Source organism: Pelecanus crispus, chromosome 11 (genome assembly GCF_030463565.1).
Source record: "Pelecanus crispus isolate bPelCri1 chromosome 11, bPelCri1.pri, whole genome shotgun sequence".
Taxonomy (NCBI): Eukaryota; Metazoa; Chordata; class Aves; order Pelecaniformes; family Pelecanidae; genus Pelecanus; species Pelecanus crispus.
In genome coordinates, this window is record NC_134653.1 from 4,384,827 (window position 1) to 4,515,333 (window position 130,507).

The 130,507-nt window shown below is 44.6% G+C and overlaps 4 protein-coding genes across 5 annotated transcripts; 2 read left to right on the forward strand and 2 right to left on the reverse strand.

The window, feature by feature from the left end:
- Positions 1–3,662: 3,662 nt before the first annotated feature.
- Positions 3,663–19,656, reverse strand: ARPC1A (actin related protein 2/3 complex subunit 1A). 2 transcript variants are annotated; one of them, XM_075718312.1, is made up of 10 exons: positions 19,600–19,656; positions 16,216–16,297; positions 15,525–15,629; positions 12,973–13,195; positions 11,149–11,256; positions 7,574–7,786; positions 6,324–6,399; positions 5,930–6,123; positions 5,118–5,208; positions 3,663–3,996 (listed from the first exon to the last, which is right to left on the reverse strand). In XM_075718312.1, the coding sequence occupies exons 2-10, from the start codon at positions 16,277–16,279 to the stop codon at positions 3,958–3,960; spliced, it is 1,113 nt and encodes a 370-aa protein (XP_075574427.1). In that variant the 5' UTR covers positions 16,280–16,297; positions 19,600–19,656; the 3' UTR covers positions 3,663–3,957. The 2 variants fall into 2 exon arrangements, with proteins under 2 accessions (XP_075574427.1, XP_075574426.1); XM_075718311.1 differs by having other exon boundaries at positions 16,216–16,320.
- A 4,825-nt stretch (positions 19,657–24,481) lies between these two features.
- On the reverse strand, positions 24,482–59,402 carry LOC104028388 (myosin-16). The gene is given in 47 exon segments (XM_075718892.1): positions 24,482–24,700; positions 24,703–24,777; positions 25,693–25,721; positions 25,724–25,785; positions 25,787–25,831; positions 25,833–25,887; positions 26,409–26,582; positions 27,539–27,705; positions 29,199–29,268; positions 29,271–29,314; positions 29,316–29,380; positions 30,205–30,224; positions 30,227–30,393; positions 30,817–30,846; positions 30,848–30,915; positions 31,043–31,170; positions 32,423–32,478; positions 32,480–32,550; positions 32,552–32,623; positions 33,911–34,043; positions 34,905–35,101; positions 35,893–36,020; positions 36,215–36,326; positions 36,661–36,754; positions 36,756–36,901; positions 37,450–37,504; positions 40,319–40,485; positions 40,625–40,698; positions 41,102–41,219; positions 41,883–41,982; positions 41,984–42,071; positions 42,617–42,668; positions 42,670–42,800; positions 44,971–45,050; positions 45,851–45,941; positions 46,217–46,268; positions 46,998–47,118; positions 47,980–47,987; positions 48,176–48,208; positions 49,177–49,238; positions 49,406–49,488; positions 49,780–49,886; positions 52,535–52,618; positions 53,876–53,977; positions 56,881–56,988; positions 58,742–58,892; positions 59,167–59,402. Coding segments are annotated over 47 exon segments (4,530 nt in total).
- A 12,947-nt stretch (positions 59,403–72,349) lies between these two features.
- Positions 72,350–80,790, forward strand: KPNA7 (karyopherin subunit alpha 7). The gene is made up of 10 exons (XM_009479392.2): positions 72,350–72,415; positions 73,117–73,254; positions 73,820–73,905; positions 75,360–75,628; positions 76,127–76,209; positions 77,396–77,659; positions 78,025–78,258; positions 78,601–78,783; positions 79,486–79,635; positions 80,710–80,790. The coding sequence occupies exons 1-10, from the start codon at positions 72,350–72,352 to the stop codon at positions 80,788–80,790; spliced, it is 1,554 nt and encodes a 517-aa protein (XP_009477667.1).
- Positions 80,791–111,582: 30,792 nt separating this feature from the next.
- SMURF1 (SMAD specific E3 ubiquitin protein ligase 1) lies at positions 111,583–130,231 on the forward strand. Its single transcript, XM_075718310.1, has 19 exons — positions 111,583–111,640; positions 113,816–113,830; positions 113,903–113,941; positions 114,612–114,720; positions 115,333–115,466; positions 115,582–115,647; positions 116,503–116,578; positions 116,933–117,171; positions 117,963–118,047; positions 120,377–120,523; positions 121,798–122,002; positions 122,276–122,379; positions 123,905–124,019; positions 125,000–125,178; positions 126,044–126,181; positions 126,553–126,673; positions 128,155–128,356; positions 129,184–129,259; positions 130,014–130,231. Exons 1-19 carry the CDS (start codon positions 111,583–111,585, stop codon positions 130,111–130,113), a joined length of 2,208 nt encoding a protein of 735 aa, XP_075574425.1. The 3' UTR covers positions 130,114–130,231.
- Positions 130,232–130,507: the final 276 nt, after the last annotated feature.

A 130,507-nucleotide genomic window follows, 5' to 3' on the forward strand; every position in this document is an offset into this window, starting at 1 on the left:
GCAGTCACGCGTGGAGGGCTGCACTCACCCCTTCCCTCCCGAGTAACGCTGCAGAAGCGGGACAGCAGCGCACTGGGGTCTCGTACAGCGAGGGCAGGGCCCCGAGGGGGCTTCTCAGCTGCAGGATGTGGATACAAAAACGCCATATTTGCTGAGCTGCAGAATTAATCCCCATGCGAGGGGTCAGCCGTAGATAAAGGCTCTGCAGGGTGGCACTGAGCGGGCAGCTCAGCTCTCCCGTGGTTCTCAAGTCCGATAGCCACGCTTCCCTTCACACGTGTCGCCGTGATCCCAGCAGACACACGTGGAGAGGCCAAGATGTCCCCGGAGGGTGGTGGGTCTCTGCAGCTCTGGTCAGGAGTGAATCCCCACAGTGGGAAAAGTCTCTCTTGGAAGCAGCGAGCCGCGCCGTCCTCCAGCTGCAGTTTGCCCATTGCAGCGCCCAGCCTCGCCCGAGCATCGCTGCTGCCCCAAACGCAGCAGGAGGGACGCAGCCCCCACAACAGCTCCCACATGGCTGAAAGCTGCGGCTTTTTGAAGTTTGTCCCGCTGCCTGCACGTTTTCTCTAGTCCTCCTTCGGCTATGAACTACTCTGCCTCTGCTCTTCACCAGGAGAGTTCAGGCTTTCCAGGTGCCCGACCACTGCCTCCTGCACCAAGACCAGCAGCTCTCATCCGTATGGGATGGAAGGATGGAAGGACGGAGGACAGAAGACCATCCCTCTTCCCATCCCTTCCCATCAGATCCCTTCCAGGCAGGGGTGCGAATGAACGGTAGGTCAGTTGAACTTCTGCAGTAGGAATCAGGGTATGTCATTAAGAGAAGGGAGAGGAGAGCATCACCCCCAGCACTGCCTGCAGAGCGGTTTCTTGTCTGCCGTCGCATTCCTCATCGCTTCTGGTCTTGAGGCTGCTCCTGCTGCGGCTCCTCCCTGAGCCTGCGCTAACGAGCACAGTGAGCTGCCTCTGCCGGGGATCCACCGGTTTTGAACACTGCTTGGGTTTCCCCCGGACTCGACAGCCCACGGGGGAACAAGCCAGAGCTGTGGAGGCCAGGGATGAAGGCTCAGCCCTGCTGGGTCTCTTGCTAGATCCAACTCAAGGTTTGGCTAAATCCTTTACCTGCTTTTGCCTCCATTTTCTTAAGTGGAAAGATCCTTCTGCATCCATGGCGGCATGTCTTGCAATGCTCGGGTCCTCCACAGAGGCTGTGGAGGAACTATCCCACTGCACAGATGCTGGGGATGCCAGAATGGTTTTTTTCCTGGGGTTTTCCTTGGAGGTGGGGCAGAGAGGATGGAAAGTGGCAGCGATTCTGCAGCTTCTTTTTATTTAGAGGCTGGGGAGTTTTTCAGGCAGGCTCCAGTGAACAGTCTCTGGCATCCCTGCTTGCGTAGAGCCCCGTTTCTTGTCCCCAGCAGCCTGTTAACCGGCGTGTAACGTCGAGCATGTGCGACCAGCAGCTATCCTGTAATTAAGACTGCAACCACAAGCTTTATTGTGAACATCGCTTTCAAAGGCACCGTTAACCCGAGCACATACAAGCACGTGCTAAGCAGCCTGGTGCGGCGGTTAGCTAAATACGCTAGCGAATTCTCACCCACGCCGGACACAAAGGACAGCGGGTGGCAGGGGAGGCGACCAAGGAATCAGTAGAGGCAAAACAACCACCTACCTTCGCCATGGCTCACAGATGCCGGAGGTGGGACGGCAGCAGAACGTCCTCCCAGAGCGGAGCGAGGGCCTGGAGATCCAGCGAGCCGCCGTCTCCCGCCGTCAGATGGTGCGCAAGGCGCAGAGCTCGCCCCGGCCCCTGCGCACAGGGCAGTTTTAAGCTGAATTACGTCTTGAGCAATGGTTGTTGATATTCCCCTTGCTTAGTCCTTTTCTATTATAAATATCTCCAATCTGTTTTTAATCTCCAAATTCTAGCATATGTATTTCTCTCAGAGAGTAACCTACAGCGGTTTCATCAAACCGCAGTTGATTGGCTTTTTGGAGCAAACGGGCTCGTTTTAGCCTCTCCAGCCCTTTCACACAGGACAAGAACAAGGCATAAAAATTGAGAGATCCATTTTCTCCACTCTCTCATTACATGATTTTTTTCCATCCTTTTATGTTATTTGGACCACGTATTTTTTTAATGCTTTTTGGAAATAAACCACCACACTTCCAAAACGTGACTTCAGAAAGAAAACCATTTCCTGTCTGTGAGATATACTCGTTTAATAGTACGTATGGAGATGGACAAAGCCAAACCTGTGCTCCTCGGTCCATCCGCCAAGGCTGGCAAGGATGACTTTGATCCAGAAGACGCTTAACTCCATTCGCACTGTACCCCAGCTGATAAACCCAACCCCACCACAAGTCACCGTACACATCAGGTCAGTAGGACTGCAAGACGAACAGAGGTTAAACAGTCATTATTTTATGTTTAGAAGGGAGAGGAAATTGCGAAGCCACGCCTGACTGCCAGGGGAGGAAGGTGGGAGACACAAGAAAACCAGAAGGAACTGGAAGAACGGTCGGTTCTCTGCACGCAACCGACATTGCACCTGAAAATGATCCAGCTCCGTGAGGGCCACAGTTCACTTGCAGCAGAACAGCAGCAGTTGTCAGCTTCGTGAGCTTCTCTTCCACCCTCCCTTTTCAATCACTCAGAGCTGAGGAACGAGCAGTGTATGAAGCAACTCTGGTTCCAGAGGAAGTGGTAAATTTAGTCACTGGGGGTTTTTTAAGACACTTCTGCATTTTCAACAGAAATGACAAAGTCTTAAACCTTGTAAAGCAATGCCGTGAGCCAGATAATCCCCTCCAGAGCACAGCCTGTCTCAAGCCTCAAGGCAGCAATCCCGTTAAGAGTACCTAGACCATGTGAATAAGACAAGTTACATGCAAATGCCTCCGTGAGCTACCAAGGCTCAGAACTGAACTTCAAAAGATACAGTCACCCGGAGACAAAGGATCTGCGCAGAAGCCAGACCACGCTGATACCTCTGGTAAGTGCGCTTCATTTCTCCACCGGTCATTATAAACACAGAATTTTATAGGCCAAGCACTCGGCTCTAACACAACATGCAGGCCTGCATAGCTTCACGGACTTGCAAAGTGATTTGCTTTCAATTTGTCCTCCTAAGATCTGGCTCAGCAGATTTTTGCCTCACTTTCCGCATGCAGCCTTCCACCCTGTATGCTAGGCACTATGCTGTGAGAAGTCTTTGTACAAATCCTAAAAGGTAACTACAAATAATTCTGGTCACTTGCCTTTGGAAAACTATGACCCACTAAACAGCCAATAAAAAAAGATGTTCAGGTTAATTTGCTATTATTACTGGATTAAACATTAGGCAGACAGAATTAAGAGTAGTAGGACAAAATCATTCATCCTCCAAAATCATCACCTCAAGGGAACAATTCCCCTGAAAGAAGCCCAGCTGAATCTTCACATCCAGATCATCAGAACTCCAGGTCTTCATCTTAACTTTCAGTTAAGATGAACTTTTCCTGTTTTAAGGCCATAAAATATCAGTGTGGGGTTTTCCCGCTCTCTTTCTCAGAGTCAATTCCCTTAATATCCCTTTTTTAATCACCGCTAATGAGCATGAAAACAAAGAATCAGTTTTTCTTTTTTTTATTATTATTATTTCTAGCAGACAATTTACATAAAATTCCCCTTTTAAGTTAGTGATTCATAACTTCCTGCAATAAACTACTTAAGGAGCAGCTTTGGTAAAGAATGGAATGAAACAACCAACCAAAAAAAAAAAAAAGAACAATCACAGCTGATTTTGAAACCAACACAATTCACCAAATTTAGATTCAAAAGAAAATCTGCCAAGCTGTATTTTTTCAGTGTTTCCAAATATTCCACCTTCCTCCTCCCTTTTCGGGTTTGTGCAGATGTGGGAGCTGCATTCTGGCAAGCAGTTTGTCCTGCTAGATCACGGAAATCCATCTTTACATGATTCGTAGACCTTGAATAGAGGACTCTAAGGTCTTGAAAGAGAGAAAATCTTAATCACAATCTGCTACAGTATCCTGTGTTAAATAATTCCGTGCAAATGCTGATGCAAAGAAAAACGAGTAAAAACCCTGAATACTTGAGATTAGACTCATATTCAAGAGCCAGAGACCGCTAGACTCATTCATTTCAAACCCATGCATATATAGACCAATGATTCTACCCCCTTCCCCTGAAACTGCATTAAAGCAGCTTATGTATCACCTCAATTTCTTATTTGGCTCCTGTCCCCACCAGAGCTTTCTGGCATTATAGAATACAGACAAACGATTCTTTTCCTGAAAGGCAGCACACAGCTCTCAGCAGCCTGGGGAGGCCAGCAGAGACCTCTGTTGGCCAGTCCTCAGCAAAGCAAGCACTTGCATTATTAAATCCTTTTAGGGTTTTCAATACAGTGTTTACTGTATTCTCTTAACTGTTTGAGGTAACTGCTTACTACTTTGGTAAGTTAATTAGAATCATAGAATCGTTTAGGTTGGAACAGACCTTTAAGATCATCCAGTCCAACCATTAACCTAACACTACCAAGTCCACCACTAAACCAATTAAGGAGAGAGTAATCATTTCATGTTTCCTGGCTTGGTGGCTGGATTATTTTTAATGAAAGTAAAAGCCAGGAATCATTAAGATTGGAAAGGATCTCTAAGATCATCAGTCCAACCATCAACCCAACACCACCATGCCCCTATTAAGAGAGGGGAGGACCATGTTCTGCAGAAAGACAGCGAGCAGAGTCCAAAGGGATGGGAGGAAGAAGAGGCAGGGGGCTGTGTCATACCAATGATCGTTCCAGCCTGACTATGGCTGAGGTAGAGGTTGGAAAAGAATTAGTGCGATTCCTACGGGGACATTAAGCGATTCCATTAAAAAATTAAGTCTGGATTAGCACCATCTGCTAAGCAAAGTATATCTGCATTTATGCTGAATCTTGGATCTGTCTTCCTTACGGAGTTCACTAATGGTTTTGAATATTCCAGTCTGGATTTCCTACTGCTAATAAAACCTGCATTAGGGCTGAGCCCCAGAAGTTGATGCTAGAGATCAAAAAAACCCACCACTGCACCCAGTTCACATAAACATGGTAGCAAAAGCATACCTTGAAATCCCAGATGGTCATTGCTCCATCGATGCCGGTGGTGCAGAATTTACGACAATCTCGTTTGTCTATCTCATAAATAGACACTTGGCTGAAAACAGAGAGTGATAGCTGTAACACAGACACCCATTCCAGAGAGCCAAAAAGCTGGGAAATTTGGGCTGAATTCAACTCCTACTCTCTCAAAGGGAGACATGAGTATAGCAGAGCTTATGCCAGATTTTTGGTACAATGCTTCAAAAAAATAAGCAAAGAAAAAGGATGCTGAAAGTTCTTTTATCGCGTGGTGACTGTAACCTAAACATTTTCCTTGAATAAAGACAAATTGCTTCAGAAATGTCAGCATCCTCGGGGCTCACATACTTTAAGTGCAAGCATATTTTACTCGATTAACCTGAATCAATCCTCTTGATGAATAAATACACCTGGAAATAACATCTGAAATAGGAAGCTGGTATGTGAATTCCAGTTTCAGGTGAATTTTTTGCTGACTAGATTTTGCACAGTGCTACCAACCTCTTGTGAACTATCTACATATTTGATACGATAAACTGTGTTCAAGTTGCAGAACACATTAAACATGAGCAAATAGCAGTAGCATGCATGCCATGTTAATGATTAACTTTACCAGCTTCCAAATAAGTCCTGGAAATAGACAGCCCTTAGTGAAAGACTCAAATGAAAATGGGATACCAGCTAAACCCATCTGGTATAGCAAATTTGAGCTCTCGTAGGTTTGCAGCACATCCTGAAAAAAACAAAGTGATGTGGAGAGCATTCCTTCCTGGCGTATTGATGGCCAAGACACTCACGTTATACTGTTTTGGTGCAGTGTCTCCAGGGTAGTGTTACGATCTTCTGTAGTGGCTCTTTTATCCATGTTTCGAAAGCGTTCCATAGCGGAAATATTGCGCTGGATGCTCTGTTTTGGAATGTCTAGTTTGGAAACGAAGGTCAGCAAGCCACGGTCATCACAGTTAAAGAGCATCGGGCAGCAGTCATGGCCCTGCAACCAGACATCACGAAAGCATGTCAAGAAACATAAACAACATAATCATAATTTCATTCTGCTGCTGCTGTTAATTGCAGAAATGCAAAGACTGACATTATGGAAGAGCTTGCTTATTACTGACTTTGTAATGTACGGTGTTTCTCCCTCTCCAAAACACTACAACGCTCTACAAGGAGAAAATAACAGACACTTACAGCTGCCACCACACTGTTCTCCGAGACAAACGACACACTCAGGAGTGGGAGGAACTCTGTTTTCAGCTGCGAAACCCTAAACACAAGAACATTTGTTAGAGGACTTCATTGAAACCTCTCATCTTTGGCTTCAACAAAAAATAGACACCGTTCCCACACAAGGATTATTGGAAAAGAAGTCAGTGTAGCTCAGTTGTCCTGAGATGACACCAGAAGGTTGTAATTTGTAATAAAAAGTTTTAACCTAATGAAAGTGTCCTGGAAGATCTATAACAAGCGTGAAGTATTCCAGGTGAAAGGATGAAGTTACCTAGTATTGTGTTTAAACTCTTGCCACTGTTTACAAAGAACACCCCCAAAAAAGGTTCAAATTGATGAAGCTATTAATGTCACATAAAAAGGTTCAAATTGATGAAGCTATTAATGTCATACAAAAAATTAATTGCACATAATGCAAGTTATATGCATTAATTGCATACAAAAAACACTTGAAGTTTTAGTGCTTGACATCATCTTTTCAGGAGGAAAAAGCCTATATGTTAATTTAAGTCAACTTTTGTGATTTTATAACAAATAAGAAAAGAATTCTAGAACACTCTATGCTTAATGATACCTCCAACCAGGTAATAATTCAAAATGAAGCACAGCATTGGCTGGATGATCTCTGCTATCAAAACGTATGGGGAATCTCCTCCTTCTTGGTTAGAAAGCCAGGGACACTGAAAAGTTATTCAGATCAAGATGAGGAGCAGAAGGAGGAATTGGTAATGAAATATTTTGTTGGATTGGAAGGTGTAAGTTGAAACCTTGCAGCAGCAGTGTCTTAAGGACAGTAGTTGGGATTAACATTTCATGAAATGAACAACTTATTTTCCAGATCCTGGTTGGGGATAGGGTCTTAGTAGTTATGGAGGGAACATGTTTCTGAATTCTCTTGAATCCATTTACAAGGAAATATTGTTTCCCCAGTCACTAGAGTGGAACGTTTTTGGGTTTGGTTCCCTCCCCCCCTCAAAGTAAATTGACTATACCCTCACTGAAGAATTCTTATAAGAAATTTAAATTATATAATCTAAAATTCTAAGAATCTACCTTATTTATATAGGCCTCAAAGAGACTCCTAGAATCTACAGTAAAATTGTCAAAACTGGAAACAGCAGTCACAGCTCTCGTTGTTGCAAGCACAATATTCCACACACTGCTTCCTCCTATGTCAAACAGCTAATTACTACCAGAAAGAGCATACTTACATCATATTTTTTGAGGCATCAGCAACTGACACAGTACTATCATGACTGACCCAGGCTAGGCGGTTACCGCTGGCAGAAAAACTGACACTATGCACCCATCCGCCACTTCCAGCACCCCCAAATTCTGACATCAGCTGCCCAAAAGGCATTTTGGAGCCCCATGGTGTACTGGCTGGTTTTTCATCCACTTCCTTAATGTAAGCAGAAAACACCCTGCAAATAAAAGATTTCAGCATGAATAAAGACAGAAGAAACCTCCTGGGAGCTTCATATCCATTTCACATTGGAAGCGAATAGATGCATTCCAATTCTACCAAAATAAAGTACTACAGTGTCTTTAAACAACAAGCCGCTAGTGGCTGGGAAGCTTCAGTATACAGAGAGAAAGCAATAGTACAAAGGATGTAATGCACATAGTTTTCTCATAAATGCTGTTCTTGTATCTCTCTCCTTTTTTTTCCAGAAGATGGCACAAAAACACACATAGTCATTGCATTTCCCACTGTGCTAAGATTTCCCTTTCATCCTTTTGCAGTGCTAATAACTCTCCGAGTCAATTCTTCAGTTAGAGAAAAATGACAAATTGCACTGTATAATTAGAAGCTAATACAAACACCTACAAAATTACCCACTTTTTAAGAACATTCACTTTTTAGCAGGATTTCAGAGAAAGAAAACTGATGTTCAAATGCCACCAAAGAAGCTCTGAGCCACCTTATTCTGGCTCATTACTGAAAGAATGCCTTGAAAACCTGAAATACCACAATGTTTTTATAGTTTTTTTCCCAGCACTACAATTTTCAAGATATATTTAAATAGAAAGCCTCCCCCTTTCATCAAATTCCTTCTGCATGATTCAGACATGCCACAATATGGTGTTCTTGACTGTTACCATGGAAGTTACTGGGACGTCACAAACATAGGATTAGAGTCCATTGAACAGGAGGAGCTACACCATACTACCACCAGAGAAACATTTTAGTATAAACGAAAAACCATGATCAAATATTCATGGTTGCAGTCAAACACAAGAAGGAATTCTTTTATAGTGAGTTTAAGGAAATGTTGCTGCCCCCTCCGCGTTTTTTAAATCTTTTACATGTGTGGGGTATGCATTTCAAAAGGTACCTATATTCAGCTTATTCAAATAAAGCCGATCATTTGGAAGAAGAAAGGTTTAACTGCAGCTATATTAGGTACAGATTTTCAGAGAACTAAGTATGAATTTATATTTGGCTCTATCAGTTTAAATATAATCTAATGATAATCCTTCAACAAACTTAATTTTATACAGACATCTAAAAGGACAGTTCTCTTAATGTATGGAAACAGGACAAGATGTTTAAAGCAACAGCCTTTGACACAAGGCAGAAAAATCATTCCTAAGTACTGAAAGACCTTGAAGATAACTGTTAGTTAAAAAAAGAAAGTCTTTTCCCTTACTAAAGTCTCCCTCTCTTTTAAAACCAAAATCACCTCAGCTTGAAGGCCCCAACCTTCAAAGAACATTGGGAAATGACTTTCATTCCCACAGCAACATTGTTCCAGCAAGAATATAAAATTCACACCTATGCGGTGCTGTTAGCTATATATATATTTCTAAAGACAAATGTAAGAGGAGCTCATCTAGGCCAGCCACCAGAAAAACTCTGCTGAATACCTATCAACTTGGAGCTTCTTCTGCCCTCCATTCTTTTTCCAAAATGTCTCCCACTTAGCTGCTTATTAGTTGGCAGTGGCTCTGGCAGATCCATTTCATAATTTTCTTCAGAACCACCTATCAGAACAGATGCATACTTCAGGCCCAGATATCTTTATTATCTTTAATATGTAGCTGAACATCCCCTAGAACTGGAATTCTAGAGATCTGTATTCATCATTTACCGAAGAGATTGTTCTTTCATGGTTTTGGGGAAGAATAGAAACATAAACCCAGTGCCAACCTCCACTACTTTTCCTTTCTTTAAGGTTTCTGTACAGAGATTTCTATGATAAAAGCAGCAAAATTATGAAATGATTCATCCTAAAGTACAATGTTAAAGAAGAGCAGAAAGTTTCCCAAATGTTTTAAACCAAGATCTGCTTTTTTCAAAATATACCCAATTTTCAGAGAAACAAGATGCAGGACAGATTGAGTTTTCTGATGGGAAACAAAAGATTAAGCAAGTCTTCTAGAGAATGCTCCTAGGAAATTGGCTGAACCACACCTTGACTTTCTCCCCCCCCCCCAAAATCACACTGAACAGAAAATTACGCATATCTAACTTCTGAACCAAAAGAGGAAAGAGGAGATAATCAGGGATGCAATGCATATAACAAGCACTGAACAAAGCCTGGCGACAAAAGAGCTCAAGTCCAAAGTAACAGATAGATAGATAGATATACACATATCAGCTGACCTAATGTCAAAGTCCCAAGATGCTTTATGAACACACAGGAAAAAACTTCCACATGTGAAAAGCAGCTGCTTCTGGAAGATGAATGAGTACATTTTACATCACTTTTTTTATGAAAGGAAGTGAACATGTACTGTTTATCTAATTAAAACTGGAGATAAGGCAGGAAAGGGAGACAACTCTCCTCCTCTTCCCAGCTTCCATTTAACGCCTCTCCTTACATAAAAAGGTGTCAAAGGATAGAATTTAGATGCACGGGTTTCATTCTGAAATAAGGAATGTAATAGTCGGTCCCATCCCCCCTCCCACTCCTTAGTCATTTTTAGTACACCCTTTGAAGCTTAAAAATTGCCCTCTTACATAAAGAATTTAAGAAAAGAAGCTTTCGTTATTATTCAAGGTACAAGTGATTAAGTAAAATATGAATTAAAGTCAACCACGCTGCAGACAGTTCCCCATGCAGACTTCATTGCAGTGACCCCAATCACTCAGCACAGAACAACTTGCAGGGCTCGTCCCTCACGGTGTAATTTCACAACCAGTTTGAAAGACTTCGCCATCTATCTCACATGCCAATCTTTTTACCAGCCTTTTCTTTTTTAATGCTCTTCAAAAATGTGTTTTCTTGTGTTGAGTTTCAGGCGGACCAATTCCTTGACCCTGCTCACCACAGGGCTGCAAGAACGTTAAGGCTAGCACAGGCGAAGGAGAGAGAACAAGTGACTCGGGGAAGACAAAAAATGAAATACTGCCTTTGGAAGGGCCAAGTTACTCTGAATTTTGGAACTGCACCATTAGGATATTCTTTTTAAACTCTAACTAGTAGTGTTGGTGTTCTACAAGATAGCACCTGCTAGTCGAATTTCAGCCTAAGAACTAAATCTCAGCACTCAGTGCATGCACAGTAGTACTACTTCTGTGTACTGCTAGTAAAGAAACCCAGCAGTTCATTAAATTCAGGCGTGTCCCTCAACAGATAAATGTCAGTAGTCCAAAGCCTGCATACAGTAGCACCAAAGCCGAAGTCTCTTAAGCTGGGTATTTTATTTCGGTAACAACAACAGTATGCGATGAGCCGACTTCTATTTTGATAGCAAATGCATGATCAACATGCTCATGCTACTGACTAACTTGAACCAGTAATCCAAGTTGATTTACAGATGCTTTATTTTCGCTCACCTGCACTTGAAGTCGCAGGATCCAGCAGCCAGCAAAACATTGTTGGGGTGCCAGTCCAGGCTAAGGACAGTGGAACGAATGGGCTTTTTAATGTGTTTGCTCACCCACCTAAATGAAAAGAGAGATAAAATTTATATGAAAATATTTTACCGGACTCCCCCAAGCCCATGAAATACTCCTCAAAAAGATCAGCCCTTGCCAGCGACTGAACACATCAGTTTTGCAATAAAACTCACGTTCTGCCTGCATCTTTCATATTGCCTTGTACAGTCTGTGAACTTTATATGGTTACCTTAATTAAAATTTTAAAGATTATAAACAAATTCACATTAAATATATATCTCTTCACCTGAATCCTATTCCCTTTCTAACTCAGTTTTATAATGCATCGGACTGAACCCCTTAATGTGAATTTTGCACAGTAATTGCCTGGTCCCTTACATCCTACGAACAAGAGCTCAGCTCTGATGGCGATATTGAGCTAAGCAGCACTATTTTCTTAGAACACTAAGTACGCTTCCTCTCCAGCTCCTTCCAATGAGTTTTACAGTCATCTCTCTTACCTATTGACTTTTCTACTGTTTAATAATACAGTAACTATAAACCACAACAAGTAAATGGGTGAACTGCCAATGATATGACTAGCATATACATCTCAATTATTTGAAGTACAGTGAAAAGTGGTCCTGATATTGAATGCATCAGTATTAGCCTAAATATGTCTCAGCAGATTTGGTTTGTTGGAACTATTTACAAAATAGTAATGAAATCTGTTATTCACTTGATGGCCTCTGGGATGATGTTGCTTTTTCTTTGAATTTACTTCCATCAGGCACAAGCAGTTTTAAGGATCACATTAAATTATTTGTCTTCAACATATGGGGTTTTGATTCTTCTGCAGACAAGCGAGGCAGAGAAAATGTTAAGAACCAAATATGTTGGAAAGCATAGAAGTCCAAAACAATCTTTAAAATGTATTTTGCAGATGGTATCGTTGTTTACCATCTCCACATGGAAGACTGCACACAGAATGGCGGGCGCAAACACCTGTGTTTTTATGCATGTTTATGCAACCCAAAGTAATAGATACTCAACATACTGATTTCACCTACAGATGATACAGTAATGTAGCTCCAACACGTACAGCTACAAATGTAGATCCATTAAAGATCAGAAGCACTAAATTTAGATGCCAAAGAGAAAAAAAATGTTAATGGTGGAAATATTTGTGATAGTCCTGTCTGAAATCTAGAACTGTGACAGGAATATACGACAGAATACAGAACGGGTAGATGACAAGCTTGAACATCTTCTAATAGACCACTCTGGAGAAAAGTGACAGACTTGAATTCTTTAATGACAAGAAATGGCCCTATATATATATATATAACCTATATGGAAGAAAGACTCAAGGTTTCTTCAATCATTCTGGAAGGAGGTGTGGGGAGGAAACATTTCTCTTTTTTCAACCATACAGTTGTGGTAAAGAAATTTTTACTCTGCAGAAATTCTTGCACTTTCAGAAAAGCAACATATGTTTATAGCAGTCAACCAGAACACATCCACGCCAACACGCATAACCTGAAAACAAGCTAAGTCCAAGGCCTTTAGGTGCTGCACCATAGTGAAGAAGTAAAAGAGGGAACCTTTTCCCTAAGATGTAAAAATCCATGAAAGAACTGATGAGGCCCATCCCTCTACATTTCCTGAAGTTTTTAGGAATTAGGAAAATAGTAACCTAGTTATCACCATTAAACACCAGGCTTTAGCTTTCCCCATGCAGACCTAAGGGGTATAAATGGAAATTAAACTCAAACAGCTCACCAGTCATTTTCAGATTCAAAGTAGCACACAGATATAAGTCGAGCTCCACTTCCCACAGCAAATTTATTCTCCAAGGGAGACCATTTTACAAAGGTGGCTGCACGATTAATTCTCAGGATCACAAGGGTCGGTTTCCACACGCCGTCCTTCTGACTCCAGACATAGGCATTACGGTCTGCACCGCAAGTTACAATGCGATCGCTTTTGGGAGCCCAGTCAATACCTGCAATTTAGAGTTCACGTTAATAAACTTTTCCCTTTATACTGTTTGCTTTACAGTAAGCCAAAACAGAGACAATCTCACAGCCTTCTACTACAGAGACAGTTATTAATGTTATGTTAGGATCCCCCTTGTTCACTTATTCTCCGGGCACCATTTTAAACTGTTAGGGATATGAGATTGTCCCTCTAGCTTTCACCAAAATCGCAGATCCCAAATTTCCAGATTCCACAGAGAATTTGCCCTCTATGGAAGCCGGCTCTGATGGCTGGCCAAGAGGTGGAGCTCTGCCGACTGGCTAAGGCCTGTCCACTGGCACCCTTCAAACCACTGACTTCTGCAAGAGACTGGTTTCAACAGCTGAAACCCAGCAATTCTAAAGCTATGCACAAACCTCTAACGTAGTTCTCTGCTTGCTGCCAGACCGCAGTCACAATCTAAAAGTTTAGATAGCAGGGGTTTTTTTTTGGTTAGAAGTTATTAATCTTTATGTACTGATACAATCCTTACATTTTTTCCATGCCTATTTAAGCTGTGCCATGAGAAAGAAACGTTTACCAAGCAAAAATAACAAATTCAAAGAATAAAACGAAGCCTTTGATAAGACTGCCATTGCTTCTTTCCCCTCCTATGCAATGAAGGATGTTCTCTCAACTGGAAAGTCTTATGGCAACATTATTTTTCATCTTTTCTTTAGCATCCTTCTTTGAGATGCAGAGTGCAATCCTGAACTGTCCTGCCACAAAACTGTATTCCACTGGTTTTCCATAACTGTGTTCAGTATAAAAACGTTCCTTAAGCACACAAACCGAAAAAAGGATAAAAGGTATGGAAAGAATTTGTACTAATTTTACCATATTACTCATATATGGCCTGCTTGAAAATAGGCTTATGGTTAAAAAGTTCAGTTTTGAAGAGGTTGGCAGTCTGAAACCGTAATTACACAAGACATTCTAGCACTGCTTTCAAAAGGGGGACCATCCTGCCTCTCTTGACTTCTCTTTCCTACCACCTCCCTTGCGCCAGCACTGGTGTTCTTCTGACCCATGGTAAGTTCAGCTTTTTAGCTTAGCAGAAAACTAATGCAGCAAAAAAGAGTGAATAATGCTCTTCCTGTAAGCGAACAGAAGCAGCTCACCACAAATCTCTGAATCAAGACACAGAAGGCAAGACAAGGGACCTTGTCCCTCCTGATCAGAAGCTGGAGTGGCAGCAGTTGAATCGCTCCCGTCAGAGGCCACAAGCTGGAGTGGCAGCAGTTGAATCGCTCCCGTCAGAGGCCACAAGCAGTTTGATCAGTCTATCTCCTGTGTCTAACCACAGTTTAAGTCTACTCTTTACGACAGCCACAGCATTTAGTATTCCAAAGGTATACGCTATGCAGGAAAGCAGAGAGAGCTCTTTTCCCAAGTCATGAATATTTGGCTTCTAACACTAACAGGTACAAGTAAAATGCAGGGAAATGTCTTTGGGGAACAGCATGTCATTTGTAAATTCAGTCCAAGTCACTCTTCACAAAAGAGCATGTACAGTTGTGCTCTTTCACAGCTAGAATCAGAGAAATTGAACAAAGTTCCTGCAAAACGCTGTTGGGCAGATACTTCTGCCCATTAGTGAGCTGCGAACAGAAGAAAGGATACTGCTGTTTTGAGCAAGTGCTTGTATTAATTACTTTAATTTCCTTAGAGAATAAAGCCCTTGTACAAATATCACCATGAAAAAGAATAGTAATATAAGAGACTACCGCAGGACAATCACGTTTTAAAAATAACACCTTGTGACTCATCATGGCAGCTCTCCTTACATTTTCATTGTGGAGCTACAGATACTCTGGGCCTGCAGTAAAATGCGCTCACTGACGGTCTGTCATAAATCCAGGACTGACCACTTCAAGTGTTTATACAGTCCCTAAAAAAGGATATTTATTGCTGTCGGAAACCACAAACCAACGCAACAGTTGTATACTTGATGAAGTTTTAACACTAGCACTTGAAAGAGAGCAGCATGTATCACCAGAAGAGTTTGACATACAACCAGGTTATTTCAGAAGACTGAAAACTTATTATGTCATTATGGATGAAAAATAAGCAACAGGTAAGAAAGAAAGGCTCAGTTACTCTACCACAATGTCTGGAAATGAAATAGGGCTTTTCCTGCTAAAATTTATTGCGTGCAGTCCAGAAAAATGCTGCAAAGCTCTCTGTAAGTGGGAATACCAACCTATAAAAAGATCTATTTACTCAACACTTGCAGATTTCCTGCTCAGATTCTCAACTGTGGAAAACAGGGGGCGGACAAACTTCATGTCTGGCACAGCACAATATTCTCTTACCTGTAATGTGTCCATTGTGTTCCTTTAGTTCATGAGCCTTTACCCACTGGTTCCCGCTCTTCTTGTAGATGTGGACTTCATGATTATTAGGGCTAATGGCAATCTCTTGAAGAAGAAATAAAACAATCCAATAGTACGAAGGCTTTTTAATACCGAATGCTTTACTTGGAAAGACTTTCCAATCTAAAACCTGTATTCTCAAATTTCAGAGCATTACATGGGTTTTGTAAACAAAGGGCCAACATCCCTAGATAATCTCAAATAATTATGGTCATAGCATGGTCATGAGTATACTGCACAGAAAGACAATATGTTTTGAACATGACAACCCACATTCTAGAAGAACACTAGGCTATTAAAAGAAAGGGATGGTTTGGGGTACGGAAATAGAAGGTCAAAGAGGGTAAGGGCCCGGTCATCTCAAGGTGCAGACCAAGAGGCAAAGCTTTCCGGCACACTGGTAAGACTAGATCTGCTCATATGCCAGAGCTCCAGTAACGGGTTTAGAAAAGTTCAGATTTAGAAGACACGTGCTGTTTGGATTGTAAGTGGAACATTTAACCTGTAGCACTATGTATTTGACCATACCTTCCCTAAATGTGATCCAGAACATCACAAGATCACAAACTGACAGCAAAGAGAAAACAGCAATTGAAAAAAAATTAAAGATTAAAACTAACATATTACTTACGAGTACGGTCTCTGTTCCATGCATGGCAGGTGATTGGCTCTAGTAAAAACTGATGTAGAGACATTCCGAGTTAAAGATATTCCTATGTTGTAAAAATTGAAAAAGCTGAAAGGTGTAAAATTGAAAACAAAACACTTCAAAATCAGATAATTATTAAAACAAAATCAGCCTTCAACATTTACCAAGGTTGTTTCAGTCCAGTATTACAATTTACCTACAGAAGATCACAACTTACTCAGTAAATAAGTTAAGGCTGCTGAAGAGCTGCCTCTGCCATACGCCCCTGACACTTTCAGTAGGCCAATGAGTATTAACTGTCCTGCTTACTATTGCTAATTGCAATTGCCCTAAAAGTCATACACACTTGCTTCTTAGAGTATCCTCACAGGCGAGAGAGCAGGTTCTTAGAGAATCTGACATACCTAATAGTTTTACCATGGAAACAGAATACTTGGGGGAAAAAAAAGAAAAAATTCTAGGGATGTACCTCGGTGAACTGATTCAAAATCCTGACATGTATCAAGGCTCACAGGCAGCACTACAATAAAATATTTTTCTTTTTTTTTTTTAATATATATCAGGAGATTAGATTGCTGTGACTAGAACATCAATATATAACTGTAATCTGCTGATGTATTATTTGATAAAGCCATGTATAGGTATCCTAGGGAAAAAATATTAAGATTTGTAACTAATTACTAATTTCTTCAAATTAATTCTAGCACTGAACTGTTTCATAGCCAGACTTTTGGCCCCATGAGGTTCAAACACTAAAAACCAAACTGAATCGTTCTAGTTTATAAGTATTTTGTTTAAAAAAAAAAGACAGATACCTAGCTTTTTCTTTAACTTATGACTGCTCCAAGAGACAGTGCTGAACGTCTGCAATTGGAGGTGCAATGATCAGCAATTACAAAGTTGTTTAAAAGACATATCGTATTGTATGTCCTGTATTAATCAAGGGCAGCATAAATGGATGGAAGATAACACCGTAAAAACTCAGGGTCACCTGTAATAATTAAGATGTGCATAGTTCAATACACACAACTTGGATTTGTCAATTCCTTCCATATATTCCACTAATTTTCACAGCAATTTATCCTTGGCTGATGGATCAAAGTCTTTTTACCCCTATATATACATCTAAAAAGAAGTATCTTTGTGATATCATTCCAAGACATCCACACCCATTATAGCCTGAAATTACAACATAGCCAAGTATGGCCATGTTAGCAGAGGGTGGAGACTTCAAGACAAGGTAGGAATTTGGAAGCAAACAGGAAATGAATGGCAGTCCAACAGAAACTCAGGAGTGAATGAAAGATGAGTACGCTCTTACGGAGCTTAGCAATTACTATCACACCACTAGTTTAACAAATACGCTGAAAGTGCTGAGTCTTGGAGCAGCGATGATACAGTACTTTGCCAATGCAAATAACTGGAGAGACTTTTTCTTTTCTCTCTTTTTTTTTTTTAAGAAATTAACCACTGCTATTTTAAAGAAATACGACTTACAGTCACATTTCAAATGTACTTCAAATATAACTTTTAACTATATGAGTTTAAGTCCAGTTCATAATTTTAACCAGCACGATTTTCATGGTTCTTCTAATAATCATATGCTACCAATCAAATGAAGCCATTAAATATATGCAGTCCTAAGCAAAATAATTAACTACTTTTTATTAATGGGAAAATGTTGACATAATCCAAGTTACCTTTGACCTTGGACAGCCATGATATGAGATTCCATGTGTTAATATAAGCAAAACACGACTGCAAATCGCTTTTTCCACGATCTTGCTTTAGTACATGCCAACATTCAGTAGCAGTACATTTCCATATACAGGAAAAGTTGAAGAGCTGTTCTACCAACAAGGAATGCTCAGCCTTTTCTATTCTTTCCGAAATAAAATGTAAAAATATCCAATCTCCCCTCCCCAAGGAACGCAGCTATTTTGAAACACTTTCTAATACAACCCTGGTATTTTCTCCACAGATTGGCACTACATATAAATGACATAGTCCCATCCTACCCTCTAGTTCAGAGATTTTTACTAACCTACACACTGTTCCCAAAGACAGCCTAGACAAGCAGCATGATCCATTCCTTCCCATTGATTGAGTTTCTTGAGCACCGTAACTTGTAGCAAGCGACTGTTTTCCATTTTGGTTTGGTAACAAACTCATAAAAAACAACAGTGATGACAATCTCAGAAAACACTACTAAGTTCTGGCATCTGATAGTTGCAGTGCTATTTTCTTCAGGAAGATAAATCCTAATCAAGTCCTCCAGTTACATTTATTCCTTACCAACACATAAACAAAATCAAGCTCACATTTCACTAGAGAAAATGCAACTGGCTCTGTGATTCTTGATATAATTCATATGTAGCAAACCCCTCAATGCCTTCCTGTCAGCCAACTTCAGAATCTCACACAGGGAAGATACTGTTATGATAACTTTGTTAGCCAAGTACTTAACCCCGCTATCCCTCACCTTTTTTTTTCAAATGCAAAGTAACTGTCCTTGAGTTTCAATAAAATTTTTAAAAAAGGAGAGAAAAAAAAAAGGAAATTTTGCACCTTTGTACAGCAGGAGTTCTTTCAGCATGTAGACTGAAAAGATCAAGGTTGGGATGTACAGGACTCAGCTGTTGTCATCTCTCAATGGGGTAAGAAATATGTGGTGTAAGGCCATCCCTGGGCAAGCAACTAGCAAGGATGCAGACTCAGAAGTGGAGATAGCATGCGTGTGTGCGAGAGGGAGAGAAAGAAAGAGATCTTTTTAATCCTTGCCTATTTTCAGAGCACCTACATCACTTTCAAACATCTGGAAGACAAGTGCCTGTAATTAAGGACTGCCTCCTACTCCTGTCATTCCCTTCCAAGTCACTCTGCACAGCTTTCCCAAGAGGGTGACTCCTCACAGGCAAGCCTACTGACACAGGACACCATTAGCATTATAAAGCCGACCGGTTTGGGATGGCTTGCGGGCTGCGGCCCTGCCCCGCGCCGATAGCACAGGTGCACAGCACTGCTGCGGAGGCCACGGTGGGGCAGGGGCAGGAGGCAGGGCAGGGGCTGCTCCCCCCCGGCCCCATCCACCGCCCCGGGCGGCCCCGTCCCTTCAGGGCGAAGGGGCTGCGGGGTCCCCATCGCCTCACCCTCAGAAGGGTCCCTCCAGCCCCGCCGCGCAGCGACAGGGCCGGGCGCGGCCCCCCCCCACCCCCGGGCAGGCCGGGGCTGAGGTGACTCCCCCCCGCCATCCCCTCAGCACCGGCGGGCCTGCAGGCCCCCCCCCCCCCCAACCCACCCCTCTCGGGGCGGGGGCCGGCCGGCCCAGCGGCGCGGCAGACAAACGCTCCCGACGCGGGGACTCACCTGAGGCGGCGGGAGCGGAGCGGGACTCGCGGACTCTGGGCAGTCAACGCGACTCCGCTCCGGGCGGCGGGAGAGGGAGCGGCCGGCGGCGGAGGCCGAGGGGGGGGGGGGGGGCCGGCACTGACAAGGGAGCCAGGAAACGCGCTCTGCGCCTGCGCGCCTCCCGCCGGCCGCCCCGCGGACTGCGCCTGCGCCGCAGGGGCGGGGGGGGGAGGCAGGGCGCGCGGAGGGAGCCGCTCTGCGCCTGCGCGGCGTGGAGGGAGGGCGGGGGTTGGGGCGCGCGCCGGGCCCGCGCCTCACACAAAGGCGGCGGAGGCGGCGCGCGTGCGCGGTGGGGTGTCGGTCCCCTGAGAGGGGCGGGAGGGGGTGAGGGGGCCCGGGGGGGAAGGCGCTCGGTTCTGCCGGGGAAGGGAGTTCTTGTCGTCCCCGGTGCTTTGTGCGGCGAAGGAGGCCGTGGCTGCCTCTGTTGGGAGGAGCTGCTGAGTGTCTGTGGGTGCTCCGGGTTTGGGGAGGCCCCGAGTGCTGCGGGAGGGGCTGGTGTCTGCGAGGCCTCCCGAGGTGGCGGTGCCAGGGAAGAGCCATCGGCTTGGGAAGGAGGTTGTGGGGAGTTGAAGGGAGGTCATTTGGGCTTCTTCGGCGTAGGCTAACTCAAGAGAGCTACCGCGTGAAGAAACATTCCAGGCCAGGTTGGACGGGGCTGTGAGCACCCTGATCTGGTTAAAGCTGTCCCTGCTCACTGCAGGGGGTTGGGCTGGATGAGCTCTAAAGGTCCTTTCCAACCCAAAGCATTCTGTGATTCTAAGAGTCTGTGTGACCTTCCTCCCTTTTGGAGGCTGAAGGATGGAAGAAAGGCACTCTGCTGCAGGGGATAACAGGCCTATTCTAACTCATTCAGATACTGTAGGACCTTCCCTCCTATCTGGCTGGAATATGGAAAGTGCATTTGCAGTATTTTGCCCTAGTCTTAATCCCCTTGGGGAGTTGCTTGCTCTTTGGGGTCTCATGGTTTAGCTCCTGTAAAACTTCAAATTCCGTTGCCTGTGAGGTTTTGTGAGTTTAAGTACAAAAAAAAAAAAAAGCAAGTCTGGGGAATGAATGGCAAGTCTGGGGAAGAAAAAAAAGGCAAGAATGGGGGTAACTAGTGACTCCCAGCTATACTGGGGAGCAATATAGTAGTGAGTTTAATTCCTAGTCTGAGAGAAAAATAAAAAGCATCTAGAAGGAAACAAGAAGGTGAATGCTAGCCAGTATGGCTTTGTTGTGAATGAATTGAGCCAACCCAATTTCCTTTTCTGGCAGCATAACAGGGCTTGCAGATAAGGGAGAAGCTGTATATGTCATATATCTTGTTTTTTTGTTTTTTTTTTTTTTTAGTAGAGCTTCTGACACTGACTTGCAGGATATTCTAATAATAAACTGGGAAACCAGTCTAGATGATACCGCTCTAAGGGAGTTGCAAAATTGGTTGAGGAAAAATGTACTTGGTATCAGTGCTTGTACAGGGAATTACCTTGGGTCCATTACTCATCCATGATGAAATAAATAATGTAATTGCTGCATTTGAAGACGAGATCAAGTTTGAAGGCAGAATAAACACAGTCATAGAACTAGGGTTCAGAATGGGAGCTCCATGGAAAAAAATAGAATGTGGTTCAGTAGCAGGTGCACTGCTGTAAACTTCGATGTAATCAACTTCAGAATTACAAAACTGGGAAGAATTTCCTGGCTGTGCTGCAGGAAAGGATGGAGGGGCTGCTGTGGGTCAGAAGCTGAGTAGGTGTCCGTAATGTCTTGCTGTTGCAGAAGAGGCAAATGCCACACAGGACCATATAGGTGAGAAGATGCTGCTAAGACATACACAGGAATCCTGCTCTGCTGAGCTGTACTAGAAGAGTATGTCCTGTCCTGGGCTCTGCACAAGAGAAATACGGATATTTGGAGAAAAATGTAGCAATAACGATCAGAGTCTTCGAACGCGTGACTTCTGCTGAGCCTGTTGAGCGGACAGAAAACTGAAGAAAGATGTGTAAGCCTTCAGATAGATAAAAGGCTGCTGCTATGAGGAAAGGAACAATTTGTTCTCTAACGTCCACTGGGGTTAGGACATGAAGTCATAAGCTAAGATAACAGCCAGGCAGATCTAGGTTACAGTGAAAAAAAATTAGCAGTGATTGCTTTGAAGTAGTCAAGCCCTGTGGTGGACTGACTTGGCAGGATGTAGGGCTCTTCTTACCGTTTTTTAAGAATGGATCAGACAAATATTTGTCAGACTGGAAAAATGCAATGTAAGATCTTGCATTCGGGAAGGAGGCTGGAGTCGATGGTCTCCTAAACCAGTGCTACTATGGCTTTGTAACCGTGAGATATGTAATCATCGCAGTCCTTATTGGCTTAACGAAACTAGATCAGCTGCACGGATTAAAGATACGCAGCCAGCCAGGCCAAGTAAAATTGCATAACAGGAATGAAATTACGTTTAAGTATGGTTTTATGTTTACAAAATGATTTTCACCAGATGGGGTGAAAGTATCTAAATGAGGAACTCTGCAGAGCTTTTAAGCATTAAAAGCTAAGGCCCTGTCTCCAGCGAAGCTTTCCAGAGAATTTTCCACCTTCGTTCCTGCTGTATTGCTGATACAGTTATGCTGTGCTAATCCAGAAAGGATGCCAGTGTTTTTGAGACTGAGGCCTCAGAAGCAAGGCTGAACTGATCTTAGTGAAAGTAGTTTAGATGCAGTCAGACCTTAAGATGTGTATTAAAAAAAATTGACCTGGGACATCCTTTGAGGTTGTTTTTATCTTTAAAACAGCAAATGTATTCAGATGGGTAGTAGCTGGGCAAAAAGAGGTCTTTTGGAAACAGGCTGTTGTATATACAAAGAGGTAGTTGCAGATGAAAATACTTGCCTTGAGAGGCATTCTAGATGTGCGTTGTTCACCCCAGTATTTGAAAATGTAGCAATTTCCAGCACAGTGTCATATCATGCCTGATGTTTAAAAGGAAGGTGCAGCCAATGTAGTTTTTCCCCCTAATTGTATTCCCTGCTTCTCGAGAACTGCCATCACAGTAATTTGTCAAAATTGGTTTTCATCAGTAATACTCTTGAATTATCAAGAATGTTGCCTTAAGATCAGGTAAAGTCACTGATGGTCTAAATAACTGGAAATCTGGGATTTCTAAGCAGGGAAAGTCCAGGTATCCAAACGTCCTGCTTTTTTGCTACTTAATGCTGTGCCCACCTTGCCAACTCCTGTTTTAACTGTGTGTAGTGTGCGCAATGATCATGATACAGAATGAGAAAGAAGGAAGAGAGGTCCTGCTGTGTGCAGCTTGACCAAACTTTTACTGTGCAGTCTTTTTGCATACTGGCTTTCTAGGTTAATGATGAGCTTGATTGTGACTGCTTTTTCCCCTGCTGCCAGAGAAGATCTGTGGTGAAGCAGGTAGGAGCCTGCGTGCTCAGGCTCTAAATGACCACCTTCAGAGCAAAGCGTGAAGTGTGTGACATCTGGCAGCATCTGCGCTCTGTTAGCCTGCTTTTCAGAGGTTGTATGCTTAAATGTCTTTGTTCCAGTTGTCCAAGCAGGGCTTGGTGAACAACAGCAGGGTGTTTGGATGACAGCAGTGTTTTACTCTCGCTCCTGCAGAAAATGATCACTAGAAAAGAAACACCAGCCATGTTTATCACCATTTTTTTAGATTATGGCAGCAAAATTTTATGTTGGCATTGTTAATATTGGCTAGTTCAAGGCATTTGCTAGGGGTCAGCCCTCCTACTTCTGGAGCAATTCTCCCACAACCAACAAAGTCTCGTCCTGCGGACTGGACCCCACTGTGCTGCCACAGGAGCTGTTTCTGCCTTCCAGCTTCTCTGAATTTGCTCTGTCTGTGCTACTCTACCCTCCTGTTGCAGCACCCCGCTATGTCTCGCATCTTAGGTTTGAGCAGCAACCCCGAACACTATGTTCTGCTGTCTCGTTGTGAACAAATTCAAGTTTTTCCCCCATACAATAAGCTTTATTAAGACTATGAATGAAGGTTATTGATGAGAGGAATTATTTGCAAGAGATGGCCAAGATCACACCTCCTATCTTTGACTTGAAAAATCTCAAATCTCTGTTAGCACAGATCCTTTTCAAGTAATGTTGGATGTCTTCTATTATTCCAGGTATACTTGAAGTATTATTTGTAGATTTTCGGGTCTGACACACAGGTAATTCTGCTGTCTGCAGATCGTTGGATACTTTTTCTGTCTTCTAGTCTTTTTCCCATGTAGGCTGCCTCTTGATATCTCAGACCTGTTGTTTTAATCAGTACTATAGCAATTTTTCAATGGGCAGCTCTTGGCAAGATACACTACTCGGGGAGAAAAGAGGAGATTGAAGCAGTGTTGTAGTAGCATATTGTTTACCTTTCAAAACCTTGCTAAGAAAGAAGGCAGAAATGCTATAATGTCTTGGCACATTTGATAAGCAATGATGTGCAACCCCTTGTTTTTACCACAGGGGAAGGAGGAGAGGGAGTAGGAATTGGGTGGTACTTGCTTTGTATAGTTTGTGTCCCTGTCTTCGCTGCTAGACTGCTGGAGCGTACAGAAGTATCCTGGAGCCCCGTGCTGGGATGAGGTGGGCTTTTTCCTAAGAGACATCCTTGCTGTGCAGTTTTGGTGCCCTTGAAAAAAGGTTTAGTCCTTAATGTGCATCCCTTTTGGAAGTAGAAGGATGCTGCTCTTTTCCCCTTCCTGTTTTACCGTTAGTGAAACCACATCTCTACTAACCATTAGCCATTTCTGAACTTACCTCTCTGCATGAAAATACTTATGGAATATCTGTGTTCCCTTTTGTAGGCAACTGCATGAGTCAGCTAGTGTTGAGAACACACCTATGTTTTCCTCATCTCCATCCCACACCCTTTCTCCGCTCTAATGAAGTCATGGCAGGTGGATTCAAACGTGAGCTCTATCTTTGGTGCCTGTTCCTGGGTCACTGACACAGAGGAAGAGGGTTTAGGCACTTGGATAATCTCTCCAAAAGCGAGCCCTTTGCTTGCTGAGACACAATGCCTGGTGTGCACTTTGTTTAGAGCTGATTCAGCCATTCCATCTCCCTATCCTCTGCATCATCCGGTTCATGTATGGTCTTCCTTTACTTGGCCAGGCTCTGGCCAGCCTCCTGTTCCTGTACCAGAAAGGGTTTGATTTAAGAAGAGAAATCTTTGCACTGGAAAAAACTGACCTGGAACATGTCTGATATCTGTGCATAATGACATCAAGGTGAGAGTATAGTCATGACCCTAAAGAATTAGGGTTAATAGGTATTTTTAAAATTGTGTGGTCAGTTTTGGGCCCCTCAGTACAAGAAGGACATTGAGGTGCTGGAGCGTGTCCAGAGAAGGGCAACGAAGCTGGGGAAGTGTCTGGAGCACAGGGCTGATGGGGAGTGGCTGAGGGAGCTGGGGGTGTTCAGCCTGGAGAAGAGGAGGCTGAAGGGAGACCTCATCGCTCTCTACAACTGCCTGAAAGGAGGTTGCAGCAAGGTGGGTGTTGGTCTCTTCTCCCAAGTAACAAGAGGAAGTGGCCTCAAGCTGCACCAGGGGAGGTTTAGATTGGATAGTAGGAAAAATTTTTTCACGGAAAGGGTAGTTAAGCATTGGAACAGGCTGCCCAAGGATGTGGTTGAGTCGCCATCCCCAGAGGTATTTAAAAGACGTGTAGATGTGGTGCTTAGGGATGTGGTTTAGTGGTGGACTTGGCAGTGCTAGGTTAGTGGTTGGACTTGATGATCTTAAAGGTCTTTTCCAACCTAAACGATTCTATGATTCTATATGTGTGCACATGTTAGAGACTGGTTGAGGACAGGACGTAGCTGCAAAGAAGGGAGAGGAGAGTAATCCTTTGTAGAGAATGATGCACATTTTTGTGTGACTATCTCAATAGCTGCATGCACGACTACAGTGGGCCGTGTGTCTGGGGTGCTATGAGTAGAAACTGAATGTATGCTTCCTGCAGTATGTGTTTTAGAGAGGCAAAATGCCCCAGGTGCACAGGGTACAATTGTGTGATGAAACGGTGAGCTGGAGCAGGGAATACGTACAGCCTCCTCAGTTTGCCTCTTGTAAATTTACAGTTCTGCATCTTTTCCAGCTGCTCCCGCATGCACTGGTTGGTTTTGTGGCCACCTTTTGTGGAAGACTGGCTCCTTTAGAGGCCTGTTGCTCTTGTGCAGAATTTTCAGTCTCCACATGGTGTTTCTGTTTGGAGTCTAACCCTATTTCCAGTTTCTTCATTTGAAAAGGAGTAGAAGGATAAATGATTATGGAAGGGATTTGAAGTGTTGATGTGGAATTACGAGGATCGGAAAAAGAAATAGGAAGACGGTATCTACCCCAGGAATTTGAAGCTACTCGTGCTCTAGAGTTTTGTTGCAGTTGAAAAATAAGCGGCAAGTTATGCCGCTGATGACAGTACACCTCGCAAATTCTCCTTCGTGGGTGTAGATCAGCTGCTGCTACCAGTGGCTTGTTACTGCTGTACTTATGCACCATAAAGATTCTGATCGATGAGTTCTGCACGGGACGCAAGTGCTGAAGTCCTCTTGTGCTCCAGTGGGCTGAGAGTGTCCTACATGCATCTTTTCTGCCTAGTCTGGATTTCCTTAAATTAGTGCATTCCCTTTGGGACATGTTGGCTGTTAAATGAAAACATTCCTTTTCAGGTATTTGTGCTGAATGTGGAAGCTCAGGTGCAGGAAAGAGTTTCATAGCTGCTCTGTTGGAATGATCTTTCTTGTATATTTGTACATGTTTTTCTTACCGTGGAGTTTCATGATGATGCTTTTTTTTCCTCCTTTCAGGGCTAACAGCTCAGCCTATTCCATCTTGACTTACATGTCTTTTATTGCAATTTAATAGTTGTTCTTAATCTTTTCCAGGTGCACGCAATGATCCTGCTCCTGATGCAGACCTTTTGCCACACAGGAAGCCTGTGAGGAAGGTATGAAACAGATTGACAGCACAGATATTTATGCTGAGCATTGAAAGCTAGGATATGTAGACCCGGTAACTGTATGTTACCTTCTGAGAAATTTTGCCATATCTTTAATTTTTCTGTCTATCATAGGCTGCTTTTCTAAAGACTGGATCCACAGTTCACTGAAATCAATGGAAGTAATCCCAGCTGACTTGGACAACTGTAGATCAGACCATAAACCAGGTGGTGGTATGCTCAGTACCACTGGAGTAGTCAAAGGTATTATCCCCACCTATGATGAAGTCAACAGCTTTAGTTCTGATGACACTTCAGGCTTTGATTTCTACCTTTCAGTGGAAAGAAGGTGGCTGAGAGTGTGCTGTAGATGGAAGGTGAAGATACTGTCTGAACATGCAGTAGCTGAAAGCACAAAGGTGGCAGAAGGCTCAGCCTCACTCTGGGAGGAAATGCTGTGCATAAAATCCACAGCTAGCTGTGATATTTCTGAAGTGCCAGTTGTCAGCACAGTGCCAAAGGAGCAATCTGCTCAGTGCTGGCAACTTTTCTCCCCTCTGTGCCAATTACGAATGCCATTGACTAGCTAGAGGGGGAAGCCGGCCTACTCTTTGTTGGAGGCCTGATAGGTGTGATGAGTGGAGTTGTGTAATAAGTGAAAGAAAGGATAAATCGAGAGGAAATGGAGGAATTCCTCAGGGTGCCATCTGTGATGTAGATTACTGGGGAGGCAGAGAGGAAGTGGATTTCTTCTTTTGCAGATTAATTTTGCCAGGCTGCAGTCAGTGAGCTAACATGCATTCTGCTTTTCAGGATCATAAAAAGCAATGCAAGTGCTGACATGTATTATTAACAGTGTGCTATCAAATCAGCACTGGAGAGAAATAATGGAATATATACCTTAAGGTTTCCAGCTACCAATGTAAAGGGCAGAAAGGCAGGGAGGCCACTTATATCAGCCACAGCTTTCTTTGCTCTCTCATCATTTGCTCAGTACTCACTCATGATTTCCTCATGCTCATTAGTGGCATGTTGAAGGTCAGGCTCCAGCTTTCATTTAATAGTGAGCAGACTGATTCTAGAGGGCAGAAAGAAGTCTTGGAGACCCAGGATGTCTTATCTGCTCAGCTCTTCCATTTGGCTCTCAAAGAGATGATTTGTGCATCACAGTGCTCTGTAGAGTTTGTTTTTTCTCTATAAAATTGTGCACTGTTAAGCCAAGTGGGATTCATCCCCACTGCATCTGCATTACAGAACATTAGGACCTGCGTGTTTACTTGCACACTAAATGAGAGCTAAAATGATGATACATCTCTGAGGCAGAAATAGACCCTGTTGTTTATGAAGGCCTTGAGTCTGGGTCTGTTTTCCTGAATTTCTGTGTGTATGGATTTGAGTTTATATACCAATATTGTTTATTTCAAAGTTACGCTGCAGTAGCAGCAGCTGGCTTTAGACCCAACTGAAACTGTATTTGATTGCATTCTCAACAAACATAGTCTCTGCTCCACAGTTTACAGTGTGTATGTGTCTTTTTATCTCATGGAAAATATGAGCCCCACAGCTCATTTAGTGCTTACTGTTTACTGACATGAATCATTGAAGGACTGTTGTTGTTGCTGCTGTAAAAATAATAAAACAACCCTCACTCTAAGGAAGGAGAACTACAAAGGCTTTAATAGAAAAACTGCATTCTAGCAACACAAGCTGCTCTTCAGCAAAACAGCAGCAAGTAAATGTGCCGTTGTGTTCCAGAATGCTGCACAAGTTCTGTGCTACGTACGTTTTGTATAACAAAGAAGTTTAAAAACTCAAATTTGCTATGGAGATAGCAGCTCACCTGCTAAAAATGTATCCTTTTATCATCAGTCAATTGGAAGTGAATGTATTGGTTGCATTTTTTAACCTATTTGAATAAAAAACACATTTACGACTCAGTTTTTATAACAGATGTCCCATAATTGCAGCTGAGAAATGCTTCTTGTATTATCAGTTCTTTCCAGAAGTTATACTATCCTCCTTGGAAATGTTAGCGTGTGTGGTCTTTATGGAAAAGAACTGCAGACTGTAATGGTGAATGTTAAAGTAGCTTCTTAAATGTATGCACAAAATGAAATGGCAGGTATGTTATTTCATACTGCAATCTGTAACACAAGGATGCTTAAAATTTCACTAAAATGGATCTCATTGTGAGTTACACTCTATAGAATAAATCCCAGCACCATGGAAACAGCTAGTAAAACTATAGTTTCAATGGAGGCAGAATTTTACACTGTCCTTTTTAAGGTGGGTTTTTCAGAAGTGCTCAGCACTGTCTTAACTATTCCACTGATTTTTCTAAAAGTCTTTTCATAGGCCTTGGTAGGAGCAAAGCTGGGCTAAGATGTTGGGTTTTTTTAAATCCTGCTATCAGTATAATATCTTTAAAGACTGAGCTCTTCATGTTCCATAGAGTTATCAGACCTATCTCACAGACCACTGTTATATTTATCCATCATTGGCCTAATCCTGCACTTCTTACCCAGAGTTAAGATTTAATGTTAAATGACATGCATGTAAACTCTTTGACAAGATAGCTGTTGCATAAATAGCCCTACTTTCTCTGTACATGGACACTCAGTGCATTATGTCTTCTCCATGACCTCTGCCTGCTCCAGGAGTTTGTGAGAGTGCTTGCTGCCCTCGGGCCGGTCTGCACTTCTTCCAGCTCTGTCTGTAGTGGGCTGAGGCGGCATGTAGTGCTCCTGCAGCTCCTCCTCGTGCTGGCGAGCATCCTCATCCATTTGGATTTGAAGGTCCTGAAAGCAGATGAAAGATTAATGTAAATAATGAAGGGAGAGGAAGCTGAAAGATGTAGGAGGTGTCTCTGCAAAGCTGCTCTTTAAGGTGATGTCAGATTTAAAAAAAAATTAGGGGGGGGGGGGGCGGCGCAAAAACCAAAACCAAACCCCACAAAAAAACCCCAGCACTGGATCCCAGTGTCATATATGCCTGTCTTATATCGTTGTAGCCACGCTGACTTTTAAGAGATTTACTTCTGACTGAGACTGGTGTAACTGAGGACAAGTTAGGTTTCAGTGTGTGTGTGTGTGTGTGTATATATATGCATGTGTATAGAGAGAAAGAATCTTTGCTGTTACTCTTTAAGTTACTAAAATGGGATTTTTGGCAGCAGTTGTATCACTTTATTCCAACAAAGAAACTAGCCTTTTACTAATTTACTTACTTAGTTTTATTTTAGAAACAAAGAGCCAAAGGAAGCTCCTTAGTTTTACATCTCTGTTAGTTTCCAGTCCACTTCTTGGCTATCCTGTTCCAACAGCAATTACAGCTTCTCTTAAAAGCAGAACTTTTTTGTTTTAATTACATATGAATAGTTCTTTGGGCTGCTAGTTTGACAAAAGCTGATAGTAATGCTTGTCTTGTATAAGGTTTGTTGGAACTACTGCAGATTGAAATTGGTATGAGTGGGAGAACTAGGGCTTTTGAATATAAATTCTCAATTTGTTCAAGATGTCTGTCTAAACAAGAGTGCATAATCTACTGCTTTGTTGTTTAAGCTGTAATATAGAACTGGTATGCTTTTCCATCCAGGGACCTGCTTCCACCCTCTCCAGTTTACCTTGACATGCTGTTGCATTTATTCAGTCTCCTGACAAGCTCACTGTTGTTCCTGTTGGCATGATCCGGTTGCATTTCCATGCTGGTCAGGTCAGTGTCCGTTTTCTTGAGCTTGAGAGCTTCAGCACTCCCCTTTGCTTCAGTCTCCAGACTCGCCTGCAGAGACTCAATTGCATGCTGGTGATTATTTCTGTGGGGTCCAGTGAAGCATATGGTACAGCATTCTGTTATGTTGAGTCTGATCCAGCCTTTGTATCCAATTATTGCTCACCAAGTAATAAAAATACCGTAACTTTTCAAACCTGTTTAAAACTGAGATACCAGGATTTTGCACCAAGCTATTCTTGAGTACCTTTTCTTAAAACATAGGGCTGGGAGAGCTTTCATCTTAAAAATCTACTGCCTAAATCTGGATCACCTCCTGCTGAACCAGTCCCACTAGACGACGTGTGACCAGACTGCACTTAACTTCCAGTAACGGAGACTACAACCTCCAGACAATCTGGTCCAAGGAGTAATTCCCCTTAATGCTTATAAAACTTTCCTGGTGTCTAACTTAAAACCGCCATGCTGCAGCCTTTGCCTGTGTTTTCATGTTATATCATCGCTGTACCTGGTTGTTTCGAATTCTTCCTTCTCACGTTCTTCTGTCAAAGTCAGCTTTAACCTCAGCCCATTTGAACCGAATGCAAATTGGTTTACTTTCTTCAGCCTGCAAGGGTGCAACAGATGGATGAACAAACATGCTTTGTTGGGTTATACATACAAAATCCATCCGATGGAATGTGGGCAGCAGCCACTGGGCTGGCATGCAGATCTCACATCTGTAGCATTGGTACCTCCAGGGAAGACTCTGCTTCCTCCAGTGCCACCCTGCAGTTCATCCTTCTCAATCTCCCATCTCTATCTTTTGCAGCTCATGAATGCTCTCCCTCCCCCAGCTGATTGATTAGATCCTTAATTTCCTCTAGGGAAGAAAACGGATATTTCATGATAGGTTTATTTCAGGACTGTGAACTTTACCCAGTGCACCAGACAGATTCTTTGAATGGAAATGGCATGAAATGATTTGAGTCACTTTATATCAGCTGCCCTTTTGTTGCAAAATATTATCCTGGATTTCTGAATGAGCCCTGCTCGCTGCATGTGTTCATGGAGGTGGAAGAATGAAGCCTATTAAATCAAGAGAATTTTTTTCCAGTTTTTATCCAGCCTTCCCCTCTCCCCCTTTTAGGTGGTTGCTCTTACAAAATGAAAACAGGACGCCACATCGTCTCTGTACAGCAGAACGGGGTGCTCTGCCAGCCGATGTAGGCCAGAGCAAAGGGTTGGGGGAGATAGTCCAGAAAACGCTGGGTCTGTGCCAGGGAGTCCATTACTGTTTTCTGTTGGCCACAAGGGCAGCAGATTGTAGCATCTTCTAAATATTTACAGTGTCATCTTCCAGCCTCCTGTAAAAGATCAATTTTTGCAATTTACAGAAGTGTTTTAAAAAGGAAGAAAAAAAAAAAGAAAAAAAAGAGCCAAGGCAGCTGGTCTCCCTGTGCAGCCAGTGGGGGAGAAGCGATGCCAAGAGCAAGACTCTGAGCAGGAGTTCAACTGACTTGCTCTGAACTGATTCCTGGAGATGCCTAATCCTCCCCACTGAGGTTAAAGGGAACGTCATCTTTCCAGGGCAGAGCTGGCCATTGTTAGTAGTCCCCTAAGTGAATTGCCCAGAGGTAGAGAGAATGCTGGTAGCTAGAACTGGGACTGCAGCTTGTGTCTTACTTAAGCCTAATGCTGTAACCAGTCCATTATTCCCTTATGTGGAGCTCTAGTGACGATACGTGGCCCAGCCTGGAGTGATGATCTCCTAGTATAACAGTGAGTACAACCAAGCTGCTGTTGTGTTTGCATTTTGAGGGTTCAGAAAGGACCTTGATCCTCAAAGTTATCCCCAGAGCCGGTTCCCTGGAAGCATTACACTGGTGCTAGTTACAGTCTTGGGTGATTCGATAGGGGTGGCCTGTGTGTGAGTGCAGACTCTGTCCCAAGAGCAGAGTCTAACCTGTGACTTTGGGAACATACATTTGATGCACTTAGAGAGTGAAAGCACTGCTAGAAATAAGAAAAGTGGAATTGGTGCTGGAAAATGCCACAAGAGATCACTCAGTAGGAATCAAGGGGCTTATGATTTGCAGTTTTTTAACATCAAACCAGTGCTTACCCTGAAGGGCCCTTGTTCTCCTTTTTAATAGATTCCAGGTGCTCCAAGGATTCTTTATAGGCGGCTTAAGCTCAAAATTTTCAGTTGTGTACATTTGTTCTGGGAACTATCCACTTCCACCTGCAGCTCTTTGCATTTTTTGTTGCCATTCTGCCAGCATCTTACCAAAGGCTCTCTGCCTCTTGTCCAGGGCAGCACAAGCAGCATTGGTCTGGAAGGATAAAGCCAAGCATTCACCAGACACAAGTTTTCTTTACACTTCACTTCTCTCCGTGTCCTGCCAGCTAGTCACAGTTAAATTGGCAGCCGCTCTAATGACTGGCAGAGTTTCTCTTGGTCACTCTGAATGGATGATTAAAATGTTTACGAGGCTTTCTTTCTTCACCATTAGGAATTTAACAAGATCACCCAGTTCCCATCAGTGTGATAGTCTTCCTTGCTCCTGCAGTTATAATGATGCTGCTGTGGAGCAAATGTGTTCCACTTCAGATATTCCTTGTGCAGATGTGCTGTTAGTAATTGCCTGGGTTGATTAGTGTGGCTCTTCCTATTTCAAAGACGATTCGGTTACAAACAAGATGTTATTCAAGACTATTTTAGACTGTGTTTAACTGCTTGTCATGAAGGGAAAGAATAAAGGTACATTTTTCTTTCCTAGGAGCTTTTAATCAGAAATATTCTACATATCCTTATGATCCGCACATGTGTTCAGATACCATGGTGACAAGCACACCACAGGAACCATAGAATAAAGAACTGCTTCATTAAAGAAAGTGATGGTGAAACAGATTTTTTTTTTTCAGCCCAGTAATGTAATGCTGTATGTGGGATTTTCGGCTCTTGAGACCTGTTCTAAAGCCGACTGCAGTCATTGGCAGATACCCAAAGACTTCAGTGGATTTGGAGCAGCCTTTGTGCCTATTTTAAGTAACATTTTTATTCAAATGTCCCACAGTTGCACTACTATTCATGCTTTTACACTAGCACTAGCGAGAGTAGAAATACTAATTTAATGAAGGAGCGTTTGTTGCTAGTGTTTAAAGTACACGTTGTTTAGATCTGCTTTGAGTATGGTAGTTAATAACCAGTGGCCAACCCACTGGTACTGCAACACTGAAAAGTTCAAAGCAGGATATCATTATCCTTAAAAAGAAGATGAATACCTTGCCTTGTAGTAAAGGAGGGCTTTTGCTTTAGCTGTACTCTTGTTTCTGGAAGTCAGCTAATGAGCTTGCCAGAAGCGTGCTGTGTGCTCCTAGGAATTAGCTGTGGCTCTCATCTGGGTTTTCTATTGATGTGATAAATCTTAGACTTGCTTCTCATGGCCATACAGATTACTTGACGTTTAATGGAGAGATCTTAAAATAGTAAGAAATAAGGGACCAGTCCAAAGCTGGCCTGAGTTAACAGAAAGACTCCCAGGGCTTCCAGTACCAGGTCTTAGATCTTGCTGGTCAGGCTTGTGCTGGATGCACTCTTGAATGGCTGGATTTCTTGCCTTCTCGAGGTCAACAGTGAGGTCCTCCGCTTCTTTCTGAAGCCCCTGCTTAGTTTTCTCTGTGTTGGCAACCCAGGCTTGGACCAGTTCAGCTGTCTCCTCTGCTTTTTGGAGCCTCACAGCCAGAAATATCCTGGTGAGTAAATAGTTCACGGAGTGAGGAGTGGTAGGAGTCAGCAGCCCTCATCCCGAGCACCATCACTACTTTCACCAGTGAAAAGGTAAAATCCTGGCAGCAGTCTCAGAAAAAGGACTGTAAAACCAGTGGCTGGTTCTTCCCCTCCACTGGTGGATATGGCACAGATTGGGCCGCAGCTCAGCTCTTCATTGCTGGATTGTAACCTGGTGATGGACACTGCCACCCTCCATTCAGGTATCTCAAAGACTGGGATAGCGTCTAAGAGCAAAGTAGCCTCCCTCCCTCGTGAATGTCCCTGGGACTCAGTACACAGTCATGCAGAGATGTAGTAGCTTATTCCATTTGTCTCAACTTGTTTGGGCACACAGTGAAACCCTCCAGATGCCTCAACTTTTGTTGCTATTTTGTGAAAGCACCTTTGTTAGCTGTGTTAGAGAGACTGCTACAAAGATTAGGCTCAACTTCTAGCCTGTAATACAAGCTTTCAAGGACCAGATTCTAAGGGGTTTAATCTGATTTGATGCTTGCTTTATTCTTAGGAAATGCTAGTGGCTTTTGTAGGGCTGCTGGAAAAGTCCTTGTTGGAATAAAGAAAGGCTATCCAAATTCAAGCCTTTATCAGAAAGGATCAGTGTTGGTTTTCTGTTGTCAGTGTGTAAGTGTTAGGTCTCAATAGTCCCTGTTTATTATTGCAAGTATTATTTTCTTTCTCTTGGCTGGAGCCCTTTGCTTTCTCTCTGTCTTACCAAATTGAGTCCTAACAGATCACATCTACAAGCTGTGACTCAGCAGCCAAGCTAAATAATGAGACTGCCGTAACTCCCATCCCAGACTCTCTGAAAGCTGAGTGCTCACTTGGTTTCTTCCAGCTCTTTGGTTCTTTCGATGGCATCAGCCTTGTATTTAGTCCTCCAGATTATGACTTCAGTATTGAGCTTAGAGACCAGGCACTGCAGTTCAGCTTTGCTCTCCTCCTCTTCCTCCAACTACTCTTTCATTGGGTCCAAATCATGCTTGGTGTTGGCCAAGCTCACTACAGCAGTAGTGCAGGCCTGGAGATAGCGCAGCCGTTACTGTGCGTATCTCTGTTGGATGTACGAATACACTGACCTCGCTCCCCAGAGCTGGAGTGCTCCACTTGAACAACTCTGTTCTGGACCAGCTAGAAACATCTCAGGCTTCAAAATATCTTCCTGGTCAGGAGCCAAGTTCCTGTTCTCCATACCTGTTTTTTACTGTACTGCAGTGAACTGAATTGAGCTTGTACAACTGAAAACAGAACTTGGCTTGTCGTGATCACTGTTTTCTCTCAAACAGCGTTTCAAAGGAATTATGACAGTAAACCCATTTGGTGATTGTTCTGAACACAGAGAGAATTCTTGCCAGGCTTGTGAACCCATTTGGCAATTGTTCTGAACACAGAGAATTCTTGCCAGACTTGTGATATACAGGTGCAGCACTAGAATTACTCTTTGGAGATAAGAAGAAATTTCCAAGACAGGTGTGTCAGATTTTGAGCCAAACTTGTGTGATCTATGTGAATAAACTGCTGTACGATCCACTGAATGGGTAGTGGAGTGACAATCAAGAGGTGTGCGTTCTGCTCTTTGCTGCTGACTCAAGGGAGGTTCTGTATCTTATTTTCATAAGGCTCATGTCCCCCACACCGCCTCCCAAGATCAGCTGGGTACAAGCCCAGAGATTAATTTGGATGAGAAGGTTTTCCTTTGTGAAAGCTAACACAAAAGTTTTGTTACTCTGAAGTGGACAACATGCGAAAGAGCAGGCACTGCGTATCCCATGACAGCAGCAACTTCTGTAGGCAGTTGGTGGTCCCCAGTACCTTTGAGTCTTCATCCAGCTGCCTCTTGAAGTCATCTACTGGCAAGGTGAGAGAAATCTTTATGTGGACATTCTGGTTATGCCTGCTCTGAGCTTCCTTGTGCTCCCGACTCAGCTGGCTGTTTTTGGCTGTGGGAAAAGTGCATAAAAGAAGCAGGAGAGGAACTAATTCAATCTGACTGGAGGGAAAGAGAAGCGAAGGCTAGAAGGATTGGGCAGATTTGCTAGAGGAGGCAGGACAGGGCTGCCAGAGTCAGAAGAAATGTAGGGGAAGAGGAGGATCAGAGGGAGGTAACATTGCACAAAGCTGTCAAGGAATTTACCTTGGAGCCTGATGGCATTAATTTCAGCTTGGCTCTTCTCCACATCAGCCAGCTGGGCATTGGCTTCAGACAGGTTATCTTCCAGCTTGTGAACCTGAGCATCTGAGTTCAGCTGTAAGAGAGAAGTCAGTCATATGATGCTGAGTAAGGCTTGAAGGGCCAAAATATCCTCCCTCGCTTGCAAACTCAGTTTATTCCAGTTGGCTGTAATTATAATGGATTGCCTGTAATAGCCAGGAGGAGTGCAGAGTGTCCTGATCTTTAGCGAGGGGGATGCACACTCCACCAGCCGGGGCGGGCAGTGTTCAGCACCACCTGCAAACAGCTGCTTTCTGTTAGTTACAGAAACAGTTCGTGCTGCAGAGGGCTGAATTCTGCCTTGCACCGATGGCTGCACCCGTGGCTGCATCGGTGGTTTGTTGAGGAATTCCCTGCTGGCCTCTCACCTTGGATTTCTGCAGAGACTCCATGCTTGCACTGAGGTCATCCATCTCTGCTTTCATAACCTGTTTGTCCGTCTCCAGCTTTGCTTTCACTCTGCAGATTTTCCATGAGCTCTGCCATCTCAGCCGTGGCAACCGTACGCTTCCTGCGTGGGGTAGAGCCCATGGCCTCGCTCTGTGGGGCTGCCTCCTCCAGCTCGAGCAGCTTCAGCAGCCCAGCTTCCCGCTTGCAATTCTGTTAGATCTGAGAAGGGGCCAAGTATGTGTTGTCAGCTGGGGATGCTTTATAAGAAAGGCTTCTGGAAGCCTTTTATTTAGCTTAAATAGTCTCTTTATTTGGGACAAATCCCATCTTTGGTATTAATCCATTGGAAGGTCAGTGGCTGGTATCTTCCAGAAAGATTAACCATCTCTAGGTCTCCTTGCTAAAGCTCAGAGTAATTCTCTGGACTGCAGGCCATGCATTTTCCTTGCAAAACAATAGAAAATACACCTAATATTCCTGCCTCCTTTTTTTACTGTGTGCTTCTGAATTAGCAACTTTCTAATGAATCTCTGATCACCTTCCACTTTGACTCTATAGAGTAACAAAGCTCACAGTGAAATTCATGGTGCTTTACCCCTTCCCAGGTTCTGCAGTGTGAGGGGAGGGTTGGGTAAGGTCTGCAGGATCTGGCCCTCTTAAGAGCTCAGAGAAGCTCTGAAGAAGCTTCTCCTTTGGAGAGTCCCAATGACGTTTCTCATTCTCTGAGGAAAGACACAAGATGCTCAGACGCGGGGAAGGTGTCTGACCTGAGCAGTTGTTGCAACACCAGCGTCTTCCAGGCAATCTTCCTTGTTTCTCCACCTAGTGGGAAAGAGGGGAAGAAATTTTTCTTTCATGCTGAAGAGCCTGTGTATACTTAGAAGCATAACCATTTTGGAAACAATGGTAGCAAGCATGAGGCATAATCAGAGAGGGAACGGGAATTCCCAAATGCTGTGCTCTGCTTTAACCGGCATTGCTGCTTTTTGTGTCACTGGACAAGTTCTTTACCTCTGTTTTCCCACCTGTGCAAGGTGTCTAACAACACTGGCCTATGTCCTGATATGGTTGAGACGTAATTAGCTAGCATTTCTAAAGTGAATTGAAATGGAAATGTTACTTCTTATTGATGCTATCAATTTGTATTAGTCATTAGAATGTGTTCAGAGCATTCTATTAAAATACAACCTTTTGGGGAGTACATTATCTTCAGGCTTTTCCATTGTTAATGAATCTGATTATATATTTAACAACCACATCCTGGCAATTTACATAAGATTTATTAGAGTGGATCCATCCATCACTATAGAACTGTAAGAAGTGGATGGGGTGATTTGATAGCTGAAGCACAGGACAGAGAAATCCCCATTTTCCTTGACCTGCTACTGTCTTGCTCTGTAGAGGACTGCCCCACCAAACTGGCTTCTTCAGAGGTTTCTGTGAAAGGAGTAACATGTGCAATTTATAACGGTGAGTTTGCATAGGCTAAAACTAGAGTTCAAGATTGTTGTCCATCTTATTGGTCTTTCATGAGGAATTTTGTTTTTAAATTAGTAGTTTAACATCATCAGGTCTTTTCAAAGGTGTAATCACTCCACTGAGGAGTCGTCTTCCTTCTTAGATACTGTTACCTGTGTTCTTAGAGCATGCTCAGCTCCCAGGTCTTCTTCCAACTCTTCAATATTTGGGCCTGGAGGGCGCACACAAGCGCAGCAGTGTCTGTGAGCAAGAGATGTGAGAGAAATTTGTGGAAATACAGACAAGAATCTTAATTTCTTCACTCCCTTTGCTATATGTTTGTCAGCTCTACTGAATTTTCTTTCCTGGGAGGGATCTACGGCTGGGAATACTGAGCCAACAAAGCAGGAAAGACCTGGCCAGGTGTCTCAGTAGACAACTGATGTTATCTGCAGCATGGTTAGCTTCCTGTATCATGTTGGAATTTGGCCTTCAGGAATATAATCAAGCTGATTTGGTTACTTGAGGGAAATAGAGGTTGTTCATAGCAATAGCTGCAGTCTAGGTTTATGGGTCATGTTTTTGTTGAAATGCTGAGTTTTTAGTTAAATATTTGGGCACTGAAATACATTGGATGAAAGAAATATTTGAATTCAGAATGGTAACGCTGTGCATCCTGTGAGCTGTGGCCTCATTTCTGGCTTTATTTACTACCTTTTCTTCCATAGTGAGAGGGTGAGTGCCTTGCAGGAGCCTTTGGCATGAATGTGGCTGAAAAGGTCTATCAGCCGTCTTTGCTGGCTGCTTGCAAGCAGAAGGGGAGGTCCCTGCAGCAGATCACCTTTCTTCTGGCCATAGCAGCATGGCAGGAGATTTGCAGTAAGCACAGTTCCCCAGACTTCAAAGAAAGTGGAGTTTAAAGTGAGTGGATAATATACGAGACAAGCTGGATCTTAGAGCTGGCTGAACTATTGATTACTAGAAGCTAAAAAAGCAAACGTTTCCAAGCTGAGGGGTTTCACAAGCTCATAGAGAAGTAGTCAGAATCTGCTGTGAAAAAAAGTTAAGATCTACTTGGGGAAAAATAAATACTAGATCTCAGCTGGTTCTGCTATTTAAAGGTTTAAAGGGTGATAGGCTACAGAATCCATTTTAAGAGGGTAGGCTTAAAAGGTCTGTATTAATCTTTTACGCCAACTCAGTCTTATCAAAAAGATGAAGCTGCGCAAGCAGGCTGCTGTGGGGTAAGAAAAGGTAGGATGTTACAGCAAATGAAGCCAAATAAGTGTTTCTACTCTGTAGTGAACAGGTTAATCTTCGTTGGAAGTGGGTGGAGATCTAGTGTCCTGTCTCCTTAATGGGCCTGGCAGGGCACTTAAGTCCCTTTTCCCTTTGTTGAAGCTGCTCCTGACCCTATCATTAACTAGTCTGCAAGTAAAGGCACAGGCACCCCAGGAAGTCGAGTTGTCTTTGCAGGTCTGAAGGACTAACATCAGCACTTAATTTTTCTTCTGTCACTTAAGTGTCCCAGTAGCCTTGCTCTGTAGCACAAGTATCTTGTACTCCCTGTGGAGCACTGTGTTAGAATGTGAATTAGCCAAGCTTGCCAGTATTTATTAATGATTGTACACATTGCCTTAGCTACTTAGCTCTTTAACTAGGTAAATTAGTGGTTTGGATAATATAGAGTTGGAAATTTGTATTCTGGGAACTTAGTTTCTAAGGGGGGGAATGTCAGAGAAATGCTGGCAGACCCATCACTAAAGTAGTCAATAGTGACACTAAGATAAAGTTCTAATTTGTGATAATATTTTGCATTTCTAAAACGTTTTTTTTCTGAGGATCATAAGCCCTTACATAAACATGAATCATTTAAGCCTCATAACTTCCCGGTGATTATAGACATTTTATATGTGGGTGAGTGTGGAAGATGAATTACAAATATCAGACAATGAGTCACAGAAAGACTTAGGAAACAAAATCCTGTATTTCTGATTCTGCTTGCCTGAAGTACTGAACTGTACTTCTGCTCTTCTCCTTGTCATTAGGTTAATACTGAAGAGATCAGGGTATGACTGTGGATTTTCCCACTGACTTTATGATCAAGGGACTTTTCAGGTGTAGGTAATACCGTCAGAGCTGTGATGTAGCACAACCGCACCCAGCAGGATCCTGTACCTGGGAAATTCTGTTACAATTGACACTTCTTTACAACCTCTTGCAAGTTGGGCTCATTTCATTTCACTGAGGTTAGCAATTGTCATTTTGATGTCCCTCTCTGCTTTATGATAAGCCTTTTCCACCTTGCCATGGGCCTTCTATTCTTGTTCCCACTTGTCCTCCAGCTAGTTGAAAAAAGCAGAATCAGTGTGAAAAAGAACTTTATAACACACATATAGGTGGTGTTTATCAGAAGGGCCCAAGATGTCAAAAACAGACCAAAGAGGACCATCTAAAATACAGACCGTAGCAACTGCACCTCACCTCATGCATCTGAGTGGTAGATTTGCTGTTGTTCGTGGTCAGGTGGTTCACCTTGTTCTCCTCACCTTGCAATTTTCTAGGAAGGGAGAGACCAAGACTAGCGAACAGATTTGGGTGAGAAACTAACTACCCTGCCCTGGCAACAGATGGAAAACCCAAAGAACAGATTCCTCTGAGGTGCTTCCCGAGAGCAGTATGCGCTTCGTGTGCGCATTTTTCAATAGGCCCACAGGAACTCGGTCCAGCATTGACTCTTACAGAAGAATCCTGCTTGCCCTCAGCAATTCATGTAGCTCCTTTGGGCAGTGGCACAAATTGGCAACACTTCACTGTGCTGCCATGAGTTAATACCTAGAAAAACGTGGCCTCCTTCCCATTTCTGCAGTCTCGCAGTATTTAAGCAAGCAGACAATGTTCTGTTCTTTCCTTTCCCCAGACTGGGAGAACGAGAATGGGAGAGAGTAAAGAAAAATGGAGCAGTTATTTCTGCCTGATGAACTTCCTCCAAAGCCCTCTTCTCCTTTTGGAATTTAGTGACTGAGTCATTCTGAGCAGAGAGATCTGAAGTCAGAGTTCGAACCCTGTGGTCTAATGCCTGCAGACAGGAAAGGAAACATCACGCAGGTTTTGTGGATCATACAAGCCGTTAGCAGCACCAGGACAAAATGTCACTGGAAACTTGTATTTCTTTAGAAGGAATCTGAGCTTCAGTTAATAAATTCTGAGACATATGAGGCATCTGTGAGTTTAACATCCTGTGGATGTTAACAGTGACTTCAGAAGAAGCAGCAGACAGCCACATGGCTGCTACAGTACAGATTTAAAACTTCTCCAATTACATTAAATAAAAAACAGTTCAGGTGCAGGAGAGGGAGTAATATTCCCTGAGGCTAGGTGGAAAGGAGTTACATGGCTGTGGAGGGGGGCATTTTATAAGTGGAGGCCTACCAGCATTGCCATGTAAAAGTGGGTGTAATTAATAAAGAATGTAGAGAAGATGCAGATTTCTTTATGTAGAGGGATCCGTAGAAATTGCTGTGGAATTATTATTACTATGGGGTAGAAGGGTGAAGTGTAGAATTAAATCCATCCTAGATTATATGAGATGCTGAAAGACAATATAAGAAACTGTGGGGGAGATCAGCTGAGTGAATCTGAGCATCCCAAAGGGTGCTCTGCCTGGAGGAGCTGTAATGGTTGTTGGGGTTCATTTCCCTGAAGAATGAGGCAGAAAAAACCTCTCTGTCATGCTTCATACCTGCTTTTCCTTCTCAGTTTTAGCCAAGGTAGTCTCCAGCCCTTCCAAGTCACATTTCAAATCACTGAGCTAATCCTCCAGCATCCGCTGGCACTCATGTCAGCTCCTTCGTATCCAGGATCTGGCTCAGTAGGTCCATCTTTGATTTCATCATTTGGGCCAGGCACTCCGCAACATCCAACCAGTTCTCTTGTTCCTAATGAAGGGGTGAGAATCCAGTGTTCATCCTATGAAAGGCTGCTACAACTGCTGCCTCTTATGGCAGCAAACATCCATTAGGAAGAAATGCACGATTTTGCCTCTTCTGCAGAGTTTATTAAGATTCTTTTAACATACCTGTTTTTATAGTTGACCTGAATCTCCGTGACTCAGGCCATAGCTTCTTAAAGTTAAGCATCAAAAAATCTGTTTGTTCATAGACACACAGGTCCTTAAAGAAAAGTTTACATTTCAAAAAGATGCCCCCCTCATTTGCCGTAGATCATGCATCAGTGGTTGACCAGGAAGAGAACTCGGGACTTGTGACAACAGCTCCTTTGCTTTAGCCATGAGGACTCTGTCTCCTCTGTTTTCTAAGGGCTTAACTTTATTTAAGATACAGTCAGGCTGTCTGTGAATCTCATGCATCATCCCCATATGCTCTTTATTCATTCCGTGTTCTGAAAAGGAGCCTCTTGTGAGTCATTTGAGAAAGCCCTGCCTAAATGAATACTAAGCCTTTGACCATTGATAACGCTCAGCCTGCAGTTGGACGGGGAGGTCATTCTTCTCCTGGCTGAGAAGAAGGTGGCTGTCTACTCCTCTGTGCTTTTGTGTGTTCTGTGAACTCCCAAGTCTTTGACACGGTGCTTCCCAGCTCCAGTTCCTTCAGTTACATTTTCTTCTCCTGTTGGGCTGCATTCAGCAAAGGCTTTACCTGGAAGTAAGGAGTTCAAGCAATGAGGTTCCCAAAACAAGCCTTTTCTATTATAATGGTCCCTGAAACCCCTGAGGTGGTCCTTTTATTATCAGATCCTAGTATTTTTTGCATACCAGTGGGAGGCCTGGTGTTTCCTGAAATGCCTGTTTAGTGCAGAGGGTTTCGTATCTATCGTGTGAGTAATACAGCTCCTAGAAAATGTTGTTACGGTGCACAGTAGCAGATCTGCATGCCAGCATAGAAATCAGGACTGTATTCTAGATTCTAAACTGATATAAATGCAGAATGATTCTTATAATGATCTAGATTCATACCAGTCCAAATGGGACCAGAACCCTTTAAAACCTCTTTCTTTCTAAGGCTATGGGAGTTTGTTAGGTTTGCACTGGAGCTGGGAAGGTGTGTCCTTAGGTAAAAAGGCAGATTTTGTTTCACCTATATGTGGAAAATTGGCTTTAATATAGTTTCGTTTCTGTATTGGGTTTGTGTGGCAAGGTTTTGGGAGCAGCGGGGCTACAGGGAGAAGCTGCGGGAAGCTTCCCCCATGTCCGACAGAGCCAATGCCAGCCGGCTCCAGGATGGACCCGCTGCTGGCCAAGGCCAAGCCCATCAGCGACGGTGGGAGCACCTCTGGGATAACATAGTTAGGAAGGGAAAAAAACCCTGCACAACAGCAATTGCAGCTGGAGTGAGGAGTGGGAACATGTGAGAGGAACGACTCTGCAGACACCAAGGTCGTCCACAAGGAGGGCAGGAGGTGCTCCAGGCACCGGAGCAGAGATTCCCCTGCACCCCCGGTGCAGCCCATGGCGAGGCAGCTGTGCCCCTGCACCCATGGAGGCCCACGGGGAGCAGAGATCCACCCGCACCCGGGGAGAGCCCACGCCGAGCAGGGGGATGTGCCCAAAGGAGGCTGTGACCCCGTGGGAAGCCCACGCTGGAGCAGGCTCCGGGCAGGAGCTGTGCACCCGTGGGGAGAGGAGCCCAGGCTGGAGCAGGTTTGCTGGCAGGGCTGGGGACCCCGCGGGGGACCCAGGCTGGAGCAGGCTGCTCCTGAGGGGCTGCACCCCGGGGGAGGGACCCACGCTGGAGCAGTTCATGAGGAACTGCAGCCCCTGGGAAGGGCCCACGTTGGAGAAGTTCGTGGAGGACTGTCTGCTGTGGGAGGGACCCCACGCTGGAGCAGCGGAAGAGTGTGAGGAGTCCTCCCCTGAGGAGGAAGGAGCAGCAGAAATGACATGTGATGGACTGACCCCAACCCCCATTCCCCAATGCCCTGCACTGTTCAGGGGGAGGAGGTAGAGAAAATCAGGAGTGAAGTTAAGCCCAGAAAGAAGGGAGGGGTGGGGGGAAGGTGTTTTTAAGATTTGCTTTTATTTCTCATTATCCTACTCTGATTTCATTGGTAATAAATTAATTTTTTCCCCAAGTTGGGTCTGTTTTGCCTGTGACGGTAATTGGTGAGTGATCTCTCCCTGTCTTTATCTCGACCCCCGAGCTTTGCGTTATATTTTGTCTCTGCCCTGTCCAGCTGAGGAAGGGGAGTGATAGAGCAGCTTTGGTGGGCACCTGGCATCCAGCCACGGTCAACCCACCACAGTTTTACTTAAGCCTGAGTATCTTGGCCAACACTTTCTTTCCTCTCTTACCAGAAAACCGACTGAATTATCCATCCTGGGACTACGTGAAAGGAGTCTGAGCTGGAACTGCCCCTTCACGCTGACAGCATGGTCCTGCTTAAGAGAAGTGAACCAAGCAGCTTTGTTTCAGTTTTTAAATGTTAATGAATAGTGAGATCTTGTACTCGCGTGCTCATAACCTCACTACTTCTCTCTGTGCTGTTTTTAGAAGTGAGAAGTCCAGGTCTTGAATTTCTAAGACACTCTCTTTCCACTCCCAGGAGGTAGCAGGCTTAGACTCGGATTTCAGGCTTTCTCCGTTTACTAACTTTTCTGGCATTGTTTTGGAAATCAATAGGGCCCCTTGCCCTATTAACAATTAACAAGAAAGTCACTAGCTTTCTCAGTGTCTTTACTTAAGTGAACATAGCTGTTATTTTTCCTCCCAGCCCTTATCTTCCCTGCCCAGACATCCCAAGGTTCTCAGTGCCTGTAATTGCCACTGTTTAATTCTGCAGAACAGGACAACCTCAGAGTATTTTCCTCATCCTACTGTACAATTTCCACCCTCCCCAGAAAAGCAGCTGTAGAAACTTCTGGACATTCCTCTGAATTGCCATCAGGCATAGCCTGTAGCAAACAGAACGTCTGTGGCTTAGAAACAATTCTGTTTCCAAGCAATGCACGTAGGGGGGCTCAAAGTGTTCACACTCAATTGTATGCAGCAGAATGCTGGAGTCAGTACGTAGTCTCAGTCGAATGGATTAGGCCTCGATGTCCCACAATTTTTTGGCATGCAAGAAGAGTCATAGCAGTTTGCTGACATAGGAAAAATTACAACGGAATTGCATTTGTTTAAAAAATGCTACTGTGGATGTCGAAATTGAAGTTTTCATGCACTAGAAGAGACAAATACTGCTGGAAATATACAAATAAAAATACACAAATAAACTGGAAGCTAATTGAAAGGGTGTTTTATGCCTCCCGTCTTTCCTCTCCTGTATCCTGCAGCCACAGATACCATTGGCAGTGGCAGGAAAAGTGCACAGATCGAAACCAAAATCTTGTGACTCATAAACACATGTGTTGTGGTTGAGTTCCAGGATCACTGCATCACCATGTGAGTTAGGGTTTCTGGACAGGGATAAGGCTCACTACCAAATTACAGAGATCCTCCAGCTGTTGGTCTTTGAAGTGGATGCACAGGAGGTAACAGAGCTCCCCAGCTGTCTAGCTGCAATATTGTTCTACTGCACGGAGCCATGTGGAAAAAGCAGGAAAGCTTTATTGCTTTGCTGTGTACTGGGATGTAGAACTCGGAAGTCCTAGTTTCATTTCGTGGTTCTTGCTAGTAAATGAATTACATTAGTGGTTGGTTTCTAATGCCGCCTTGGATTCACAGAATAGTTTCTAGTTTTTCCCAAGGATACCTTCTTTACAGCATCTTTTTGTACTCAATCCTCATCAGGAAGGCGTGAGCATAACATTGCGGCATGGTCATGATCTTTGCCAGAGGTTCATCTCTCGTGAATCCAGGCCAAGATCCCAGCACAGAAAAATATGTTGGAAGACAGGAGACTTAGAACCTGGAGTTCTAGGTAGCCTTCTGGACTATGAAACTCTGGACTTGCTGTGTATTGGCACTCAGAAATGAGGATATGTTACTTCTTGGTCTTTACATGTCAGTTTATCTTGTCATGATGTTGTTTTTTCTCTGCTTACATTTACAAAAAGGATAAAGTTTGGGGAGGTTATGGGAATGGAAGACTAATATTTAGGAATTGGGTTCCATTCACCTTTAGCATGGATTTGCGTGGAGTTCTTTAGCCTGTTCTGTGCCCAAGGTGTCTAGCTATAAAAAATAACATCAGGATCACCGTGGCGTATAGTAAAGCAGGAGTGGAAGTCTTTTCCTTGATGAAACCCAAATATACCTTGTGCTCTCCTGTGCTAGGAAATGCATTAGGTAGTTTCAGTGACAATGAAAAAATGATAGTAGTAATCTTGTGGCTGTTGTCTTTAAAAGTAAGATCAGGGGCAGTGTCTGGCCCACTTTAACCTCCATCCGTAAGTTGAAATTTAAGGAAAGAATAGGCTGGAGGAGCGATCAGTATTGTGTAATTATTATAAAAGTTGGGAAATGCAGATTTTAGGTTCATGCTCCCTTTTGCATGGCTGTTACAATAGCTACTTTCATTATGTTATGACAAAAACATATGTGCAAAATTAATGATATATGCTGCTAATATTAGACAGCTGCAACAGTCTCTCTCCGTTTTCCTTTCCAGTCTTAAATTGGATAAATGATCAGTTAGTAGGATTTTTGCCTGACTAAGGAATAGTAAAGAGCAAGTGAGATTTATTGCATAGCTTAAGGTGCACTTCATTTGCATTATATTAACTGTACTGTCTGATTAAAAGTCAGTTTGGGGAGCATGTGTAAGAGAGAACATTATATGCGTGAGGAAGTGGGTTGCTGTAGAAACTCTAACTCTGCAGCTATATCCACACCAAAGGCATGCTGAGTCATAACTGCCATCAATTTATTTAGCTCAATTTGGTAGGAGTAAACAGTACCTTGTTATAGCCGACTCCATACTCTTTCTCCCCCAGGTCAGTAGAGCCAAGCAGTAACTCTGATGCCTTCTTATTGTCCACAAACCCTGGAGGGATTATGCTGGGATTCAGGCTTTGGTATCTAAAATGAGAAAGACAGGTATAATGATATAAGAGCTACAGTTAGCAGCAGTGCAGAAAGGCTAATCGCTGCTTAAGATCTTCTCTGGTTTAGCTTGCTAGCCCCACGGGCATGGCACTGGAATACTAGTGGTAAGGAAGCTTGTGGACATTTCTATCCGTCTGCGCAAAGTGGAGGTTCTTGGAGGGGGATGCGGAAGCGTTAGAAGTGGGCATTCATACCCGCTCCCTCTGATTTCTCATGGATAAGGTCAGTGCACAGGATGTGTACCTCCATCATCTGAAAGTGTGCATTCAGTAATAGTGTTGGAACTCAAACAACATGAGTAACTGCCTATTCATAGCAGATTTGTTTGCTGTTCACTGCTTTCCATTACTTGCCCTTCCACTTCGTTATATATCATAGGTGAAAACTTAGGTTGCTCTTCCCCTCTGCAACTCACTGTTTCCGTGGCTGATCCTGCAAACAAAGGCTTGCAGGAGGCAATGTAGCCTAATAAATAATGGTGCCAATTTGTCTAGTTCCAGGTCGTGTATTTCCTAATTCTTCGTGCTTCTCTCACGAAATGAGAGGTTTATTAGACATCCTGTCTCTAGCCCTGGCACTTGGAAGCATCTCTCAGACTGACATTCCCTTCAAGGGGTACAAGGTAGTCTGTGCAGTGATGACCCAGCTTCTTTCATTCCTGAATAAAGATTTGCTGTGCAGCCAGCCACAGCTTGTGCTGAAGGCACTGTGTGGCTTTGCCTGATTTGTGCTCTGCAGTGCTGCAGACACCTACCAGACTGTTTGAATTCATTTGGAACAATGCAGTGGATGAAATGTGGGGATGTGCTGTGCAAAGGGGTCATCAGCTAGTACAGCTGCTCCTGGAATGAGACAAAGAGGAATGGAGTGAAAAAACTAACAGGAGTTACCAAGGCTGGAGAGAGAAAACCTTCTGTTTTATAATGTCATTGACATTTCACAGCTAGAAACAAACAAACAAACAAAAAAACCCCACACAACAAGGTAGGAAGTGAGCCTGGTCCTACATGGCCCAGGGGAGCAAGCTTACCTGCATGGAAGCAACCTTGGGTATGGTATGAACCTGAAACAATTTCAGGTAAATGTTTCGTGATTCTATGATTCTGGCTTATAGTGCTATATAACTACTCCTTCAGGGATTACCGTCATACGAAGAGTTAACGATGAAAGTCCTGCCCTCCACCAGCAAGCCTAGAGGAATAGCTCCATGAACTGATAACAGCAATTGGCTTTTATTTGCTGGGTGGACCACTCCCTAGAGACAGAAGCATGCTCCAGAGGACAGGCAGCATACAGTAACCTCATTCAGGCTTATGTGAGAACTCCTGCATGGCTGCCAGCGACCAAGAGTGGGTGAAATGGCAGCATGGTGCATAATAAAAGCAAACAAGGATGTCTGAAGGGACTGGAATGAACTTGTCCATAACTGTATCACTGGCATTCAGCTTTGGATACCATAGAAATAGTAACACAGGACTTTCCCCATAATGTATTTCCCCTCTTCATTTGTGACAACCTTTCTTGTCCTGTTTCTAGCACTCGTGATAGCAAATGTAAGTACTGTGACACCAGCCTCAGAAAGGTATACCACATTCTCCCGGTGCTGGCCTGCATCTCAAGAGACTGGGATGTAATGCTCTGATCTTCCATATCCTTCCTGTGTGACCCTGCAAGACTCTTAGAGGGGATTCAGTTGCCTAAACATAGTGACATTTTAGATGTATTCATGTATCACCAGCCGCTGCTCCAGAAGAGCACAGGTCTCTTCTAAGCCCTGTGTTGTATCTTTTTGCGCTTTGTGGATGTCCCTGATACCCAAGGGCATTTTAAATGACACCAGTGACACCAGATGCCAAAGTTTCTGTAACTGAATGCCATCCTTCTCTCTTTTTGTTCTGCATCCGTAAAATCAGGGTAACGGCATTAGCCAGCCTTGGGCAGGGTTGAAGATAAACTGGGGAGGCTGAGCTGCTGCTGGAATACAAAGGCATTGATGGCAGTTTAAATACAAAGGCATGGATGGTTGCTTACCCTGTGGAAGTTGGAGGCAATCATGAAAGAGGACCCTCTTTCCTGCCTCTTGCTGCCACCAGCTAAAATCAATATTATTGCACAGAATATGAGAGATGCTCTTGAAAAGGAGTCACATTGAAGTACTATACTGTAGCCTCCAACGTAAATCTGTCTTAACTGACATAAGTTAGCAGTTCAGTGCTGTCTGGATAAACTACTAACCAAATAAAAAAATGCATCATTTTACCTGCATTCTGCTTTGGTTTAGAGGTTGTTCTTTCAGTGTTTACTACTCCAAAGAAATCCTCAAACCAGAAGTGAATATAGTCCCTGGAAAAGAAGAAGGAAGGGAAAGGGAAAGGGAAAGGGAAAGGGAAAGGGAAAGGGAAAGGGAAAGGGAAAGGGAAAGGGAAAGGGAAAGGGAAAGGGAAAGGGAAAGGTGCATTCACAATATGTTGGCATACACAATTTTTTTGCACTCTAAGTCAGTCTCCTCTCTCTTACCAGTTTAGCATAGGCTGAGATGGAGTTGCATGGGCAAGAAGTAGAAATAAGATCCAACCCTGTCTATTTGATAGTTCGAAATCTGAAAAGCAGTTTCCTAAACTGCTTCCCATTCACCTTTCAACTGCAGAGTCCTGGGCTGGGCTGATGACAATCCTAGTAGGCAGCAAGTTTTTCTGGTTGATAAAAACCTGACATTTGTCTGGGCAGCAGAAGGCCACTGACTGCCAGGAGGGGATTACGTAGCCTGCCATTAAGCCGGGATTGCACTCACACTTCCATCTGTGCAAGCATGTTTCTGCAGCAGTGCTTGGTAGTGCCTTCGCTGAGCAAAGTGAACACGGTGTGTACCATCTGCCCGTCTTAGTGCTGGAGGGGCAGAATTTTCAAGGACAGAGCTAGATTGTCTTTCAGCATGGAAGAGAAGTATGCAGAGGCAGACACAGGCTGTTACCTGGATGAAGAGGGTGTTACAAAGACAGGCTTAATCCTTTCCACAAAAGAATGATGGGGAAGCACCGGGCACCAGAACCGATGACATTTGCCTGCCGACACATTGAGCCGACAGTATTGATTGTACCGCATAATGTTTACTCTGCCTGCAGCCTCCTCCTCTTTAAAGAGGACCCAGAGCAGGGGCATGCTGGATTTCTGGAGCGAGCCCACCACTGCTTTATTCAGGGGATCCTCGTTCTTCTGTAGCCACCCTGTGATACTGTCTCACACCTGGAAAGGAGCAGGGGAGAAAAGGCACGACCAGTTCAGATACAGCGAGAGAATAGTCCGGTAGCAGTGCCTGAGAAAGCAGATTTCTGTTTGTTAACCTGCGTAGAGAGAGGGAGAAATCCTCTGTGGCTATAGGGAAAGGAAGCAAGTTAATGCTGGCATGGGAATAAGCATTACTGCACTCCCTAGAGTCTCGGGACTCATGGGGGGCCCTTACCATGGAAAGCCCATTTGCCCTGAATAAAGGATTCTGCAGGACTGCCAAAGGAAAGGATGCTGTGGAGAGATTATATTTTTGCCTTTTAGGCTCAGACTTTGATACGCTGACAGAGGGGACAGTGTGGCTTATAGACTGGGATAACCAAGCACAATGAGAACACATTTGGGCACAGTCAAATGTTACTTTCAAAAACCTGCTTGGTAGCAAAGAAAGGAAATAGTTGCTGAGTGTAAAAAAGATAGAGCAAAGGGCCTGTGATTCATGCTCTGATCATGTTCTGTCAGTATGTCTGTGCAGTGGAGTATATGAATAACTGGTGGAGTTTGATAATATGCTTAAATACTGTTCCTGCTGCTAAGCATTAGCATGGCTGCTTGACAACACAGCAGAGAGGCAAGTCACATACACCAGGACAGGCTAGGCAAGCTGCAGCGAACTGCAGGACTCTGGCTCTTCCAGCAACACGTTAGCAGCAGAAGCAAAAATGAATTTAATCCTTTGGCTGATGTGCCTTCTGGGTAGCTTTCCTACAGCTTTGTGTTACTAGAAACAAGCCTTTTCTTGAGTTTTGGGGGTTTTGTTCCTTTTCAGAATATCTATAAGGATTATATTTTTAATCGAGGCCAGTGGCAACTTGTTGAAGAGTCATGAAACAGCCTTGCTGTTCTTTGTACGTTAAAATGCTCAACTGTTGCATCACTGGTCAGACATTTGCACAATCAGTGTTTTCAATTAATTCTTACTGGAAAGGATTTCTGAGATGCACATTTCTGTGAGGCAGAGCCGATCTCTGGCTGCAGTACTTTAAGGCAACAAGAGACACATTAATTTGCACCAGCAAAGTGCTTTTCCCGGTGTTGCTGTACGTTAAAACCTATGGAAGTCTGATGTGATCTATTCATGCAGAGGGCTTGGCCTCTACGTCTTGGCCTCATGTCCGACCTCGCCAAGTGCATGTTCCAGCTGACTGGGGGTCAGAGACAGGGCTATGGCAGAAACAGCACTCGTCTGCGCTTACTGTGCCAATGTAATACGCCGCGGTGCTCCAAGTGAGCTTCTTCCCCTCTGCCTTTGCCTCCCTGGGGCTTGAGGAAGTTGGGTGATTTGCCCAGATGGTTGTTACAACGGCAGCCTTCAGTGGCCATCAGTGGCCTTGGGGAACATGCGCGTGCTGGCCAAATCCCTGGTTCTGGCACTGTAGTGCGAAGAGGGCACCTTTCTGCTCCAGCTTGTTCCCTGCTTCCACCCTGGTCCTGGCGATGCCCCTCTGGAGCTCTCCAGACTTCAGAGCCATGAGCTGAGTAACTTTGTCAGCCACTATTGAAGGGAAGATTAACATGTTCATCTGAGTAACTGGAAGAAAATTGCTCGTTGTCCCCATCCCCTTGCTGCGTACTCAGAAAAATGGTTACAGGCTCCGCTTTCAGGGGCAGGCAAGCTCTCCAGCCCTGCTGGGAACTCACTGGGGAGGACAGAAGGGAAGCAGGTCTCAGTTCTGTCCCTTCACACACCCCCCATTCAGCAGAGCTTGCTGGATGGAGCAGAGGCAATAATACGCATCTCAAACAAGGTGTCTGGGCTCCCATATGCTCTGGGAGGTATGTGCCTGTTTGCTCCACCATGGCTCCAGAAACACCTGCAAAGCAGGCTGTTCAACAAAGAAGGATCAAGTCCTTAGCTGACAGCTCAGCCATCTGGCTAGGCCTGCTGCCCTGTAGCAGCTGTGAATGCCAGCTCTGCCTCTCAATAGCACATCTGTTCATTTAAAAAAAAAAAAAAATCAGTGTGTTGTTTAAGGTCATTTTATATTCCCTGGAATCGAGAGTCTGGTTTTAGCAGCTTTTTCAATCTTAACGAACTGGATAAGCTCTTAGTGTGCTGGCTTTGTCCTGGTTTGCTGTCACCAAGCGTAAGATCTCAACCTACCTCCATGTTCTCCACCTCTGCCTGCTCCTCTCTTGGCTTATGCTTGAACTTCTCAGTGCCCAAGTGCATGATACCCCTAGTCAGCTAGTAAACACAGATCCTCTCTTCTGGACTGGAGCCCAGGACATCAAAGGCCACCTGGCAGAAGGGACACAGACCCACACAAGGGAATTCTTAATCTGCACCATAAGCTGGAAGCCAGCCTGTAGTGCTAAACATCTAAAATAATTTTCCAGCCCATTGAAATTTGACCAGCCAGGTCCCTTCAGACTAGCATGGGACAGAGTAGCTTAATGTTGCTGTAAACCAGCACTCTGCTTTTCTTCCGTATACTGATTTATGCTAGCTAAGAACCATGTGCTTTGACAGCAGTTGTTCTAAGCGTCTCTGATGCCATGAGCAAAATGCAACGTATCGACTGGGATATCAGCTCATTCCACTCTTCACCATGCTTTTTAAAATCAGCAGGACATGAGCAGCAACATCCCCTCATAGCAATTACCCCACATCTCAGCTAGCACAGATATGGAGGAAGCGTAGCTCTGCTGGGAACGTTGTGCTTTGCTCTCACAGCATGCCCGCAGAAGGGAGAGCGTGCAACTCTGAGCACGCCGGAGAATCTTGCAGTGTGTTACTCATGAGCCATGATTTGGGACTGCCTGTCTTAGTGGCTATGAAAATCATATCTGCTTTGTACAAAAGGCTTGTTTGCAACGTACAAATCCTGGAAGCTGTAAAATACCAACAGCTGCTGGAAGGGGCACTGTAAGTTCAGCAGCTGGAGACTGACCTCTCTGTAGCTCGAGTCCTGCTTATAATAATAGTCTCGGGAGCCAGCAGACATTCCCAATAAGCTCTTTTCAGTAACAGATACTCTTCAAAATGATCTTAAAAAGGAAAATGTGTGTCAAAACCAGACAAAGGGTCAAGTCTTCCTCTTTTAAAAGCCGTTCCTTGAGATTACATATGTATGCGAGACGAGCAGGTTTTAACCCGTGCTCTCTGCTACAGCTTTCAGATCTGCCAGTTTTCAGGCTTCAGACAAACCCTACAACCAGCTCGTTTGAAGTCCTGCAAACCCCAGGCCATTGAATGTTACCCAGAAGCTCCTACATCAAGCTCATTTGCTCTGGAGCAGATCTTTTACATTCAGGCTTCAGCTCACAGACAATTGAACACATCTTTAGGCTACCCCTAGCTGCTCTTCCAGCAGCTTATTTATCCTCAGGTTGAAGAAGCTGAATTTGATTCCTAGGGGAAACTTAGGCCGGGGGGTGGGGGGTGGGGGGCAGCATCCTGTTTGCTGTATTTTCAATTTCACTGACATTTCTTTGGACTTACATTAGTGAGAAGTGGCTCTTCCCCATCATCCGTGTTGTCTGCTGTGATCACACCTTGATGCACCCAGTGGTAATGATTAGGATTGGGCACAAGAAGCAGCTTCTGCAGCAAGAGACAGACCAAGAGGTGATTACACCAATTGCCATCAGTACAATCAAGGCATAATGTGAACTTTTTGACTGGACACTGAGGGTTCCTCCAGGTTTCAATTCCTGAGCACGTTTTGAGTGTATCCTTAAGATAAAAGCCTTTTGTGGGATGAGTTACTTAGGCTACCTAGGAGATTTTGACATAGCAGCCACGTCAAAGTAAGTGGGATTGAACACCCAAACCTTTTCAGCAGTATTGAAAAACTTGTCCTGGCTGTCTTTCCTGTCCTGAGGAGATGTAAGCAATTGACATGAAGCAGCTCAACACTTCAGTTTGAAAATGATCATTTTTACCTTAGTGGCAGCCCTGCCAGATCAAGCATGCATTGATCAAGATAAGGGAAGACAGCTTTCTTTTCTCACTCTGGCCTGCCTAAGGAAAAGTCACTTGCAATCCTCTTCTTCCTGGATAATTAGTAACAAACCCCCACTGCAGAGAACCTATTTCAATCTCTAGCCAAGTACAGTTCTGGTGAGTAGGTTTCTTATTCTAGAAACAGAGGATCAAGCAGGGATGTGTGCATTGAAAGGAGTGAATAACACACACAAAGTGCCATACCAGTAAGTTCAAGTTTCTTCTTGGAGAGACTCTGATGGAAAGTATGATAATGTCTCTTAGCTGCTTCCTGGGAAATGACACATGACTTCTCCAGACCTGGAATGCAGAGGGAAACGCATCCAGGTGTAGGTAGCAGCCAGAGACTGAAAAAACATGGCCCTGTGTCATGTCAGTGAGAATTTTGCTTTTGATATCAGTGAAACCAGCATTTCACCAATGTCCTTTGGAATTCCTGTGAGTGCAGCAAGAACCTTCTGTGAAGTATCCTTCAGTGATGCTCTCAGAACATGCTTTTAAGCTTCACAACATTCCCACTGGCACAAGTTTTGGTACAGCTCTTTTGGCAGCTAGTGAAATAGAGGCAAAAGATGCCATCACTTGTCCAGTTATCTCAGTGCTGGGTTCAGGAACAGATGTCCAGACTCACTCATCCTACTTCTAAGCATCCTCTGAATTGCCAGTGCATGGTTTGTAAGATTGACCTGTGAAATGTGTCCTTATACTGCCCTTTCTTTCTGAGAAGAGTTCTGGAAAAGATGTTTTGTACCTTGTAATCGCTCTGTCCATACCTTCTTTCAGGCACTAACATGCTTAGTTTGGCTTCTGGTCTCCACAAAAAACATCCTCCTCTAGACCTCGCTGTATCAATTTGTTCAGCTGTACCAAATCGCCAGACCTTGCTGGCAGTCCTAGCTGGGAATTTTTCATCCTTGCCTCTCAGCTGAAGTCTTCTGTCCATTTAGCTCTGCTGGTGAACGGCATCATGTGAATTCTTCAGACAAATTTGGGTTGACTCAAATCACCTTTATTGCCAATTTTAGTTAGTCCAGGTGACTTCACGGAGCACTCGTACAGTCCCTTCTGCCAGCAGAGCTCCACTGAGGGTGCAGAAGGACCTTGAGCTGGTGCTGCTGCTTGCACAGTGAAGGTCTGTCCATGCCCTTGCTCTCCAGGCCAGGCTGGAAGAAGCTTCAACCTGCCAGTAAACAACCTGAAACTTGCCTTGGCCCACTGTCCAGAGAGGCAAATCCAACATATGGTCTCTGGGTGGGATGCAAATCTGGGATGAGTTGAAAGTAGGAGGGATGCAGACAATCCCACATTAAAGAATAACCGGTCCATATGTTTCCTTTCTCCTTTTTCTGTATGCTAAAGGGCTTCAGTCAGGAAACATGGTGGGGTCTTTTTACCTTGAGAGCTGGGATTTGTGGTTCTCAATTTAGTTGTGGATGCACGTGTGCAAACAAAGAACAATGCACCTTCCCTGGATAGCTATTTTTAGGGTCTTGGTTGCAAGACAATTAGAGTGTTGTACTGATGAATGTGAGTAATGGTTGCAATGTAATTGTAGAATGAAAAGTGTACAGCTTTTGGGGGAAGCATTGTGCCTTTTATATGTTCACACAGAGTCTCATAGGCAACTAAAGAAAGAAGAAATGAATTTGTCATCATCTGAAGCACGTAACTTCACTGTGGAAGTAGGGGCAGATTTTAGTTTGATTTACAGCAGTGCAGATCCCTCAAGTTAACAGAATTAATTTCAGATTTGCACATATCTGATGTAATCGGAACAGGGTCCATTCAATGCAAGAAAAAAATTAGTATAAAGAATAATGTGCTTACTTACAGCCCTCAGTGTTAGCCCCAGCCAGCTTGCCTGTGCTACCAAAGTGAATCCAGATAAATATGCCCTAGATGAGAAAATAAAAGATGAGTCTGTTAATCAAGATTGCAATATCTGTAGGAAAACGGAAAGTAGCTGAGAGGTTCTGAGCGTTCATCAGGGACAGACAGCATTGCCTGTAGGGGCAAATTTGCAAGTCAGTGAGAGGAAATTTAATCTTTTCAAAGATCAGATCTATAAAAAACCTCTTTCTTCTTGGATTCTGTGTTAGAGCTTAAAGAAATCCTCCTTTCTCTGCAGCATATGGCAGAAGTATGTAGCACACAGAAACAGAGGAATGAGACTTCAGTTGAAAACCCTAATGTTTTACTTTTTCACTGACAATTTCAAAATTAAAAATAATCTGCAAAAAATTAAGGCATTTTGAGTCTTTGCAGAAGTAAACAGTTGAAAGGGCATTGATTTGGGGTTGATCAAAACTATTTTTTCTTTTGACATATAAAAATATGAAGTCAAAACAAAATCAGCTGACGAACTTAGTTCAAGAAAATGGGAAGCAATAATGCTTCATGTGAAATTTTAGTAAATATGAACTAATTGTAGTGTTTGAGGAAGCTTTTTAAAATAATTTTTGTTTTTATTTCTTCTGAGGGAGCATCTTTGTGTGACCTACCAGTGAGCTGTCAGTGAAATCCAAAGAAAGGCTGGTACTTACAAAATGGGAGGAATTGTTCTTCCTTGTAGTTTTAGCATTACCAAGGGTCTCCAGAACAGGATTCACCTGGATGATTCATACAAAAAGAAGATGAAATTCAGCATCAGCAGGATGCTCAACACTGAAGACTTAGGCTTTGAGCGCAACTACTCCTCACCATCCAAAGCAACCCGTTAAATACATTTTCTGTCAGTCAGCTCCCACAGAAAGCTGAATTACTGCTGGGAGCAGTAACTCCTTTTCAGGTTCAGCCCTACTGAAGGCTCTCCACAGAGGTCCAGCCTTGTGGATTTGGGGCAGGCAGGAGTCTGGCTAATCTCCCCAGTTCCAAGAAGCAACACCAATTGCAAAGTGCAATGCAGTTTTCAGTGCTTAGTCCTTTAGTCTTGCAGAAGAGAGTTTTGGGATGTGCCAGGATTGAGAGACCCACCGGGGAATAGTAGAGCAACGCTGGGATCTGGAGGCAGAAAGGTAGGAAAGAGGAGCGAGGTTTATCGTAGGAAGAGGAAGGTTATTCCAAGGATAGAGGGCAGCATAAGACAGGCTAGGAATGCGTGCAGGGTAGGGACAGCCTCGGGGGGAGAAGTTGTGGAGGAGGAAACAGGCACAGAGGTACAAGCTGGAACATGACAATCCAGAGCTCTGGTGGTGAGGAAGCTGGAAGGAGAAATAGGAAGCCACCGAAGGAATCCCACAAGGCTAGAATAACAGGATTTTTGCTGCAAGGCCAAATGTAGCTGCTATTTATGTCTTTAAATTCTGAATTGTTTTACTGACCCCCATAGTAGAGTCAGAGGGGAGAGGAAAGAGAGAAAGAGAGAAAGAGAGAAAGAGAGAAGAGAGAAGAGAGAAGAGGAAGAGAAGAGAAGAGAAGAGAAGAGAAGAGAAGAGAAGAGAAGAGAAGAGAAGAGAAGAGAAGAGAAGAGAAGAGAAGAGAAGAGAAGAGAAGAGAAGAGAAGAGAAGAGAAGAGAAGAGAAGAGAAGAGAAGAGAAGAGAAGAGAAGAGAAAAGAAAGAGAGGAGAGGAGAGGAGAGGAGAGGAGAGGAGAGGAGAGGAGAGGAGAGGAGAGGAGAGGAGAGGAGAGGAGAGGAGAGGAGAGGAGAGGAGAGGAGAGGAGAAGAGGAAAGAGAAACCACTGCTCTCAGCCTTAGAAGCTGCAATGCCTCTGCATGCTGAAGCAGCCATTAGCATGGAGGGCTGCTTTCTATTTGCTACCAAACAACGTACTTCTTTGCTACCATGAGAAAAAAGACCAGGTCTCCCTCCCTGATTATTGATGCTTATGTCTCTATTATTATTTGGACAATGTGCTCTTCACAATGTTTTACCCAGATAAACCACTTCTTACTATGTTTTGTTTTTGCAGGTGGCAGGAAATAAAGTGCTGGGAAATCCCACCTGGCTGAGGATCCCTGAGGCTGCTCTACAGCACTGTTCTCTCAAGAATCTCCATGCTTTCTGCAAACGCTGTGATTATTCCTCCCACTGCTATTTATTTCAGTTTCCAGACCACCTGCAAGCCCCCAGAGCTCTGCGTGAGGGTAGATTCATTACAGCCACAGATCAATATCACCCTCTGTTTTATGAATGGGAAAAAAGAAATGCAGGGAATTCATTTGAAGACAGGGCAGAGCAAAGCAGAGAACTCAAATGTCCTGGTGTTTTGCCATTTGCTTTTAACAAGTGACAGACAGGCAGGGAAAAGGGGCTTGGATGTGAGCTGACATTGGAAGATTTAAGTCACTCACACACACACCCCCAATTTACAGCAGCACAGGCTGGTCCTCTGAGTCAGGACCGGTTCCCTTCCTGCCGTTACCCCGTGCTGCTTTGCTATTCCCCTCTGCCCTTTCAAATCATAGATCCTCATGTGGGTGTAGTGCTGACATAAGTTGTCCAGGACGCTGGCCTTGTTGAGGAAGGTCATGTTTGCCATGTCATCAATCTGGTTGAACATGGGTGGGTTCATCATCCACCGTTCCATCCATCTGCTGGACATTCTTCACCGTGATGGTCTGCAGTGTTGGGGAACAGGAAGAAGGTGGTGCTATCCCAGATAGTTCTCCTTGGACCACGTGGGAAAACACTCTTTTGGACATGCTTCCACTTGAAGTCTTGTTCTGGCTGCCACTGCCCCTGGCTGGTGGCCTCAGGAAAGGAGTCCCACAAATTGGCTGACCCAAAGGACAAAATAGGTCTGGATGTGGTTGCACTTCCTCTGGGTGCAGTAGGCTGCTGCTTTCCTGTTGAACCCAGAAAGCAGAGATTAGGTGGTTGGTCACCATCTTCACCATGGCTTTGTCATCCTTTTCAGACTGGATCTCCCCAGCAAGGAAACCCCATTTCTCATCCTTCACCCAGCAGGATGTCTTGATGTCATAGGGCTTGTTCACGGCCTCAGTTTTCTCTTTCTCAGGAGGAGCCAGGACCTGCATGGGGTCAGCATCATCCACACACTCTTCCTTGTAACCATCAGACATCTTGGCTTCTCTTCTAGGCAGAAGGTAAAACTAGAAGGAAAGGAGAAGGGGAACATTGCTTCCCACATTGCTGAGAAAGCAGAGACTGAAGAAGCCTGGAATTTCCTGTGGTGCTGTCCTGTTCATGCCAACAATACCTTCCAGTTCAATAGGAACCTGCAGCAGAAGGAACAGGCAAGGCAACATCCCAAAACTGGGTGGTGGTTCCTAAGAGGGGCCAGAAAGTGAGAAATGCACTGAGAAGAAATAGGGAGAATATTCCCACTTTCTTTTCAGCCTTCCTCCTTGTCCAGTGCTGGGCCACTGGGAACCTGCCTATGGCTGAGAAGGAGGGCCTTTCTCCCATCTTTTGTTCCTGAACACTGTGAGACCCTAAGGCCCAGTTCTGGTGAGGGCAGTTCTTGGATGGGAGGTGCCTGTGGGATTCTGGGAGTACTGAGGGTGTTGGTGGTTTTCTGTGGTTGCCAGAGAAACCCATGAAGCAGCTGTAAGTCAGAGCAACCACAGAGCTTCTCACTCCCTCCCTGGGGTAAGGCAACTCCCGTGCAGATGCCTGCAGTATGGGCATAAACCCTCCTAGTGTAAAAGGCTACAGCAGTGCACAAAATAGCACAAATGCAGGCACAGCTGTAAAAGGGGTTCAGAGGAACCTGAAAGGGAGGACCTGGTTCATCGGCTCCTGTCCTCAGCCATCAAAAACCACCAGGGTCATCCAGGAGAGCCCATGGCGCATCCGCTTCGCATGCGTCTTGGTGGTTTTCACCCTTGTTGCAACCTGAGACCATACCTGTGGCAAAGTCATGCCACAGGAGGGAGCAGGGAAGTTCAAGGACATGACTCATGTCCCAAGACTTTGCATTTTTTGGGACCTGTTCCACACTGGGAGCAGACTATGTCCCACACTCCAGGCAGTCTTCCTTCCCCCACTCACACATCTGAACTAGCCTTAATGTTGTCAAGGCAACAGTCAAACTGCTGCTGGTGAGTAGTCTTTGTCCGTGTCCAGCTACCTAAAGACGTGCCTCCTGGGGAGCTACGGTACCTGCTCAACTTGTTGCTCCCTGCAGAGGCAAAGCTGATTTCATCACTACTATGCATTACTTAGATTAAAGGGAACATGGGCTGTGCTGCGGCTTTGTTTTGCTGTGTGGACACGCTGCCCAGGCCAAGGGCTGTTCTCCTTTCCACCTCTACAGCCCCTGTGATGACAGCCCCAAGCAATGCTTCGCGCCAGCCCTGTGAGTCACGCCGCCTGCACAGGAGGTAGAGGAGCCAGGCTGGGGTAAGCAGGAGAAGGCCCTGGCGTGGGTGGGGGACTCTGGCAGCAGGGTCTGGTTTTAGAGACTACTGCTTGGGCTAAAGTCAGAAGAACTTGGCACCGGTTACAGACGATGGTGGCGCTGGCCCTTCTGGTGGTCTCATTTTCCTCACCATCCTTAAAACCTTGGTGGTCTAAAAATGTATGTGTGCAAGGACTCCAAGGCAGCAGTGCTGCACCTTTGGGTACCGGTTTCAGGGCTCAAGAAGGTCCTGGTGTAACACTAACAATTGCAGTCTGCTGGTCTGGAATGAATTTCACCCATAAAGCGGGAAGGAGAAACTTTCCTCTTGTGTATTTCCACTTCTGATCAGGCAGAGATAAGGAACTGTAACAGCTCAGCAATCATTTCCCCCCTCAATCTGTATAGTTAAATCTGGACACTTGCTGCTTTTAGATGCACATATTTGCAATATATTTTTGGCACTTCATTCTGTGGCCCTTTCCACAGAAGGCTCAGGACTACACAGTATCTGTCACCTCCCTGAAATACATGGACTGGTGTGGTCCCTAAAACAGATCAATGAAATGTTAAACCAAACACCTACAGAACATAAATGCATGTGGCTGAAGATAGTTCATACTTGCATCAAACAGTTCCTTGGGTGCAGGTCTCAGACCTTTAAGGAGCTTTAAATTCTTTATACCTCACCATCCTTTTACAGCTGGGGAAACTGAGGCACAGCATGAGGACAACTTAAATCTTCAGAGTTGTCCGCCCATTGTCAGTCTGGTCTTTGGCAGACAAAGTACCCGCAAAAAGTCTATTTTATTCTGGCCTTTCAGTCTGAAGTCAGTAGGAGTGACTGGTGCTCAGCTTCTCTAAAGGCAGCCCTCAGCTGGGTTGTTTAGGTACCCAGAGACAATGTGTGTTTTTAAAAGCGTAGTTGTAAATGTCTTCCCCAAAGCCATAGGTCAAGGAAGTGGTAAGGCCGTGCCAGCAAGTGTGGGTGAGTTAAAATTCTGAAATTTCATTTCCCAAAAATCACATGGAATTCAACGAGCTTACGGTTAAAATACCCGTGAGTTCAAGTCTGCTTGTTATAAAACACGGTGAATGTAAATCCGGATGCTCTTGGTGTACACCTGCAGGCACTGTGCTTTTCTCTTTCTGACTCTGCCTGCAGTGTCTGCCCCATGGAGGTGCAAGGTCCTTGCTGATCTCCACCCCACACCTCTCCCCAGCAATCACAGACAGCAAGTACCTGCCAGGCTAAACCCACGATCCTGGCAGACGTGTGTTTGCAAGGGCTGGCCAGGCTCTTCCATAGCTGACCAAAGGGCCTGAGCCAGCATTTAGGTTTTAAAAGAGACAACACATTCTTTATCCATAAGTTCAGCAGGCTGTAGCGCTGGGAGCCTGATTGGGAAAGCTTTGGTCCCTCAGGAGAGATCAGATAATGCTTTGTTTCTTGGGGATTTCTCCTTGTCTTTCCGTTCCTTATAGGATGTGTTACAAACTCAGCTGTTGGAGTATAGGGATGAGAGGCTGAAATAGCAAGACCGTCTGGTCAAGCCTTCGTTCAAAGTCACGTCTTTGGCCATGCCCTTCTTGCCAAGGTGGACTGGCGGATTTCATCGGTGAGAGGAGCTGATCTTTGGCAGACAAAGCTCAGACTGGCAGGAGCAGCCGCACTGGCGATGGAATTAAAATTTCATTTTAAAAACAGTTCTAGTCCCCATGTTTATGATGAATAAATTCTGTGTTTGCCACAAGCAGAGAGGATAAAGACTATTGTTGTGTTACAGTCTTGCTTGTTTTAGTTGCTCAGTGGATGTGAACTGCCCCGAAAGACAACTGCTTCTCTATCAGCTTTAAGAATTTCTCTGCTAGAGTTTCTCCTCAGCCGGAGCGTCTGGGATGTGGTTACTCTGCAAGTATTGCCATGGTGGGTGTTTCGGGTGAATACGCTTGGGATAGAGTTTCCAAGCAGGAAGATTCAGATATACAGCCGCTTTGAGGTGAAAATTAGAGAGTTCATGTTACACCCACCTCTTGAATTTGTAACTGACTATTCACCCTGAAAATCTGATTCAAGAACTCAGCATGTCCCGTCAGGAGCAGAATAATACCGCAGAAACCGTGGCCAGCCTGAGTCTTGAATATTGAGAATTGTGATTAACTTCTCAGGAATGTATCTGGAGCAAGTCATACGTTCTGGGCTTTTTTAGGTAATTATTTCAAACCTTGAATCTGTGAATGGAGATTGTAAACAGTTCTCAGACAAACGTCTTGGACAAAGACGTGAAATGCATCAAGTAAATAATGGGTTCTGCCCTGTTCACTCATGTGTAACGTGCATAAATGTCTGTTCTGACCGCACAGGAGGAATGAGCTGCAAAGGGAGCAATCGGATCTTTCCATGAAGTGATACAGGTCAAAATGGCAAACCTTAAATAGCTACAAGCTCACTCAGCCCATGGACAGATCAGCGACGGCTAGAACTTGGCCAAATTGCTTCCTGAGTAACTAGGATGCCTCTTGCTGAGTTTAATGAAATGTCATTGCAGTTTCCATAGCATAGGCCCCGTCCTGTATCGTATCTGGCCATGCTGTTCTCCAGCACATCACCGCACTCCGTAAATCCCGCTGCGACAGCCCGGGTCGGGCTGCAGCTGGTTCATCCAGCCCCATCCCCTTACAGTCATTATATTATCTGGGAAAGGAGTTTTTTCAACGTTCTCTTAGAAAATGAAGGAGACGTGTTCTGCAGTGACGTGGACTGATAGCACTGCACAGCGAGCTCTGCAGGCAGTGGAACACGGGGAGGGAGTTGTCTGCTGAGCAGGATGTTTGCCTTTGGTGTGGGCTGTTTCTTGCTCTGACACAGATTTCTTCATCATCTTGAAGTGAGACTAAAAGTCCAGCTTTCCTGCCTGAAGGGATGGGGAGCATAACTATGTTTCAGATTGGAAAATGGTCTTCAGATAAGGGGCAAATCAACCCATATAATACAGACCACGTGGAGGAAAGGCTCTCTGGTCTCTCCCTCTTAGCACTGCCAGGGATCCCAGGCTAAACGCAGCAGCCCAGGAGTCCATAATGACATTCCCAGTTACAAAGGAGGAGGTTGTAAATGTACGGAGGGCAGGGTGAGGAACAGGGAGTACGAAACCACTCTTGACAGCTTCGCTGTAGAGCCTCAGCCTCTGCGCTGTAGCGACAAGCCTTGGAGTAACAAGGAACTCGGTTCAGATGCTGCTTTTCGGGGTTGCATTTCAGTAGCAGCAGCAGCAAACTGATCTCTGGTGGCTAGGGAAGGAATGGTATCCCCATCAGAAAGCCCTGCTGAAGGATCCCGGGGTTATATAAAGATCTGGCCCAGGAGACTGCAAGACGGTTTTGCATTTATTAGTCATTTAAAAAATAATGCTGGTTCTGTAATGAAAGCTGTATCCTCATTCTCAGCTGTTGTCTGTTGCTTGCTTGGGGAGGATCAGTGTATTCCTGTGAGGGCTGGAGGGGTATTGGCTGTACGGAGACACGACCGGTCTCTAACCAAACAAGGGCAGATCGCTGCTCGAGAGGCACAGAGGGTCTGCTGGGGACAATGCCAAGTGCTTCCAAATCCCCTTAGGTGCTCAGTGAGTCACAGGTCCTGCAGAAGACGGTCTGTGCGGTATTATGATCAAAAACTCTATGGGGAAGTGTATGCACATGAAAGCAAAGTTAAAGTCTTTTTGGTGTCTAACTTCTGAGTGCTCAGCTTTCCAACTGTAGCACTCTTTTAGTGCAAGGAATTACAGAAACAAAACAAACAGCCCCAGAACTTCTGAAGGCTTTTTTTAAGGAAAAAGAGGGGGAAAACATCCCCTGAAACTTCTGGCGTGTGGCGTCAAATTGACCCCGCACAGACCATGGGCAAGGTTGGGAATTTTTAATCCACAGCGTAGACTTTGGCCGATTGAGCTCACGGAGCGACGCAGAGCTCTGCTGAGCGTCTCTGCCCTCGGTGGACCAGCTGTACCGAGGGCTCAGCCAACTCTTCCAGCAGGGTTTGGCCGCGTCTGCCAACAGCAGAGGAGCGTTAACAGCCAGCAAACAGGTCTCTGCCCAGATCTGGAAGGGAGTGGGGACTGACAGCTAGCGCAGCTGCCCACCCCTTCCTCTCTGTCCTACCTTAGTTCTCCAAATGTATCTGACACAGAGGTCAGGAGTAGCCAAAACCCTCAGAGCCCACCCTCAACCTGAAGCAGGTATATCAGTCTTCCCCTAACCCCCAACCTTCAGCCTCGGGGCTCTATGTCTAGTTCTAGCCAAGGACCACCACCAACCAAATCCTTACGCTTAGCCAGAGACCATCGGGAGCCACAGCCTCATCCCGGACAGGGATGTCTCCCAGCGCCCAGCGGTGGGACTGGACCAACCCCAAGCCACAGAAGAGCCCCGAATCCCAGCCCCATCCTGGGACTGTCCCTGGGTCAATCCCTTTCGGCACAGGCTTGGGGCTACTTTCCACCCCATCTCTGGCCCACCACCCACCGCCCTGGGCGAGGACACCAGTAAAACCACAGCCCTACCCCTCGCCATGGGCTACGGTCACCATGGTCTCAACGTGGGCGATCAGCGGCTTCATTAACAGGTCTGCAGGTCACCGTGTGCGTGTCTGGGAGATCACCCGCTGGAATGCTCCGTTCGTGCTGCGGGCACCTCCTGTTCACTTTGCCTGTAACATTCAGGAGCGGAAAAGCCAAGACGGAACAGGCAGGAGGGGGCTCTGCCATTCCTCTTCGCCTCGTTGCCCTTTTTCCCAGGGACTCGTGTACCTCAGCCTCAGAAAAATGGACCACACCGATTACCTGCCCGCTCGGAGTGACACGCAGAATTTGAGTAGGTTATTTTTTTGCAAATCTAATCCCCAAATACAAGCTGCCCCAGTTAAAACAAATCTGCTTGGAGGATCACACCAGCTGGATGGTGCGGAGGGAGCTGCTCCCACCGGCTTGTCCAGGACAGACCTCAGAGCAGCGGAACAGCAGGAAGGAGATGGCGCAGTGGGATGTAATTACTGGGGGGCCCCCGAAAGCTCATTACCAAATCAATGCATGTATGAGACGTGAAGCAGTTGAAACAGAGACGAATATCACCCCCGGGCTTAGCAAAAATTATCTTCAGCCCCTAGGATCAGGTGGAATATGCACGTTGAATCCTCTTTTTAGCATTTCCTAAGCATGGCTTTCAAACAAAGGCCCCTAAATACACATTTTAAACAAAGACACTAATTTCTGTTGAAATCCTGTCCTCGGCTGTGACAATCCGAGGCGCCAGAGCAAGGTGAGCAGACATCTGGCAGCCCTCCCCGCCGAGGAAACCACAGGAGCAGCTCTGCGTGCGCAGGAGAAGGGGAAAGCTCGTCTCCTTGTCTAATTAAGCCGCACATGGACTCCCTGACAGCAAAGTGGCATCCAGAGGCTCAAGCCCCTGTGATTTATACGGGTTTTCCGGTGTTTTCGTGGGGTTTCTCTTCCCTACGTGATTTACAAGGTACTCCACTCTTTTAGAGAGCGCCTTAGCCTTTCCCCTGCTAGGTGCCATGGAGCAAGGTCATGCATGATTGATACAAAATTATGCATTTTTTCAGTAATTCCGAGGTCTCTCCATCACTCCGTTGTGTCTCAGCCCCAAATTCACCGTCAATTTCTCTGTTTCAGTTCTTTGAGTTACAGATTCGGGGACTAAAGGAATAATTATTACAATAATTATTACTGGGCCCTGTTAGGGATAAAAAAAAAAAAAGTAAGGTTTTTGGCCGTAAGTGATTATAGTTCCCGCAGCTGAATAAATCAGTGTCCCATAACTGACAGAGGATAATGGATTTAATAAATAGCTATGATTAAGTCTGCTGTTATTTTTAAATAATTTCAAAAACTGTTACTCTAATCCCTCCCTGGCTGGCAGAAAGGATGCTGCTTAGAAGTTAAAATTAGTTCCTTAATGTTCAGCCTGGTGTGGAGTTACAGGCCCTCCAGGGCTGTGCCGGTTTTCTGGGGCATCCGCTTACACCGGCTGCCTAATGGACATTAACAGCTGCGTTCAGCAAGTGGGAAAGGGCTCCGGCAACTCCCGCTCTTTGCTCTTCTCCTTCCCGGAGCTCCCTTAGCTCGGCAGGAGCTCCCTCCGACTCCGGCCCAGCCGATGGGATCATCGCTTGGTGTTCCGCTTCATGTGGTGTTATCCACTGTATAAGCTCTCTTCCCGCACAGCAATTCCCTTCTCCTTAATTCCTAGGGAATTCCCAGCTCTGCCAGGCCTCTTTATCAATAGAGATCTCTGCTGTATAATAGCAATGTGACTTTTTTTTTACCTTTTTTTTTCTTTCTTTCAACACCTACATTTCTGTGTGAGTGATCCCATTTCTTGGCTGGGAAAAGGCACTGAAGAACACTTTGCCTTGAAAAGCACCACATAGAAGGACAAGTTTTCTGGTCCACGGAACCTCATAGAAGTGTTCGGCGTGAATAGTCTCTTTGCTCAACCAAATAAAAACTCCTAGGGGACCGGTTTGCCCCGACCTGCCATACCTGCCGGCAATGCAGGATGCACTGCCGTCGCGCTCGGGGACACCTCTCCTCCTTGGCTACCCGCTCTAGTGATCCCATAGCAGGAGCTGTTTCAACCCAATCGATGAAAAACGATACTTATTTCTTCATTTCTGTGGGTTGCTTTCCCTTCGAATGAGCTGCCTGAACTGACGCATCCCCGCGGCTCCTTGGCTGCAGTGGAGCGGGGGGAGAAAAGCAGAGGAAGGCGAGAAAAGCAGAGGAGTGGGGGGGAGAAGCAGGACCACTTTTTGAGGCCGCTACGCTAAATTAGGGGAAACAACAAGCTGCACCTTGAGCCTTGGAAAATGCAGCTGCGGTGCTCGGCTTTGCCTCTGGCTCAGCAGTAAGACAGGGATAACAATAAATCCCTTCTCCCACCTTCTGCATGTCCTGATTAGACTGTAAGGGAAGGGGGGTGTCACTTCTTACGCGCCTGTTTAGCGCCTGGCACGATGCAGCTCGGATCTCGACTCAAACCCGCGGCTGCTGCGCGGACAATAGGACTGCCAGGAATCTCATGGCTGGCGGTGGGGAGGTCACGGGCTGCCTGGCGTCTGCCTCCCCGGGAGGAACCGGCGCCGGCTGCAGAGTTAGCGCTGCCTCCCTCCGGGATCGTGCGCCGGGAGGATGCATCCCAACCGAAAAAGGGGGAATTTCCAGGCTCCATCCCTGCTACGCTTGGAAATTGCCCCGCATCCACCTGCAGTTACCTCAGCAGCTGGTTCAGGAACTCACACGGATATTTCCTTGGTGTTCCTGTAACAAATAAGTAAAATTAATTTGCTGATGTTAACTTAACAGGCTGCATTAGAGCTGACGGAGAAAATATGCTGTCTGAGGGCAGACGTCCAGGGGGTTGGCAGGAATCCCTACCTTTGCTCGCTCTCTGCCAGGTGAGGTTCTCCTTTCACGGAAGGATTGCTCAGACCGACTGCTGTGGCCGTGCAACCTCCCACGATGGAGCCTGGGCTGTTCCTGCCTTGCCTAACCCCGCCGCAGAGATGCCACACGCTGCCGTCTTTCCTGACTGCTACCTTTCTCCGCGTGCGATGAGGGTAATCCTATTAAAGAAACGTGAAAAAAACAGAGGAGGAAAAAAAAAAAATCAGTGCTTTTATTTTATCTCAGGGCTTAAAACTGGTGTTTTCCAGCCTGCCATCAGTCACAGTCTGACCAACCTGCAGTGTCCTGGTGGGAGCACGGGGCGAAGGGTGGGAGAGAGCAGCCACAAAGAAAAGCTCTAAACTGAAACCGCAGCTTTTCATACCTGTCACAACGTGGATTTTCAGCTTGAGCACACAAGGCTGAGCTCAGGGGACGCTGTCATGTAGATTTAGGGTTTTATCTCCTTTCTTCTCCATTAGCTGTGATACCCTCTTATTATGCTGAAAACCGAAATTTTTTTTTCCTCCAGCAGTTGTTCCCTTTCCCATTGGGCAAATATCGATCTGCCCGTGTCCTCGGCACGGGTTGAAATCAGCCCCCTCATCCTCTGCCTGCTCGTGGGGCCGAGCGCTCGGCGGTGCCACCTCTCATGCCATCAGTGGCTGAAGCAACGGCCGGGGAAGGGGGTTGCTGATCAATTTTTACATGTTTTTCTGTCCCCATCTTCTCCCTCCCTGCGCTGGCAGTGACAGAGGACTGAACGGGGTGGGTCTGATTGCGCTTGGCAGGCGGAGAGGGAACGGAAAGGGCAGAGAGGGAAAGAGCAGCCCAGGATAACGATGAACTCCTTGCAGCCTTGCTGCACGTTCATATTCTGCAGCACCTTGGGCGAGAGAGCTCTCCAGGCGGAGGAGCAAATGCCGGGGGCTGGCCTATGCAGGAGGCTGTCCCCACTTACCTTGGGGCGTGATTTTAAGCCAATTTAATTAAATTGCTTGGAAAGGTTGCGAGGACTCATCTAGTTCAGCTTGAGCCAGGCCTGTTTTGACTTAGCGTTGGCTGATTAGGAATTAGCTGAAACAAACCACTCAGAACACAAAATTAGAAGGTGCATGCTAACTTTTGCACCAGATGAAGTTGAATTAAAAAGCAATTGAAATGTAATTTTCCTGTCTCAAGCAGCCAAGAAACAAGATAATGCAACCGGTGGCACTTGAAGCTTAAAAATACAGCACATAGGATTAGCACAACTGGCTTTTTAATGCCCACAAACAACAGATTTATCTGAAGGTCTTCTCTCAACACCCCCGCTCCATCACCTTCTGCACAAAGCTTCGTACAACTTTTCATTTGCCTTGAAAGGGAGAATTGGTATGACCCTGGGATTTGAATCCGTGACTTAAAGCAGCCTGGGTATTGCATAGCATATTTCCATAGGTATTTCCAATGCTGGAAATAGCCACACAGTGAAATAGTTGTTCCCTGTAACTCATATAATTTATTTTTAAATGGCTCCCATGTCACGGCTGGCAGGGTACGACAGCCCAGATTGTGCTCCTGGGGTGCGGAGGGTGCAGAGCCGGGCAGTGGGTGCTGCTCCCCCCTGCCTCCCACCGTATCTTGCTCCCACCTTCCTGCAGCGAGCCCAGGCACCCGCTCTGAATTACTGTGCTCCCCATCTCCCTCACAGAAAAAGACATCAAGTAACTTAAACCCAGGTTTTAATTCAGTATTTTAATAGCCGCTTTCCCTACGCAATTGGTGAACACCGCTCCTCCTCTCCCCATCGGCTGGAGCAGGCTGGCACCTCTGCACGCACGGAGGTGTACGCAGCGCGTTTTAACGGGGCTTTGCTAAAAAGGCTGATGGCTTGGAGGGCTTACAAAACCAGGATACCTTCAGCACTTCAGAGCTCCCAAAACTGCCCGCAGTGCTGTAGCCAAGCCCCGCTGCGAGTGGTCATTTTGAGGGCAGGGATGCTCTTGTCCCTGTGGGCCGGAGCGGTGGCACGGGCAGGAAGACAAGCGGTGCAAGCAGCTCGAGCGTCGGCGTGTAGCTGGCATTAGGGCACCGTAAATGCAAACTGTCTCTTGACTAAAGCTGATGGAGACTGTGATAGGCGCATAAGGTAGCGTGATAAGAGCTACCCAGCAGCTCCTGGCTAAAGTCTAAAGGTCTCATGGAGATAATAGGTTCCTGCTGGGTTTCTCTCCATGCTCCTGCTGCAGCCCTGCCAGGCTCCTGCCTGCGCCAGCCAGCAGCTCAGCGCCTGCTGCTGCTCCAAGTTTCTTAATCCTGTCGCATCCCGCTTGCAACCTCCGCTCGGCCGATTCCCCTCAGCTACCGCCTGGCTCCATGGTCCCAGTCCCCACTAAGCAAAGCTGGCGGCTCAGCTGGCCTCCATCACCACCCACAAGCACCTTCCAGCTACCAGGACAAAAAAGGGGCATCCCCAGACTGCCCATGCCCTGCACTCCCCGTCACCTGCACAGCGATGGGGAGGCAGCACCCAGACTGTCCCCCGCGTCATGGGACATTGTACGGGCGCAGGCTGGCATCTCCCATGAAGGGTCTGGCCACAAACAAGCCCAAAGTGGGCAAAGCATAAATGTATGGAGGAGTGTGGGGGTGAGCAGCGCGGCCCAGGCAGGAGGGCAGCTCAGGAGGGAAGGCACCGTCCATCCTCCTCCAGGTGCATCCGGGTGGTGTGGCCGGGGAGCAGCTGGAGCTAACGGGGAGGCTGTCCTGGGAAGAGCCAATCGTGGCGGGGAGCCGGGGGGTACGTGGCTCCATGGGGGCAATAAAAGAGGCAGTCTGAGGGTGGTGGGGTATGAGAGAGAGTTGGGGTGAGTGGCTTTCTTCATCTTTGGAGTGCTGGCTGTTCCCTTCTCCCCTATGATGAGTATGGGGCTGCGCTGGGTCTCCTGCTTGGCTCGTGTCAGTGTGTGGGTTGTGGTGCACCTCTGCTGAGATGGGGGTGGAGGAAGCTCCCCCAAAAGAAGAGGCATTTTGGGGTGTTACTGTGGCTCCCTGTCAGAGGGGAAGGGAGGTTGAAGCAGCTCTTGAGGTTGGAGTGTAGGGCTTGAGGCTATGGCTATAACTGGCTTGAGCCCAGAGGTGGCTTGTCCTGGCCCTGCTGGGAGCTGGGAGAGGTCTGCAGCTTGGTGGCTGGCTGCTGTGTTGGGGTAAGAGCTGATGCTGCTGGTATCTAGCCTTGGTTGCTGGGGCAGGAAATAGGGAGAGAGAGGACCAAAAACCTTAAACTTAGAAAGATGGAATAGGGGAGCTCTTGGAGGCTGATCTCAGCCACAGGTGTTGACTGTAAGCCCGGAGGGAAGGTGAAGATGCACCATCTGTGTGTGATCAGCACCTGAGTGCGTTTATGCACAACTTTAGGGGGCCCTTGGTGGTGTCTGGCTGCTCTGAATACACCTCTGTTTCTGCTGCATGGAAGCCTTGCTTTTTCTGACAAAAACTGTCTGAAGGTCTGCTCTTGATCTTATTTGTGTGGATGTCTGTGATTCTTACTGTGAGGGGCTTAGAAATTATTTTTACCTGTCCCTATTTAATGTTCTTCACCTGTCAATCCTTACTAGTAGCTGGGTTTCCAGGAGAACTCCTTGCTTAGTTGAACTTTGTGCCACTGCCTGTGGTGACCTTGTGTCTCTCCTATTGGGGGGTACTGGTGTGAGAAGCCAAGCTGGGCTGTGTGGTGGGGTAAGAAAGTAGGCTTGGATGTGGCTACTTATCCTTAAATCAGACCTTAAGTTGATGCTTCTGGAGGCAAGAGGTTGTGCCAGCTTGGGCTGTGTGTCTAGGGAAACCTAAAGGCCCTGGGATCAGAAGGGGAGGAAGGTGGTGTTACTCTAATATGAGAAGTGGTGTGTCTGGCTTCCTCATGGGATTGCAGCAGCTGTAATTTTTGTAGCCTGGTATTAAGTGGTAGTTGTGCTTGCATTTAGTTTGGTGGCTCAGCTGCAGTGTGTGAGGAGCCTACTGAGCTCTGCTTAGGGCACAGGACCTCCAGCATCTCCCTTGCTGGGGGGCAGAGAAAATGTGTGGCACGGGCTGGGGGGGGGTCCCAGACCACTCTGTGGATGGAGGTGGATGTTGCTGTGCAGTTGTGACCTGACCCTGCTCTGTCCTGAACCCCAAAAGCACGCAGAGGCTTTCAGCTGGCACCTCTCTCAAACCTGCCAAGATGCCAGTTGTCAATGAGCACAGTGAGCGGATGAGGAAGTTCAAGAACAAGGGCAAGGATGCAGCTGTAAGTACCCACCCCCTGCCTGTGCCATCCCCTTTGGACAACGGCAGAGCCCGCTGGGGGTTTGCCTGTTGGCAGGAGCTGATGGTGAAGGCTTCTGAAGGGCAATTGCCCCCAAATCTGCCTGTGTGGGGTAGCGAGGTGGGGTGGGTGGGTGGGATGGCTCTGCCAGCAGGGATGCTCAGTTAGCTTTTGAGAAACGCTGTGGAGCTGGTTGGGCTGTGAGGAGTGTGGTGGCACAGGCAAGGGGGACATGAGTTTTGGGTGGGTGATTGAGCTGCACTGGGGAAGGGAGATGGTCCAGCCCCTCCTGCTGAGCTCTCCACAGCAGTTACCCCTGCTGAGAGGGGGCTGGTATGGGATGTCAGAGCATGGGATCTGTCAGCTTGCTTTAAGCCAGTATACAAGATGAGGGTTTGCCTTTCAGGTTCAGCAAATTGACTTTTAAAAACAGCCACTGGTTGCTGGTCCATCCAGCAGCCCGTGTCCTTGTGAGGCGCTAAGGGAGAGGCTTTATTCCATCCTAGCTCCTGCATAACTCTCCACGCCATAGCAGGGAGCTGCTTTTGAGAGCAGATGCTGGCACTCTGCCTTCCTCACTTGGGAAACTTGGGGCAGAGGGTTACAGAACTGAGATGAGCTTCTTGGGGAACTTTGGGTGATGCAGAACACTGGCAGGGTGATGCCCCTTTCCTCCCCTCCAGGCCCTGCGGAGGCAGAGAGTGGAGGTGAACATTGAGCTGCGAAAGGCCAAGAAGGATGAGCAGATCCTGAAGCGCAGGAGTATTTCATTCTGTTTGATGGACGAGAGTCTCTCTCTGGCAGAAGATAAAAGACATGAGGTGAGCACTGGGTGCTCTGCACCCAGGCAGGATCAGTGCTGCAGCGCATGGCTTGTGCAGTAGGCATCATCTATTACTTGGACCACTACCAAGTCCAGTTCAGGTGACTTGGGTTAGATAGCCAATGCCATTCCTGACTGTCATGCCCCATTCTGGGGAGTGTTTTAGACTGCCTAACCCTTTTTCTGTGTTATTTTGTCTGGAGATGATGTCCTGTGTGGCTTCCCTCGATGGCAGGTAGAACTGGCTGGTGCTCTAGCTCGCTGGGAGCTGGCAAAGCTCCTGTCTGGCTCCTTGCACAGCGAGGGGTAATTACTGAGCTCGTAGGCCCATTATGGTGTGTCAGTGACTCTTTCCATGCTTGATTATAAGGATTAGTTGCCTCGAAGGCTTTTGTGGATTCTCTTCCTCTGCCTCATCTCGAAACTGCATTGCATAAAGAAGAGATGTTGCTTAGATATGAAGTGGTGACTGACTTGGGTCTAGACAGCTGAATGACTGCAGAGATTAAACTGGAGGGAGTCCTGGCTTGCCATCTGACTCTGAGTCATTCCCTGTGACACAGATTATTCAGCTGTCCTTGGAGGAAATCGTTGAAGCTGTGAATGGGAGCAACACCAAGCTGCAGCTGCAGGCTACGCAGGCCACCAGGTATGCTGCCCGGCTGCTCCGTGCTGGGAGGGAGGTAGCTGATGGAGCTGTGGTGGGTCCTGTCAGCAGAAGGCATTTCTTCCTGTTTGAAGAGCTCTCTGAAGACATGACAAAGGGGGAAGGGGCCTGGTAACCAAACTGCCCTGAGGAACCTCAGCTGGTGTCTGTTTTGTGCCCTGTGTGCCTTGCTTGGCTCCATCACGGTCCTGGGCAGTGCCTGTGGCAGGGACCTGTGTGGCTGGACCCAGCCAAGGGGTTGGCTGTGGCTCCTGGGGCAGGGACTGTGTTAGATCCCACCAGCTGATGAAGTGGTTGGGAAGAAACCAAGTGCCAAAGGCTTGGGCAGGACAAGGGCTGGAGATCCTGGTGCTGTAAGGGTTGCTACTGAGCAGGGCTGTCCCCACTTGGGTTGGGGCAGGAGGGATCACAGGGTGCCATCATCACCCGGCTGGCAGCAGGGATGTTTTCTGAGGGTCCAGGAGAGGCTGCATTGCTGCTGGTGCTTCTTGGCTGGCTTGAGCTGCCACATCAGGGATCTGCCTGTGTGCCAGGGGACCAGCGCTGTTGCCAATGGCTGTGAGGATGTCTGCTTGTGGTGAGCAGATCAAAAGCTTTGCTCCTGAGGTGTTAACTGGAGGCTGGCCAGACCGGACCCTTCCTAAAGGGGCAAGTCGTGACTAGCTCCCTAATCTGCTGTGCAGCACGGAGCTGGCTTTCTGCCTGCCCAAACCAAGCCTGCCTGCCCCCAGGGTGCTCCGATGGCACACTGAGCTGCGGTGGGGTACCAGTGACAGCACCAACGCAGCTCTGAGCCATGGGTTTGCACCTCCACGCTACCCTCTGCCAGCACTCGCAAACCAGGCTGGGAAGCAGATCTGGCTGAAAGTGGTTCTTTTTCTGGCTTTGACTTGATCGATGCCCTGATCCCATCTCCTGGGCAGCTCCACATGCTTCTGTGCCAGTGTGAGGCAGGAATGGCAGCAGGGAGTTGGTGATTCTGGTTTTTAGCTGGAAAAGCTGTCTGTGAAACTATTTTAAATGTGAGCTCTGGTCTGTGTGGAGCTGGCCAGTGCTCCTGAGCTGGGGAATGGCAGAGGCAGGCTGTAAGAGAACAAATTGGAGATATTGATTTTTTTTTTCCCCCCCAATGTCTCAAGCTCCTGCAAGGTGGGGAGCATGCAGTAATGTTGTCATGGTCCCAAAAGGATGTGTGAAATATTGCACTCTAACAGACACCCTGCTGTTGCTTCAGCATCTTCTTAGATGGTTCTTCTGCAGAAGCCTCTCCACAGCGACCCCTCTGCTAGGGGACTTGCTGACATGGGATGCTGAACATCTTACAGCTGCTGCTTCCCTTGCAAGCCAAAACCTTGTACATGGCCACAGGGTTATGGTCTGTCATGGCACCCACACAGGGCTTCTCATGACGGGCTGTGTGGTGTCCTCTCTTGCAGGAGAATGCTGTCCAGGCAGAAGGACCCCCCTCTCAATCAGATCATTGAGCTCGGGATCATCCCCAGACTGGTTGAGTTCCTGACCCGTGCTGACAGTGCTTCTCTGCAGTTTGAAGCAGCCTGGGCACTGACTAACATCGCCTCTGGCACCTCTGACCACACCAAGGCGGTGGTGGAGGGAGGTGCCATCCCAGCCTTCATCTCCCTCCTGTCCTCCCCACACATGCACATCAGCGAGCAGTCTGTGTGGGCACTGGGCAACATCGCAGGTAGGCAGAGGTCTCCAGGTCTAGGGGTGTGTGGAGGGTTGCTGCCCAAGCCAGTGCTGGGGAGCTAAAAATATTGATGTTCCTCAAGATAGCCTTCTCTCCCTGCAGCTTTGTCTCCAAGCTGCTGCCCCTATTGAGACCCTTAACCCTTCAGTCCCTTCATGTGGCCTGGCAGCTTTTGAGAGCCAGTCTTGGCTCTGCAAGAGGATTTTGGCCAAAGCCAAGTGTAAGACTCCATCCTGCTGGGATGGTCCAACCCACTAGTGTTACTAGTAGGGAGAACAGAATGGGACAGGCCTGGTTAGCCTGCTGCAAACTAGCCATGATGGCACTCCAGTCTACCTGGTAAATCCTCCCAACCTGAAGATACTTTAATGGTGTGTGGCTGGTGAGTGAGCCTAGTCACCCAGCCCTGGTGTGTGCCTGTGGGTCTGATTGCTGTTTGTTTGACTGTCTTGTGACTTGGGCAGATGCAATAACCCTCTTTCATCTGTGCAGGTGATGGTCCTCTATACAGAGATGCTCTTATCAGTTGCAATGTGATTCCTCCCTTGCTGGCTCTGGTGTCACCTGTAACTCCAGTAAATAACCTTCATTTTCTTGACTTAACAGCTCTTAATCACTTGTGTACTGGGTGAATGGTGGTCTGTCATCTGCCTTATAGACAATAACTGTTTGTATAATTGAATGGGGCCCTGTCCTAAACTGCTTTTAATGACCCTGCCTTTCAGCTATATACAAAACTGGGAGGGTGCCAAGCAGATAGTCTTCAAATCAAGGTGAAGTCTTCTAGTCTTAGATTTCCTATCCAGCTTGGACCACCTCAAGTTAGGAATAAGATGAAAGTGGTGCAAGGTAAACTTGCATATGCATGTGGAAGGGCTGAACTTGCCCTTCAAGCTTTCCTCAAGCTTCCCTCCTGCTGCTTTTTGGGTAGCTCCAAACTGCTGGATTTGTGGCTTATCTCTGGCTTTCTGCAATGGTGCCTGCCCTGCTGCTTTCTCAGTCTCTGGGGAAGGACTTTCCTTGAGAAGCATAAGGTGGACTGAGAAGCTCTCCAGAGCTGTAACAGTGGTACTGATGCCTCCAGGTGTCCCCCACCCCTGGGTGTGGTGGAAGCTGGATGCTTTCTGTAGGCATAACTATGCCCTCTAGGCCTTCTGTGAGTTTATATTACAAGATGTTTTTTTTTAAAAAAAACCATAACTTTTCTGGCTGCTGTGTTCCTAGCCCAACTCACCCTTGCCTCTTAGGGAGCCCTGTGGAAGAAACATAACAAAACACTGGTTCATATATACACACATCTTGGTAGCTACAATGCTTTGAACAGTAGCTCCAGTGCTCTCCTGGGAGCATCCTTCCTGGGTTGAACTGTCTGGATGATGCAACTTAAATCCTGGAGGTGTGCTACTCTAGAACAATGAGCTGCTAATACTAAAAACAAATTCTTGATGTTGTCCAAAGAATGCTCTGTAATTTGTCCAAGGACCCAGCAAATAAGCTGTTTGGCACCTTTGTTATTCATCATGGCTTGTCACACCACCAGAGCTGAGGTTATTGGAAATTAATATTGGGGAGGGAGAGGGTGAATCTACTGTCTTCGTCACTTACCTGTTTCATCTTATTTCATCAAATAAGCCTCAGCCCTTAAGAAGGCTGCTTCTGGCTACTGGATAACATCTCTGAGCTGTAGGGACCAGAAGCAGGGTGCTACCTCCTCCTCATTTGTTCCTGCAGTGAGGATCTTACACCTCCTTTGTGTTTCAGGTTGGGTTCCTGAGGAACATCACATGGACACTATCAAACCTCTGCAGGAACAAGAACCCCTACCCGCCCCTGGATGCGGTGAAAAAGATGCTGCCAGTCCTCACCTGCCTCATGGAACATGAGGACAAGGACATAATTTCTGACTCCTGCTGGGCTGTTTCCTATCTGACTGATGGCTCCAACGATCGCATCCAAATTGTGGTGGATACAGGGATTCTCCCAAAGCTGGTAGAACTCATGGCCAGCCCGGAGTTGATCGTTATGGTAGGAAACAATCGGCAATCTCCAGCCTCTGGTCCCTTAATGTAGGAACATCTGAGGAGAGGGAAGGCATGTTTCCTTACTATATGTGGCTCGTGTGGTCTGCTGTCTCCTCAGACTGTGGTATTGATGGCTTGTTTGTCAAGCCACTGCTCTGTTCCAGCTTGCTGTGGCTGGCAGACGGAATAGAAACTCTAAAGCTGCTTAGAGCAAAACAGGAGGACGATAGGTCTGTAAATACAACAGTAATCACCCACGATGCTTTCCTTATTTGAAGGCTCAAGCACTTAGTGAGGGATCTTGCTGGGCTTTCTGGCATGTATCCCTTGAGGTAAGGATTCTCCTCATCTCCTTTAATCTCTGTCTAGACTCCAGCTCTCCGTGCCATTGGGAATGTAGTCACGGGGACTGATGAGCAGACCCAGGCAGCTATCGATGCTGGTGTCTTGGCTGTCCTGCCCTGTCTCCTGCGACATGCAAAGCCAACTATACAGAAGGAAGCTGCGTGGACACTCAGTAACATTGCAGCAGGGCCTTGCTGGCAGATCCAACAACTCATCACCTGTGGGTTATTGCCACCTCTGGTGGAGCTGCTCGATAAGGTAAGGGGTGGGATGGGTGCAGCACTGCTCATACAGCTCTGCAGAAGCAATGCTGAGGTTCATGAGGTCCATGATGCCTCTTTTGTGAAGCACTCAGCATGTGCCCAAGAGCCACCTGAGCAATTTTCTTCAAAGCTGTTGTGGTCCTTGGAACAGCCTGGGCACTCAGGCTTGTCAGTACACCTGCATGCAAGCATGGTGTGGTATCCACCCATCACTCAAAGTGCTAGGGAAGGGGGGGTCAGCCATTTCCCTTGTATTCAGTTTGGGCTATCCTCACCTTACACTGACCTTGGAGGGGTGCTAAAGCTTGGGAGAGCCTTCAATGTGCTGCTCTTCCAGGGAGACTTCAAAGCGCAGAAGGAGGCTGTGTGGGCAGTGGCCAACTTCACAACAGGAGGCACTGTGGAACAAGTGGTGGACCTGGTCCGGTCTGGGGTCCTCAAACCTCTGCTCAACCTGCTCTTGGCCAAAGACAGCAAAACTATCCTGGTCATCCTGGATACCATTTCGAATCTATTCCTGGTAAGGTCTTCTACTGTCTCTTGCATTCCTTCCCTAAGAGAGCAGCAAGGTGTCAACCACTGTGTGGCTAGAACAGCTCCTCCTACGGCAGCTACTCATCTTGCAGGAGTAAGAGTTAGACTTCATGTTGTCTAACTTGTTCTTGGACGCTCTTGGGTTGTCCAAAGGGCTTGGCAAGATTAAGATCCCAAAGTGTTCCTCTTCACCTCCTGTGACTTTAGTCTCCTTCTGGAAAGGAAAAGATGTTATGTGTTAAGCACTGAGCTGGACAGGGGTGAAGGTCTTGCAGAAATGCAACTGCAGAGAAATCAAGTGGTCCTGGGGGAATTTCAGCCTCAGCTCCCTACCAGCTGATGTCTACAAGCCTCTTGCTTGAAAACCTGTTTCTTGTAGCACCTTTGAACCAGTGAAATGTCTTTTGCAAATGAAATACCAGGTGGCAGGTCACACCTGCTGCTTCTCAGTGTGTGGATGTAGCAGAGTAGAGTTTGGCTAGCTTGTTTGGCAGTCAAGCTGCTGTGAGTAATCCCAGCAGGGATTGATGTTTCACCCTGGCATCTCTGCTAAACACAAATCAGGTAGGGACTGTAAATGCAGGACTGCGGTCATTTGACTTGTAGATCAGGGTCTGACAGTAAAGACTGTCTCAGACCTGTTACTGATGCAAGGTTATGTTTGCCTGCTTGGTTACTGATGTCACAGGCAGCTGAGAAGCTGGGGGAGACAGAAAGGTTGTGTCTGCTGGTGGAAGAGCTGGATGGTCTGGAGAAAATTGAAGCCTTGCAAACCCATGACAACAACATGGTCTACCGAGCTGCACTGAATATCATAGAGAAATACTTTTCTGGTGAGGTATGTGAGCTCTTGCTCTTATCTGAAAATATGAAGCTATTGCTGTGAATGAAATGCAGACTTTAAGGAGGCTGAAATAGGTTTTTGGAAGAGACCTCTACATGACTAGAGTAGTCCTTGCAGCGTTTTCCAGTTGCTTTTAAAGGTCTGTAAAAGCTCTGAGTTGTCAGCTGATGAGTTGCACAACAGATATGGATGCCTTGATAGCATCTTGCTGCTGGAATTTAAGCTGGCATCAGCTGGAGTTACTGCAGTTGCTGATATGAATACCAAATGTGGAGAATTTTCCTCCTTTGGAGCTGAGCTAGCTTGTCACTATGAATGGAAGCCTCCTACTCAGCTGATAACCATGCTTAGGTTGCGTTTGGATTACTTGACCCTTCTCATGCTAATCAACTTATGGAAAAGAGGATAGGACACCAGCCAGCAGTTGCAAGAGTCCCATGACTGTCACAGATGCCATGCTTGGTCCTAGCCTTAGTCTTGCAGGTGGGGAAGCATCAGGGAAGAGGCTTAGCAGTTTGGCAGATCTCGGAGCTGAGGCTCAGTGTAGATGTGAAGCGCAGCAGCAGGGAGCCAGTGTCTGTGTTAGTCCTCTGGCCAGAACAGGGTCTGCGGGATGTCCCTGCACGAGGGTGTGGAGGAAGCTGTCCTACACACTGGCACCTGCCTGAGGGGCTGGATGCCAGGAGAACATCTCTCCAAAGCAATCCTGGCTTGTTGCTGTTCCAAGCAGGCTATTTGAGTGAGTTCTGCCACCCCAGCCTCTCTTTTCTTCTAACTCTGGTGTCTGAGCCTGTGGACTTGGCTGCTTTTTGCCTGTGAGATGCAGGGACACTGCAGCTTCAGTGTGCTGTAAAGAACAGGAGGACTTGGTCTGGTCTCCAAGGGTCCTGTTAGTGTCAGGCTGATCTAACAGCATGTTACAGCAGCAGGATTCTTTAAAACAAGAATAAACAATAAGCTGCTGTAAAAAAAAAAAAGAAACAACAAGCTTCAGGCAAACTCTGCTGCAAAAAGTGTAGGTTTATTAAGATGCAGAACCTTAACTGATGGCTATCAATTCCCTCTTAGGAAAATCCAGATCTGCAGCCTGGGACTGGCCAAGATGGACTATATGATTTCTCGGTGGAGAAGCAAGACTTCAACTTCTGAAGATGAAGCACTACACAGCTCTGAGCTGCTGGTGGGTGGAGGTGTTTTGGTAGAGCTCAGACATCCAAACCAAGAGGAGCAAAGATGCTGAGTCCTTTTACTTTTGAAACTTGTCAATAAATTGCACTTCTGGCTTTGTAATTCCTGCATTTTTTTTCTATAAGCTGCTCTTGCAAATGATATAGACTCTTTTCCATAGTGTCTTAAGACCCTACAGAAATGTGTTGGAGCTTCTGGGCATGTTTTCTTGGTGGAAACTTTCTGCTAACTGCATTAAGCTGCTGGAGAGCAGGGTGTTACTACCAAATCCAACTGAAACTTCTAGGCTTGACTTGGAGTGGCTGAAGCAGCTCTGAAAAAGCTGTTCAAGAGGTGTTACACCTTTTCCAGGTGAAACCACCTCCATGGGAGAGGAGATGCTTCTAGCAGAGAAGGAAATCTCCCGGGGAAGGTGGGTCACTCTTGCCCCTGTGTGCTATTCCACAGGGAAGCGTCAGGCTCTGGACACAGGAGCGAGTGCTGGTCCTGTGGCAGCGTGGCTATTGCCATGGTTCCAGGTTTCTACTGCATGTCGCTGCCCCTTGCTGAGAGGAGTCCTCCCTCTCTCCAGGCCCTCAAACTTTGGTCTCTAGCTGCAGGCTGAACAGAAGGTGAGGACAGAATTGATGTGGCTCCAAGTCCAGCTCACAGCAAGCTCTGGAGCCCTGCAGCTATATGTGCAGCTCTGCTAGCGGATGCATTGCACAGACATTATGTGCTGTAGCTTCATAACAAGCTGCTGGACACTGCTCCATCCTTGTGGTGTTGATGGGTTGTGGAAGGTTCTGCTAGGATCCTTTGGTTCCCTGGGGGTTGAAGCTATCTCAAGGGCTTTGCTCCATGCAAGGTGGGGGTGGCAGCTTCCTCCTCCCTGCTCTGGCAGGTTTGACTCTTCAAAATAACCCTGGGTGGGTTCAGGGCTTTGCTTCCTCAGATGGAGTGGGAGGTGATGTGACAGATAAACTTAATCTGAAGGGAAAATCTTCTCTCCAGGAAGCAGAACCTCCTCTTCTTCCCTGGGTCTGTTTGCCAGAGGATTTATGCATTTCTCCTCTGGGCCACCTAGGAAAAAAGGCAGTTAGGGAGTTAGTCTTGTGCTCCATGCCCTGCAAGGAGGCATGCAGCCCTGATTGTGTGTGCCAGAGCTGGGTATCACTTATTTTTTTTATTAAAATGCTGGAGCTGATGAATTGCAAAGCGCCTGTGGGTTTTCATTTCTTGGATCCAAAGCTATGTACTTAAAACTGCGATAAAGCAATGCCTGAACATGTGGCCGAAGCAAGTGCCTGTGAAAATCCTTTGTTTGTGCCCATGGGTTAACACAAAGGGCTCCAGCTCGGCTGTGTGCATCTTCTCATAGCATGCTGCTGCTGACAAGGCTGATACGGCATCTGGAAATGGTCAGATTTCACCAGGTAAAACAAATCTGAGGCAGGTGCTTCCTCAGTGTAAATGGAGATGCGGACCGGAGCTGGGGTCCATGTGGCCGCCCTGACTTTGGACCGTGGGGCATCCCCACGCTTGGGCAGGGCTGTCCCTTACCGGTGCTTGGGCAGCGGGGCTGCTGTTTGCTGGTGCTCTGCTGACTTAAAGCAAACTAAAAAGAGAAAGGGCAGGGCTGTTTGACTTTTTTTTCCTTCTTTCCTGCATGTGCTGGAGATGAGCCTGCGGTAAATGGTGTTATGCAGAGCCCTGGGACCAAAACTGCTCACTTCCAGCATCGTGTCCCTAAGCTGCAATAAAATAGCATCCCTGTAGCCCTGACTGGATGGAGAGAAAAACATGCCCCTTTTCTTAAAAGTATCGGTATGCGCTTACTGTCCTGTGCCGCAGGGCAAGCAAAGCAGAGGAGGTGTTTGGGGCGGCACTGCTGCTGTCATCCCGTGGCAGCTGGAGAACCGGGATCGGTGGCTGCCGGAACGGTGAGGCTGCTGGGCTGTACCTGCCTGCTGCTGCACCGTGGGCGTGCGAGCGACCTACAGGCATCTGCTTGCCTGGTTAATTGGAGGTGCTCTCCTCTGATCCCTCCTCCCAGGACGCAGGCAGCAGCCGCCGTGGCAATTTTGGCTTCGGTGCTCTGCTCCGGGGGGTTGGAACCACCCACTTCTCCCCATGGGATGGGATGGGGTACCTGCGGGGACAAGGGGTCCGTGGAGACCAGCGAGAGTGAGATGCTGCTGTGCTGCTTCCCCAGAGCAGCTCAACCTCCCTCTAGAGAAGCACAAAAAAAAGCAGTTTTTCTAATTAAAGTATCCTGTGTCCTGGCCCCAGAGGAGCACGGTGATGGCTGCTCGGTCCCCACATTGCTTGAGAGCTGGAAAAGGCGCTGCCAGTGCCTGTGGTGGATGTTTGCCCCAAATTAGGACCCAATTAATTTATGCATACGAAGCCAGGTCTCTTCTAAAGCACTTTTACACGTAATTGTTTGTTTCCTACCGCCATGGGTGCACCCCGCAGCCTCCCCAGCGCCGTGCAGACACATTATCCGGGTCTGGCTTTGCAGGAGCAGGTGGAAGGGGGTTTCTGTGGCTGTCCCTGGGGCTGCACGCCCGGAGCCTGAGGGAGCCAGTTCGGGGAGCTACGTGAGCTGAAAACCAAAGATTGGCGAGAAGGAAGAGGAGGTGGGAGAAATGGCTTTGGGCAAGTTCGGCTGGGCAGGGGGCCGGGGTCTGCCCGGGGTGAGCGGCATCCTGGTGCAGGGATGGAGCTGGGATAGTGCTGCGGGGCAGGGGAAGGCTGGGGAGGGGGATTTGAAGGAAGAATTTGGATGGTGAAAAGCACTGCCTAAGCTTCTAGGTCTGCTGCTGTGCCTGATGCTTGGCCGTAAATCGTTGAGGCTTTCTCCTCTTCCCCATCGCTATTCTGCTTTCTCTCTGGAATTTATGGGGAAAGGCTTTTTCCTCCACTCACCCCTGGGTAAGGGGTGGGCAGAGCAAAGAAATAAAAGCCGGGGTTTAAAATGGAAGATCGCCTCTGCTCTGCACAGCAGCACCTTGAGAGCCAGAGTTACTGTGTTCACAGGTGGGGATAAACTTTGCCCCTAAACCCCCTCCAAAACCTGCATTCAGCTGCCCTTGCTCCTGGTTTTGTGCTGAAAAGCGGGGATGCTCGGAGACGATGCCTCTGCAGCCCTGCCGCTTTCACCCCGCAGCACGCAGCGATGGTCCCCACCTGAACGTGGGCGGGAGCGATGGCGAGCCCGGCACACGTCGTCCCGCTCCCGGGTCAATAAATCAGCCGGGCTGGGCAACCGGGGCATCGCTCTGCCTGCAGGATGATCTTAGAGACTGATGATCTTGGAGATCCTTTCCAACCTTAATGATTCCTAGTTTTTACTTTCCTTAAAAATAATCCAGCCGCCAAGCCAGGAAACACGAAATTGCTACTCTACCCTTGATTGGTTTAGTGGTGGACTTGGTAGTGTTAGGTTAATGGTTGGCCTGGATGATCTTAAAGGGCTTTTCCAACCTAAATGATTCTAAAAATAGGGGATGTTTGCTCCCCGGTGGTATTTACTACTTGTGCCGGGCCGTGGGTACCCTTGGCACGTGCCGGAGCAGAGAGCCCAGCCCAGCCTCAGCGGCTCAGTGTGAAACAAGGCTGGTCCCGAGCTTTGCCTTGGTACAGGGAGCTGGGAGGATGCTCATGCCTCTGGAAGGGTTCAGGATTTAGGGATTTTTCCACTGGATGTGATTTCGTTTCTGGTGGGAATGGGAGGACCAGTTTATGGGATGCTTTGGGGGGCTTGGGTTTGTTTTTTTTTTTTTTTTTTGGCGGTTCATAAATCCATAGTTGGGGTAGGGTCATGAGAAGGACGAAGGGATGGGGCATGGCAGAGCTGGCGGGCACCCGAAGTTAGCGGCTGTTAGCCTGCAAGGCGGGGGACATGGGGACGTGGGGACCATTCGGGGTGGGTCCTGGGGGCTGAGCTGGGGGTCCCAGCTGCCCAGGGCTGCGGGTGTTGCTCCCAGCCCCCACATGCTTGATGCACACGTGTTCACACATGTCCCCTTGCCACCTTCTGTGCCACTCTCCATGCCACACCTTCCATGCCACCCCCAGGCACCCCTATTCACCCTCTGTGCCACCTGAATGCCACCCAGCATGTCACCCCCATGCACCCCTCTTGACCCTCCATGCCACCGCCATGCCACCCCTGTGCACCTGTATACACCCTCCATGCACCCTGCATGTCACCCCTGTGCACCCCTAGGAACCCTTATACACCCTCCATGCCACCACCCCCAGGCATCCCCCTGCACCCCTATACACCCTATAGACATACACCCCTATACACACCCCTATACACCCCATACACCTCTATACACCCCTATACACCCTATAGATACCCCATACACACCCCTATACACCCTATAAACCTCTATACACCCCTATACATCCCTATACACACCTCTATACACCCCATACACCTCTATACACCCCTATACAACCCATAAAACTCTATAGACCCCATACACCTCTATACACCCCTATACACCCTATACACCCTATACACACCCCTATACACTTCTGTACACCCCTATACACCTCTATACACCCTATACACATCCCTATACAGCTCTATACACCCCATACACCTCTATACACACCCCTATACACCTCTGTACACCCCTATACACACCCCTATACACCTCTATACACCACTATACACCCTATACACACCCCTATACACCTCTGTACACCCCTATACACCCTATACGCACCCCTATACACCTCTATACACCCCTATACACCCTATACACACCCCTATACACCTCTGTACACCCCTATACACCTCTATACACCCCTATACACATCTCTATACACACCCCCATACACCGCTGTACACCCCCATACACCTCTATACACCCCTATACATCCCTATACACACCCCTATACACCCTGCACACCCCATGCCGCCCCCCGCACGCCACCCCCAGCCTCCTCCCCCTCGCCAGGGGGCGCTGCCCCGCCCTCAAAGCGCGTCCTGCGGCGCATGCGCCCCACACCCCCCCCCCCCCCGACCTTCCCATCATGGCGGCGGGCGGGAGGGGGGAGGGGGGCGACCGCGCCGCGCCGCGCGCTGACGTCACGGCCCAACGGCGTGCGCGAGGCGGGGGCGTGGCCAAAGCGCTCTCCGCGGCCGGACCGGGCCGGGCGGGCGCGTCGGGGCTGGCGGCGGCTGAGGGGAGCGGCGGATCGCGGAGGTCGGCGATCAACGGCATCGCGCCGAGCGGGTGGGCCCCTATGGGGGGGTTGCGTGGGGCCGACGGTTGATCTCGGCGCTGCCGCCGCCTCTTGCCGGCGCGATGTCGAATCCCGGTACCCGCCGGAACGGTTCCAGCATCAAGATCCGCATCACAGGTAACGGGGCGCTGGCGACGCTGTGTCCCCTCACGTCTTGGGGCCCGGTCTCCCCTCCCCTCAGGCCGCCAGGCCGGCGAGGGGGCGGCCGCCCCCTCGCCGGCCTGGCGGCCTGAGGGGAGGGGAGACCGGGCCCATGGCGAGGGGGTGGCGGCGGCGTGAGGGGAGGCCGTGGGGCCGAGCCGGCGGCGACCGAGCCCCGATCATTATTTAACTTTTATCCGCTTCCGTGGCCCGGTGGAGCGTCTCTTAATTCTTTTCTCCTACCCGCCCCCCCCCCCCAACTTCCCCCACCGGCTGCTTCAGCCCTCTTGGGCTGGCACAGATTTGAGGGGGGGGGGCTTTTTGAGGGAGAGGTAGGAGATCCCTGTCTCTCCCTCTCCTTCCAGCAGGCCAGGGCACCCTGCTCCTTCCTGGGGTCTCCTCTGCACCTTCCTCTTTGATGGGGGCTCCCTGTGGCCCCCCCCTCAGCACCCTGCCCCTTCCTCGGGTCTCTTCTGCACCTTCCCCCATAGGGGGTCATTGTGACCCCCTCCTCCCAGCAAGCCAGGGCACCCTGCTCCTTCCTGGGGTCTCTTTGGCACCTTCCCCATGGAGGGGTGTATGTGATCCCCCTCCAGCAGGCCAGGACACCCTGCCCTTTCCTGGGGTCTCTTCTGTACCTTCCTCGGGAGGATTTTCAGGGCCACCTCTCCCGCAGACTGGCTTTCAGCAAAGCCTTTCATAATTTGCCTTGCTTCGCCTCAGTTAATAACCCCCCCCAGCCTCCCGTGTGCCGAGGAGGGTAACTCGGTTGCTAATAAGAAAACATGCATTTAGTTGCTTTTAGCTTTTTTTTTAGTGATTTTTTTTTTTCCCCCCCCACCCTCCTTCCTCGCAACCTGCTGTTGCTGGGCAAATCCTGCATTCAACTTCTGAAGTTACTTCCCTGAGTGAGAGGTGACACCAAAAGCGGTGCGTGTCGTGCCTCCTTACGAGGCCTCTGCGAGGGTGCGCGTATAGATAAGCCAACTTCTGTTGCACCCTGTGAAAGATGTGGATTAAGTCTTCTGGAAGCTGTTCCGGTCGATGCCGAGACTGCTTCTTTAGTGGGAAGAGGCAGAGTTTCTGCTTCTTGAGACTGCTGTGTGAATTATTAATAAAAAAGGCCCAATCCAGTCTTTCAAAGGCAACAGGTGGATGCTTGGAGATCTCTTGGGCTGAAGGAGCCACGGTGCTACTCTGAGACACTGGCATTGATCTATATAGAGCTGTTTCTATGGGTGCATAAAACATTGTCAAATAATGAGAAAACGGCGCTAGTTAAACTTCAGTTACAGGTTAACTTGCTTCTGGTTTATAACACAATCAATCAGAAGCAGCTCTTCAAAAAAAAAAAAAAAATCCTGGTTTGCTTCGAATCCTTTTTTTGATTCTGCACTGCTTGTGTTTTAGAAGACTAAAGTTCGTGAGGATAATATAAATCTGAAAATCCTTTTCTTGGACGTGAGAAAGCTGAAAATATTTTGGGGGTCTATGGATGATGTTTGATCTGAAATTAGTTTTGTGGTGATGTATACTAAATGTCAACTCAGTCATTAATGTGGCTTGTTTTTATGCAAGGCAGTCAATAAAAACGTTGTGAGTTAAGTAACACGCCGTGGTTATAGCCCTTCTGAGCTGGAGGATATCATTTGAATAACAGACAGAAGCTGTTGGGTTTAATTTTAAAGGATGAATGCTGCATTAAAATGCTTTCTTACTTGTAGCATGCGTTAGTCTTCTCTCCTAGCTAAGAACATTTTCTGGAAGAGACAAGTTTCAGTTTATCGAGTAACTTAGTGGATTTTTTTTTTTTTTAACTCTTTTCATTGAAGAAACCTCCTGCTTGCTCAAACACATCTCTTTTTACAAGCATGCAACCTGGGTGGTGTGACAAAAATTGCTGTATTTAATAAAAAATAAATTGCTTTGGGAGAGGTTTAGCTTTAGAATTGTTAGGCAATGCTGTATTCTTGGCTTTGCTGGATACTAGCGTGCTGACTTAGAGTCGCAGAATCATAGACTTACCTGTTTCAAATAGCTGTAGCTAGCGTGGCTTTTGTTTTCTCATCTGTTTTGCTGTTGGGAGATTTGAGCAGATTTTAAATCAAGACAGAGGACCTCTTCTGTTATGATTTACGACCTGCATTGTGTTTCCTGTGATTAGAACCATTTATGTTTTGCACTACTGAAAATAGCTGTGTAAATACCACTTAGTCTGAAGGTGCCTGTGAGTGCTACTTTGCAAAAGGGAAGCAAATGGTGGTAGAACCTTTCATGCTTAAAGACGTAATTTTTTTCTTGTATATTGGAAAGGTATTTGTATTAGCAGCATGTTCGGTTTAGTTTATTTACGTGAATATGTCTAAAAGTTCTGGATCCTCTGATGATTATCAGAAATGATCTTCCAGCTTATGAGAACAGTGTCAGTCCTATCCCGATACAAATCATAATGAAGTGAAACACAAATAATGCATCCTGTTTAGAAATATAAAAAAACCCCAAACCCCACAACATCAGCAAGTAAGTTGGATGGCAGGTTAAAATGATTTTGTGTCCTATGGTTCTCAAACATGCTAATCTCTCATCGTATGACAGTTTCTCCAAAAGCCTGCTCCTCTTATTTCCATTGGAGCTTTCACCGCTGCTAGTGACGTAGGAGCCAGAGATATTCATGGCCTTGCCTCTTGCCACTTGGAGCAGTTCTGGGCAAAGTCAGGTAACACACATTGTTAAGTCCATGGTCTCTTTGTGTCCGCAGTGTCATCAGGGTAGTGCGACAGTGGTGGAATTATCAAAACAGGGATGGAAATAATCAAGTGATATTGTGAGTGCACGTGCTCTAGAAGTCCTCTCAGGATTTTCTGGGTTGGGGAGGAACACGATCCACAGGCCAGGGGACCTTTGCGGAGCACGTCTCCCTTTTTTACTGATGTGCTTCTCTGGAACCTCTGTTTGCTGCTGCAGCCGCTGCTCCCTGGGGAAGTTCCAAAGGGTTCATCGTCTCCAAGGCTTACACGTGTTTTGTTCCTACTGTTATATCACCTAGAAGTACTCGTGAAAACTGCAGTCTCATTGTGCTGGGTATCAGAGACATTCCTATTCCAGGTAGCTTGCAGGTGAAGGTTGCAGATGGAATTGGAAAGGCTGTGAAGAAGTGGACTAAATGTGTAACTTTTCTACCAAAAAAAGCCGCAAGTTGTGTTCTGGCTTCATCAGTACTGGCTTTTTCAGCAGGGTCTCAAGCTGAGCTGTTAAAAGCTTGCTGGCTTCTGGTACCATCGTGGAACTGAGAAAGGATTGGGAAGGAAAAGGCATTAGTTCAACTTTATGGATCACTTCAGAGATGGAGCAGGAAGGGGGGAGGATCTCATGTGTAAGGTCAGATGGCCATGTCGAGGACTGATGGCAAAACCAGTTTCTTTCACAGAAAAGCCAGAGGCGGTATAACAGGAGAATACAAATAATGGTCTCCAAGCATCTCACTTAGCTGCGGTTCAGAGTACTCGAGAGCATAAAAATGCATCCTTCCTCGGCAGAGCTGGCCTGGGAAGGTGCTGGGCTGCTGGTGGCTGTTGTGGTTGCAGTTTTGGAGGGAGGGTGCAGGTGAGAGCCCTCCCAGTTGTGAGAGGCAGGAAAGTGCAGTGTCAGAAGCATCGGGGAGGAATGAGGAAGATGATGAGGAAACGGGTGGTTTCTGTGAGGTGAGGGGAAGAGCCGGAGGGGGTTTGTAGGTGACAAATTTGATTCCTGTAGAAAGGTGGTGGTGCTTAGCAGCGGCAATGAGAGGGAAAGAGGTGATGCAGACGAGTATCCTGAACACCACTTTCGGTTTGCTGTAGTCAGCACCGTTTAGGGAAGTCCTGTCTACAAAATCTGACCAGTTAGGAGCTGGTAAATGGGTGGCTTCGGGTCTTTTTGCAGATATGCATTTGTAATTTAAGGAATACATAAAAGAATACAGTGACTTCAAGTAGAAAATAAAATATGTTACCTTAAGAGCAGTGTTCACGTAGGATTGTTATAAAGGCACAGGTTAAAATGTGTCACAAGTGTCAGTATGTTTTGCTTCCCTTTCATGACTAATGTATAGATCAATGCAGCAAAGTTAACTGATCAATAGCAACACTGATATTGGTGATCTGGACAGTTTTATGTCCAGTGTTCAGAAACAATGAATATCTGTGTGGGGATCTCTGTATCAGACATGGTAAATACTTCCTAGGCTGTCTGTAGTTTTATGCTCGTACATCGGAAAGACTACGGGTTACAGGCTGAGAGCACTGGTGCAAGAAGGCAGAGACGGCTGGCCGGTCAGCCCAGCCTGCCTCGGCACTTGGAATTTAACATTGAGCCGGTTTCGTGCAATGGGGAACACCGTGGGAAGCGGTAGTTTAGTAGCTCCAAATTTATTTTGCATGGTAATCTGGGAGTATGTCGAAATCTATGTCTTGTTATTTTATTTATTATCCTTCTCATAAGGATTTTCTCTGCTCTGTGTCTTCTGGGAGTGGGTTGCCTGGTTGTGGTTGGAGCGCTGGGCTGGAACTCGACGCTGAGTTTCACCGCAGATTTCCTGTGCGATGCTGAGCGAGGCGCTTAAGCTCTCTCTGCCTCTCTTCCCCATTTGTGTTATGAAATAGTAGCGTTTTCGTGAAGGTAAATCTGTGGCTGTTCAGAGGCCTTTGGATAGGGATGGCAAAGAGACTTGGGGCATAAAACTATGGGGACTTCAACAAAAAATATAAAATCTTGCCTTCATGGGGGGAAGTGCAGAGAGCAGCCTTTGCAGCCGGCCAGCTGGCATCTTCGGGCTGCCGGAGTGGGAATCCAAAGAGCAGCCTTTTCCTCTGGGCAGGCTATGGGTAGTGAGTCTCCCTTTTTTGTCTCTCCCAGTAAGTCAAAGCTGTGCCAGCACCATTGTCCTGGTGGAAGTAAATTAAATCTCCAAAAAGAGTTTGTTTGAATATCCCCCTCAGGAAGGGAAAGTAGAAACAATAACTACTTTATTCCTGACTAAAACTTTCTTTTCTCAAATTGAATGTCTTCATATAAAGAAATGCAATTTGGGTTGTGGTTGTGCAGTTACTTAGTGATTTCTTCTTTTTTATTCATACTACTCACGAGTCTAAGAACAGTTTTTTCTTCTGTTTCCTTAAACGGCTTTATCCCATATCTAAAATTTTGTAGCATCGTACTTTCTCTTTGAGTTGCAAAATTAAGCATCAATTCCAGGGTAATATAAGCAGTGTTTCCAATTTCTCAGCCAGGAAGTCGATTTTACACCGCCATGTTACGTGTGTCAGGTAGCTGACCTCTTCCTGACAGCTACTCAGAAACTGCTAAAACTGCCACTGCAAATCAAGATAAACGAGACCCCTCGGTTATTTCTGTAGCTGGCTGGAGGTGTGCTTGGTGGGTCACAGACTGAAGTACTACTGTATGGAAATACTGTCCGTGTGTGTGTTTTGGAGGTTTACCTGGATCGCTGCCCAACTTGAAGCAAGTCCAGTTGATGTGCTTAACGTTGGATTAATCTGGTTAGATTACTTGCTGCTATTTATGGTTCCAGAGTTAACTACTCTCTCGGCTGCCTTGTTGGTTTGGGCCGTGTTGGCTGAGGTACCGTGATAGGGCAGAGTGGTTTGGAAAAGACGTGGTTCAATCGGTCGGTGTAGTATACTTGTGAAGTTTAGGTATGTACGCAGCAGAGCAACTCATTTAAGACTTGAGTGAAGAGAATATTAAAAAAAAAAGAAAAAAGGCTAGAAGAGGCATTTCCATCTGCCATTTTTTTCCCTAAATTAGGGATTGAATCTTTTCTGTTATGTTTTTCCATTATGATTCCTCTGGAAATGGTCAAAATATTACTGCGAAAAGGACCAAATTCTGCAATATCGTTGAAAGCTTTTACCTCTATTAGTGCTTTGATATTTTTCATGAAACCTGATGCTGATTTATTCTCCTAGAGTGAAACAAGCTTGTATTGCCCTTTACTGAAAATGGTTTGTTCTTTCCTACACCAGCAGTTTGGGCGGAGGAGGAGGTGGTGAGATCTTGAGTCTTGAGATACTTGTTGACAACCACCACATCGTTTCTCCTGTTATGGGTCTGTTTAGGTTTTAGGGTATGTCCATGTCGGTCTTGTGTATAGTCCTCAATGCTCTTGCCAACACTGAGATGCCTCCTCTGTTGATGGTGAGGACAGCACTACAGTTGATCGACTTCCAGCGTTTTTACCTTGATATCATCTCACCTTCTTTAGCACATATATCGGAAAGCCCAAAGTTAAGCATGCAGATAGTCAACATCGAGCACTTGTGTTACGGCTGGTAGTGAAGAAGCTGCACTGCTCTCAGATGGTGACGCTTCATGTGCTTACAAATTAATTCCTGCAGATATTGCTGCAGTAACTCAAGACATTACCTCCTGGCTAGTCTGCTGACCCCCATTGCCAAAAACTTGTCACCCACCGTGAGAAGACCGGTGGAAGAAAACCTGTGCTTGTACTTCAGCTGCTTCAGTGCAGATTCAGCTTCTCCATGTAAGTCTAGCTCAAGAATTTAAACTAAGATGCTGGACTTTGAAAAGCTGAGGTATGTCTGTGTGTTGCCTTCTGTTGGGAGGAGTTGGCTTTGGAAAAGAAAAACAGAGAGTAACGATTTCTTAAACCAAGCAGCAAGCTTTGCTAGAGCTTGTTTATTAGTATATATCAATTTATAAAAGATTTATTTAAGTATTAGTGTAATATAAGAAGAAACCTGCAACTGTGTTTGCTAAAGAAGAGTCAGTAGGTCCATAACAGCTTAAGATGCTACATGTTTATAAACTTTGTTTCACATCTCTTTGAAGGGAAATTCAGTAATTTCGGAGAGGAGATCCCTGGAGATACTTTTCTCTGTTTTCCATCTTTATCTTTCTTTGTGAAAGTCGTAAAACGCAATGGGAGGACAGAGCAAAAACGCTGAAAGTTTTTTCTCTCAAATACTCTCTTATGAACTGGCAACTACATGGGGAATATTTGGGGGTATAGGAGCTGGATGATAAATTTGACGATACTCTAGTTGAATTGGCAGAATAAGCATGCATGCTGTTTTAGAAAGAATCTCTCCACAGGGCTGTAATAGCTTGATGCCTTCCTCTTCAGTAAGTCATTTTTGTCAAGTTAAAGGCCAGAATTCAAACTGGCTTGTTGTCAAGGACACTAAGCACAGCAGGCAAAAATCCCCAAGGCTACCCAATTCACAGCATAGATAGATAAAGCTGGCAGAGCATGGTTTACTCTTCCTCCCCTCCCCCACGAAAAATCCTCTTGCCTGGGTTTTTTTTTGGAGGATATGGACACTATTATGCATACTAATACAATTTAACAGAAAGTATTTAAATGGAAGGTTTGTTCATCTGTTTGTGGGTAAAACAATCCATTATTGTTTGGGAGTAATGCTAAAATAATGCACAATCCCCCCAGTGACTGCATGGTGCTGCAGGCTGCTCTGCCGTTCCAGCTGTGCTCACCTCCGCCACAGCTGGAGGGAATTGTCATTGGCAGAGGACCGGCCCCAGCATCTTGTCCTGGTGCGCACCGGCCCTTTATGTTGGCTGTTGTGTGATGAAGCAGTCCAAATGGGTTAAGCTCATAATCCTAAATCGTGCTGTTACGATCGTAAGAAATGATGGAAAATCCTGTGGAATTAGGTGTTTGTAATAGCTTTCTATTTTACACTTTGGTTCTTTGGTTGCTGATTCTCTCGTAAGAATATACAGCAGCCCATTTAGGAATAAAGGACAATGTTAAACCACACTATTAACTTCAAGTGTTATTGACCACTAGAATACTCCAGGAATATTATGTGTCCCTGAATGTCCTCGCTAATGGGCACTTTTAGCCATGGTTGGTTTTCTTGAATGGTAGATGTTTCTTTCCCAATTGGTTATGAAGAAGCCCTGCTGAAGAAAATAAAATTTGTTTCTCGTCCTTTCATAGATAACCTGACGTTATCTTTCTCTTGCAGTAGTTTTTGCTTTTACTGGTAACCAGTAGTATGTAAAGAAATATCTTTGATAGGATGCAGTCTTTTTTTTCCTCATGTTGATGAGGTCCTTCTCGATACATTTTATTATTTGGAGCAAAATGGCACTTTTGTATGAGTTAGGAGGAATAGCGTTTTCTTTGACCTTTTCATATGTTTGCATTTTGGTCTTCCGTAAAAATCTGCCTGTTTCCTCTAATGGTTAGACGAAAATAAAATGCGTATGTTCTTATCAATTTAAAGTTTCCATCTCTTGTTTACTTCACAAAATGGCAAATTAAATTTGTGTGTGTTGAAATCTGTTCTTCTAATTAATCTCCCTAGTGTCCACGACACTATATTAAAAGCCCTCCTTTGTATTTTTCTCCATAAAATAAAGGTTAAAAACCCACTGAAGGTAGTTACCCTTTTCTTTATTTTGAATTCAAGGCAACTGCTAACATCAGTCTGAACTCTTTTTTTATTTCATCATCTTGACTTTTCTTCCTCGCACCCCGAATGTGGTCTGTATTGCATCCCCAAAGCAAACCAGACATTACAGCAGAGAAGTCAGTCCCTGTGGTCAGTGTTTTCACATCTTCTAGTACACAGGGTGCATGACCCAAAAAGTTTCTTGGAAAGGAAACATCTCTTGAAATGCATGTGTACCCTTTTATTGAAGAGCAAAAGCAAAAAAAAAGTCCAGACCGCATATGAAAATTAACTGAGTGTATGAATTGTGTTGTTGCTTTAATGTCTTTTTTCTTTTTTTTTTTTTATTTTTTGACTACGCAAGTGCAGAATTTAGAAAAGCTAGGAATTTCAATTTGATTCAAACTTGCAGTGATTGATATACTTCCAGAGGAAGCCTTGTTCTTTATCCTTGCAGCTGATGTGTTTTGGTTTTTTTAACACGTGCAGACATTTTTGTAAGCATGTGGGAACTTCTGTTTAAACTCAGAATTAAAATGCAGAGGTGTCGTATTCTACAAGTGTAATCTAATTAGTGGCTACCTTGTTGAAAAAGGCTTCTTTAGTGTTAATGGGGAGAGAATCCATTAGATTGGTAAACTTTGGGTTTGGAATTGAGTAGGTGAATGTAAGCTAAAGCTCTGATGTCCGCCTTTGAAAGAATAATTGGGTGAATTTTCTGGGTTCTTGAAATGATAGTTACTTCAGCGCTATATATTAGTAGAAATTCCAAGCAGTATCTCCTGTATCACTTTCTTAAATGTCGGCAGGCAGGTAACCATCAAGCTAAGTACTACAACAGGCACGTTCATATTTCATGTGTCTGTAAACACCCGACTAAGCAACAGAGCAGAGGGAACAGAAATGGCTGGGGGGGTGGAGCCTGAAGTGGTGGGGTTTTTGGAATTTGCAGAGAACTTCCGTGTATCTCATTTTTCATCTCCCAGCTATTTCTTACATGAAGAGTTTTTATGCTGTGATCTGCTGATGCATTTAACCCACTCCTGTTTTGTTTTGTTTTTTTTAACCAGAGTGAAAATACTTTTGTCGGGGTTCCCCTTTCACAGATGAGTTGGGGTTCCCCTTTCACAGATGAGTGCTGAAATAGGGGTGAGATAAGCTTAAAAGGTGTAAGTGAAGTTAGGGAGCTAGCAGGTGCCAGCGAGTGGCACAACTGTTTCAAACACGGCGTGGTCCATCAGCCCATGAATGCTCTGGAGTCGGAGAAGGGGTCCTAATTGTGAACTTACTCTTTAATGACTTTGTTCAAGTTGGTAGTTGTGTGATGTAACCAAGTTAAACTCGGGCTTAAATCTCTGCCCCGGCACCTTTTCCCAGAGATCCCGTAATTCATTAAATAATCTAATATTAAATTTGCTACTGCAAAAGCACAGGCTGTAGGAATAAATGTCTGGCTCTTTGTAAGACCGACTTCTACATATTGTGCAATAATTACCTTAAATCGAATATGCTACATGTACACCTAACGTGCCATAATAGGAGCACCTACATTTTCTATTCCTTTTTTCCAAGATTTTTAGGGAATTGAATGTTAATAGACTTTTTTCAAGACATATTAATTAGTTGTGTCTGTTACAGCATGATAAACTGGCACAGGTGTGAGAGTCAGTCGGCCAGACTGTCACCCGCGTGCAACCTCTAGATCTGCTTAGGGTAATGTAATCGGTTCCAATAATTGCGCTGTCACCAGCTCTTATTAGTAGTGCTTTTACCTGATCTAGAAGACTTACGCAAACAAAAGAAACATGTAAATGGGCACTTTTCCATGTTGTGTTCTTTAGTTTAAAATTAAATACCTTCTCAGAGTTAGAAAGGTCTGTCTGGTAACAGGATAAATCATACTTCACTATAATCCAACAGCTTGGCTTGGACTTGCAGTCATAAGTGGGTTGTTTTTTTTTTTTTCCAATCACAGAAGTAATTTGACTTGTCTACAAATAATGTTTTGATAAACTTCAATAGAAATTAGCAAACCAGCCATCAAATGTGATTTATAAAAAGTTGCTTGGGAAAATGTGTTGTAAGTAGTCTGCAATTCAAGGCATTTCCTTCGCAGGATGCTTATCAAGTCTGCATGTGCTACTTCCAAATTGAACTAGAGCATAGATGAGAACTATTTTTGATAGAAGGGGGGAAGAAAATAAAGCCCAGGTGGTTTGTTTTTTTTTTTATCATTGCCTTAGGATGTAAATCCTACAAGTGTGCGGAGAGAAAACAGACTTTGAAACACCAGAAGGAATCCGATTAATCTGTGACGTTTTGAGATGATGCTGGCAGTGTAAACGTGATTGAAATAGTCATTGTAGAAGTGGTGAGTAAATATACTAGAAGCCTTTGGATAAACTGGCTTCTCTTTGATAGTCTATATACCAAGTAAAGATAAAATGTCCTGCTTGTTTCTGTGATGTTTCTTCACCAGGCGGAGCAGCTGCCAGTTTTAAGGACGGTCATGCTTCCAGATGCCAATGTAGAGCTCTTTTTTTTTTTATGGTAGCAGCAACCGAAGACTCATGTAGGAGATCCCGGTCGTGGCTGCCAGCCTCTTCTGGGGTGGTGGAATTAAGATGTTGAAAGACCAAGGGGAAAAGGATCCAGCAAATATTTTGCCGGGGATTCTTTCTAGATTGGAAAGCTGATACTAATCTGTTTTCTAGGCTTTTGTTGGTTTCACAAACCAGCAGTGAAACCTGGCACACGGAAGCCGTCTACAGATTTTGGGAGACAGTGCTGCCTTAGTTCACCATCAGGCTGATGGATAAACTTAAGGGACCAGCTTCCTCTTCTTTCCAGACTAAAAAACCTACCAGGCTGTGGGATCGCACCTGTCATTCTCTAAATAATTTTTGGCTCTTCATCTGATTTCAGTCAAATTTGATAAGGGCGGAGATGTTACCACACTGGGTGTCTAGGACTCGCAGAGACGAGTAGCTTGGTAGAATGAATCCCCTCCCTCAGCCTGCCAGTGCTGCCGGAGGGGTGAGGGAGGGTGCCCGGTGCCCGTGCCAGCCGTGCAGACAGGAGGTGTCGAAGGAGCGACCTGGGAGAGTGGGAGAGGAGCTCTGAGGTAGGAAGGGGAGAAAAATATTGGTATTAAGTTCACCACACACCTGCAGGTAAATCAAGCTTCATGAATTAAACTCCTAATTGCACAACTGGACTGAGAGCGTTCTGTTTTTTGGGGTTTTTTCCCCCCAGAACTTAACGACATTTTCTGAGGGAAACATCCAGATGACTTTATCAAGCACCTGCAATAACATTCCCTATACATTTGTTTTGATTTAGGGGTTTTGTTTTGCTTTTTAACGCGGATGAAATTTTGTGTTAATTCCTTACACAAAGATTCATCTGCGTCCTGTGAGCGTGTCGCTTACAGCATCAGCCAATGCATCAACCTCCTACTGGCATTTTTTAATTAAAAGAACAGCACTATCACTTCAAATTAGTGCCACATAGCTTATTTGAGTAAAGAGTGAAATGGTGTTTAAAGGTTTTTCTCTTATGAAAATTGTGTATTCAGTTGTGCTCTCTTTTGGTTCACTCTAGTAGTTTGTCATTCAGTGCTTGGACAGTATCAGATTCCCAGGTGTGCAAGTCCTGTTAGTGATATGAATGCAAATAAAGGGCTTGCTTTTAATATCTCAACTATTTGATAAACAGCAATCACCTTCTTAAAAACAAACAGACATTATATTATTTTGTGGTTCCCACAGAGCACGCGTTAGCCTGTTTTCAAGTGCATTCCCTGTGTTGAGAAGGTAGTGAAGAAATGGATATTTCTGTGTCATGAACTGTGAAGAGATGTTTTTTGTAATCCTGTTCAGTGAAATTGTTAGGCCTCCGTTATACTAAATTACTGTGAGAGCAAGTAATATATCCAGTGAGAGCTAGCCCTAGTGAGAATTTTCCTCATACAGCATTTCATTTTATCTGGAATATTAGCGCTGGTAACCATCCATGCGAAATGTAATGTATTGAATCTATTTAATAAATTTAAAATGGGAAGCAAACGTCTTAGGCTTTGCCTGAACCAGCTGTCCTCATGTATTGGGTTTTTTTAGATATTAAATTTTGGACTTTGGATGTGTTAATATAGTAGTTTGATAATGAACGTTTTGTTTAGGAGAACTTTCTTCGTATTTTTTCTTGCAGGATCCTGCAGCTGAGTGGTGTCACTTGCATAAAATCCTATGTCTGAATATGAAACACATACATTAAGGTCGTATAGGAAGAGGCATAGTATCTTTCCATTCAAGCTCCGGTTTATTTACATAATACCTTTGATCGAGGTATCTCGAAGCAGTAGTGGCATTATAATTTATTGATGTAATGGACACTGACATTTTGTACAAGGAAAATAGCAAACAGTTGCTGTTGCAGGCAGTCATGAATGTATAATGTTGAGAAAATTGTAACCAAACATCCTGGTCAGAATAATGCACTAAAACATTTTCATCAAGATCCCAGCCTTTGTGACCAGATTCACTTGGGATTAGAAAGGGGGTTTCCTTTACTGAGGAGCTTGCAAATTGTTCTTAAAAAAAATTGCCCGGGGAGGCGGGGGGGGGGGGGGAGGAGGTCCACATATGTTGCTGTTAAGCCACTGTTGAGAAACTGACTTTGCAATGAATGCGTTTATTTTTTTAATTAAGAGAAAAAAAAATCTCCACTAGAATGCTACATGCACACTGTACATTATCTGGTTTTGTTCTAAGTTCTATTTTTATTTTGCTCTCTAAAGCCAGCCTGTAACTAAAACATTCCTGGCGTCTTTTGGCTGGAGATTTAGTCAAGGACGTTTTTCATCCTGCTTTCAGGAAGATGGTTCCAGCCTTTCTTGAAGCTGCTCCAAAGGAAATTTCCTTCCATAGCGGGTACAGTGACAGTAAGGGAAGTCACTTCTTATGGTCCAAAGGCTTAGTGACATCCTCTTGCTGCTGTCGTGTCCTACCATGCTTAATCTGGAAGCAAATGGCATTATTTAACATAGCTAGATGGTACAAGATAAGCGCTGGAATCGCTCTGTAGCCGTGGTGTTAGTTCTGCTTGAGCTCACTCAACTCTCGAGTTGGTTGTTAGCAGAATAATATGGATAAATGTTTTATGGGCACAAAGGGAAGGGACTATGTCAATGTCTGTAGGCGATGGACCTCCCTCCCCACCTCCCGACTAAATCGAGAGGTGTTTGCTGTCATGGATTGGTTTGTCTTGCTCAACCACAGATTGGCTCTAGCCAGTCTGTTTGTTTTGTTGTTCATCCCTGGTGACTGTCAGTGGCGCTGGGCTGAATAAACAGAGACTATTGATCAAATTTGAAGTCATTAACTTGGCCATTTAAATAGATGCTGTCCTATATAATTAGAACAAGGGAGTAACACATAGGCTGACACGGCTTTATTCTGAATAAAAGCCTTCTTTTCATGAAATCTTGTTTGGTGCTATTCAGCTCTCAGTTTTGTGCCTCCCATAGGTTACACAAGAATTAGACATTTTGTTTAAAATACCTAAAGTGAAGAGGATGGATTTGCTTGTGTAAGAGAGCGATGACACTGATACAATGTGGGTCTGCTGAACTTTGATACTAATTGGAAATCGTGTTTGGAAGAGGGGGGTGCTAATGTGAGGTTATTGGTTAACCACATCCAGCTAGAGCACGTCTTGGGGAGGAACGCCGCTCGGCATTGCCTTCCGTCTCCAAGCGAGCAGTGTTGCTTCCAGCTCTGAAGCAGTCGCGGTTTTCGATTGTCCATCTCGCTGCTGCTCAGCTGAGAGAAACACATGCCTGTGTGATCTGGATGTTTATACTGAAACACAACGGGTGATTAATTATTTCTGAAGGAAGACGGTTCCTTTTAATGGCTACTGTCGTGCAGTGTGTGCCTGTCAGCCTTCTAGATCGTTTTAACATTTTAGACGGAGCATGGCCGTAAGACGCACGGAGTGTTTTGCTGCATGTGTTCCGGACTCCTTGAAGACCCGTTACAGATGACTGGCGGTGTAGTGTGAACACCCCGGCAAGGAGCAGCGATAATCTCATTAATATATGTGCAGTGTGTGCGTGCAGACAGCCCGGTGCTCCTGAGTCACACTGCTGCGAGTCCCTAGAGAGCGTGCAAATTCAGCAGTAGGATGCACACGTATTGACCCCCATTTCCTCGGGCAGAGCAGCGGTCACGTGCATCTCATTGCTTGGAAATCGGATGAGGACTGATGTAACTTGGTTCATCCAGCATTTGCATGACCCAAGCCAAAGTGCTTTTAGGGATTTACCACTTGTGTGACTAATACGTGATTAGGTAGATTGTAGAGAGTGTGCGTATGTGCTTCTTGTAGACAAGACGCGCCGTGTAACAATGGCAGCAACAAAAAAGTCTCCTATGGATCATTCTTGGCTTTGAAATAGGACTGGTTATGAAATCAGATTTTTTTTTTTCTCTACATAAAAGCTTTCATACTAATTCCTAGGAAAGTTTGTTACGTAGGGATGTTTTTCCTGCAACAGATGGACAAATGTTCTATAGAAGAAAATAGTGATTCTGTACTGGGGTTAATAGAAAGAACAAAAGTAGGTGAATGAACAATAAAAATTTGGCTTCCAAAAGCTATTAATACCTCTGTAATTGCAGTCTTTTTTTGGAACAAGCCTCATTTCTGTCCTGTTCTCCTTTCCCCTCTGCCACAGCTCCCTTATTCCTGCGCGTACACAAGCACCCCATTCCTTCCCCATTAACTGGTGCCACCACTGTCACCTCCCGCTCCTCATGCACCCCCTGCGAGTTTGGCAGCGCTGGCGCGGGGCGCAGGCTGATAAGCCGAGACGAGCTTATTGACTGGCAGGTATCCAGTGCCGCTGCTCACCTCTTAGCATCGGTGCCCTTCACAAATAACAGTCGTGTGTTTGGCGCTTCCTGTGCTTTTTCATTTGTAAACAAGGAGGGTTTAAGCTGAGCGCTCTGACCGAGTGAAAAAAACTGCATAAAGAAAGTGGAGAGCGGTTTGTAACATCTCGGGCAGATATTGGAAGGGATTGTAACAGGCTGAATAATCACGAAACAAACTACTGAAGATTTTGGAGTTGAAAACTTCCAGGAATTAAGAACAATATTCTGTAACAGCTGATCTGCTTTATTCAAAATAGGAAGTGATGCCAAGAATTTCATTTGTGCAAACACAATTTTTATTTCCTCTTCCTGAATTTAAACTTTGCACCTTTATTTTAGCTTTTGTATTGGAAATTACTGAAGTAATTTTCCCCTCTTTGTAGCTAAGCACTTAGTCTGAATTATTTTTTAAATTTTACCCGGACGGTCAAGGTGTCAGTTTTCCATTTTTTTGCGTGTACCTCTTGAATCATCTGGAACCTGAGGGATGTAATTTGAATATGAAATTGTAATAAAGACAAAAATAGAAGTGTGGCTGTATTTTGCCCAACATCACCACGCAGAGTTGCTGGAAGAGGCTCGTGGTTAGCGTTCCTGCAGAACACCCGTCTGACGGTGGCTGCTGCAAGGGTGATCCACCTCCGTACTGATCGTAGGGTGGCTGTGCCCGTACCAACGCCGAAGCCCGGCTGAACGGACTTGGAAAAAAATACTGGATAGTGTTTTATTTGAAACCCTGCTCCGTTCTCGATATACGGTGTCAGTTGTGCTTGACAAATAAAACTGCTCAGCTCCTTTTTAGTACAGATTTGCTTCAGCAAGGTATCCAGGTGGTATTTGGAACAACTCTGGCTTTTTGTGCGGTAATAGCTTTACTTGACTATTTTTAAAACAAATGCAGTCTTGCCACTTCAGTAATCTATACTGTTTGTTCTGTATTGACAGCAGCTGAAACCCAGCAAAAGAACAGAGGTTAAAACTGTTCACTAAACATAAGATACACCAGAGCTGGTAACAAGGTAATCATCAAGAAGAGAAGTCAGTAGAATGTTTTAATTCCATCTAGCTTGGGCAAATCCTACACTTTTCCCTACAAGACGCTAAAAGCATTTATACCTCACTACTAAGATTCAAGTTAGGATCAAAACTTCATTTATTATGGGCTATTAGGCTGTGCCCCTTCTTTCCAGCGCTAGCTCAATCTTGATGATCCATATGTTTGTTATCCTCAGGTTGATAACGACAGCCCAGGGAGCTATGGGAAGGAGGAATTACTTCTGAATGAATTCCAGCTGGTTCAATTTTTGGCTGTCCATTTGCTAAGTAGCCTAGAACAAACTGAACTCGTTGCTCTAGGCTTTTGTACACTGTTAACTCCTCATTGAATATTGACTTTCACCGCCCCAGTTTTTAAATCGGAGCTTGCTCTTAGTCGGTTCAGAAGGTACTACTCCATCTCATCTGTTTGTTATCGTGCTTACCGCAAAACAAACAACAGATTTGCGAATAAGGCAGGCAAAAGCTGTAAGAGCATGAACAAGTTTCTTTGGCAGTGTGGCCCATGGCTTTGAAAAGCGTTATATGACAAGACTTGAGGCTTTTTATGTTTCTATCCAAACATGCCAAGAAGCACTCAGCATACCTCAGTTAAAATACGAGCGTGGAAAACAGCTAAATGCGCTAGAAATTAGGGAAAGTTTGTAAGTCATTAGTTAACCTGAGGTATGTGGTTTTAAAGCCATGATACGGTACTGATGCCTTGCTTGAAAGAAAGAATGCTTTTCATTTACTTGCAAAAAAATTTGGGGTGTTGACTGTGCCTCTTGAAAAGTCATCCAGGACCTGTTGGAATTTGTTCTGGTAGCAGTTACTGAAGTTGTCAGTAGTGCTAGAAGAGGTGCTTGGTAAGTGTTACTCTTTGCAGTAGATTTCTAGCAACCGCTTGTTATAAGATTGTCTAGTTATTAAAGAAACACGAGCCTGAATTTTACTAAAACAGCTTAAGCCTGCTGCACTGTTTTTCCTGAGGTTTGTTCTCTTTAAATACCTAATATTCTATAGGCTAAATTCCTTTTTCTGTGGAATTTCTGTATTGGAGAGTCTTGACTCAGATGTTTCAGAATGAACGAAGAAACGTGGATTCCTGAATATTGTGACCATGGTGGTCATCAGCGTTATATACGTTTAACTGCAACTTCTAAAAATTACTTGAGCAAAATTTGTTGTTTCTTATTTTCAATGCTTTCTAAAGTTTAGGGTTTTTCTGTTTTGTTTTTTGGTTTGTTTTCTTTTTAATTTTGCTGGCAGTTAATTTTAATATCGCCAGCGTCCTAGGTCACCTAAGCAATTCTCTTGCCAGCCTCCTGTTCTTGGTTCACAGTGCAGCTTTAGTTTAACACTGAGTTGAGCAGTCCTACTTTGACCAGAGCTAAACCTGTATATTTAGTTTTAAGGCAATGTGAATTGTTTAACTAAAACTCTTCTACTGATACATTTAAGTCCTCGTGGGAAGAACTAATAGTTTACATAGTTTACAACTTACACATAACTTAATGCCATTCACTTTTTAAATAACAATGTTCTTGCTTTTAAGCAATCTGCTTAGCGCTTGATGAAAACCAGACATTAATTTTGCACTGTTTATTAAAATACCCCCGTTGGAAACTTTTGTTCCTATAAAGTTGATTGTGTACCTTATTTAATTGCAGTAGGATATCAAAGAAGCTGAATACTGGTTCTGTCTGGAAAAACAAATCTCAGTTCTTAAATTGAGATTGTGTTAAATTACATTCATTTTTCCTCCTTTACAATAATGTTTAACATTCAAATTGCTTTGTTGAAATATTGACACTACCTGTATGTGAAGGGCTGTAAATTCCAGCCACTCTTTGGAGATACAAAACATATGTTTAGGTTTTAAACTGAAAAATCTGTTTCATTCTAGCTTGGAAGTTTTAGACCTTTTACTGTTTGACAGAAATTCAGTGTTTCTATTGAGATGTTGCTTGGCTGTGTCTAGTCAACCTTTGCCAAGATTTTCAGTACTGAGGTTTCTGCTTTCACAGGTTTTCCGTGTTTTGCAGTGGAAGGTCGGACTTTTTTCTACCTTCTGCAAAACAGGCAGCTATTTTGAGGCAAGACAATACGTATATGAAGAGAGCTGGAGATAATATTGGGTTAGAAAGTACAAAAATTGTGTGTTCTGTTCCTATCATTTCATAAACGTTTTGTTCCACAGACAGGACCCCAAGGCTGGATCGGTTGTAATGGGTATGGTTGCTTGGGCTTTCTACTAATTCTAGGTCTATGGTAAGCATCTGCAAATGTGCTGCTGTTGGTTTTGGTCTCTTGTTCTGTACTTTTTCCTCCTTTATAAAGCAGCAGAGAGCAGTTGTGCAGGTTTTCCTCCCGGACTTAGGAAATGAATGTCTTGTAAAAGCTCGAAGTCTGTTAATTGGATGGTGTTTTTGGCGGGGGGAAAGCTGCTGTTAATACAGAAATGTACTTGTAACTTGAGTCTCACAAACTGGTTATAAAACATAGAGTTGTAGTAGTGGTATGGGTAGCCCCATAGAGAATATCTGGGAAGAAGAGGAATCTAAATTTCTGTGTTTTATAGTGAACATAATATTTATTGGAAAAGCCTTTTATGTACTGAATTAGTAAGCAAATGATCAGCTGCACGGGAAAGTCCTTATAAGCTTCTTTTTTGGTAATGAAAATAAGGTGTTTAACGCTTTATATGTTTAACTTATGAAAGTGGAGATCAGAGGCATGTTAAATTAAACACACCTAAACTAAATGCTGACTGAGCAGCAGACTGTGCTGCACGGGGGCTCTCGTTCTCCGTTAGAGGAGTGTCGACTATTTAACACGGAATTTCTGCCAAACTAATATCTAGAGTGTTCGGGGGGGCTGTTTCTATATTTGATTAATAACTCACTGTTGTTCGTCTAGCGTTTTCCAGAGGAACAAATCTGTACATCTGAAGATCTGGACAGTATTTCTAGAAAGGACCTTTTGTTTATCGGGAATATGGGAGCAGGGCTCGATTTGAGCTTGCTGCCCAGCTCTGCCTGGGACCTGTTGTGAGCAATGTTAGGTTGACTATATGGTCCTGTTAGGTATTGACATTTGTAGAGATCTGAAAAAGGTGCTTTGAAAACTCCAAGTGTTAAAAGTGCAAAATATTTTTGGCAATCTGAGTAAAATTCAGTTTGGAATCTGAGTTATGAGCGCATGTGGGTGGAGGAACATGTTTTTCATGCTTTAGGAATTTTTTTCCAGATGCTTTCTCAGTGCTTGGGTAACTATAATAGTTAAGTATTAAGACTTCAGCATGGATTTATTACTTAGTTTTAATCTAATTTAAGAAAATTGAGCCACGTAGTTTCGTGGCGTGTTTTTAACTTTATTCTGGCGACGATGTCGCACAGCGCATGTTGGTGTCTGTTTGAAAATGTGAGCACAAGTATGTGCAAGCTGTGCAGATAAGCCTATCTTGATAGACACTACGTGCTTGAAAATATGAATTATTCAATGCGAGCGTGTGTGGTTGGAGATACAAGAGATGTAAGGGAGGAAATCCAGACTTGAGTTGAGCCCGGTAAATACAACTTGCGCAATGAAGTGTAGAGTAAATGTAAAATGCCATTTTGTATTTCCAGTAGGAATTTTGTTATTGAAATTGTTTTGTTTAGCTGTCAGCTAAGAGATTGTATTTGCCCTGAGAACGGGATATTATTCTGTGTGGTTTTAACAGAAATATTGAGTTCTTTACAGAGATTCTATTTCTTACTAGTGTATACAGAAGTAGATGCTATAGCTGAAGCCTGAGCATATACTTTGTCTTCAGAGAGTTGGGAGACCATTTGTGGACATTTTAACAAAGGAAAAACTCGACTGAATTGGGGAAATCTCCCTCTACAAAATTATTATTCCACTTGGTTGTGGTTCTGGCAGATGTGTTGGTGGGGGGTGGAGGACTGAGTTTTAAAAATGATACAGTGGATATAAATGACTTCACGTTCTGTTACCGTTTTCTCTGGTAAAACTGTAATTGATAGGGTGTTTTTTGAGAATGGCTGTAAAATGGAGATAGTCATAACTGTCTTACCTGTGGAATTCCTGTTCTCTAAGAAAGTGGTTGTGCTTTGACTGTGTTGGGAGACAGTCTGCAAAGAAAAGGTACGAGGATGTGAGGGAAGATGGTGCTTCAAGGGTATTTGCTTGATAACAGAGGAGGCTTCACCAATTACGGTCTTGCTCCTGCCCCATCGTCTCCAGCTGTATTTCTTACAGCAGAGCAGTCACTGTAGGGCCAAGGAGAATGGTTAGCTGAAGGTGGTGAAGCAGCAGTTTATGAAAGGTTTGCCCTAAAAAATAAACTCTTTTTTTTTAAAAAAAAAAAAAAACCAAAAAACCACAAAGCCCCTAGAAGTACAATTTGAGTGAGAAATAGGAACTTAATGTAGCTGGAATTTGCCCCATGGTAGACGGGGCAAATAAATTCCATGGGCAGCTTCTGCTTTTGGAGCAGAGGCTGGGCTGAGGGCACGTCTGTAAGACTCGAGCAGTCGGCGATGCTTGGGGTTTATAGAATCATAGAACCATAGAATCGTTTAGGTTGGAAAAGACCTTTAAGATCATCCAGTCCAACCATTAACCTACACTACCAAGTCCACACTAAACCAATTGAGGGTAGACTAGACTAAACCATGTCCCAAAGTGCCACGTCTGCCTGTTTTTTGAACACTTCCAGGGATGGGGACTCCACCACCTCTCTGGGCAGCCTGTTCCAATGCTTGACTACCCTCTCCGTGAAGAAATTTTTCCTAATTTCCAACCTAAACCTCCCCTGGCGCAGCTTGAGCCCAGTTCCTCTCGTCCTATCGCTAACTACGTGGGAGAAGAGACCAATGTCTGTCTAGGAAATAGGAGACTGTGTAGGGAGTATGAGAAGGTTCTTGGCCTGGGTTAGAGGAAGGCATAGCAAAGTCGTAAGAAAACTGATGTAATAGCTAGGATTTAGTGAGATTTAATCTGGGAGGTAGCCTTTATCTCAGGCATTTGTTGTGGGTGAGCAGAGGGGGAAGAAGGGAAAGAAAAGTTAGCGTGAGGGATAATTGGATATGCTTATTTCCACCTCTCTGATTTGTGTGCTTTTCTCTGATTCTGTACATCAGCATTAATTCAGCTTCCTATTGATCTCCCTCTTTTATCCCTGCAAAGTTCTCCAGCTAATTCCATAACTCTTAGTGTTTCTCCCAAGTTTTACTTCTCAGTCGGTTCATTCCTAAACTTGCTTTACTGGTCTTGTGTTGCAGGCAGTCTCAGTTAACTGGGAATTTAATGAGTCTTGTTCTTCCAATAGTACTACGCTGGGTTTTTTAACAGCTTATGTTGTTGAGGGCTAAATCAGCCCTTGATGGTGTGTATATGAAGACTTACTGTCGGTCAGTGCCCAGGAAGATTTTTCAGTTTGAGTAATTCTTAGGAATCCTGGAGATGAAACTCTTCTGTTTTGTCAACTTGGTACTGTTTGCGCTACAAGGACTGACTCTCATTTGTGACGGGTTTCTGCTTAGGTAGGACGGAATTTTGATTCCTGGCTAAGTAGATACTTTAATGACATGTTAATGGACTAATAAAAATGGCTTTTTCTGGGTGTGTGGTTTTTTGAAGATCTCTTCAAAGTTGTCTAGTGTTTGCAACTGGCTACACGAAGCCAAGTTCCAACCCACGAGGAAAGCATGCCTTGAAAAGAGGCTTTGATTTTTACTGCTGCCTACACAAAAGGGCCACAAAAAGGCTTCGTGTATCAAATCTAGCAGCTCTTTGAGAATTGAGGTTTTTTTTAATGAGGCATTGCTTTAATCTGGTAGTCAAGGTCTGGTTTAGCATGAGTTCAGGCAGAGTCTTCCAATGTCAGGGCATGATGTATGCTGGTCCTGAAGTCTGAGGGGTCTCGGGGGTGGGGGGGGTTGGTTGGCTTACATGGCAGATTGCAAATCTTGTTGGCACCACGATGCTAAGATCGTTAGTGAAGGCCACTCGATGTACATGTCTGTGTAAAATTATTTCTGTATAGCTAATTGGTTTATTTGGCAAAGGTAACGGAAGGCTTCAGTTTTGTTTATCTTTTTCTGCATGCTAGGCGCTGCAGTGATTCAGATTCGGTTACTGAGAAGTTAAAGCAGTCTGTGGATTTATGCATTTCAGTCTCAAGCAGACGAAGAGAAAGACCAAAAGTATTCCTAAAGCAAACAAAAAAAGGACTAGAATAGAAACCTTGGCCTTTGTGGTGACAATTTAAACTCCAATTTGTGAATAAAGTGATGTATTTCAGTTCAGTGATGTGGCTAGCTGTAAAGAAACTGCAGTTTTATACACTTGGTGCCTTCAGCCATCTTTCCTTTGCCATTAAACCCTTTCTCTTGTACCCTACCAAATATAAATGATTGTCACCCTTAAAAAAAAAACAGAACACTTAAAACCTTCATGGGTTGCCTAGTAGTAGAAATAAAAACAGACATTTATCTGCAGCGAAGTATCATTTAAAGTTATGTGCAGAGAATAGGAACGGTAAGCAGAGTCATTCGTAAAGATGGTTCAGCAGGGGTGGCTTGTGGTATTCAGAGTATTTTCCACAAAATACGCCGAACCATTTGGCCGAGACATGATTTCACATAACAGATTCAGCAAAGATTTTAATTGTGGGCCACGGCACTTTGGGGCATTAGAGCAGCATGTGGTAAATAGCTGATGTTTGCTTTTTTTCTTTTTCTTTTTCTTTTTTGGAGGCTTTTTTACACTTGAAGCACATTAATTTTGCTGTGCGGCCTTCTGAAAACTGTTTTTGAGAATGGCAGAATTTTTGCTGTGGAAACCAGCCTGTAAGCTAGCGTGCACGGGGGGCTGTCCTGCTGTCACACCGTAAAGCTGGAGCAACCCTGCCTCCAACACAGGTTACCAGCTTCACAAGGCAAAAGCTAGGCTGACTTTGAAGCATGAGCAGAGGTGTTTCCATTACTTGGATGCATCCAATTTGACCTGCTTTGTGGCCTTTTTTATTTTTCAATGGTATGCAGTAACTTTAGTTTCATTTTATGTCAAGATCTTTATTCCTCTCTCCTCCAAAGCCTCATTGTTCTTTGCTTCTTGCTTATATCTTAAAACAAACCAACGAACCTGTGATGCTTTTAATGATTATGCTACATATCTCTATGATTAAAGATGGTCTGTGCAGAAGTAAATATTAAGTAAAGTCCTTCCTACGTCATCAGCCTGCTGGCCTGTGTTTACCTTCTGTCAGAAAATAAAACGAATGTATCCTGGAATCTAGCTGCCTGTTTGTACAAGCACAAATGATTAACCTGGAATATCAAAGGAAAGGCCAAAGATGGCTGAAAGGTGTATTTGCTAGTGCCGTTCAGCGTGACCTTTCCCCCCCCTTTCCTAAGGAAGATGTGGACGTGCTGCTGGTTTGTCTTGTCTTCAAAATTAACTTGAGTACTAAATTGAAGGCTGTCGTTAGCTCAGATGCTATCCAAGTGTAAAAGTCCTTAATTTGAGCAAGTCCTTACCTTTGCTTTGCAAAGTGTGAGTGAATGCAGTCCCAGGTGCAAATTTGCCTGCTATTTTGCATTGGTACAGGCTGGGACCTATGGAATATTTTCATCACTTACCTTTTTTTCTTTCCCTTTTTTCCACCTTTTGTTTCTTTCGCTTTTTTCCCTGCCTCTCCCCCTCCCAGGTCCCCAAAACACAACTACCTGTTTTTTACACTGTGCAGCTGAAAGCAGCTGTAGCATCTTAGCACTGTGCTCCGGGATGGGGTACGTTACGTGTGAATAACCCGGGTGCTGATGCAGAGACTGGGATTTTGAGGACTCTCGCAGACCAGCAGCCATCCTCTGAGCGCTGACAATGCAGGAGGAAGAACTTGCACACACAGGTTTTGATTTTGTAGGCTGGGTCTGTTTACTTGGGGATGTTTGAAATGGTTCCTCACCCGGGCTGTCTTTTCTCTGCCTCCTTTCTGAAAAAGCTGGTCTTGCTGCAGAGATAGGTGTCTCGGTGATGAAAAAAACCCCAAAGCTGCAGCTTTCTGATGCAATTCTCGGCCGGGTTGTTCAGACATTGGTGCCACTCTGTGCTTTCCTTACTACACCCGTCTGTAGCTTGCTCCTGCGGCACCTCCTGAGCCACAGCAGATGATTCATTCCTGCTTTGGAAGCAGGGTGGACAACCGGGGGCTGGCAGAGGAACCACTCCACTCGCTCAAGTTACATCTGCATTGAAGACATCCCCAGGGTGAATACTGACTTTGTATAAGGCTCGTCCTTTCTTCACCTCCTGCCAAATACGCTTTCACACTAGTACCTTACCCAGCCGGCTAATTTGGCCTTTGAAATTATCTCAATAATGTCAGGTACTTAAAAAAACATTCCCATCCCTTTATAAATATTATAATCTAGATGTAAAGACATTGTTTCAGTGTTGTTTGGGATCTGTTGTATTTAAAAAAAAAAAAAAAAAAAGTTCTTCAGTGCTGTGCAGCAATCCAGAGCGGAGTATAAACAAATACTATGTCAAGCTGAAACAAGTTGGTTGACTTTGAGAAGGCAGAATGTAAATGCCCAAGTCAGGAGAATTAGTACCTTTTGTAACATTGCAACAAATGCGGGGAGATTGCTTCTGCTGACAAGCCCTAAACCTTTCTTGTTTAAAAGAAAGAAAAATGAAAAGAAAAAGCTCTTTGGAAAGATGGGAAGTAGGCAAAGATGGGTTTGTGCAAAGCGCGCCTCAGGTGCCTGGTTTGCAGATAAGGATCCATCCCGTTCTCCTACACCACCTCTGATGCAGGGATAAAATTAATAACTTTTTAAGCCTTTATAGCTAAATCTACCCCGAGTTCACGGGTTTTGGGCTTGAAGTAGCAGCAGTTAGATCCTGCTAGCAGTCTTGATGGAGTGCTATTGGAGGCAATGTATTTAAGAAGAAAATCTGGCATATACACAGCTTTGCAGAGCAGGGAGGGGCTGTGTGCTCCGCCACTGGCATGGTTTCACATCCAAGTCTCCCGGTGCTGACCTTTGTCATCTGTTTCTTCACTGGAATTTAGAAATCTATGGCTTTTAAGTGATAGGGCACTTGCAAATATTTTTTGCTCTGGTGGGTTTAGTATGCAAATGGTGGAACAAAGCCAATGGTCCATCTCGGGCAGCCTGATTCTGGAGATTGCGCCGTAAAGGTTAATTTCGGCTATTAGCTGTTGTGCCAATATTTTTCTTACGAGAAAGAGTAATGATTTTTTGCAACCTAAAATTGAGGGTTTCACAGGCTGCAACTGGAAAATTGGCAGCCATGCTCCTCTACTGTAGACTGAAAGCCCGTGGCAGAGGGAAAAGAGTTAAATGAAAAAACTTAATTCTTATAATAGCTGTAGAAACTTACACTCCTAGTTAGCTCTAGAAAGCACACCTGAAATAGAGAATAAAGGTAATAATTATATAGTCAGACTATATGCAGATAGTTACAGATGGCATACTTTTCCAGCTCTATTAATAATGTATTCTTAAAATTGGGGATGGGGAAGTAAAATGAGTTACTTGATTTTGGGAAAAAAAGAAGAAAAGAAAAAAAAAAAAAGCTCCACCACTCACAGGAACTTTAAAATTCCTTTTGGCTAGTACTAGAACATACAAGTTCTGATCTTACCTGTACTTATTCCCTGCTTTTCTGGTATTTTTTTCTCTGAAGCACTCGCAACAGGAAGAGGAAATGAAAGGTTGCTCTGTCATGCTTCCACAGAACAGCGGATGGTGATTCTGTAATCCTGTTTTGTTTCAAATTGAATTGCCATAGTCCTCCAGACTTCTCTTTTTTTGGTCAGTGGTTAACAAAAAAATACAAGATAAGCTTTCTCTGATTATGCAGTTTGCCAATGTAAGAAATAAGTGATTTTTAATCCATTCTAAAAATCGTTTCCTGGTGCGGCTGCTTTAATTATTACTAAGGTGTAGGATTTGTGTATTTTTTTTTTTCCCATGAACATCTGGGTTAAATAGTGGACTTGGACTTCTTTGGTCTGTTTGCTTGACATGTGAGGTGAGGCAGTTTTTATTCTGCTCGCTATGTTAGGTGTGGAACACTTGGAGTGTGCTCTGGAGTTCTAGTAGAAGTGTAAAAAAAAAAAAAAAAAACCTCCCATATTTTTGCTACCGTGTCTTCACTTTCCCCAATATAGAATTAAGGTGAGTGTAAGTCAGGGGCAAGGTGAGACAGAGATGAGCAAGGGCCCATACCAGGGGAAATGGCCGTTTGAGTGTCTTCTGAGCATTCGTTCTCATGCTGAAAAGATCGGAACTGGGTGGAAAAGAGACTACCTCAAAAATAGTTAGGTCTTTTGTAGTTATCTTCCTCTCTTGGATCCTAGTTTTCGATAAGTTAGAGCTCTAGTATCTCATCTTTGGTTCTGTAGTTTTTTCCTGGCCTGTTGTAAGAGTTGAATGGATACTGAACAACTTGGATTGCTGAGATTGTACTGAGCAGTCCTTATCGAAAAGCAAAAGTAGGCTTGTAGCTGGTAATAGACCTAGTAGAAATGGAGATTGATGCGAGTTTCCTGATCTAATTTTTGCTTAAACTGCTGTGCTATTTAGTAGAATTGGAGAGAGGGAAATCATGTCTCATTTGTGGCCCTTTCAAAGGAAAATATATTGATGCAAATTTTTTTTTTCCACTGTATTTTTTTTTTCTCCCGAGTGAGGTCCTGTCATACTTACCACAAAACCTTATTGTATTTGCAAACTGCTTATGCTGCCGTAGCACACCTCCCATGTTTTGTTTTACGCTGTATCACGTACCTTTGGTGTGCAAAGGGCAGGAGTTTGTGCTGTGTTTGATGGGACTTAGCGGAGAGGTCTCTTCCAGGAGTCCCAGAACCATTCTTGGTTCAGAAACTGTTTAGTCCTTGTTCTAAAATGGGTGGGTTCTGAAACAACAACAAAATTCTGGTGTAGCATTTGTGTAAGCATGCAGTATAGAAAATTAGGAGGTTTTAACACAAAGGGATGTTCATTAAATCTTCTGTATATTGTAACAATAGAACAAAAGCAAAGGAGTTTTTCTCTTTATGTAAATACATATTCCAGTCACAGATAAAGAAAACAATGCTCACATTTAATATTTGGGTGTTTTTTTACTAATTATGATCAGGTAGCATTGTAGCTGGTGTGATTGCCAGAAAATTAGGGGGTTTTTTAATGGTTTTAAGATTTCTTTATCTGATATTTTGTTTTGCAGTATTATGTGCCAAGAATCTTGCAAAGAAAGATTTCTTCAGTAAGTATGCCCTAATTGTATAACTTTCTGCTCTTGATTAATCAGATTTATTTGTAGATTGTGTATTACCGTCATGGCTCATCTAGGTCTGTCATTTGTTCTGTGGTTCCATTCTTGCAGTAACATTGCATTACTACATGAGTAGATGTTACCCTGAATTGTTTAGATAACATAGACTCGAGAACTGGAAAGACCAAGGGACTCGCAAATTCTAGTTGAAAGTCTGGCTGATGAGACCACAAGCAGGTTGCTGTTTACAATTCGGGGAGGGGGTGGGGTACAAAGAGCATCCATCTCAGACTGCTTATTTGTAGAGCATGCCAGGGGTATAAGTAAAGTACCCCAGTGCTGCAGTCTCAGGATTATGTTAAGGACTGAATAAAAATGCCTACTTATCAGTATGCATGGGGTATGCACTGTTAAATGAAGCACTCTCAACCTTTTGTTTTCTAAAAATTTCACAATTCATGGCAAATATCAATCTGTGTGACAGAAGTACATTATCTAATTAGGAACTCAATTCTCTCTTTTGGATTTACTAAAATCATTTTAGGACAATGGCAACTTTCCTCTGTTGTGGGGAGGGGGAAGCAGAAGCTGATGATAGCATTACCTTGGAAGAAGCAATACAAGAAGTACTGTGTTTAATAGCACCTTTTCCTTTCCACAGGACTTCCTGACCCATTTGCAAAAATAGTTGTTGATGGGTCAGGTCAGTGCCATTCAACTGACACTGTGAAGAACACATTGGACCCCAAATGGAACCAGCATTACGATCTGTGAGTTGTTTGAAAGGTCATAAGTAAACAATATTCCAGAGATTTATCTAGTAAATGGAATGCAAGGGTTAGCGCTGCAACTTCATTTTGCGTTGGCAAGAAGAGTCAAATTTGCTGAGGAGGACTGATTTTTTGCAACAAGAAATTACCTGTTAATCAAGGAGTGGTACTTTGCTTTTAGGGGTTTGAATTTGGAAATATTTGTGTGTCAGGTACATAGCACAACCGCTTAGAGTAAGCTGTAGTGGAGCAGTGCGGTCCAGGTTTTACAAAAGATTGCCCTTGTAGTGATTTATTTTCTTCACATTACTAGAAACATAAATTTTAAAGTTTTGTACGTTAATCAGCTTCTTGCATAGCTTTTAATGAGGCTGTCTGTAGTTAAATTCATGGTGCAGCAATATCAATTTAACATGCTGTGTGAAATCATAGTGCAGTAATTCATTAATAACACCATTTCAGGCTTAAGCACTTCTGTATTTATAATAAAGCAGTATGACCAATGTACTGAAATGTATCAGAATTTGTACCAATAGCACATAAATTCTGCGGAGTAAAAAGAGGTGCGTTTTTTTTTTTCTAAAATTTCTCTTCTAATATGTATTTTTCTAGATATGTTGGGAAGACAGATTCCATAACCATCAGCGTATGGAACCATAAAAAAATCCACAAGAAACAGGGAGCTGGCTTCCTGGGGTGCGTCCGACTCCTCTCCAATGCCATCAGCAGGCTAAAAGATACTGGATGTAAGAGCAATTCCTACCTGGTGCAATCAGGACCCTTCAGTGCCTTGTGTCTGGGTAGCGAGTAGCGTTCCCACCCCTGCAGTGTTTTGTTGATCTTTCCTATTCTCATTTGCAGACCAGCGTTTGGATCTATGCAAACTAAATCCCACAGATACCGATGCTGTACGAGGCCAAATAGTGGGTAAGAATACTCACGGCTAAACTTTCATCTTCTTGGGTAAATACACTATATGGACAAATGTTGTATTAAAAAAGAAACCTGTAGTTATTATTGCTTCCATGCCTTTTCTGTGTTGTTTCTTGTGACTTTAATGGGATTACCTTACATAACCTGAAAATTTGCATTGTACTCCTACGTAGGAGTTTGTTTTCTCTCAGCTGGTGATTGGAAACAATATTAAAAAGAGAGAGTGCATCTGGTAAGGTTTCTAACCCTGCTCTGGAAGGGTAAATACTGTGAAACTGATTGCGTTTGGATCAGGGTGACAGGCAAAGAGAATCTCATGTGGAAAAGAGGATCTGGAGGAGTTAAAAGAAATTTTGCAAACTGCTGTTTTAATACCTTTGACTCGCATAACCCATTTCCAAATTTCAACAAGGCAGTGCTAGTTTTACAGCTAATTTACCCCATCTTCCCATGTTTTGCTGTCCCCCCGCCCGAGCTTTTCATTGATATATATTTGGCAAACCCCAAATTTTCACTGTAATGATGACATCTAGTGGTGAGGAATTTCTTTCCAGCTTACCTCTCTGGGTCTTCAGGAAACCCAGATGTAGAACCTGACATTTGATACTTAGAGAAATAGATTCAGCTTAAGTTTTGATGTGGTGATTCTCTTCTCCATTTAAAAAAAAATCAATAATGCTTTAGGGTGATAGAAGGAGTTTTGGTAAATGGTACGCTCTCATGTGGAGGATATAGCTTTGCTTAATATTTTACCTTGTATAAATGTGGGTTGTTTGGCTTTATGTTGTTTTTAAGGGAATGGTTGTTCTCTTATTATTAACTTGTGTGTGTTTGTTTTTTTTCTTTCAGTCAGTTTACAGACACGGGACAGAATAGGCACAGGAGGTTCTGTGGTAGACTGTAGAGGGCTTTTGGAGAATGAAGGGTAAGGGTTGTTTTCTTTACACTTAATTAGAAAAATGGTTTATATGTGGAAAGAATATAATTAACACTAGAAATATTAAAAGTCAGTGTGACTAATATATTGTCTGGGAATAGGTATCAGGTAGTAAGGTTATAGCTTACTTAAAGAAAATAAGCTAAACTGGGTCGGATTTGCTATGTTTTTACCAGTGCTTCTGGCACTTCCATGAGAAATTTGAGGTATAAGAACATTAAGAAAGTGGCATATCTTGGGTTAAAAGTTGCAGTACTCAAAGTAATGGAGAGAGAGAGAGAAACAGTTATTTCTGCATTCACTTCTCTGTGATGGAAACTCTTGAAGTTTCCCCATTTTCAGAACGGTTTATGAAGATTCCGGTCCGGGAAGGCCGCTGAGCTGTTTTATGGAGGAACCAGCACCGTATACAGACACTACAGGGGCTGCTGGCGGAGGCAACTGTCGCTTCGTAGAGTCCCCCAGTCAAGACCAGAGGCTTCAGGCGCAGCGACTTCGGACTCCTGAAGTCAGAGGTCATGTACAGACGCCTCAGAACAGACCGCATGGTCACCAGTCGCCTGACCTACCAGAAGGCTACGGTAAGAGTTCTCCAGAACTATAAAATTGAACTTCTTTCAAAAGAATTCAGAGAAAAAAAAATCTCCCATTTTAATATATAGATGCGGTTTACCTGTTAGAACATGCAGCATCCACATGCATCTAATGGTCTGCATTTTGGAAAAGGAACTAAGCAGTGCAGATGGGAGTTTGAGATTGGCTAATTAGCAGTTGGCTACGCCAGGATACACTGAAGGGTTGATGGTAAATTAAACATGAGTTTGTGGTATGATGCTGTTACAGAAAATTCACTGCTAATCTTGGCTGTGTATCTAGGGAGAACGAATGTAAAGAGCTCTTTAAACTAGAGCAGTAATGCTATTTTTTCCTTCCCCCTTGGCATGTTGTGTAGGTTTGAGCCCACATTTGAGAAAAGATCAGGAAAATATAAAAGCAACAAAGAAACCAGTAGTACAGAAGATTAGGGAGGATAAGATTAAGGAGAATTTAAGTCTTGGAAAAGAAGCACACCAAATCTAGGAGTAAAGAAATCTAGTTTGGGAGTTTGGGTTGTCTCAAAATCTAAAAATAAAGTACAAACTAAAACATGTTGGTGCATGGATTTGAGAGTTTCAAAAAGAACGTTGAAATGTGTAGCGAAAGTAAATTTGTGAAGGACAAAACAGTCCATGCTGCAAGAGATCAGGGGGGTGGCTCAAGTACTTCCTCCTAGATCTGACAGAAAGATAATATTCTAATGGCTTTAAACAAACTGTTTATTCAGATTTTTTCAGATTTGTAATTTAGAATAATCTTTCTTCCTTTTTCATAGAACAAAGAACAACGGTACAGGGACAGGTTTATTTTTTGCACACACAGACTGGAGTTAGCACATGGCATGACCCTAGGATACCAAGGTATGTATTTATAGTTACAAAGTCAGGGGTTTTTGAGGGGTGTCTGTGTATGGCAGTAAGCTGAATCTTTAAGAGCAAAAATCTATGAAATGGCCTGTCTAAATTTAAAGGGAGAGCTACGAGCAGAGGAATAATTTTGGATCTTTTTAGTTACCTTTTCACCAAACATCAAGGATTGCTCTTTTTGAAAGAAAGAATTACCTGCTTGTGAATCACATAAAACAAAAGGGAAAAAAGAAATATGTAGCCCTTCAGGAATTCCCATTTGACAAATTCTTCCTAAGATGTTGATGTGACTTTCTTTTTTGGTGAAACTACAGATTTCTGATTCTTACCTAATTTTTTTTTTTTGTATGAAAACAGTTTGGACTGCAAATTGAAGAAAAAAAGTGACCTCTTTCTTAAAGCCATTGTTTCTTGAGTATTGAACTTGTAACTTTCGCTCTAAGTGCTCACTTATGTGTAACTGAAGCAGAAATTACTTGTCATCTTTAAACTCGGAAGTGGTGTTGAGGTTTTTTATGCTTTAGACCAATGATTTGCAGCTAGAAAATTTGAATCCTCCACATGATTAATTTAGTAAAACCCCTTTAAACCTTAACCTGCAGTTAATCCAGGTTTTTGTGACTAAGGTCTGGCGCTCTTCCTTGAGGAGCTCTGAATCTGGGCTGTTTTGCTGGACCACCTGCACACCGGATTAAAGAGTGAGACACAAAGTTTGTAACACCTCAGCTGCTGCTCTGGCTGGCTAATACATGAATGGGATACAGGATATTAGAAAAATGATATAAAGTAGCATAGGCAAAAGTGTTGATAAAACCACAGTATATGGAAGGATATGAAAAATAAAGTTGAGAGGGAAAATAGCTGATGTTAGATTAGCTGGTATCGTTGGAAGAAGAAATGACAATGCTTATTCTTCATGTCACTCATATCAGGCTTGTGTGCCCAAAGCCCTGTCTTTTCTTCCAGTGATGCTGGCTGGCCTAATAAAAGATATTGCTTCTTCTCTCAACAAATCTTAGAGCCAGGTTTTCAGGACCAGCAACGTAAGTGGACACAACAGTGTCTTGTGAGTCACAGGTCACTCTTATTTTTGTTAAAGGTGACTTTCATAGTGCCAACTTGCAGTGCAAAAACCTTACCTTGGCACTCAGCACAGATGTAGGTTAAAACTTGACATAATCAGATCTCTACAGTACTTTCAGATGCACAGCTGATGGAAACAAATGGTTACAACCATAATCTTCTTTAAGGAGCCTAACAAGGGCTTGTCTGTCTGCCTGTATCCCCTGCTGGCTTATGCTCACTCTGACACTAATGAAGCCTTTGGTGTACAAAGTGTTTCTACCTTTCTAAAGCCTCTCAGTTTACTCATTTATAGTGATGTTGTATGGTTAGATTTAGGTAAGGAAATATATGGAGCGTTGACTTCAATCCTGTTTAATAGATGAATCCATGCCAGCTGTCCAGAGAATACTTTACTTAACAATAGCTTTTTTGACGAAAAAGAATCTTCAGGTTTCCCTCCTCCCTCTTCTTGCCAATCTTAGTGTTTTACTCTATTAGGTAGCTGGGGCCTTAAGTGTTTTCAGTTTTCTAGGTGTAAATACATCCTACCTATTGCATTCAAACACCACCTGGAAGTGAGTGACTACCATTAGCAGCACTTAGAATGATACCCAAAATTTATCTAGGATGAAAGGGGCGCAAATGTGTTGGTAAAACCTTACTCTCAGTGATTTATCAGTCAAGTAATTAGGATTCTAACCTTGTCTAATGCAAGAGGTGATTTCTTTTTTCTTTTTTTCTTTTTTTTTAGGGTGATCTTAGTATTTGGCTGCCTTAGCCTCTTAACTTACTGGCTGTTTGGAGACAGTGGTTGGTGCAGAGGCCTTTGGTTAATTGTTTGGTTTTCTGCACATGGGTCACATTAGTGTTAATGGGAAGTTTTCTGTGAAAGTTTTGCTATGAAAAAATGTCTCTTTCTCCTTATACAGACCTCAGAAGCCCTGTCATCACCTAAATGATGATGTTGCATATTGAAGCTACTTTTAAGCTGTATGGCTTTGTTACTTTCAAAGCCTTTCAAAGACAGAAGGTGTTTTGCTGATTTACCTTTCTATTCCTGTACTGTGCATGCATAGGGAGTTGTGCTGCTTAGATTGAGGATTCTAAAAAGGCAGCATTCTGCTATTCTGTCCTTCCTAAGACTTTCATAGCCTAGAATCACTGAGCACCAAATTCATTCCCCCATCTCCCCTGAATGTAAATTGGTTTAATCTTAACTTCAGAAGTGCTTTAACATTTTGTTTGCTTTTCTCCTTAGAGACCTTAACAGTGTGAATTGTGATGAACTAGGACCTTTGCCTCCAGGTTGGGAAGTTAGAAGTACAGTTTCAGGAAGAATATATTTTGTAGATCATAACAACAGAACCACACAATTCACAGATCCACGACTACATCACATCATGAAGTAAGAACCGTGCCTGATAAATAATTCATGTCAAGTTTGGATTCTTAAACCTTTTAATTTTGTCCGATTTTAACTACAGTCTGGGAGTCGTGAGGGGCTGAAAAACTGCATGATAACGATATTGGGGAACAGATGCAACCAATGCTCTAGTCAGGGTCTGAGCATTGTTTCTCAGTGCTGGTTTTATCTAAGCTTTTTGCAGAGACTCTTCAAAAATGTTTTTACTATGCTTTGCAGTCCTCAGGTTTAAGGGAGGGCTTGCTTATTTCAGCACAACACTGATCTCTTTAAGCTGGTTTGACAAAATTGCACCAAGCTGTGCTGGAGCAAATATGCAGTTCTGGAAATGCTGGGGTGTGGGGTAGAGGGTCTGCCAGGCAGTTCCACAGCAGTCAGCCCGTGCCTCTCTGGATTAGCAGTTCTACCTCTGTGCTAGCTATGCTAGACCTGAACTGGCTTCGTGCTCCCGTGAGCTCCAGACAACAGGCATATAAAGCCAGCTGGAGTCTGGTTGCCTGGTGCTGTGCACAGCCAGCTCGGGTTTAGCAGGATTTAATAAGCTCAAGCTCTGCATCATGCAAAGGCAGCTGAACTGCTACAGAACTGACCCTGGAAGCAGCCTGGCAGTTCTTGTTGTGCCCAAGATCAGACTTTTTCCTGGATCCGAGTTGTCTGTGCTTGAAGCCAGCTGGGCAATCTCTGTATCTAAAAAATCATTGCTCCACAACCCAAATAAAGCACTGATAGATAAGGAGAGTTGAATGCATGAAGCTGCTACTATTTGGGGCAAGTACATCTCTGTCTTTTAATAACCATAGATGCAGCACTTATAGTGCGTCAAGAATCTCCAGCTTTATTTTGCATGGAGCTGGAATAAAATTCATTGCGGTTGTTAGATAGTTCCATTTATAAAGTGGTTGTTTCTTCCATTAGAGGTCTCCTTTCATGTTACACTCTTGAAAGTTGCCATTATACGGGAGAAACACAAACTTTTTAATTACTGCTCAGTCAGCATTTGGTGATCATGCTTCGCAGCCTTCCACAATGTATTGCCATATAAAAACTGAGCTGAAAAATGCTGAAACTCTTTATTGTAAATATCTGTATTCCTTATGTCCCTGAATGTAGGGTTATGATGCCATAGAAGTTACCCAGCTGAAGATACATTTCGCTCCAGGTTCCTCTTAGAGAAGCTTAATCAGTTCTTCCATCGTTGTTTTACATATTCCTTATTGTTATGCTTCCAGAAAAAATATTTTACTTTTCTTTCAAAGCCATCAATGCCAGCTAAAAGAGCCCAGCCAGCAGCCTCTGCCAGTTCCAAATGAGGGGTCACTAGAAGAGGGTGAGGAGTTGCCTGCACAAAGATACGAAAGAGACTTGGTACAAAAGTTGAAAGTTCTTAGACATGAGCTCTCTCTTCAGCAACCGCAGGCTGGTCACTGCCGCATCGAAGTATCCAGAGAGGAAATATTTGAGGTATTTGATTGAGTTTTTACTACTATTAGCAGCTTTTGTAACTCGAGAGTTAAGTAAAACTGATCTTTGATTATAGCAAGACTGCTTCGTGAAGGAGGTGGTGAATACCACCAAGTGTTACAGAGTTGTCATTGGAATCTGTTTCAGATTAGCACTTTAAGAGAATAATGTTTTCTGTAGTTGAGTAGCAATCTATGTATTACAGTAATGTATCTTAGTACACTTAATTATAGGAAGGAAATAAAATGTCTAATTGTCAAAATACACATACAGGAATCCTACCGTCAGATAATGAAGATGAGGCCAAAGGACTTGAAAAAGAGACTTATGGTGAAATTTCGAGGAGAGGAAGGCCTGGATTATGGAGGAGTAGCAAGGTGAGATTTGGGGGTTTGTCTGACATTTTTTAACTGTAAAATTGTCCTTCAAGTGACTTGTGGCTGATATAATTCCCTTTCAAATTATCTGTTAATGGTATATTTATGGAATGTGTGATCTAGTTTACAGGTGGTGGTTGTAGGTTCAGTCTTCATTTCATGGTAGATTGGAAAGTGGAAGCATGTGATTTAACAGTTGTCCCACAGCCCTCCTGGTGTCAAAGGCTTCTACTAATTGATTTGGTTTGCCTTGGATTTGGGAACATTACTGGAATTAATGCCACAGTGAGGTGTTTCTGTTTCCCCCCTTCCCCATCCGAACTCTGTTTTCATCACCATTACCCAGTGAGTGTACAAGGCTTGTTTAGGATAGGCTATTGATCTTACGGCAGAAAGTGCTGGTCCCAGCAACAGGCTCCAGTTTCGTAACTGCAAGTGTGATCGAATTGTGAGATCTTTCGAGAAACGTATAGACTCGGAAGTAAAATCCAAATCACAGTAGAGGTTCTGTTAAATACACCTGTCTGATTTCCAGTGAAAGGATTGCAAGGCAACAGGGGTTCTTTTTCCTTATGTCTCAGCCACATTCAGGAGAGTCCTCTGATCTGTTGTAGCAGGAGTGGAGATGAACTAATCCTAAACAAAGGCTACACCACCCACTTAGGTGTCTTTCAGTAACCCATCGCTGGACAAAGGAAAGAAGTTGGAATATTCTGAGCTGCCTTACCTGAGGCAACCTTGAGTGTCTCGGCTGTTGACATCCTATCGCCCTGATGGCTTTCATAATTGCCCATTTGCTGCAACACTCTCAGATCAGTACTGCTCCACTTCTAAGCATTGAAGTTGGTAGTTCTCTCGGAATGTTTTGGACCTAGGCTGGGTGTCCAAATTTAATAATAAAGGGGTATTTGTCATGGTGAGTTGGAGGTCAAAAATAGCTTTAGTTCCATTCTGGTCCTTGTATGTTACTGAGGTAAGAGAAGTTACCTTTTAATGTGTTTGGGCTCTCTGCCCCTTCTGGGTTCTCTGCTGAAAGCAGAGATTCTCTAGTCATCAAGCATTTGCAGAAAAACAGCTTTTCTAAAGACCTCGAGTGATTGAGCTGATTTTAAACAACAGATTTTTTGAATATTTCTTTATACAGTACAGGTTGCAGAGGAGCAGATCTCTTAGTCTCCAAATATCTGAACTCGGTACAAAGTCAAGATTTTTTTGGAAGTGGGTCTTGTTCAGACTCTGATGGCATTGTCTAACAGCTTGCTATAGCTTCTCTAATTGATGTTAATCCCTTCAGCGCTTCTAAACTAACACAAGTCTGCCTGTGAATGGAGTAAGACACTTTATGGGTTTTTAAGCATACCTTTTTGGTCTGCAAATGGAGGGCAGTAAAAGGTGATCTGATTTTGAAATAAGCATTTCATAACTGATGACTAGTTTGATGATTCACAATAATTGTGTTCTCTGAAACTTAAAGTGGAAGTTGCAGCCTTCTAAAACACTTTTTTTTTTTTTTTTTTCTTGGCAGAGAATGGTTGTATTTACTATGCCATGAAATGTTGAATCCCTATTACGGACTCTTCCAGTACTCCACAGATAATATTTACATGCTGCAAATCAATCCAGACTCTTCTATCAATCCTGTAAGTATTAATTTCTGAGCGACATACCTATTGACAGGTCCCCTGCAGTTTTTTGTTGTAGCGGTTCTTCCGTGACAAGAGTGTAAACTGAAGGGTAAAGCAGAGTAAGAATGTGTTAATGAGTCTTGCATTGATACAGTATGAAGCAGAGGGGTTTTGTTCAGAAATGAAAAACGTGAGAGAGCAGGTATCCTTTGGTAAGTATCTGATTTCTGTGATACTCCTCGGTACCGACTGGGATGCATGATGATTCTGAGAAGATATTTGTAGGTGAAATTCATCTGCACTGTGAATGCAGGCAGCTGTGTAAATAGCATTGCATCCTAAGCAGTGTTCACCCCTTGACTGAAGGGGCTTCTATGCCTTGCTTGCCCTTTCTCAATAAGCTGCTGTGCTTGCTTTTTTTCCCCTCGCTGGAGGAATTGTATTGATGCAGACCCTAAAAGGAGCAGCAATTCTGTATTAGTACAGGGGAATTTTTCCTGACATGACATTTCCTGACATTTGCTCTGTAAGATGGGGGAGATAGATTGGAATAATCTCAACCATGGAACTTACGCCTCAGTTTTCAAAAGTCTGTATAAGCAACCTGAAAGACACAAAGGAAATGAGCACATGGCCTGCTTCCTCAAGAGCAAAAAGATTTTGATGGTTAAATAAAGAATAAATTAATTTGTTTGGAATTGTTGTATCTTGGATTCTGAGGATTTCAAGGGGATTTTCTTTTCCTGAGTTTTACACTTTGAGAGGTCTAGAGGACTTGTATCCAATAGTAGTCAGGTAATGCACAGAGACTTGTTTGAGGCATTTAATCATTAAACGGTTCTGTTCTTGGTTATGTTATGAGGAAGAACGGTGGCTCCCCTTGCCCGGAGGGTTGCGATGGCTTGCGCTGAACGTACGACTGATGGCGCAGATGTAACCACAAGGTGTCAGTGTCTTCCCGCTGCCTGATTTTTTTCTCTCCTCTCTCCCTGCAGGACCATTTGTCTTATTTCCATTTTGTTGGTCGGATAATGGGTTTGGCTGTGTTCCATGGACACTACATCAATGGTGGTTTCACGGTTCCCTTTTACAAACAGCTTCTGGGGAAGCCCATTCAGCTCTCCGATCTGGAATCTGTTGACCCAGAATTACACAAAAGTTTAGTCTGGATCTTGTAAGTACTGTATTTATATATTGCCTTGCTGTAGAAAGATGGGGTAGAGTATGTTGGCAATAGTGAGATACACTTTATAGAAAATGTTTGCAAAACTCTTGTCATGGGGGAGATCTGTACGAAATTATTAAACTACTGTTTCTGTGTCAGAAAGCTCAAGGTACTTGAGGAAAAGTTCTTATTGCGAACTCTGTGTTAGCTCTCCTTGCAGCAAAGCAAATACTAAATTATTAAACATTGCATGGGTGCGGTAGAATATCACAGTATCAAAATCCAAACTCGGGACAGAGTTCTGAGGGAAAGTACAGCCTTGTTCAAGAGAAAACCAACTTTGATTAAAAAGGAAATAAATTTAATTAATTTGGGCTTCTGCACACTTACAGTTCAGAACAAAAGCCACCATTTGGTGTAGCTGTGGGACTGTTCAACTCTGCTTTGTATTTAAAGTTACTGATGTCATTGAAATTCACGGCATGCTATCTCTTCTGTCCTTCACACTGATACATGACAGCAGATCAGTTTATTGCTCTGTGTGTATATATAAAAATAGATATAAAAATAGTATAGATATAAAAATAGAATACATATATGTATGTGTGTGCATCTGTGTATGTAGGGCTTAATTCATTATTGTGAGTACTACTAGAATTAGCTGGATGACTCATATCTGGTCAGGCTCTTCAACATGCATTAAGCGATACAGAAATTGGTGATTGTGGCGATATTTCTCCAGTGGTGTGAAATGCAGCTGGCTAGTTACTGGGTTTATCCTGAAGACTAACTAATTGTTCAAATAACAACTGTCAGCATCACCATTAAGAGTTATCAAAATTACTAGGTTTACCTCTTATCTTTCCATCGTCAGAGAGAACGATATCACCCCGGTTCTGGACCATACTTTTTGTGTGGAACACAATGCTTTTGGGCGGATTTTACAGCATGAACTCAAACCAAATGGCAGGAATATTCCAGTGACAGAAGAGAACAAGAAAGAATATGTCAGGTATTGCAGAACAAAAATATATCCTGCGAATGTCATGGAAAGAAGATAGTAAACAGATTAATTTTTTTATATAGTGAAACTAGTAACATAAGTATTTTGGGGGGAAGTACCTGAGTCGTAAGTGACATGAGCATTTTCACACAATGCCCTATTGTAAGACCTGGGAAGATGAAGCTGTGAATTGTACTTTCGTTTTTCTGTTGACGGTGCAGTAATTAATTGTTGATGGAGAAAGGAACTGATAAGCGCTTGTTTCATAATACAAAATGTGTGTATTAAGTTCCTGTGTAAAACGGGCATTTTCCAGCTCTGCTATGGAAAGCCCAGTCTTATCTAGCTCATCATCCCTGACTTTTTCTTTTTCCCCCCAGGTTGTATGTAAACTGGCGATTTATGAGAGGAATAGAGGCACAGTTTCTGGCTCTGCAGAAAGGTTTTAATGAACTTATTCCTCAACATCTCCTTAAGCCTTTCGACCAGAAGGAACTTGAGGTATATATTTTGTCCACATGGAATATTGTTTTGTAATTTGTTTGATTCACAGTCAAGCACTGATTTAAAAAACAAACAAAAAAAACAAACCCGCAAAAGTTATTCCAATTTATGTACCAGAAAACTGTATATTTGTTTAATCAAACCCCTTTTGGTTTATTCTAGGCATTCTTTGGGTTAACATTATTGAGAGGGCTACTTAAACAGGGAAAGACAAATACACCATGTTGTCTAACCAGGGACTAATGCTCAAAGCATGTGGTCTGAGCAGGGAGGGAGTACTGCAAGTTTGAGGAATTGTTGGCAAGACCTAACCTGTTATCTACCCCAGGACTTGTTTTCTTCAGTAACTGTTTTCATGCATGGCTGTTTCTGTATTCACGCAGGGCATGGCTTACAGGCACTAAAATAGAAGCGTAGAGCATATAGAAAAGAAATGAATTTGTCTTCTCATTTAATCCTGAGATGCAGAATGCTACCTCTTAAAATAATTCCCGTTAGAGCAATTTTTCCTCTGGTTTTGCCTTTTTTTAAAAAATAAGGCAACCTGTGGAATACAAACCATTTGTGGTACTGGAAGCACAAGCTTTGTGGTAGTTGTTCGTGCATACCGATTAATCCCACGAAGTTACTGCATTCCATTTGCTAGCTGCTTGAAAAGGCAGATTAAAAATCCATTAAATATTTCGATACTGTCTGCATCACAACAGTCACAACTGTCCTAATAATGTAAATGAGTGTGAGTGGGTGCTGTCTTGGTGGCACAAAAAGGCAGCTGCTAAATGGTAGCTCTCAGAAATGTGATCCTCAATACGGAAATTTAGAATATGATGCACGTTTTGTTTTGAGGGATGAAGTTTTCTGTATGCCATTTATTTGTCGTTGCTAGGGGAGGTGGTTAGATTCATGGCCAGCAGTGACTTCCTTTTACAGTATTTTGCAACCTGGTGTCATCTGGAAAAGAGATTGAAGTAATATGTCTGGGTCTGTGTTAGAGCCTCTCACAAACGACATCAGAAAACAAATGCAAAGTTCCAGTAGTTTGTTGTGGAAGAACAAAGCAACTAGGATGTTACCATAAACTGAGCAGGATTCTGTAGTTGGTATTGGCACCTCTAGGACAAACACGTAGCGCGGTAGATGGCATGCCTTCTTCCAAGTCTGTGCTGTACCCTCACAAAGAAATGGTGCCCTTTCTGGGTAGGATAGATTTAACAAAGCAGGTCTTGAGTGGGCTTCTGACTCTCATTTCTTGTGAAAATTCCAGTTTTGGTAAGTGTACTCCTTGGCCAGTTTCATTACAGTTTAACTGGAGAGATTCACTGCCTGTTCCAAACTGTTTTGCAGCGTTACCATCACCAAAAAGGTGGTTTGAGCGCGTAAAAGAATGCTAAGCTTCGTGAAATGGTTCAATGTATGGTTTTATAGCTGCAAACCTGAAATGACTCTGAATGTTAAAGCATTTTCTAATCCTTTAACAGCTCATCATAGGAGGCCTGGATAAGATAGACCTGAATGACTGGAAGTCAAACACACGTCTAAAGCACTGCATGGCAGATAGCAATATCGTGAAGTGGTTCTGGCAAGCAGTGGAAACATTTGATGAAGAAAGAAGGGCAAGGCTGCTGCAGTTTGTGACGGGTTCGACACGTGTCCCACTTCAAGGTTTCAAGGCTTTACAAGGTGACTGATGTGGAGGCCGAGTTAATCTGTGGTAGGAGACAGAGATAAAAATCATGTGGTATTTACTAGCCCCTTGTAGAATATCAGTGTATTACTGGATAACTCAAGCACTTACAAACTTTAGATCCCAAGAGCAGTTTTTCATTTGTCAGCAGCTCTGCTGATGGCAAGCACTTTAGCCGTTGCTGATAGTGATACAAGCTGGTCAATCTGTCATCGTGTAGCACTTTGACTGGTGTCAATATTAGCTTATCAGTCTCCTACAACTCTGTGGACTGTTAAAATAATTGCAGGCAAGCACGCACATGACTACAGAGCTGACCGAACAACTTTTTCACCTGAAAATTGTATTCCCTTCATTGTTTGGCAACAAAGCATTAGACTTTAAAACAAGTTCCTGAAAATTGCAGTTTTTGTCATCAGAAAAGGTGGCAGTGTCCTAGGCTGTGGTGATTCTCCTGATAACATTCCATCTGTTGGCTGACAGTAAACTTATGTTCAAAACTAAAATACATAGTTATCTTTTACAAGGAAAACCTTCTTGCATTTAAGTCGTTTCATTTTTGAAGGTGCAATTTTGTTAATATAAAATTTAGCAGCTTGCCAAAATACTCATCTGCAAATCCATTGTCGTGAACAGTCCTAACACTTCTGCCATCCCTTCATCAGCTGCAAATCTGATCTACAGATTTAGCCTGTGACATACTTACATGTTTGCAGCTGGAACTGTAATTTTCTCTCTTGCCTTTTTAGAGGCAAATCTGTGTGCCTGAATGATGTTTTGTTGAAGTGCATTAACTAGAATGTCTGTCTGTAAGGTTCTACAGGCGCTGCAGGACCCAGACTGTTTACCATCCATTTAATAGATGCAAACACAGACAACCTTCCAAAAGCCCACACTTGGTAAGATGAAAACATTCTGCATGTCAGTGCTCGCTTTCCCTTTGTCTTGGTTTAAAGGAGGCATCTCTGCTGGTCCGGGCTATGGATTAGCCATGTGATACGCATAGATGCATCCAAGTGTGCTCTGCTAGCTTGGAAATAGCTGTACTTTGCAGCCAGCAAAATAATCGACTTCTCTTCTTATAGCTTGATTTGTCTTCTGTACTGTCTGTGGTTTTCATTGACCGCAGAGTTGATTATTCTGGATAGTGAGATGTTTGTAAGTTAGTTTATACATGTTCAGCAAAAGTGTTCACCGAGAAATGACTCACAGCAATGAGTCCTCATCCAGGGTTACAAAAAACAGTTTTCAGATGTAAAATGGAGGAAAAGAGCTCTATTGGTACAGTGTAGGCACAGAACTGAGCTCTTGTGCGGAAGTCTCACCCTATCAGAGACAGGAAATCGTTTCAGCAGAGGCACAGATTGTCTGCAGGCAGAGCAGGGAGTAGGCCTGCCTGATGTCTTGTGTTATTTGCATGTCTCCTGCATCTGCCACCTGCCTTCCCCTCCCAAACGCTGCCCTATTAAGTCGTGCTTTCCTGCTGCAGAAGTACAGTTGGTTTTTTATCTTGTCTCCTTTGGCCACCAAAGTGGCTGAGGTTTTCTTTGGTGTTTACAAATTCTGTCTATATGTAGCTGATCTAGATTTTTTTTTTTTCCAAATAAATATTTTAGGTTCATATGCTGCAATGTGTTGTTATTTTATCTCTAGCTTTAACCGGATCGACATTCCGCCTTATGAGTCATACGAGAAGCTTTATGAGAAGCTGTTGACAGCTGTGGAAGAGACATGTGGGTTTGCTGTGGAGTGAAAAAGCAACCAAAGGAAACAGATGCTAGCTCATGGACCACCAAATCAAAAGCTAGAAGAAGCTTGCTGTGAACTTCCTGCTAAGCTGTCTGAAGCATCGGAACTCTAGACAACTTAGAGATGGGGCTGTTTCCCTTCCACTGCTGGTGGATGAGGGTGGGGGTAGGGGCTTTTGTTGGTGGTTTCCAACTCTGTTTTCTCCCCTTTGTTACAATAACCCCTTCCCTCTTCTTCCATCCCCCATAAAACGAAATGCAGCCAAGTTCAGCATTTGGCTTTGGTTACACAGGATATTCTGCTAGATTTGTAACACATATTGTGATAAGGTCAGTGACCTGTGGGGTTTTTTTAATAGGAGAATCAAAGTGTAATTAAGAATTAGCTTGATTTGCTGA

Excerpts from the sequence above, each read along its gene's own strand:
- SMURF1 (XM_075718310.1), top strand. The coding sequence starts at position 111,583 with ATGTATTTAAGAAGAAAATCTGGCATATACACAGCTTTGCAGAGCAGG. Across the intron at positions 114,721-115,332 it reads TGGAACCAGCATTACGATCT|ATATGTTGGGAAGACAGATT; the intron begins GTGAGTTGTTTG and ends GTATTTTTCTAG. Across the intron at positions 117,172-117,962 it reads TGACCTACCAGAAGGCTACG|AACAAAGAACAACGGTACAG; the intron begins GTAAGAGTTCTC and ends CCTTTTTCATAG.
- ARPC1A (XM_075718312.1), bottom strand. The coding sequence starts at position 16,279 with ATGTCTCTACATCAGTTTTTACTAGAGCCAATCACCTGCCATGCATGG. Across the intron at positions 11,257-12,972 it reads TTTGAATCTGAAAATGACTG|GTGGGTGAGCAAACACATTA; the intron begins GTGAGCTGTTTG and ends CTTTTCATTTAG. Across the intron at positions 6,400-7,573 it reads GATGCCTCAAAAAATATGAT|GGTTTCGCAGCTGAAAACAG; the intron begins GTAAGTATGCTC and ends TCTTGTGTTTAG.
- KPNA7 (XM_009479392.2), top strand. The coding sequence starts at position 72,350 with ATGCCAGTTGTCAATGAGCACAGTGAGCGGATGAGGAAGTTCAAGAAC. Across the intron at positions 73,906-75,359 it reads CAGGCTACGCAGGCCACCAG|GAGAATGCTGTCCAGGCAGA; the intron begins GTATGCTGCCCG and ends CCTCTCTTGCAG. Across the intron at positions 76,210-77,395 it reads TGGTGTCACCTGTAACTCCA|GTTGGGTTCCTGAGGAACAT; the intron begins GTAAATAACCTT and ends TTTGTGTTTCAG.